This window comes from Orcinus orca, chromosome 12 (assembly GCF_937001465.1).
Source record: "Orcinus orca chromosome 12, mOrcOrc1.1, whole genome shotgun sequence".
Classification (NCBI taxonomy): domain Eukaryota; kingdom Metazoa; phylum Chordata; class Mammalia; order Artiodactyla; family Delphinidae; genus Orcinus; species Orcinus orca.
In genome coordinates, this window is record NC_064570.1 from 61,202,153 (window position 1) to 61,346,331 (window position 144,179).

The 144,179-nt window shown below is 35.7% G+C and overlaps 1 protein-coding gene across 1 annotated transcript; it reads right to left on the bottom strand.

Annotated features, from left to right (window-relative positions):
- Nucleotides 1-32,594: 32,594 nt before the first annotated feature.
- Nucleotides 32,595-106,530, bottom strand: MANEA (mannosidase endo-alpha). Its single transcript, XM_004264805.4, has 5 exons — nt 106,373-106,530; nt 94,590-95,171; nt 73,274-73,383; nt 38,620-38,696; nt 32,595-37,793 (listed from the first exon to the last, which is right to left on the bottom strand). Exons 2-5 carry the CDS (start codon nt 95,131-95,133, stop codon nt 37,136-37,138), a joined length of 1,389 nt encoding a protein of 462 aa, XP_004264853.1. The 5' UTR covers nt 95,134-95,171; nt 106,373-106,530; the 3' UTR covers nt 32,595-37,135.
- Between the last annotated feature and the right edge of the window lie 37,649 nt (nt 106,531-144,179).

A 144,179-nucleotide genomic window follows, 5' to 3' on the forward strand; every position in this document is an offset into this window, starting at 1 on the left:
TTTGCGACAGTTTACTCAGATTTCCTTAGTTTTTGCTTATCGCCCTTTTTCTGTTCCAGGACTCCATCTAGGATTCCACATTACATTTAGATGTCATGTCTCCTTAGGGGTGACCGTTTCTCAGAGTTTTCTGAGTTTTGATAACCTTGACAGTTTTGAAGAATACTGGTCAGGTATTTTGCAGAATGTCCGTCAACTAGGATTCGTCTGATATTTTTCTCATGATTAGACTGGGTCACGGGTTATAGGGAGGGAGTGCCAGCATCACATCATATCAAGAGTATATACCATCAACATGACATGTCACTAGATGTTGACCTTCACTACCTGCCTAAGATAGTGATTGTCAGATTTCTCCTCTGAAAAGTTCCTTTTTTTCTCTCCCTTTCTATACTGTGCTCTATGAAAGGAAGTTGCTGTGAGCAACCCATACTTAATAAGTGGGAAGTTATTCACTACCTATCTGAGGTTGAAATACCTGCATAAAATATTTAGAATTCTTCTGCACAGGAGATTTGTCCATGTTCCTCTGTTTATTCTATCATTTAGTTATATCAACAAGAACTTATAAATATATTATACTTTGAATTAAATATAGTATTACTTTATATTGCTCAAATTGTTCCAACTTCGGCCTTTGCGAGCCATTTTAGTTGGTTTCTGTGCCTTTCTGGCACACTCTTACATTGTCTTTTTGTTTTTGCTGCATTTGTTCATTTGCTTGTTTGTTTTGGTAAGCATTTCCTTCCTTTCTGGCACTGCAAAATGCCCCAGGCTAATCTTATCTATTTTCTGCCCTTAGCCCAGAATCAGACATTCTGTTAAGGAGCAACTGGTTCTTTGTATAGGACAATGGTAACACCAAGGTCTGGGCGATGTGGTTATAGCTACTAGCATGTTGTTGATTCTAAGCCCTCTCAGCTGACAGACCAAGAAAATACATGGATGTGTATACTAAGCCCGTGTATGTACATATATCTGTGCTTCTGTATGTCATCACCTATGTCTATATTAAGCTGAATATGAATTAACACAGATGTAGCAAACTTGCATCCATTACTCCATGGATTCTTCTAGCATCTTCCCCTTGCTTATCTGTTATCTCCCACTCGAACAATGAGAAACCTGGTTCCCACTGTATGCCATTCATTAATTTAAATGTTCAATTCCAGTAGACAGTTGGCCCTCCATATCCACGGGATTCACACCCATGAATTCAAAATATTCAAAATATTTCTCAAGTGAAAATACTTGAAAAAAGATTCCAGAAAGTTCCAAAAACCCAAAACTTGAAATTGCCATGTGCCAGCAACTATTTATATAGTATTTACATTGTATTTATACCTATTTACATAGTGTTTACATTGTATTAAGTATTACAAGTAATACAGAGATGATTTAAAGTACACAGTAGGTTGTCCATAGGTTATATGCAAATACCATGCCATTTTATATAAAGGACTAAAGCATTCACAGATTTTGGTATCTGTAGGGGTTCTTGGAACCAAGTCCCCCATGGACAGGGAGGGACAACTGTACATGTAAAGCATTATGAGGATTGTTAACAAGTTCTGCTGTGAAACAATTTTATCAACTAGGGAACAGTGCTTATAAGCAATTTCTTTTGCCTTTAGTCATACAGACTCCCCCCATTTCCAGAATTACTTCAGTCTGCACCTTCTACTCCATCCCCTTCAGTGAGGTTGTTTGATAGATTTAGATAATTTTGGCCACACTCTGCATTCTATCCTGTGGTATCCTTTTAAATGATTTTTTTAAAATTTGCATACATAAAGGTTCACTCTGTGCTGTAAATTTCTGTGGGTTCTAACAAATACATAGCTTCATTTGTCCATCATTGCAGTATCATAGTGAACAGTTTTGCCTTCTCAAAATTCCCATCCTCTGTACTTCAAAGATTCATCCTTCCCCTGCTACCACTGAACCCCCTGGAAGTCACTGATCTGCTTATTGTCTCTATAGTTTTGCCCTTTCCAGAATGTCCTATAATGGGGAGCATATGTATGTAGACTTTTCAGACTGGCTTCTTTCATTTAGCAATATGCATTTGAGATGAATCCATGTGTTTGTATGGCTTGGTCCTTCATTGCTTTTTTTAATTGTTGTATAGTACTCCATTGTATGGATGTAAAACAGCTTGTCTAACCATTTACCTATTAAGGGACATCTTGGTTACTTCCAATCTTTGGTAATTATGATTGAAGCTGCTATAAAAAATGTGTGTGTGGGCTTTTGTGTGGACATATGTTTTTAAGTCATTTGGGTAAATATCTAAGAGCTTGATGGCTGAATCACATGTTAAGATTATGTTCAGCTTTGTAAGAAACTGCCAAACTGTTTTCCAAAGTAGCTGTATCATTTTGCATTCCCTCCAGTAATGAATAAGAGTTCTTGTTGTTTAACGTTCTCACCAGCATTTGTGAATGTCTCTGTTTGGATTTTAACGATTCTCATATGTATATAGTGGTATCTCATTGTAGTTTTAATTTGCATTTCCCTAATGACATATGATATTGAGCATCTTTTCATATACTTATTTGCTATCACTATATCTTCTCTGATGAGGTATTTGTTCAGCTCTTGTGCCCATTATTTACTGATTTAACTTCTTTTTGTATTTTAACAATTCTCTGTGTATTTTGGATATGTCCTTTATCATATATGTGTTTTGCAAATATTTTCTTACAGACTGTGTCTTGTTTTTCATTTTCTTAATATTATGTTTTATGGAAAAGTTTTTAATTTTATTAAAGACCAACTTACCAATTTTTTTCTTTTATAAGTTAAGTTTTTTGTGTGAGAATGTATAATGGAGAGGAAAGGCAGAAGTTGGGGGTAGGTTGCACATGGCATACTCTCCAATTCTTAGGTGCCATAATGTTTGAGGCTCAATCCTGTAACATGGATTTTATGCTAAAGGAAAGACAAAGTAACTTGATTTGATTATATAAACTAAAGTTACTTTGTTCTTATGCAAATTTTACTTCAGCAATTGATACCAGGAGATTGCTGATGGCCAGATTCATAGACGGCTCCTTGGAAACCATAGCACAGTTATAAGAAAGGCAGGCGGGTGGGCATGGCTGACATTTTAAAAACTAGATTCGTTATGCAGCTAATTCTAAAGTTGAAGTACTCTCCCTTGGGCTGGACTTCAGTTTTTGTTAATTAAAAACCCATTTATCTAAATTGTATTAGGTTTCCCTCAAACCTGAAACGTGAACACCTGCAAGTGATATTGATATGGTTCTAAAGCCCAGGTTGCATAGGAATTGGCGAGTTATTTTTCATTGTCAGAAATGCCCTTAACCCAGATCTCTCTATGAAGAAAATACGTACATAATAGAGTAAAAAATAAAGCCCAACATTGTTCTCTGAGCATATGGATACTTTTTAGAGGCAATGAAACATCACTGTATTGATAAATCCTTATCGTAAATTATTTTGCAGTAGATATCTGGAAGCAGTAAAATAATATGATAAACCAAAGTTCTGATGCCAGAGTACATGGGCTTCTATCCCAGCTCCAAAACTAACTGGATAGCGATCCTGCACAAGTTATTTAATCTCAGTCTCTTAACCTGTATGTAATCATAGTGGGTCTAACGTCAGCTGTGCTCACAAGGACATACCTCACTGGTTTAATTTAGCACTGCTTTGGCCAGGAGTGAGGTTTTTTTCTTCAGCCATATTTCTATCAGGATGCTCAAATTTCCTACCATGTCTTCAAGGGGGAGCTTATAAACTTCGAACTGTGGAAGACCAGGTTGGTGGGGGATTCATGATCCACTGCAGTTCCATCTTGGATGACGCTCCAAACCACCCAGTCTCTCCTTTAGGTTTTAAATGTCATATCATTTTTTCCTCTCATTTCGACAGGCCTATTTGATTTATTTATTAATTTAATTTTTATTTTATATTATAGTTGATTTACAATGTTGTGTTAGTTTCAGGTGTATAGCAAAGTGATTCAGTTATACATATACATATATCCATTCTTTTTCAGATTCTTTTCCCATATAGGTTATTATAGAATATTGAGTAGAGTTCCCTGTGCTATACAGTTGGTCCTTGTTGATTATCTGTCTTATATATAGTAGTGTGTATATGTTAATCCCAAACTCCTAATTTATCAACACATTTCCCTTTTGGTAACCATAAGTTTGTTTTCAAAGTCTGTGAGTCTGTTTCTGTTTTGTAAATAAGTTCATTTGTATCATTTATTTTAGATTCCACATATAAGTGATATGATATTTGTCTTTGTCTGACTTACTTCACTTAGTATGACCATCTCTAGGCCCATCCATGTTGCTACAAACGGCATTATTTCATTTTTTATGGCTGAGTAATATTCCATTGTATATATGTACCACATCTTCTTTATCCATTCATCAGTTGATGGACATTTAGGTTGCTTCCATGGCTTGGCTATTGCAAACAGTGCTGCAGTGAACATTGGGGTGCAGGTACTTTTCAAATTATGGTTTTATCTGGATATATGCCCAGTAGTGGGATTGCTGGATAATATGGTAGTTCTATTTTTAGTTTTTTAAGGAACCTCCATACTGTTCTCCATAGTGGCTACCAATTTACATTCCCACCAACGGTATAGAAGGGTTCCCTTTTCTCTACATGCTCTCCAGAATTTATTGTTTATAGAATTTTGATCATGGCCATTCTGACTGGTGTGAGGTGATGCTCATTGTAGGTTTTTTTTTTTTTTTGCAGTACGTGGGCTTCTCACTGCCGTGGCCTCTCCCGTTGCGGAGCACAGGCTCTGGACGCGCAGGCTCAGTGGCCATGGCTCACGGGCACAGCCGCTCCGCGGCATGTGGGATCTTCCTGGACCGGGGCACGAACCCGTGTCCCCTGCATCAGCAGGCGGACTTTCAACCACTGCGCCACCGGGGAAGCCCTCATTGTAGTTTTGATTTGCATTTCTCTAATAATTAGCAGTGTTGAGCATTTTTTCATGTGCTTTTTGGCCATCTGTATGTCTTCTTTGGAGAAATGTCTATTTCTATCTTCTGCCCACTTTTTGATTGGATTGTTTGTTTGATATTGAGCTGCATGAGATATTTGTATATTTTGCAGCTTAATCCTTTGTTATTGCTTTGTTTGAAAATATTTTCTCCCATCCTGCGTCTTTTCATTTTGTTTATGGTTTCCTTTGCTATGCAAAAGCTTTTAATTAGGTCCCATTTGTTTATTTTTGTTTTTATTTTCATTACTGTAGAAGCTGTATCAAAAAAGATATTGCTGCATTGTATGTCAAAGAGTGTTCTGCCTGTGTTTTCTTCTAAGAGTTTTTGTTTGTTTGTTTGTTTGTTTGTTTTTGCGGTAAGCGGGCCTCTCACTGCTGTGTCCTCTCCCGTTGTGGAGCACAGGCTCCAGACGCGCAGGGTCAGCAGCCATGGCTCACGGGCCCAGCTGCTCCACGGCATGTGGGATCTTACCAGACTGGGGCATGAACCTGTGTCCCCTGCATCGGCAGGCAGACTCTCAACCACTGCGCCATCAGAGAAGCCCCACCTCTAAGAGTTTTATAGTGTCCGGTCTTACATTTAGGTCTCTAATCTATTTTGAGTTTATTTTGTGTATGGTGTTAGAGAATGTTCTAATTTCTTTCTTTGACATGTAGTTGTCTAGTTTTCCCAGCACCACTTATTGATGACACTGTCTTTTCTCCATTGTACATTCTTGCCTCCTTTGTCATAGATTAATTGACCATAGGTTCATCGGTTTATGGTTCATAGGTTGCCTCCTTTTTCATAGATTAATTGACCATAGGTTCATTGGCTTTCTATCATGTTCCATTGATCTGTGTTTCTGTTTCTGTACCAGTACCATAATGTTTTGCTTACTGTAGCTTTGTAGTGTAGTCTGAAGTTAGGGAGCCTGATTTCTCCAACTTTGTTTTTGTTTCTCAGGATTGCTTTGGCTATTCAGGGTCTTTTGTGTTTCCATACAAATTTTAAGATTTAAAGCCTGTCTCTGAAAAGAAAATCATTTTCTTCCCCTTAGGTTGGCTGTTTCTTTCAATTTTTTTTTTTCCTTTAGTGTAAGATAGATGGAGGGAAAATAGCCCTTGGGGTACAAGTGCAAGAAAAGAGGGATAGAGAATTAGAGAATTAACTAGATTAATTAATACTTCAGGATATAATTCCATCATACATATAATACCATAAGCCCAGTGCCTGGCATTAGTAAGAGGCTAGAAACAGACTTATGTTATTTTCTAATCATAATCACCAGTATTATGATGACTGTCTTAGTTCAAGCTGCTATAACAAAATATCACAGATTGGGTAGCTTATAAACAACAGAAGTTTATTTCTAGAGTTCTGGAAACTGGAAGTTGGAGATAAAAGAGCCAGCATGGTTGGTGAGGGCTCTCTTTTGGATCACAGACTCTCATGTGTCCTCACATGGCAGAAGTAGCAAGGGAGCTCGCTGAGAATTCTTATGAGAGCATTATCCCCTTCACAAGAGTTTCACCTGCATGACCCAAGCACCTCCCAAAGACCCCACCTCCTAATACCCTCATCTTTGGGCATTAGGTTTTCAACATATGAATTTGGGGAGACACAAACATTCAGACCATAGAAATGACTCAGAAAGTTTCACTAATTTGGAGTTTAGAAAAGATTACAAATAAGAATTTCTGACTAGAGAGACAAGAAAAAAGTAAAAGGGAAAGCCATTTTAACCACTTGAAATAGCAACAAATAATAGAGACCTAAAGAAAGAGTGAACCAAGAGGTGAAGAAAAGGAATCAGAATTTTCCTGAATGCTATCTTTGACTGGCTCGTACTTCACTCTCAATAGCAGCATCTTGATCTCAGATCTAGGAAAGAAAAAATCAGTCCTGCTCAGGTACCAATATATTTTTTGGCAAGTGCCAACAGAATGTTTTTTAATGAACAGCACGATAGGTAACACACATCTCTCTTGCATCAGTCTCGACTCTACGTGTTGATCTCTTCACAGCCTCAGTGCTCCAGATGGGGCCAAGACAAGGGCTACCGCAGGAACCAGGCTGGGTGACCTCTAACTTGTTTCCTTTTCTGTTCAGCAGAAATGATTACCAAGTCACCTGGGGCAAACAAATTTAATAAATAGGCAGGAAACTCTCACACTATTAGCTAATGTTTATTAACCAGAAGAATAATGAATTTAAGATATTGATTTCAACTTAAGGATTTAATCAATTTGAGAAGTCGCTTTCTATTTCTTAAGCCATACTTGGGTCAGTTTTACATGTTGCATCCAGAAGCTAGAGTTTTCCTTTTATTAAAACAAGTCGTCAAGCCCACTCCTTTTCCTTCCATTTCTTTGAAATTCTAGGATATTTTCTGAAGCACTCTGAGGCTACAGTGACCTAATTATAATTTTTTAAATTTGTTTTCACTAAACATGCAGATGTTTAGCACTGAACCTTAGCTTGATTTTTTACATAATAGTCTGTTTGCATATGCTTCACATGTTAAGTATTATACTGCTATTCTCTTTGCTATAATTAAGGTTAGCACTTCATTATAAAATCCTAGTTTTTAAGTTTTATAGCATGACAGTAAATATTCCATGAAGCTAATACTAACCTACCCAATTATTTGCATTTCCTTTTTATATATTAAGATATACATGTGTATGTGTTTCTGTATTTGCGTGTGTGTGTGTGTATTTTCGCTAAGCTTGGGAATGGTAAAAAGTTTGGCAAGTTCTGTATTTTGGTTTTGTTTTCATTTCTTAGCCTCAAGTTGAAGTTTACTCCAGTTTTACAATGATTGAACAGTTTCATTAACACTTGTGTTGTCATTGCTACAAGCAGTTTGGGTTACATATATTTGAAGCTACATTTTCTGTATCAAAACCTTTGATGTTAAATCGTCTCTACTATCTCATGATTTGTGTGAGTTCTGAATAATCCAACTATTTCTGAGTGGTCTTCTTGCAATGGAAATGAACCTTACCAGAACTTTGCTAAGGGCTAACACCAGTATTGACTCAACCAATCTTACTAACTTTAGAGACTCAAGGGGAACTCCAAAGCACAGATACCATTTACTTTCTAAAACATAAACCATGTCTAGTTTCTCTTCCAAATCCATCTTTACTAACTTTGAAGAAAATATTCTAAAAAGCAGTTGTGACAATATGGATTGGTTGTCAAGAGACCCGAGTTCTACCTGGCAGTCTGTCCAGGTATAAGTCTCTTAGCTTTTCTGGTATTTGGTTTATAATGTAAGGGTTTGCATGAGATCATTTATAGGGTCTTCTTTTAAAATTATGAGATTCTGAGAGCTGAAATTTCAATGTCAGAAGACCCATGTCCAAATCCCAAATCTACTCTGACAGACTACCTACTGGCTATTAACCTCCTTCGGGTTAGGCTTTCCATCTGTGAAACAGGGGAGAGTATCTGATATCCATAGGCTTTTCCAGGTCACGTTAAGGATTATAGATTACTAGATTCATATATAGTAGCAGCAAAATAAAGAATAAAACTGCACATGATGACACATTGAATATATGTATTATGTTCTGCTCCTTCCTAAAATCCCATTAAATGACACCAAAATGATGTTTATAAGGTAGAAAATGACAGAAACAATGAGAACGGGCAACAAAATTTGGCAGCTGGAAAGCAGAGGCACAAGGAGGAACTGACTTGGTACACCCAAGAAAACTGAACCCAAAGCTAACAGTGGGGAAAGCAGAGGAACAATTATATTTATACCACGGAAACTTCAAAAGGCTCCAGAATTTAATAGTTGACTCTGGAAATAGGGTGAAAATAGGGCTATCCAAGGCTGACTGAAAATCTCTTCAGGTACTGGTAGACCTCTGCATACCTTCCCACTCTTGCAACCGGGCAATGACTCTTCCTTTATCCAGATAGTAATTGAAGTTTTAAGTTTTTGGATTGGGTCAAACTGAGGGTTTCTGGACTGGGGGACAGCAGACCAAGGTGAAAGTTGGGATCCATATAGAAAAGAGGGAGGAAGTAAAAATGTACACACTGATTGTTGAGTCCTCCAACTTTCTTCACACTTGGCCCCTAGAATGCTAGCAGCTAGGCAGGTGGTTGAAAGAATCTTTTCCAAGTAGCCTGGATCATAGGAAAATCCAAATCATACTGACAGGAAGTTTCTCAATAAATGGTCCCGATGAACATCTCACATTAAAAATACACTCAATATGTCCTACTCAGGTGTTCCTATCAGGTTTTTATTGCCCATTCTGTGATATGAGTGGACAGCCAAGGGTAATCTGACATTTGAGGAGTGCATTTAATATGAAAGACAAGGCCAAAAAGGAAGACAAAAACTGAGTGAAAAAATAGCTTGGAGAAAACAGAGACCAGACAATGAGGAAAAAACCAAGATAACTTCTTCATGCTCAACTCTATAAACATTAAAAAAATAAAATAAAACCAAATTAAAGAAAAGCAAGCTGACAAAGAATGACCAAAAAGATTGGGAAAGATAAGGAGGAAGTGTAGGGATGGAAGAATGTGAAGGAGGAGAAGGAGGGGCATAGGGGAAGGAGAGAGGAGACTACTCTCTGGGTAACGTAGTAAACGGAGCCAAATTTCAATCAACCAATGCCCAGAAAGAAAACTTTCTATGTTAATTGACCATTTCACTTCCTTCATTAATGCGAAGAAATCAAAAAACAGTATAACCAAGTAGGTACATTTCAGGCTCAAGGAATATTCAAAGAAACTCCTAAAGTAAGAACTGATAACGAACTTTTATTTAAAGACCTGTTTTTGTCATGGTTATTTGGACTCATGGTCTCAATTTGCCACTCAATTTTGCTAGCAGAATTCTGGCTACAGTGAAACAATCATGCTGAATTCTTTCTTCTTTGCTTGTTTTGGAACTTATCCAGAAGAAGACCCCAAACAACCCTTTTGTATATCTAGAGGTCGTCTGGGGGACTTGCAGCGGAAATCCTAGAGGCTAGAACTACACCTACATTGGGGAAACCACCGATTTACCCCTTGTCCTTTCTAGAACTCTGTGGTGAAGGGCGTGTTGGAGGTGAAGCAGCATCTGATCTTGGCAGATCTGTCTGAGACAACAGTACGGTCATCAGATGGAGAGAAGAGGCTCACTCTGTGGTCTGGGACCCCATCGGGGAGCTTCTGACTGTGCTCCTGAAAGGAAATTCATGCGTACATGGACCCATGTGTTTGATCTTCCTCCTTGGGCCATCATTATCCAGGAGAAACAGGAGCCAGGCCCAGCTCATCACTTTCTGTCCTTTCTACAGAACAGGGCCCTGCTCAGTGTGTGCCATCCGCAGGCCCAATTGCCCACTTTTCTCTCTGCTTTGTCAATGACCAGTTTCTATGTTTTAGCCCAGTGCTTGACCAGACTCAGGAGCCCCCAGCTGGGGGAGGAGACCATGCTGTGTAAAGTAGCCCCTCTGCTTTGTGAAGGAGATTTGACAGCCAGTAGAAGAGGCAGGACACAGCTCTTCTAATATATTCTGTGGAAAAAGAAATCAGTGTGCTTCCTGTGTGTGTTTCTCTGGCACTGCTTTTTGATGAGTATGCAGGAGAGTAATTATTCATTTTTAGAACACCAATTTTAATTGATGAGATTTTATCTTCTATTTTTAGTTGTGGAAATACTATTTAATCGTATAGTCGTCCCTAATATCCCTTCTTGTTCCTGTATTCCCTACTTACTTGACAAAGGTGGAAGAGATTGTCACACTTCAATGGAGGATCCTTCATAAGCTGAAAGTGCTAGTTTGAGAAAGCTGACAGTTGAGAAACCACGCTGCGTTTCCATGGAAATGACTTGCAGTTTTAAGAAAAACTCTTAGGTTTTAACCTCAAATTCAAGAAGCACAGAATTACACATTCTAAATGGAGAAGAGGAATGGAAGAAATGCTAATTTGAAGGCACAGAGTGATTGTTTTCTGCAAATTTAAAACTTTATCCTAAAGTTATATTTGTGTGTGTATAGTTTACCAATAGTGTGCACAAATTTGATTTTGTCAGCAGTCCAGGTGCATTGAAAATGAAGCATTTTTAGTAAGAGGCTCTCATCTTCATTTTTAGGGGGAATTTGAGAAAGCCATTTAAAAGGAAGAGTACGATGAAGGGACAGTTTTGTGATTATGTACAATGGGTTATGAAAGTTTGGCATAGACTCATCTCTGTGGAAGCAGGACACTATTCCTAGGTACTAAATGGCAAATTGTGTGTTAAACCTATGAGGATGGGCAGGTGTGTGAGAAGTATGTTAAACAAAGACTCAGAATAAGTGAGTAGAAGTCTTTTGTAATATTTACAATGAAAAATAAATGAGAGGCAAAGGAAAAGCTTTGTGACAATTTCAAAAACATTCATGGGTACGTTGGCACATATAAAGAGGAAGTTGGAAGGAGGTAAGAGGTATTGCCAGTCAGGACAAAGAAAAAGTCTTTAAAAAGTTTTGAAAAATCTTTTTGATCTTTTCACCTTCTGGGGAAGGTCAAAGCTAACTAGAGGATTACTGATTAGGGAATGAATCTTACAAAATGTTCTAACCAATTATATTTCCTCAGTGAAAATCCTGGAGAAGGAAAGGATCAATTGATGAGAATTTCTTAAAAGCCTGGATAAATTGCGCTATGAAATTTAAATGAAGGGTTATTTTAAATGAATCATGGTAGTCAGGGACAAGGAGAATGGAGACAAAACCCCCTATTGCCCAGAAGGAAAAAAATGAACCTATCAGATATGTGATAAGGTCATTTATACATAAATAGCTACAAATAAATTATAGCACATAGGTGATGAATCTATTGTATAACAGCAAATTCTTCATCAAGATACAAACATTTTAATGGAAAACTGCCTTTTCTATAACTCAACCAGTGGTGATATTTTCATTTTCATGATTTGCTGATGTGCTCATGCTTCATTTCTCCCCGGTGAACCTGTCTGCATTGTGAAACAGCAGTGAGTAAACAAAGGACCCACTAGGACACGGAACTTACATTCCAGAAAGGATGACAGACTCTAAATACAGCTATGGAACCTTGTCTCTTGTGAAAGAGCCTTGAAGAAAAATGAAGCCATGCAAGGGAGGAGAAAGAGATATGGCTGCTATTTTACATAGTATTCTCGGGGAAGGAATTTTGAGGAATTTCTAAGGAAACTCCATACTTTTCTCCATGGCGGCTCTACCAACTTACACCACCACCACCACCCCCAATACTGTAAGAGGTTCCCTTTTCTCCACGTTCCCTCTAGCATGTGTTGTTTGTAGACTTTAAATGATGGCCATTGTGACTGTTGGGAGGTGATAGATAACCTCGTTGTAGTTGTGATTGGCATTTCTCTAATAATTAGCGATGTTTTTATGTTCCTTTTTGGACAGAGGGGGCCCATGAAATGTACCTGTGGAAACTGGTGTCTTGAAAGTCGGCCCTCTTTTGAATTCGTTTGCGATTACCCACCCCAGGACATTTCTTGAGGCCTTGTGAATATGAAGTGTCTATAAGCACCGTTTTTTTCTTGTTTTTGTTTTGTTTTTCCATGCCCGTCTCTGGGGTATGCGCTGTTAGCCGCGGCTCGCGCCTCGCGCCCGTCTCTGGAGCTCCTTTTTTTTTTTTTTTTTTTTACATCTTTATCGGAGTATAATTGCTTTACAATGGTGTGTTAGTTTCTGCTTTATAACAAAGTGAATCAGTTATACATATACATATGTTCCCATATCTCCTCTTGTCATTATGGGATGTGGCCACAGGGCAGCAGCATTTCTTCATGCCCAGATTTGGTTCCTGGAGCAACCAGAGCCTTAGCCGAAGTGGTGTTCCTGGGTTGGAAATTAGGGTGGAATATGCCAGCACAGACATCCAAACGTTTGTGTCTCATTACTTCTCCCCCGTTACACTTCACCACCCCCAGACGCATCCCAACACCTGCAACACCTCGATCCTGAGGGTCCTGTTGGACATAGGTGGGGTGGCGACTCTAAGGAAAAAGGCTGCAGGTGGGAAGCCCACCATCAGGAGACGGGGACCCCAGGGGACTTTTCAGAGCTCTTCCAGCCCAGGGGGTCCACCATCCTTGGGTGTACTCGGCCTGCTTTAGCCATAGGAGGGCCCGCCTGGATCTGGAGATGGTGGTGCCCTCCACAGGGGACGAGGCACTCCAGGTCCAAGGGGGGTCTCGTGTGCTGGCACATCCTCCCCAGCTCCCTCAGCCCCACGACGTTCCAGCCTTGGGACCCAGCCTGCTCAGGCTCCAGGGATGTGACCACAGCCTAGGTCCCCGAGGCCTGAGGAGAATATAGAAGGCATTTCTTTTCTGTTTTTTTTTTAAATTCTATTTTCATTTTATATGGGAGTATAGTTTATTTTCAACATTGTGTTTGTTTTAGGTGTACAGCAATGTGATTCGGTTACACATATACATATATCCATTCTTTTTCAGATTCCTTTCCCATATAGGTTATGACAGTGTTGAGTCGAGTTTCCTGTGCTCTACAGTGGGTCCTGGTTGGTTATCTGTTTTTTATATATATATATATATATATATATATACATACACACACACACACACACACACACACACACACACACACACACATGTTAGTGTGTATATGTTAATCCCAAACTCCTAATTTACCCCTCCCCGCCACATTTCCCGTTTGGTAACCATAAATGTGTTTTCTATGTCTGTAGGTCTATTTCGGTTTTGGAAATACATTCGTGTGCATCCATTTTTAAACTTTACACATCCGTGGTATCAGATGATATTTGTCTTTTAAAATGAGGGTAGCAGTGAGCCTTGCAGATGTCTTGTGGAGCATCATTCTAGGAAGGGGAAAGAGCAGGGACCAAGGAAGGAGGAACCTGAGGCATGCACCCACTTACATTCCCACCAACAGTGTACAGAGTGCTTCAGAGACAGCGAGAGGCCTGTGTGCCTGGGGTGGAGTGCACAAGGGAAGAGTGAGGGAAGAATGCAGGGCAGAAGGGAGGGCTAGATCATGCAGGCTTACATGCCTACCGTGTATACTTTGGATTTTATTCCTAGTGTTGAAAGGAGCTACTGGATGGTTTTAAGAAATAAAATATTGTAATGTACTTTAACATGTTATAAAGGATCACTCAGTCAGCTACAAAGGGATGGATAAGCTGTAAGGTTCCAAAAAAAAAAAAAAAAAAGGTGTGAGAAGGTACTGCCAGGGAAGAAAAAGATGGTGGCTAGAGCCAAAGTGGTCTTAGTGAATGGAATGAGAAAGTTTCGTATTGAGAACACATTTTGAAGATAGAATTGGCAGATTCTCTGCAAAGGAATGAGTGTGGTTTGGGAAATAAAGAGAGGAATCAAGATTGATTCCAAGGATTTTAGCATGAGGAACAGGAAGTATGCTGATTTCACTTCCTGGGAAAGCAAATGTTTGCGGGATGCAAGAAAGTAAGAGTTCAATTTTTTAAAAGTTAAACTTGAGTTACCTGTTAGAAATCCAAGTGCAGATTAGATATATGAGCCTAGAGTTCAGATGAAAAGTCAGGGCTATAGATATAGTTTGGGAAGTGATACACATGTCCATGAGACTTAGAGCCATGGAACTAGACAAGGTTGCCTCGGAAGGGGATGTGGATAGAGAAGAGAAGATGTGCAAGGACAAAGCTCAGAGAATTGTAAGATTTAGTGGTTAAGAAAGGCAGAAGGATACAGCAAGGTGTTGAAAAGGAACAGTCATTGTTAGAAGGAAAACCGGAAGTGGGGAATATCACCAAAACTAGAAGAAAGTGCTTCAAGGAGGAGGAAAATCAACTGTGTCACTGCAGAGGGTTTGAATAAGATGGAGACTGGGAATTACATCTGAAATTTGTCAATTTGGAGGTCATTAGGGACCCAAATAGGAGCACTTTTAGTGGAGTGGGAGGAAAGAAAGACTAATTGGATCCAAAAGAGAATAGCAGAAGAAGTAGGTAAGAGAGTATAAACAACTCTTCTGAAATATTTCCTGTATCAGGGAACAAGGGTCTGTAACTAATGAGAGATGAAGTCCAGGGAAGTTTTTGTTGTGGTTTTATGATGGGAGTATCATACATGGACTTCTTTGCAAATGTGAACTATCCAGTAGAAAGGGGAAAAAATTAATGATGGTGAGGGGAAAATAATTACAGGAGAAAAGTCTTTGAGATGGAGAGAGGGAATTGAATCAAATGCACAAGTCAGAAGATCTTAGGAGCATGGTAAGTTCATCCATTTTAATAGGAAAGTCAGCTGAATAATCAAGAAAGAAAAGTAGGTAGATTGGAATACTTGCTGATGGATGTAGAAATTCTCTTCTGATGACCTCTATTTCCTCAGTGAATTCCAGAGGCCACAGACAAAGAGTTGGGAATTCAAGCATGTATTAGCTGCATATTGTTGGATAACATCACAGTGTAGCAGCTTAAAGCAATGATTTGTCATCTCCCAATTTCTGTGGGTCAGGAGTCTAATGGTTAATCTGGCCCTCTGAAAGGTTGCAATCAAGCTGTCAGCCAAAGCTATGTTCTTAAGACTTGACCGGGGAAGGATTCCCTTCCAAACTCATGTGATTGTTGGCAGAATTCAGACTTACAGACTGATGGATTCAGAGCCTTAGTTTCTTGCTGGCTGTTAGCTGGAGGTCACCCTCAGTTCTTTGCCACATATTCCAAATGAGGCAGCTTGCTTCATCAAAACCAGCAAGAGAAAGCGTCTTCTAGCAAAACAGACACTACAGTCTTGTATATCATAAGCACAGATGTGATGTCTAGGTCTAGTTGTTTTTGTAGTATTCTATTGGTTAGAATCAAGTCACAGTCCCCCACCCACACTCAAGGGGAACAGATTACACAAGAACTTGAGTACCAGGAGGCTGGGAAAACTAGGGTTGTCTTAGAGTCTGTCAACTACAGGAAAGAATGGGAGCTTGAATAACAAAAGTTCAATGCCATATGGAGCTAAATTGAGAAAGGATATGGGGTTTGGACTTCTTATCAGGGGGACCAACATAAACAGGAATATAGGACACAGTGTTAGTGGTAATGATGTTATCTTATGGAGAGATGGATGATTAAGTTGAAATGTAGACCCTTCTTGGATTTGGTTTAACGTAAAGTGGGATGATTGGAGCGCGGGAAGTCATAGTCATAGTGAAAGTAAGCCAAGCTCTGTCATCCTCCTCACAGTTCAGTTGAGAGGGAGCAGTACAGGAGCTAGGGGAAGGTGTTCTTTTCAGCAGCAGTTAGCTTTCAGTATGGCATTATAGCACAATTAAATACACAAGGTCTAAAGTTATACAGGTCTGGGTTTAAATCCTGGTCCTATCCCTAGTTAGCTTTGCAACCCTAAGTAGGTTACTGTGTATCACTTATTTCAACTAATAGCATATAACTCCAGGAGGTATGTGCTACTATTATTTGCATTTTATGGATGAGGAAACTAAAAATGGAGTTAAAGATAGCTCCCTTACCCCACAGGATGTTCTGAAGGTTAATGAGACAACAAAGTTAAAGTACAACCATAGATACTCAGAAAATTTTAGCCGGAAATGCTGTCCTTATCTATGATAAACTGACATGCTCTAATCAAAATATATGTAGGGAGTGATGCAATTTCAACTATTATCTTATTTAGAGTTTGTAATTCATGAAAATATGTAGTAGACCATTCATAGCCCATAAAGTTCAAGGCAGATTATAAACTATAAAATGTAAAAATTATTTTGGTGTTTACAATTTAAGAATTGAAAAGAAAATTTTAAAAGATATGTCATCCTACTTTTTTATTGAAGCATAGTTGATTTACAGTGTTGTGTTAATATCTGCTGTGCAGCAAAGTGATTTAGTTATACACATATATACATTATTTTTAATATTCTTTTCCATTATGGTTTATCACAGGATATTGAATATAGTTCCCTGTGCTCTACAGTGGGACCTTGTTGTTCATCCATTCTGTATATAATAGTTTGCATCTGCTAATCCCAAACTCCCAATCCATCCCTCCCCTCCTCCCCCTTCCCCGTGGCAACCACAACTCTGTTCTGTCTGTGAGTCTGTTTCTGTTTTGTAGATAAGCTCATTTTATTTTATTTTTTTTAGATTCCACATATAAGTGATATCATATGATATTTGTCTTCCTCTTGCTGACTTAACTTCACTCAGTATGATAATCTCTAGGTCTATGCATGTTGCTGTAAATGGCATTATTACATTCTTTTTTATGGCTGAGTAGTATTCCACTGTATATGTACCACATCTTCTTTAACCATTCATCTGTCAATAGACATTTAGGTTGCTTCCACGTCTTGGCTATTGTGAATAGTGCTGTTATGAACATAGGGGTGCAGGTATATTTTTGAATTATAGTTTTGTCCAGATATATGCCTGGGAGTGGTACTGCTAGATCATATGGCAACTCTGTTTTTAGTTTTTTGAGGAACCTCCATACTGTTTTCCACAGTAGCTGCACCAACTTAAATTCCCACCAACAGTATAGGAGGGGTCCCTTTTCTCCACAACCTCTGCAGCATTTGTTATTTGTAGACTTTTTAATGATGGCCATTCTAACCTGTGTGAGGTTGTACCTCACTGTAGTTCTGACGGCATCCTACTTTGGATCCTGATAGTTCTGTCTGTAAGAAATCTGATCTGGAGAAATGTCATTTGTAACACTAGGCTTTTTTTTTTTTTTTCCCTTTAATAAAGGAAGGAAGGAAACTAGGAAGGGAAGAAGAGGAAAGAAGGGGAAAAAGCAGAAAGCAAGGAAAGAATGAAGAGAAATAAAGTAAAAGATAAAAAGAGAAAGTTTTTAGAGTTTGAAAATGCATTTAAGCTTATTTCCAAAGTGCTTATCAATTTTTTTAGTGAAAGTGCCACTAACGAATTGTTAGCTCACTTGAAGCTAGTTAGGTAAAATAGGTTTTTCATATTCATAGTAGATAATAACTTATTTCCTAGAGCACAGTAATTACCATTAAGAAGGCATGATGCTTCTAAATGGTGAATAAAAACATATTTTCTAGACTTCTTGGAAATCTGTGCACAATAAAGAAGAAATATCTCAGCTTATAAATGCTTGAATTTATGCCTACAGAAGTTAAAAATTCAAAAAGACTGAAGTGTTACAGGGCATCATTAAAGAAAATCAGTATTTTCTCAGCTATCTTAATAAAGTATGATGCCAAAATGCTAAGCAACAAAAGAACAGTGTCAATTAGTGAGAGATATCTTAATTAAAGAAAAATTTTGGGTGTTTCATTAATGATAAAGAGATGACTGAGACCCATCTACATGGCACTATAATCACGTCTGCAGAAAAGCAGATATTATTTGAATAAAATGAATATTTTATAAGGGGTATTTATGAGAGGGAAAGTTTAAGAAGCTGTAGCATATAGAAAAAATCTATATCGATTGGTGTTAGATGTTACTAGATTTTGTGAGGAAATAAATCTGAAGTTGTCTTAAAACTGTCAGCTCATATAGGACTATTCATCCATCCTCAAAACTATCTACTCTCCCCCACAGAAATTAATATATATATTTTTTGTAAAAATACCCTACTTCTACTCAGAAATAAAGCATTTGAAAAGCATCACACTAATGTGACTCAAAATTTTTTTTCTTTGCCTAAGTTGTATTCATGGAGAGGCCATCCACTAACCCATCCAAGAAGTTGTCACCAATACTATCTGATTCAATGTTTCAGCCACAGTAGGGGAAATACTTGATTCCCAGAAGAAATTGTACATAACTGTACGTACTCAGCAATCACTGCTCCACTCAGGAGTTAGCAGCCCACAGGTAGTAGACTTACAGTCTTATAAAATAAGATTTTATAAGAATAAACTCAGAGTTATTTTTATCTTCTTAAGCCACATTTCTGTTTTACTCATTGGTCTCTGGTATATTGTTAATCTTAACTAAACCAAAGTTAGATGATTTCAGGCCTCAAATTATACCCCTTTGTAAGGAAATCCAATCCACAATAAATAAACTGTGTATTAGTTTGAGTTATCAGAACACATGGCAAACATTTCAAAACCTACATATAATAAAACTTGTTTTCCTAAAAAAAAAAAAAAATGAAGAAAGGCGTAGTGTGGAATTCAGCTGATGATTCAGTTATCAGATGTAAACTTGGGCAAGGTATTGATTTCTTCCTCTATTAGGAAACTGGTGACAATTTCATAATGTATGTAATGTATTTAAGATAATGCTTGGCACACAGTGAGAACTCAGATATTCAGTGAGGTGTTTCCCTTGTTTGCCCATATGTTGAGCCCTTAGACTTTAAACCTTAAGAGTGACTCCTCTGTAAATATTTCTGTAACCCTTCAGAGACGATTGACTTTTTCTTCCTAATGCCTTCTTCATATCTACCTCAATTTTGAAACTTATAACACTATATGCAGTTGTATTAAGCAGGACTCTCTCAGTTCCATGAAATAAATCCAACTAAAATTAACTTTATTCAAAAGGTTTACTGGCTAATGGAGTGGAGCCAAAAGGCTGGCATGGTTCAGGGTAGAATTTGAAGGTTCGAAATACACCATCAAGGCTCTGTTTCTTAACCTCTTGCTGTTTCCTTCCACGTGTTGCCTTTTTTTTTTTTTTGTCAGAAGCTTTCCATGTTAGACAAAATATATCTATGAAGTGTTCCAAGTCTATATTATTAGAGCTCAGCCGAGCTTGGTTCACATGTCTAGCCCTGGAGCAAAGGGAGGAAAGTCATTTGCCGGTTGATACCATATGTCCAACCCCAAAATACAGAGATTAATAATGCCATGAGGGCCATACAGGGTGGATCTTTAAATATAAAGCATGGAATTTTTATCAGTGAGAGTTAAGGGACACTGGGCAATCAGAAACAACTGATATCTTGTGAAGAAATTATTCCTTTGCTTTTAATCTGTGAACTCCTTGTACATGGATATATTGCATTTAAATAATTTCCTCATTATCTAAAAGTAAGCATACTATATGTGTCTGTTAAATGGAAATAGGGAGTGTAATCTAAAATAAAATAGAGTAGTCAAAGAAGGCCTCACTGGGAAGATGATATTTGAGTAAAGACCTCAAGAAGGTGAGGAACCACCATGGTATATGTATTAAAGCTAAGAAGTAACATGGATTACTTCTGACTTCATTCAGATTTCAGCAGTTGTTCCCGTGATGTCCTTTTGCCGTTCCAGGATCCAATCCCAGATACCATTTGCATTTCGTTTCTATGTTGTCTTAGTCTCCCCTGGTCTATGACAGTTTCTCAGTCTTCCCTTGTTTCATGTCCTTGACAGTTTTGTGGAGTTTTGGTTAGGTATTTTTCAGAATGCCCCTCAATTAGAGTGCATCTGATGTGTTTTCTCATGACTAGACTGGGGTTATATAGTTGGAAAGAATACCACAGAGGGAGCATGCTTTTGGAAGTCGGAAGAAAACAGATACTGTTTGCTGATAGGAATGATTCACTAGAAAGGGGTAGATTTAATGATGTAGGAGTGAAAGAGGACCATTGTCAGAGCAAACGAGGAAATAGGGTTTAGAACCCAGAGGGAGAGATTAGCCTTAGATGAAAACAAGGACAGTTTACACATAGTTAAAAGAAGGGCTGACAGAGCTTATGAGCACAGATGATACATGAAAGAGAGTGCAGTGTTAGAAGATTGGGCATGTTTTCTTTTGATTGTGTATTAGTTTTCTATTGTTGTGTAACAGATGATCACAAATTTAGCAACTTAAGACAACATATATTTTATTATCTCACAGTTTTCATGAGTTAGGATACCTGGCATGGCTTAACCTGCTTCTCTGCTCAGGGTCTCACAGGGCTATAATCGAGGTGTCAGCTGGTGCTGAAGACACATAAAGTTCAGAGTCTGCTTCTCAGCTCACTTGGTTGTTGGGGAATTTCATATCCTAGAAGCTTTAGACTTACAGTGGTTTGCTTCTTCAGGCCAGCAGGAAAATATCTCTGTTTTCTATCTCTAACCTCTTGACCTCTCTTAAAGGGCTCACCTGAATAGGTCAGTCCACTGAGGATTGCCACCTTTCGATTAACTTAAAGTCAACTGATTAGGATTCTCAATTACATCCTCAAAATCCCTTCACCTTTGCCATTTAATAATCACAGGAATGATAGCCCATTACCTCTGTTAGAAGTAAATTATAGATCTTGCCCATACACAAGGGAAAGGGATTTTATAAGGGCATGGCTCAGTGGGCATCATCTTCAATGGCTCCTACTTTCTTAGTTAAGTAGGAAGCAAAATAACAAATTGTTTGGACAGAAGAGAAGGTAGTGGAAGTTTGAGGAAATGGGAAAGGATGAAATGTATCTAAGAATGAGTGTACATTTTGACTCTGAACAATCTCTTCAAGATTTGTAGGGTTTCTCCAGCATGTGGTCTCCTAGGATAACTGCTAAACCCAATTCTCACACTGTAGACAATTACTAGATATTCCAAAAGATATTTGTGGGGCTTTGTCACAAAGAGTAAGAATTAATTCTGCTGTCCTTCTTAAGATTTATTGATCTATGAGGAATTATGATTAATGAAGAAATGAGGTTAATAGTCAACTCATGATCTTCTAAATCTGAATATTGATTGAAAAGCATGTCGATATTTTTAAAAATTTGTGGTTCATGCTCTGTTTTAATAGCTGTGTTAAATTTAGCAAAACATTTAGTGGAAAAAGCACAGGGATTATGCAAATAACTTAGAAGTTATGACTCACGCATTATACTGTGAGAATAAATGACTGATTAAAAGTTTGTTAAACTGGGACACGTCTAGAATTTCTGCCACTAATATGTTAAATCAACACAAGAGTCTATTATGTAAGCAATGGAGGTTTTTTTTTGTTTAGCGTTTTTGTTTGCTTTACAGAACTTCCCTAAACTTGACTTTGTATAAAAGGCTCATTAAAAATAACTTATGAAATAGAGCTACAGCTGTATTTTTTTTAAACATCTTCATTGCAGTATAATTGCTTTACAATGGTGTGTTAATTTCTGCTGTATAACAAAGTGAATCAGCTATACAGATACATACATCCCCATATCTCCTCCCTCTTGCGATTCCCTCCCACCCCTCTAGGTGGACACAAAGCACCGAGGTGATCTCCCTATCTGCTTCCCAATAGCTACCTATTTTACTTTTTAGCCCATTCTTTTTGTTTTGTCTTACTGGAGAGTCTTTTTTTTTTTTTCCATTTTATTCGTATTTTTTTAAACATCTTTATTAGAGTATAATTGCTTTACAATGGTGTGTTAGTTTCTGCTTTATAACAAAGTGAATCAGCTATACATATATCCCCATTATTGCCTCCCTCTTCCGTCTGCCTCCCACCCTCCCTATCCCACCCCTCTAGGTGGGATAGGGAGGGTGGGAGCACTGAGCTGATCTCCATGTGCTATGTGGTTGCTTCCCACTAGCTATCTATTTTATATTATTTAGTTATATATAAGTCCATGCCACTCTCTCACTTCGCCCCAGCTTACCCTTCCCCCTCCCTATGCCCTCAAGTCCATTCTCTACATCTGCGTCTTTATTCCTATCCTGCCCCTAGGTTTTTCAGAACCTTTTTTTTTAAAATTCCATATATATGTGTTAGCATACAGTATTTTTCTCTTTCTGACTTACTTCACATTGTATGACAGTCTCTAGGTCCATACACCTCACTACAAATAACTCAATTTCGTTTCTTTCTATGGCTGAGTAATATCCCATTGTATATATGTGCCACATCTTCTTTATCCATTCATCTGTCGATGGACACTTAGGTTGCTTCCATGTCCTGGCTTTTGTAAATAGAGCTGCAATGAACATTGTGGTACATGACTCTTTTCGAATTCTGATTTTCTCAGGGTATATGCCCAGTAGTGGGATTGCTGGATCATATGGTATTTCTATTTTTAGATTTTTAAGGACCCTCCATACTGTTCTCCATAGTGGATGTATCAATTTACATTCCCACCAACAGTGCAAGAGGGTTCCCTTTTCTCCACACCCTCTCCAGCATTTATTGTTTGTAGACTGTTTGATGATGGCCATTCTGACCGACGGATGTGAGGTGATGCCTCATTGTAGTTTTGATTTGAATTTCTCTAATGATTAGTGATGTTGAGCATCCTTTCATGTGTTTGTTGGCAATCTGTATATCTTCTTTGGAGAAATGTCTATTTAGGTCTTCTGCCCATTTTTGGATTGGGTTGTTTGTTTTTTTGATATTGAGCTGCATGAGCTGCTTGTAAATTTTAGAGATTAATCCTTTGTCAGTTGCTTCATTTGCAAATATTTTCTCCCAATCTGAGGGTTGTCTTTTGGTCTTATTTATGGTTTCCTTTCTGTGCAAAAGCTTTAAAATTTCATTAGGTCCCATTTGTTTATTATTGTTTTTATTTACATTTCTCTAAGAGGTGGGTCTATAAGGATCTTGCTGTGATTTATGTCATAGAGTGTTCTGCCTATGTTTTCCTCTAAGAGTTTGATAGTGTCGGGCCTTACATTTAGGTCTTTAATCCATGTTGAGTTTATTTTTGTGTATGGAGTTAGGGAGTGTTCTAATATCATTCTTTTACATGTAGCTGTCCAGTTCTCCCAGCACCACTTATTGAAGAGGCTGTCATTTCTCCATTGTATATTCTTGCCTCCCTTATCAAAAATAAGGTGACCATATGTGCGTGGGTTTATCTCTGGGCTTTCTATTCTGTTCCATTGATCTATATTCTGTTTTTGTGCCAGTACCATACTGTCTTGATTACTGTAGCTTTGAGGTATAGTCTGAAGTCTGGGAGCCTGATTCCTCCAGCTCCGTTTTTCTTTGTCAAGTTTGCTTTGGCTATTCGGGGTCTTTTGTGTTTCCATACAAATTGTGAAAAGTTTTGTACTAGTTCTGTGAAAAATGCCAGTGGTAGTTTGATAGGGATTGCATTGAATCTGTAGATTGCTTTGGGTAGTATAGTCATTTTCACAATGTTGATTCTTCCAATCTAAGAACATGGTATATTTCTCCATCTGTTTGTATCACCTTTAATTTCTTTCATCAGTGTCTTATAGTTTTCTGCATAAAGGCCTTTTGTCTCCTTAGGTAGGTTTATTCCTAGGTATTTTATTCTTTTTGTTGCAATGGTAAATGGGAGTGTTTCCTTAATTTCCCTTTCAGATTTTTTGGCATAGGTGTATAGGAATGCCAGAGATTTCTGTGCATTAATTTTGTATCCTGCTACTTTACCAAATTCATTGATTAGTTCTAGTCATTTTCTGGTAGCATCTTTAGGATTCTCTATGTATAATATGATGTCATCTGCAAACAGTGACAGCTTTACTTCTTTTCTGATTTGGATTCCTTTTATTTCTTTTTTTTCTCTGATTGCTGTGGCTAAAACTCCTGTAACTATGTTGAATAATACTGGTGAGAGAGGACATCATTGTCTTGTTCTTGATCTTAGAGAAAATGGTTTCAATTTTTCACCATTGAGAACAATGTTGGCTGTGGGTTTGTCATATATGGCCTTTATTATGTTGAGGTAAGTTCCCTCTGCCTACTTTCTGGAAGGTTTTTATCAGAAATGGGTGTTCAGTTTTGTCAAAAGTTTTTTCTGCATCTATTGAGATGATCATGTTTTTTCTCCTTCAGTTTGTTAATACGGTGTATCACATTGATTTGAATATACTGAAGAATTCTTGCATTCCTGGGATAAATGCCACTTGAACATGGGGTATAATCCTTTTAATGTGCTGTTGGATTCTGTTTGCTAGTATTTTTTTTGAGGATTTTTGCATCTATGTTCATCAGTGATATTGGGCTGTAATTTTCTTTCTTTGTGACATCTTTGTCTGGTTTTGGTATCATGGTGATGGTGGCCTCGTAGAATGAGTTTGGGAGTGTTTCTCCCTCTGCTATATCTTGGAAGAGTTTGAGAAGGATAGGTGTTAGCTCTTCTCTAAATGTGTGTCTTTTCTAAATGTTTGATAGAATCGCCTTTGAAGCCATCTGGGCCTGGGCTTTTGTTTGTTGGAAGATTTTTAATCACAGTCTCAATTTTGGTGCTTGTGATTGGTCTGTTTATATTTTCTATTTCTTCCTGGTTCAGTCTCAGAAGGTTGTGCTTTTTTTTTTTTTTGTGGTACGCGGGCCTCTCACCGCTGTGGCCTCTCCCATTGCGGAGCACAGGCTCCGGACGCGCAGGCTCAGTGGCCATGGCTCACTGGGCCCAGCCACTCCGCGGCATGTGGGATCCTCCCGGACCAGGGCACGAACCCGTATCCCCTGCATCGGCAGGCGGACTCTCAACCACTGTGCCACCAGGGAAGCCCAAGTTTGTGCTTTTCTAAGAATTTTTCCATTTCTTCCACGTTGTCCATTTTATTGGCATATAGTTGCTTTTAGTAATCTCTCATGATCCTTTGTATTTCTGCAGTGTCAGTTGTTACTTCTCCTTTTTCATTTCTATTGATTTGAGTCTTCTCCCTTTTTTTCTTGATGAGTCTGGCTAATGGTTTGTCAATTTTGTTTATCTTCTCAAAGAACCAGCTTTTAGTTTAATTGATCTTTTCTATTGTTTCCTTCATTTCTTTCCCTTTTATTTCTTATCTGTTCTTTATGATTTCTTTCCTTCTGCTAACTTTGGGGTTTTTTTGTTCTTTCTCTAATTGCTTTAAGTGTAAGGTTAGGTTGTTTATTTGAGATGTTTCTTGTTTCTTGAGGTAGGATTGTATTGCTATAAACTTCCCTCTTAGAACTGCTTTTGCTGCATCCCATAGGTTTTGGGTCATCGTGGTTTCATTGTTATTTGTTTCTAGGTATTTTTTGATTTCCTCTTTGATTTCTTCAATGATCTCTTGGTTATTAAGTAGTGTATTGTTTAGCCTCCATGTGTTTGTATTTTTTAGTTTTTTTCCTATAATTGATATCTAGTCTCATAGCATGGTGGTCAGAAAATATACTTGATATGATTTCAGTTTGCTTAAATTTACCAAGACTTGATTTGTGACCCAAGATATGATCTATCCTGGAGAATGTTCCATGAGCGCTTGAGAAGAAAGTGTATTCTGTTGTTTTTGGATGGAATGTCCTATAAATATCAATTAAGTCCATGTTGTTTAATGTGTCATTTAAAGCTTGTGTTTCCTTATTTATTTTCATTTTGGATAATCTGTCCTTTGGTGAAAGTGGAGTGTTAACGTCCCCGACTATGATTGTGTTACTGTCAGTTTCCCCTTTATGGCTGTTAGCATTTGCCTTATGTATTGAGGTGCTCATATGTTGGGTGCAAATATATTTACAATTGTTATATCTTCTTCTTGGATTGATCCCTTGATCATTATGTAGTGTCTTTCTTTGTCTTTTGTAATAGTCTTTATTTTAAAGTCTATTTTGTCTGATATGAGAATTGCTACTCCAGCTTTCATTTGATTTCCATTTGCAAGGAATATCCTTTTCCATCCCTCACTTTCAGTCTGTATGTGTGCCTAGGTCTGAAGTGGATCTCTTGTAGACAGCATATATATGGGTCTTATTTTTGTATACATTCAGCCAGTCTGTGTCTTTTGGTGGGAGCATTTCATCCATTTACATTTAAGGTAATTATTGATATGTATGTTCCTATTACAATTTTCTTAATTTTGAGGGATTTATTATTGTAGGTCTTTTCCTTCTCCTACGCTTTCTTTCTAGAGAAGTTCCTTTAGCATTTGTTGTAAAGCTGTTTTGGTGTTGCTGAATTCTCTTAGCTTTTGCTTGTCTATAAAGGTTTTAATTTCTCCGTCGAATCTCAATGAGATCCTTGCTGGGTAGAGTAATCTTGGTTGTAGGTTTTTCCCTTTCATCACTTTAAATATGTCCTGCCACTCCCTTCTGGCTTGCACAGTTTCTGCTGAAAGATCAGCTGTTAACCTTATGGGGATTCCCTTGTATATTATTTGCTGCTTTTCCCTTGCTGCTTTTTCTTTGTATTTAATTTTTGATAGCTTGATTAGCATGTATCTTTGTGTTTTTCTCCTTGGATTCATCTTGTATGGGACTCTGTGCACTTGCTGGACTTGACTATTTTCTTTCCCATATTACGGATATTTTCAACTATAATCTCTTCAAATATTTTCTCAGTCCGTTTCTTTTTCTCTTCTTCTTCTGTGACCCCTATAATTTCGAATGTTGGTGTGTTTAATGTTGTCTCAGAAGTCTCTAAGACTGTCTTCTATTGTTTTCATTCTTTTTTCTTTACTCTGCTCTGCAGTTGTTATTTCCACTATTTTATCTTCCAGGTCACTTATCTGTTCTTCTGCCTCAGTTATTCTGCTATTGATCCCTTCTAGAGTATTTTTAATTTCACTTATTGTGTTGTTCATCATTGTTTGTTTGCTCTTTAGTTCTTCTAGGTCCTTGTTAAAAGTTTCTTGTATTTTCTTCTATTCTATTTCCAAGAAAAGTTTCTTGTATTTTCTTCTATTCTATTTCCAAGATTTTGGATCATCTTTACTACCATTATTCTGAATTCTTTTTCAGGAAGACTACCTATTTCCTCTTCATATTTTTGGTCTGGTGGGTTTTTACCTTGCTCCTTTATCTGCTGTGTATTTCTCTGTCTTCTCATTTTGCTTAACTTACTGTGTTTGTGGTCTCCTTTTCACAGGCTGCAGGTTCGTAGTTCCCATTGTTTTTGTTGTCTGTCCCCAGTGAGTAAGTTTGGTTCAGTGGGTTGTGTAGGCTTCCTGGTGGAGGGGATTGGTGCCTGTGTTCTGGTGGATGAGGCTGGATGTTGTCTTTCTGTTGGGTAGGACCGCATCCAGTGGTGTGTTTTGGGATGTCTGTGAACTTAGTATGATTTTAGGCAGCCTTTCTGCTAATGGGTGTGGTTGTGTTCCTGTCTTGCTAGTTGTTTGGCATAGGGTGTCCATCACTGTAGCTTGCTGGTCATTGAGTGGAGCTGGGTCTTAGCGTTGAGATGGAGATCTCTGGGAGATCTTTCACCGTTTGATATTACGTGGAGACAGGTAGTCTCTTGTGGACCAGTGTCCTGAACTCACTCTCTCACCTCAGAGGCTCAGGCCTGACACCCGGCTGGAGCACCAAGACCCTGTCAGCCACACGGCCAGGTACATGGGGAGTTTCTTGACTTTTGGGAAGTCTGAGGTCTTCTGCCAGGGTTCAGAAGGTGTTCTGTAGGAGTTGTTCTGCATGTAGATGTATTTCTGATGTGTTTATGGGGAGGAAGGTCATCTCCACGTCTTACTCCTCCACCATCTTAAAGGTCTCCTACAGCTGCATTTTTAATGTTAGTTAATGCAGATAAAATGAAATTATATATGCCAATATTATTGGGCTACAACCATGAAATCATGGAAGACGTCTACAGTTTTCTTGCAAGTAGCCCAAGGGTAACAGAATAACAATAAGAAATGTTCATGAACAGAAATCTTGTGTAACACATTGTTTTGTATATGCAAAGCTTCATATGAATCTATCTTCAGTTCAACAAATGTTTAATTCACACCTGCTCTGTGCCGGGCACTGTGAATATAAAGGTGGAAAAGACATACTCACTAATTAGGGCCAGGCTTCAAAGTTCCAGGGAATGCTGCATTTCATTAAATTTAGTGTTGGATCTATGACTGTATTTTTTAAAGAAACTTCTGTATTCTCTTTTCTATTTGTATTTTATATTCTTAAAAGAAATTAAAACAAAGGTATTTCCTACCCTCAATGTGCTTATAGTAGAAAGAAAGATACTCATGTATAAAACTTATCTCAAAACAAAGTAGCAGGTGCTAGAATAGAAGTGTACTTTGCCTAACCTGTATGAGTGTAGGAAAAACCTTGGGTGTAGGGAAATATTACCACATAAGTTGACACTATAGTAGAATGGCATAGTTTTCTCAGCTCTATGTCTACTCAACTGTGGGACATTGGCAATTTTGGTACATATAGTTTTCTTAAGTATAAAATAAACAAAAGCTACCTCAGAATGTTGGATGAGTATTCCGTGAAATAACATGGACAGCACTTAACAGTGTTTGATACACATTAGATTCTTGTTAGAAATATTTATATTTCCTTTTTTTCCTTTACCTTTCTGTCCCATTCTCATCCTCTTTCCAGTAGGAGTAAACTAAGTGAGGAACAATGGGAAAGACATCACTTGAAAAAAAAAAAAAAAACCCACAAGAACCCAAGTCTTCATGAGGTTATAAGTCTTGGTTATCCCTCTGAAGTATAATCTGAGGGATAATATTACTGTAGCAGAAATTCTGAGGAAAAAAAAGAGGAGACTGTTGTTGTAGGTATAGGACAGTAATGGGGCGTCTTGTATATCTTGTGAAGAAGTTTGTGCTTTCTTCTGTAGGCAGGCAATTTGGAGTCACTTACATAATTTGAAGCAAGAGAATGGCCTAGACTCTGAGTCTAGAGGTTGATTTGAGTTAGACAATACTGTAGGTATATAAACTAATTGAGAATATATAATAGGCCAAGTGAAAAATGATGATGTCCTGGATATGATCAGAAACAGTACACACAGAATAGCAAACATATTTAGGAAATAGCTAGGGAAAAAAAGGAAGTAGTACTTAATGGTTGATGGGATTTAGAGCATGAGAAAGTGTGATAAGGCAAAGAATGACCTTAGGTTTCTGGTTGTGTGGCATGAATGACAGTGTCATGAATGGAGAGAATGAGGAGGGAAGATAAGAAAGTCTACTACTAGTGGAAGAGGAATTGTTGGTCATATGGTAAAGATAATGATTAACTTAACAAGAAAATGCCAAATGGTTTTTGAAAGTAGGTGAAGTGTTTTATACTAACACCAGAAAAGTATGAGAGCTTTAGCATTGTCAGTCCTTTTAATTTTAGCCATTTGTATCAGTGTGTAGTAATACCATATTGTGGGTTTTAAAAAATATTAATATACAAAAAGTTCATTTGTTGTTTTGGGTATGCTGGTGGGGGAGTTGTATAGCTTTGAATTTTGGCAGATGTACAGACTCAGGTAATCACTACCTCAGTCAGGATATAGAATAGTTCCCTCACTCCTAAACCTTAGTGGCTACTAATCTGTCTGTAGTTCTGTCTTTTCCAGAATGTCATATAAATAGAATCATAAAGTACATAATCCTTGGAGGCTGACTTCTTTTACTTAACATAATGCATTTGAGATTCATCCATGTGGTTGTATGTATCAGTGTTTTGTTACTTATTATTACCAAGCAATACTGTATGAATGTACCAGGTTAATTTATCCTTTTACCCACTGAAGGACATTTGGGTTGTTCCTCTTTTGAGTATAAAAATGACAGTAATGGCCAACATTTGTTGAACATTACCATGTTCCAGGGCTGTTTTAGGCACTTTATTTGTATTAACATATTTAATATTCACAACAATGTGATCTGAAAGGAAGATATTAGAGTAATAAAATATAGAGTGGATGACAAATGTTAATTTTAAGGTTGGTATAATCTTATAGAATTCTTCCCCCTGACCCCTGGCAGATTTTTGTCTTAATTATAGAAATGCGGACTTTTTTTTTCTTTTGATGCTGTTAATAACATTAATATAAAAATAATTTTAGTGCTGATTAGCAATCTGAGCCATCATCCAATCCAATCCCCTCCTTTTAAAGATACGGAAACTGGACAGATCAATTTATAGTAAACGTTTTGGTTTATTTTTTGTTAATGAATGGTGAGCTATGGTTAATATACTACCAATTCAGCAAATGTAAATCTTTTTCTATATAAAATTCTGAGCTATATAGTTAATTTCATTTTCCTTTCTGGAACTATTTGACTCAGTTGCCTTTCATTTTGATTATTTATGAGAAAAGCTCTGTCATGGATATAGCTGATTAGACATAAGGAATCCAAAAAATGTAAACTGTATCACCTAAAACATAATGCTTTGTAAGTTAAAAAATGTAAGTATCTTAAAAGAAGCTAGCACCTGACTTAAATGTATATCCCCTTCACCACTACACTCATTATTAAGATATATACAATGGAATATTACTCAGCCATAAAAAGATTAATATAATCTTTATTGCATTATATTATTAGTATCCTCTTTATGAGACTCCTCAGAAGAAATTCCTCTCTTAATAGCAAAGCAGCTATACTTTTCTTGAGAAATTAATTTCTATCTTATACTATGGACAATGCACAATGTGTACATGATGAGATGTTATTTTTCATACTGACTACTCAAAGCTTGGATTTTAAATTTGTGACCACCAGTATAGCAGTGTATTTACCACATTATTCAGTTTTTATTTAATGCTGGGCTCAATAAGTGTATTTTTATTCTTGCTCTCCTTTTAAGACTATATTGTTACATGTTATGTATTCTAACAAATCACTAACATCCTTTTTGAAACAGAGTAGATAAGAAAGGCAGGTGAGTTGAGACTAAGAAAGATAGGAAGGCTGAATAGTGGGTAGGTAGGCAGAGGCAGGCAGGCAGGCAGCAAAAGGACAGAAAGTAGGTTGCAGAAGTGGAGACTAGAATTAAACACAATTAGCTACAGTTTTTTTCCTACCTACTTGCCAGGCTTCAACAATGGATCCATATCTAAAAAGCAACAGAATAAAAAGCATTCCAAGTCCCTCTCAGTGAGTATTAATTCAAATCAGCTATTCAAAAGTCAAATTAGGAGGAATAATAGAGAAGACTGGCTGAGAGATATGCACCTAACTCACTTTTTTGGTGCTTTATTTTCTGATATCTGATTCTGAGATAAGACCTGGGGAAAGCTATCACATCATCAGAGCCACATGGATTTACTTTCACTGACTTGTGTTTTATTGTTTTATACTTGGAATATATCCAATAATCATCACAATAACTAGTCATATGAAATCCCCTTGAGTATTATAAAACGTTCAGGACATTTTTCATAATCCAGTTTTACATTCTTTACATCAGCAGTCACAAACTAATGACCAATGAACTGAGCCAACCAGCGAGTATTTAAAAAATCTTTTGCAGTATCTGCCAGCATGTTATAATTAGAAAAATTTACAAACACACAGGCATACATACTTCCTCATTTTAGGGACCCACAGCTACAGAAGGGGCAACACTGACAGGAGCTGTTAGCAACTACTCTTATTAGAAGACAGTTGTCCACAGTTGCTATGACTCTATAGGGTTTAAACCTGATGCATTTACTTATATTGCCTGACAGTCTCCTACAGGTTTCTGCATTTTTGACCCTAGGTATAACACCTATTTGAGAAATGTATTTTAAAATGTATTGACAAGGCAAAGTTTGCCTTGCATAGGAAAGGAGGTGCTTCTTTTCTGGCAACAAGAGCCATATAACATCTTGCATTAGCTACTCAGAAGCTCTCCATATCAAATGTGTAGTCAACCATATATGCTAGTATCATATATGTATGTTCCTTTTTAAAATTCTGTCATTTGTTTATATATATTAATTTTGTAACAGTTTCTTATGAAAAATATGTCAAATCCTTTTTGCAAAGAATCAGCATGCACATATTCTTATAGGAGGAAACACTACCTAAATTTTATTTAAGAATGACTCAAGTAAAAAAATGAAATGAGAAAATGTGCATTAATGGAATATTTTATTTGAGGATTAAATTAAGCCTTTAGCTACAAACACTCATGAGGAAAAATAAAACAGAATTTCAGCTCAACTACTGTTCATATAATGACTGTCACTAGATATTGTTCTTACAAGATACCTAAAAAGCCAAGAGCATAATTTTCAAGAATGTACTTTAAATATAACAATGCAGCAAATTTTCAAGTAAGAATTTAGCTATCAGATTTGCGGTTGACTTTTTACATGAAGCCAGACTGGACTGCACAATTTTAATAGTAATGGCTTAATAGTCTGCCATATGGATAATATGTTTGGGTAATTAACGGCAGTACTCAAATATAAATTTAGTGTGTATAAACTAAAAAAAAGTGTGGTTGCTATTCTTAGGTGACTGTGTTCCAACATATACATTTCTAAAAGGTACTGCATGTATTACAAATGAATTTCTTCTAAGTATTTTTCTCTTTTGCATATGATATTTTCAAGATCCGTATAAAAGTCACATTGTTAGATACTATAATCAAATTAACATGGTGATATATAGTGCTTTGAAAATGGCTTTTACAAAATGGACTGAAAAATACTTTTATGCATGGACATAATTAATGTATTTTAAATGCTACTGAGTAGCAGAAGACTGCCACTTTGTGTTGTTTATAATGATTGTTGTTTTGACTTTTTAAATAGGTTAAAAATCTAAAGTAGGAGATATCTCTATATGTATGGCTGATTCATTCTGTTGTGCAGTGGAGGCTAACACAACATTGTAAAGCAACCATACTCCAATAAAAATCAATTAAAAAAATCTAAAGTAAAACCATAAAAAGCATGACAGTACAATCATATACTATAAGTTGAGTTGTATACAGAATTATCACTACCATGGTACATCATTATTTTGTTTCATGAAATAATTATTTCAATGAGATAGACTCTAAGGCTTTTTAACTTTATGGTTACATTTAAGGTTATATAAATGAGAAATTTGAACTTCAATATATAAGATGCTTTAAATGAAGTTTAGAACACACAATATAAAAAGTGCCACTATGTTTTGACTTCAGTAAATTTTAGATCTATGTTTATTTGCTTATTAGGTCTTAAATTATTTTTTCTTTTGATATAATAAATGGTAATTATAACAACAAAATCTAGTAACATTGAAAAATGTTCTCCCCTTCATTGATAGCTGGAATATAATAGCACTACCACTAAGTTCTTTGACTTGACTAAGGATGACTCTGTAAGTAAGCCAAAGTAGTACCTGCATTCTGAAGGATAATAATCCTGTATTAAGCATACTATAACATTTAGCCTTTATGTGGATATATCAGTCAGTATATAATTTAAATTTAAAGTACATTTAAATTTACTTTTTTTAAAAAAAAGGAATAGCTGAGCCAAAAAACTCTTTTTGGTTCAATTTTTCCTTTTGAAATTGTAAATATTTATAAAAATAAATTTTGCTGGTCGTAAATAAAGTATTGCTTCTACACTATAGGACATGAGAGTGTTCGACCTTAATTCAAAATTTAGATAAAGACTTTTAAGGACTACCGTAGGCACTATAGAGTTTAGGAGCAGTCACTATGTTTAAATTGAATAACTGATCCGTTTCAAAAAGGGCTTGGTTATGAACTTGGTAGGTTCTCTAGTGGCTTGTTACTTTTGCTGTTTTAGGGTAAGATCAATTTTCTAAAGGATGTTGGAGCTCATATATGATTATGCCCAAAGAATAAAAAAATAAGAAACCATCTTCCAAATTAAAAAAATTCATATTTTTGTGTGTATAACACAAATTCACAGATTTTAAAAGTACAGTTAAAAGATATCTACTTTTTAAATGCTGTATTTCAAATAGAGAAGATATATAGAGTGGCGACTGAATATTACTTTTGAACTGTTAATCAGAAATTAAATAAAACATTTCATAAAAAAAAGAAACAGATTTTTATATCTAAGATACAATTTATTCCCTGTATGCTTTTATTAGGTGAAAGTTAACTACTTCATGTTACAAAATAGTCATTTTTAAACTACTCTTAAAACAAAAAAGTTAATATACAGCTGAGATCAACATCAATTACAGCAGTTTTTGACAATATCAGTCCTTAAAGAGAGTAGTAAAAGAAAGATTTGATTTCTATACAGTCAAAACAATTAGACTGATTAAACCATAAAATAATTCATTTTGATTCATGCATTGCATATATTATACTGTTTTTCTTTAACAGTTACTTTAGTCTATTGAATTAAATAAAAGCAAAGAATTGATTTCTTGTGATTATGCAATCTAAACTTGTTATAAGTCAAATGGTAAAGGCAGGTGTAATGAATACCTGAGGAAGATTTTGAAAGTGTTCTTCCCTAAGAATAACAAAATTATTAGAGATAATTCCTTCTAATAACTGTTTTTTTAAGAACAGGAGAAAAGAAACATATTCAAATAGTTATAAATCAGTAAACTATCATTAGAGCTGATTCCAAACATTCTTCCCTTGAGAATTAATTAACTTTCTGCAATGAAGACAGAATCTATTTTATCTTACTTTGAAACCAACTGTCAGTGGCTGGTTGGGGTAGTGCATTAGAACAAAGCTCAGAGGGAAATTCTGCAGTCCTAGATGATCTATCTATATGTCTGCAATGGGAGCAAGAGAGAAATGGTGGTGTCCGTGTTGAGGATTTGCTGACCTTGTTTTTATACACTTTCTCTTAATCTCAGAACTATTTCATAAAATTGTCTGTCATTATGGGTTCAAACATACAACATAAGCAATGACAAAAATTCCTGTGTGTTAGAGATCTCTCTAACTAAACTTTAATAAAATATGGTATGTTATAAATATTATTAAGTATAACATATTTAGAGTTTATCCCTAAGATAACATATAGTGGCTAACTGGATGTAAGAAAAAAAAAATCCACAGGTTATATCTGTATGAGTGTTCCTATGAAGATACTTAGTTGTAACATTATAGTGATTTATTCTTGTAATTTCCTCTACAAGGTGAATTACAAATTACTCTTATACTGGTTTCCCATGGTCTGAACATTCTGAGAAATGGCAAATTCTCAGTTATAAATAAGTTTAACATTAATCATGCTTCTTTTCAAAGACATGATAGTTAACTTCAAAAGCCCTGCTTAAAATTAAATTTCATTGTCTAATGAGTTATTTTATGATAAATTCCACTGCTAATTTGTTTCTGAAGGAATGTCCATATATTCAGAATATTTGTATGTATTGTTTAGTATTTCCCTATTGCTTACATTTGATAAATTAAATATCAAAAAAATTCATGTAACAGCATATAGATTAGATTTTTTTACTATAGTTCTAGTTAAAAATATTAACTATAATAATAGAGTGTATTTTATTCTGTAGTTTTTAAAGAGATTCATTTTTACAGATGATTAATTTGTCACACTATGACAATTGATCACAACTCTTTAACCTGTTAGGTAACATAAAAGTATAATGTTTTTAGATGGGGATGTTATATTATAGACAATAAAGTCTTAAATATTTCCATCATTAAGTGTTATACCTAATAAAACGTCAAACTTAGTAATGAACTTTCATTTCCATATCCTTAAAATCTGAAATGGTAAGTAAATTTTCTCTATTAGTTTTAGTAAAAACAGTTTCAAATCTTAAAAGAAGGCAATCCAATGATAGTATCAACTTTTTCTTATCTAACAGTTGGTCTCTGATTAACATTAAATTGAAAAATATGAATAAAATAAGTTAAAGATTGACAAGGTATCCTAAAATAACATTTGAGGCACTGTATTTTCATAATTGTAAAGCAGTTATTTTTTTTTAATAACTGAGAAGCAATCCTTAACCTTTATGAAAAGATTTTCCTTCTAAAGCCTGAAATTCAGCAATATAATGTAGAAACATCAGACATGCAAAACACCTAGCAAGCTCTAGGAAACCAAAAATCTGCAAATGATGATACATATTGTACTATAGAAAGCAGACCTTCCTAACAAAATATGGTTCACAGTAAGGCTTAAGGCATATGATATTTTTCTGAAGAATTGTTATTGGAGAGTTATCCAGAGTCTGAATGCTAATATGATGAAGTTGACTGGATCATTAAAAAAATGAAAAAGGAACCATGTACATTATCTTTTAGGTCTTTGGTCTTCAATAGACATATCAGATATATACACAGTCCTTTTTCTTTGGGCCCAGAATACAAGTAGGATTTAATTGTGTGCTAACTACTCTATATAACACAAGCAATTACCTATTGTGAAACAAAAATAGCTATAAAGCAGGATTTCAATTCCAGTCAGAAATTCACCAAATTATGCCACAAGGAATGTTATTTGCACAACTTTTCTCAGTGCAACATCGCCATCGTAAAAGGTGGCAATGATAATATTACTACCTTTAAAAATGTACAAATTATTTTTATTAGAGATAATAGTACATACTGACTTTGATAGTTTTCTTTCCATAACGCAAAACAAAAGGAATGTATTGAAATTAGGTGATATCTATAATTATTAAACTTTAATCAATGCATTAAGAAACAGGTAGCTGGTGATCGAATGCGTAAGTTGCTCTTTCCTTACTGTATTTTTCAGACCACTTACGAGTTAGATCTAGATAAAGACTTGGTTTATGAGGCCGGTAATCCAGGTACACGGTATTACTGATTCTTTTGGGAACAGCTTTTTCAATCTGAGTTCCTTCATGCCACTCATTAAAAGAGGTGATGGAAATTATACTGGGGTGGGCTTGGAGTGCAGCACTCAGAGCATCCTCATAATATTTCCCATTGACTCGGTTGCGAGTGTTTTGAGTGTTCCACGGACGGATGCTGGTATCTATGTATCCTGGGCCCACACTTGGGATGAACATTAGGTCGAACTGATCACAAAAAAATTTTAGCTTAGCCCAGTTCTCATAGGATGAGCCGTAAGTAAAGCCATTTGTGGCAAAATACGTATAAATCCCATCAAAACCACCTCGAAGAATTTCATATCTATGTTTTTTTTCTACTAGAAGTGCAATAAACAATGCATCATAAGGAGAGTTGCGAATGCTCTGAGACCCTGAGCTGGTTAACAGATTGGCCCATTTTTCAGCTGTTGTGATATAGGAATCATAGACATAAAACAGTGGAAGAGCACTGCCATTCTTAGTCTTGTACCTGTAAAAGGCAGGATGATTTCCATATCTAGAATACAAACATATATGAAAGCAAAATGAATATTCATAACTCAGTTGCAATAGACAATAATTGTTTATGTATTGAAAATGAAGGTAATTAGTGCAGTTTAAGCACATTGTTCACCTTTGGGGAATTAGCTATATAAGTGTAAACATTAAAAATGCATTTTTAATTTTACACATTGAAAAATGAGATACTGGATACATTAAGACATTAACAAACAAGAAATTATACTGAGGTTTAGAAATGATGACTAACACAATAAAAAGCCCATTTTCTACATGAAAATACTGGTTTTTTTGTATAAGTGATAAATGTCCCACTGTTGCTGACATGTGTTTTGTAAGAATATGGCAGCTGTCACAGACTATTAGTAAACCCTTAAACAAAATGAAACTGTATTAATAAATTCTTTCCTTGTAATCATACTAAATGAAAATATTAGCTGTGGATCTACCATATCTAATAGCAATTCAAAATTGCAAAAGCAATTCACATTTCATACTCTGAACTTGCTTTTAAAAAGACAACTCTATATTCATAAGATTTGCAGAATACTAATTTAAATGTCAGATGACAGAAATCATAGTCTAATATACACATAAAACAGTAAAAACAGGAACCTGTAACTATTCATACAGAAAGTAAATTATAAGGAAATTCAGAAATGTTCTTTCAAATGATTGCAGTATTCATTAAAAAATTAGTTTAAACTAATTTTAATATGTCATACTGTAAGTCATTCAAATCTCTCAAATATAAACATACTTTTCTTATAACAGTAATTATCATCGGATCATATAACAGTAATTATAGGACAGAAGAAACTCACTTGTCTATAATGTATCTGATATTTTGGTACATGTTTTTATCATCTCGATTCTTATATGGTTCAATGTGAAAAGTGACCTAAAACAAAAAATATTGATTAGAGAAAAAATTATGATGTAAAAATAAAAAGGAAATCATATTCCATATTTTTAATAAACTTAATAACCTTAATTTAAGATGAATGCATTTTTTATTAAAGTATAGTTGATTTACAATGTGTTAATTACTGCTGTACAGTGAAGTGATTCAGTTATACATATATACACATTCTTTTTTATATTCATATTCTTTTCCATTATGGTTTATCATAAGATATTGAATATAGTTCCCTGTGATATACAGTAATACTTTGTTGTTTATCCATTCTGTATATAAAAGCTTACATCTACCAACGCCCTCCCCTGGCAACTACCAGTCTGTACTCTATGTCCATGATCCTGTTTCATAGATAGGTTCATCTGTGTCGTATTTTAGATTCCACATGTAAGTGATATCATATGATATTTGTCTTTCTCTTTCTGACTTCATTTAGTATGATAATCTCTAGTTGCATCCGTGTTGCTGTAACTGGCATTATTTCATTCTTTTTTTTAAAGGCTGAGTAGTATTCCAATGTATAAATGTACCACATCTTTATCCATTTGTCTGTTGATAGACATTTAGGTTGCTTCCACGTCTTGACTATTGTGAATAGTGCTGCTATGAACATTAGGGTGCATGTATCTTTTTGAATTATAGTTTTGTTTGGATATATGCCCAGGAATGGGACTGCTGGATCATATGGTAATTCTATTTTTAGTTTTCTGAGGAACCTCCATAGTGTTTTCAACAGTGGCTGCACCAACTTACATTCCCACCAACAGTGTAGGAGGGTTCCCTTTTCTCCACACCCTCTCCAGCATTTGTTGTTTGTAGCCTTTCTAATGATGGCCATTCTGACAGGTGTGAAGTGGTACCTCATTGTAGTTTTGATTTGCATTTCTCTAATAATTAGCGATGCTGAGCATCTTTTCATGTGCCTACTGGCTATCTGTATTTCTTGTTTGGAGAAATGTCTATTTAGGTCTTCTGCCCATTTTTGGATTGGGTTGTCTTTTTTGTTGAGTTGTATGAGCTGTCTGTGTATTTTGGAAATTAAGCACTTGCCGGTTGCATTGTTTGCAAATATGTTCTCCCATTCTTTAGGTTGTCTTTATTTTTTTTAATAAATTTATTTATTTATGGCTGCATTGGGTCTTTGTTGCTGTGTGCGGGCTTTCTCTAGTTGCGGCAAGCAGGGGCTACTCTTCGTTGCGGTGCGCGGGCTTCTCATTGTGGTGGCTTCTCTTGTTGTGGAGCACGGGCTTCAGTAGTTGTGGCTTGCAGGCTCTAGAGCACAGGCTCAGTAGTTGTGGTGCACAGGCTTAGTTGCTCTGCATCATGTGGGATCTTCCTGGATCAGGGTTTGAACCCGTGTCCCCTGCATTGGCAGGTGGATTCCTAACCACTGTGCCACCAGGGAAGTCCTGTCTTTTCGTTTTGTTTATGGTTTCCTTTGCTGTGCAAAAATGACAGATTCTCCTATACCATTAAAATAGCATTCTACAAAATAATCTACATTTAATATGTACTCTTATTCAAATAATTTATAATAAAATTACTTTAAAAAATCAAAAACTAGTACTATAATGGACAATAGTTTTCAGAATGCTTGTTACTGATGTGGTTTATATATTTCTACCATGATAGCAGAAAGCAGTAACCAAAAAAGGTTATATATAAATCAAGAAAAACTAATTATGGCTACCAAAACCATTTTGTATGTCATTTATAACTAGTGGAGTAGATTAACGGAAATATCATGTGTACTGTCTACTTAAGATCTGCAAAAACAACTATGAGAATTTTCACTTTTATTACTAATTTTACTGACTTACCATTAACCATTAAAATACTTTATGGCAATATAATAAACTAAAATATTGTCAACAAGAGTTCAGTTTCTATGAAGCATGTATGGAATTAGAGACTTCTATGCTACTGAAATATAAAATGCCTTTGTTTTCAACCACCTAATTAAAGTGAAATATATTTTACATTCATCAGTGCTACTAGTTTTCACATAATTATAAAGTCAGCATTTAGTGAAACTATAATTCTCTACTTTTAATAAGATTTCAGTAATATTATACAAAGAAAATTTTTATTAGTAACAAAGTAAGGTCAATTTTGTTTGTGCAGTATATTGTAAGTATGGCTAGGGCAGTTAGATTTTGCAGTAGCTCTGGTATGTATGTGCTTTTTAACTTCAACTGAAAGAAAAGTGGCAAGGGTATAGGTATTTTCATACTCTTATATAATGTAACCTTGGGTAATCTCCCTTTAGCTGTAACATTTCCTAAGTAAGTTTCCATTTTATACATAAAGGACACCAAATTTAAGCAAATATCCTATATTATAATGAATTTGCATTTGAAGTTGCAAACTCTACATGGCTTCCTTCTTTTTTGTAAAGTGCAGATCAATACATTTATAGTAATTCAAAAAGCCACTATTTTATACAATACTTAATAAGTTAGAAATATGAGGGAAAATATTAATTGCAATAATATTACCTTGTAGGCTTAGTGAATAAATAATGTGATGTATCACCATTCCACTGTTCCATTTGGAAAAATCTATTAGACCAATATACTATAATGACTTTAGAATGCTATATACAAAATCAAATGTTTGCATTATCTTTAGATGGGGAAGTAAGACTCCTATAAGTGTTCCCTCATTTCATGCTTCTAATTTTGACCATGCACCCAAAGTGTACTTCCTAAAGTGAAAGTCTGACGATCCTGGAGAGTAATATTAGCAATATGATGACATAAAATGTTCCTACTATTTATTCCTTTTTAAATCAACAAATTGGACATTCATACATGAGGAAAAGTGCCTTTGTGGTGTTCTGGGACCTAGTGTCTTATTCCAAGGAACACAGGAGTTGTCTCACTCACCACAAAGATGGTAAGAGACAAACGTCTGCTCGAGGTGGGGAACCAGAGGAGCCAGCCAAACTGCCTAGACCCCTTTTGTTCTTGCCAGGCAAAAAACTGTGTCAGTAAAGACCCAGGCAGGCACTCACATACAAGACAGAGAACTTGCAGAAGTCTAGACCTCCCAACGGGAAACTCCAGCACATAACTGGAGACAAAAAAAAAATCTAGTTTGGTTGCAACAGAAGGCAGTAGAGAAGCTTTCTTGGCACCATGCCTCTGCCCAAAGAAACAGTGAAAGGGGAAAAGGAAAGCAGTGAGTGCCCAGCTATCCCAGCTAGACTGGAAAAATCATTTCTCCACCAGCAACTGGAGTACTAAGATGGGAGCTTTAGAACCAGGGGTAGGGAGGATATTAGGAAAGATGCAAGTTAGAACTTCAGTTGGTGGGAAAGGGATTGTTCTTAGCAGAAGTCCACCTAGGAGCCACTGGGATCACCCTACTGGATCTGCAGGTGCCCCCAATGTACCCAGTGGTAAACCCACTTTCCCCCCACTCTATGTTTGCTCCTTGTGTGGGGTCCCAAGTGCCAATGCAAGAGAAAGCTCCAGTAGACTGAGAGCATGCTCAGAAACCATGAACTTGAGCTATAGCAACCTTTTAGAAAACAAGAGAGGTTTCCAATAGCCAGCCTGGTGAACTGTAAGAAACAGAGATGGCATAAATGTTTAAAAACTCACCCAAAAGAGGGAACAAGAAGACTGGAGCAGGTATAAATTCACAAAAACAGTAAAAACTTGGATAATATCAACACTATAGAATATAACATACCATCTGCTGAAGGCAACAAGAAAAGAGTTAAGAAGGTATCTACGACTTTATATGCAAAAACAACAATGCAAATCTAAAGGGATTATGAAACATCAAGGAAACATGGCATCACATAAAAATTATCTATTTCTAGCAATCAATCAAACTCAAAGGCACAGAATATTGCAACCTATCTGATAAAGAGTTGAAAATAGATGTTATAAAAAAAACTCAACAGGTTACAAGAAAACTCAGAAAGACAATTGAATAAAATCAGGAATAAAATATGTGAACAAAATGACCCTTTATTAAAGAGAAAGAAATTTTAAAAAAGAACCAAACAAAAATTCTGGAGCTGGATAGCATGCAATGCAGAGAATATGTAGCAAGGCAGAGCATATGAAGATAGAAAAACTGACTTGGAGGATAGAAATTTTGAAACAACACAAAAGAGAAGAGGGAACTTAGAAAAAGAGCAAAGAAAGCCTACATGATCTATGGATATCCATATATCCATCCATACATCCTGACAAAAGTCAGGATAATCGGAATTCCAGACAGAGAAGGCAGGGGCAGGAAGTTAACTTAAAGAATAATAGCTGAGAACTTCCAAAATCTGAGGAAAGACTTGGACATACAAGTCCACAAAGCTAGCAGATCATCTTAGTATCTCAATGCAAAAAGACATTCTCCAAGATATTAAAGGCAGGCAAGGGAAAAAAAAGAAGAGAACTTACAAAAGGACTGCCAATAGCGCTATCAGCAGATTTCTCTGTAGAAATTCAATAGGTCAGAGGACAGTGGAATGACATATTTGAAGAGTTGAAAGATAAAAATGGCCAGCCAAAACTACTTTATCTAGCAAAGTTATCCTTTAGATATGAAGAAGTAAAGCCTCTCCCAGACAAACAAAATCTGAGGGAGTTCACCACTATTAGATCTGCCTTGCAAGAAATGCTGAAAGGAGTTCTTCAAGCTGAAATGAAAACATAAAAAATTACAAAATACTCTGGTAAAGATGAGAAACATACAGCCAGACTTAGAAAACTATAATTCTGTAGGAGGATGGTGTGTTAACTACTCAACTATAGTATAAAGGTTAAATGAAAGTAGGAAAAATAACTATACCTACTATAAGTTAATAAATAATATAAAAAAGAGGTAAACTGTGGCATCAATATGCAAAAGGGAGGAGCAAAATAATGGATACCTGAGGGGTTAAAGATAAGTTTCTATAAACCTAAAATGGACTGTTTTATGGAACCCCCCCCCTTGATAACCACAAAGCACAAATCTAGAGCAGACGCACAAAAGGGGGGGGAAAAGAGCATAGCACCATGAAAAATAACCAATTTACAAATGTAGGCAGACAGAAAAAGAAATAATGGAAATACAAAACCAGACTGCAGTTGATAAGATTACATATTAATAATTGCTCTGAATGTAAATGGATTGAATTCACCAATGAAAAGGCACATAGTGACTGGATGGATAAAGAAACAAGACCAAACTGTATGGTGTTCTTAAGAGATCCCATTAAGCTTTAAGGATGCACACAGACTCAAAGTGAAGGGGTGGAAAAGATTATACATGCAGGTAGAAACTGCAGTGGAACATAAATTTCAGAATGTAAACTTAAACGGGGATGAAAAATTAAATGACCAAGTAGAAGCTAACTTTTTATGGAAATGTTTCCATGTGCTGTGACAATTATTTTTGTGTTTCTTCTGGTTATTTTCCTCCATATCAACAGATCTTTATAATTCACTGTACTTAAGATGATTACTGTTATCTTTCTTTACAAAATTATGTCTCAGCAATTGTCAAATGTTTTTGTTTCTTTGTAGTTTTACTTTATAATTTTATTGACGTAAATATATCTCTGTTCTAGTAGGAAAAATAAATGGTTCTGGTGATGAGGGTGATGTAGGAAGATCCTGAACTTACCTCCTCCCATAGACACACCAAATCTACAGCTAAATATGGAACAATCTCCTCCAAAAAGAACCTGGTGGAGTGACCCCATCACATCTGGCAAACGAGAGGGAAACCACATCAAAGCAGGTAGGAAAGGCTGAGATACAATCTCACCATAAAGCCCATCCCAGCAGTGACATACAATCAGGAGAGAACTCAAAACCCAGAGCTTCTCCCTGAAGAACAAATAGCTTGTATCCCACATCTGGCATACCAGTTTCTAAGACAAGCCCCTGAAAGATGAGTCCCCAAAATATCTGGGGACTCATGAATAGCCAAAGGGATGTAGCTCTTAAAGAGCTTGCATGCAGACTCATCCATCCCAGGACCAGTGCAGAAGAAGCCCTTCAAAGAGCACCCAGATTTTACGTAAAATAAACTCATTTGCTAGTTTTAAAAGCATTGGTCTGAGAGGCAAGGGTCTGCTGGGATATTCTATGGGGAAAGAGGCTGGAGGGTTCTATCTTCCTGTTCACCCTCTGCTTGTTAAAGCCAGCAGGTGCCATTTTTTTACTTTCTTTTCCTTTTTATCTTTTTCTTCTTTCAGCAGGTGCTGTCCCTGTACTCTCCATCTGCCCCACTCCATGTAGTGGGTGTCACTGTTGAGCTCTTCCTCTGTCATGCTCTAGAGCACCAGTATTTCCCAGAGGGGAGCTTCTACCTGGTGACCTACATTTTGCAGCTGCCACAAAGGGACACCTCTTGATCACATGGACCTGGAGGCCAGGGGAGCTTGTGTCCTGGGTCCTATGGGACTGTAACAACAGACAGTTTTTGGTAGAGTACCACTCTTATGGCATTGCACAGATATCCAACTGAAACATACCCACAGTCTTTCTGAGAAACAGGCCTACTTCCTTCTATAGCAGCTTTGGTCTGTGGGGCAGGCTTCTGGTTTTGCACACTTATAGGAGCCTACAGAGGTACTCTCAGGGAAGGGAGACAGTGGGCACAATCTTTGCACTCTCTCTCTGCCTTGCTCCAGATCACTGTTGTCTTCAGAAAAGGAGTTATATTCCTATATCCTTGGCTGGTGCCCTGATTTTTGTAGCTTGCCAGGGGATGCCTCTATATCATTTGGCTCTGGTGGTCAGGGGGAGCTTCAGGTTTGGCACAGTTCCAGAGTCTACAGAGGCACTCAGGGTATGGAGGTCAGAGAATGCCATCTTCTTGCTCTCCCTCTACCTCGCTATAGCTCACTGGTATCTCCCAGAAAAGAACACTTAACTGGAGCCCCAATTTTTATGACTGCCACCCAGCAAACACCCCCAGATCACCTGGCTCTGGTGGCCAGCAGGGCTTACACTGTGGTCCTACAGTTCTGAATATATTTGCACTTGTAAAAATCTGCTGGCTGAGGGTCTAAATTCTAATCAGCCTGAATCTAGGTGCTACCTAAAATCCTCTCCTTAAGGACGGTGACTGGTCTCAGCACACTTCAACTACTAGAAGCTATTAAAAATAAAATAGGCTGCTTAGACAACTACAAAAGTTTGAGACTATCATTCAGCCCTTCCCTAGCTCTTGGTTAAGTTCATCTCATATGCAAGGCCAATGCTTTAAGACAGAGAGAGGTGAATGTATCATCAAATGCATAGAAACCAACACAGAGAGTCAAGCAAAATGAGGAAATAGAGGAATATATTCCAAATGAAAGAACAAGATAAAACCTCAGGGGGAAAAACCCTTAAAGAAACAGAGATAAGTAAGTAACCTGATAAGAGTTGAAAAGTAATGGTAATAAAAATGCTAACCAAATTCAAGGAGAGAATGGTTGAACACAGTGAAAACGTCAACAAAGAGAAAATGTAACAAAGAGGTCACAGAGCTGAAAAATACACTAGAGAAGTTCAACAGCAGACTAGAAGCAGCAGAAGAAAGGATCACTGAACTTGAAGACAGGGCAAGAGGCACTCACCTAATCCGAGCAGCAAAAAGAATGAAAACCAGTGAAGATAAATTAAGGGACTTCTGGGACACTTGTGTGAAAGTTAGTTTGCTAGATGTTGTCCTATAAGGAGCAGAGAGAGAGAAAGGGGAAGTAAACTTATTGGGAGAAGTAGTGACTGAAAAATTCCCCAACCTGATGAAAAAAATACATCCAGATCAAGGAAGCCCAGAGAGTGCCAAATAAAATGAACCCAAATACATCCAGATCAAGGAAGCCCAGAGAGTACCAAATAAAATGAACCCAAAGAGAACCACACCTAGACATATTATACTTAAAATGTCAAAATTAAACATAAGAACCCACACATATATAGTCAAGTAATCTATGATAAAGGAGCCAAAATATACAATGGGTAAAGGACAGCCTCTTCAATAAATGGTGTTAGGAAAACTGGATCACTACCTTACATCAAATAGAAAAAATAACTAAAAGTGGGTTAACTTGAATATAAGATTGGAAACCATAAAACTAGAAGAAAATATAGGCAGTAAGCTCATTGACATAGGTCTTGGCTGCAAGTTTTTGGATTTGACAACAAAACCAAAGGCAACAAAAGCAAAAATAAACAAGTGGGACTACATCAAACTAAAAAGTTTCTGTACAGCAAAGGAAAATATCAACAAATAGAAGCAACAGAAGAAAATATTTGCATATCATGTATCTGATAAATTTGCATATCATGTATCTGATAAGGGGTTATTATCCAAAATATATAAAGTTCTCCAACTCAGTAGCAGAAACCTATTAAAAAATGGGCAAAGGTTCTGAAAGGATATTTTTCCAAAGAAGACATACAGAGGGCCAACAAACACACAAAAAACACTCAAAATCACTACTCATCAGGGAAATGCAAACTAAAACCACGATAAGATACCACTGCATGCATATCAGAATGACTATTATCAAAAGAAATAAAAAATGTTGGCATGCATGTAGAGAAAAGGAAACCCTTGTGCACTATTTTTGGGAATGTAAATTGGTACAGCCACTATGGAAAACAGTAGGGAGTTACTTAAAAAGTTAAAAATCGAACTATCATATGGTCAGGCAATTCCATTACTGGGTATATGTTTGAGGAAGACAAAAACACTATGTCGAAAAGATACATGCACCCTCATGGTCACTGCAGCATTATTTACATAGCCAAGATAAGAAAGGAAACAACCCAATGTCCATCAACGTATGAATGGATTAAAAAAATGATGTGTATGTATATAACACATATCCCACCATAAAAATGAATGAAATAGGCTTCCCTGGTGGCACAGTGGTTGAGAGTCCACCTGCCGATGCAGGAGACACGGGTTCATGCCCCGGTCCGGGAAGATCCCACATGCCGCGGAGCAGCTGGGCCCATGAGCCATGCGTCCAGAGCCTGTGCTTTGCAACGGGAGAGGCCACAACAGTGAGAGGCCCGCGTACCGCAAAAAAAAAAAAAAGTGAAATCTTGCTGTTTGCAACAACATGAATTAACCTTGAGGGCATTATGCTAACTGAAGTAAGTCAGAGAAATACAAATACCATACGATCTCAATTACATGTGGAAAAGACAAAACAACAAAAAAACCAAGCTCATAGATACAGAGAACAGATTGGTAGTTGCCAGAGCATGGAGGAGGAATGTGGGCAAAACATACAAATTTCCAGTTAAAAGATAAGTATAGCATAGGGATGTAATGTACTGAATAATGGTTATAATTCATAATACTGTATTGCATATTTGAAAGTCCTTGAGAGAGTAGATCTTAAAAGTTCTCATCACAAGAAAAAAAATTTTGGAACCATATATGGTGATGGATGTGAACTAGACTCATTGTAGTTAACCATTTCACAGTATATTTAAATGTCATATCTTTACCTTGTACACCTGAAACTAATATGTTGCATGTCAATTATATTTTAATTTTTAAAAAAGTAAAAAAAATTAAAGAATATCTCAAATGAAAATGGAAACATAACACACAATCCTATGGTGTTGCAAAAGCAGTTCTGAGAGTGAAAAATGCATATATTAAGAAATGAAAAAGATCACAAATAAACAACCTAACTTTGCACCTCAAGGAGCTAGAAAAGTAGCAAACTAGGCCCAAAGTTAGCAGAAGGAAGGGAATAATAAAGATCCTAGCAGAAATAAATGAAATAGAGACCAGAAAAACAATATAAAACATCAAGAGGTGGTTTTTCAGGAAAATAAAAAAAGGAAAAGCCTCAAGCATAACTAAGAAAACAAAAGTGAAGACTGAAATAAAGTCAGAAATGAAAGAGAAGAAATTACAACTGACACTACAGAAATATATGTTATGATAAGAGACTACTATGAACAACTATAAGCCAAAAAATTAGATAACCTAGAAGAAATGGATATTTTTCTAGAATCATTTAACCATCCAAGACTGAACCAGGAAATGGAAAGTATGAACAGACCAATAACATTTAAGGAGATTGAATCAGTAATCAAAAGCATCCCAACCCTGAAAACCCCAAGACCAGATAGTTTCACTGGTGAATTCTACCAAATATTTCAAGAAGAATTAATGCCAATCTTTTTCACTTTTCTAAAAAACTGGAGAGGAGGGAATACTTCTGAACTCATTCTATATGCCAGTATTACCCTGATACCAAAGCCAGAAAAGAACCCTACAAGAATAGAAAACTATAGACCAATATCCCTATAAAACATAGATGCAAAAATTCTCAACAAAATACTAGCAAATTCAAGAATTCAGTAAAAGGATTATGTACCATGACCAAGTTGGATTTATTACTGGGATTCAAGGATGGTTCAACATATGCAAATCAATAAATGATATAGCACATTAACAGAATGAAAGATTAAAATCATATGATCATCTCAATAAACGCAGAAACAGCGTCTGACAAAACACAACATTCTTTCTTGATAAAAACTCTTAACAGATTGTGTATAGAAGAAACACACCTAATTATATTGACAGCAATATACACTAAACCCACAGCTAATATTGTACTCAGTGAAGAAAAAGTGAAAGTTTTTCCTCTAAGATCAGGAACAAGGTGCTCACTTTTACTACTCTTATTCAACCTAGTACTTAAGTATCCTATCTAGAACAATCAGGCCAAAGAAATAAAAGGCATCCAAATAGTAAAGGAAGTCACTATTGTCAGATGATATGATCTTATATATTGAAAATCCCAAAGACTCAACATTGCAGGACATAAAATCAGTACACAGAAATCAGTTGCATTTCTATTACACTAAAAACGAAACATCTGAAAAATTAAAAAAAAAAACCACTATCACATTCACAGTAGCATCAAAAACAAAATACCTAGTAATAAATTTAACCAAGGAAATGAAAGACCTGTACAGTGAAAGCTACAAGACTTTGACTGAAGAAATCAAAAACAACACAATATAATGGAAAGACATGCCATATTCATGAATTGGAAGAGCTAATATTGTTAAAATTAACTGCCCAAAGCCAATTATAGATTCAACACAATCTCTATCAAAGTCCAATGGCATTTTTCACAGAAATAGAAAAAACAATCCTCAGACTTGTATGGAACCACAAAAGACCTTGAATAGCCAAAGTAATCTTGAGACAAAAGAACAAAGCTGGAGGCATCACACTCCATTTTCAAACTATATTACAAATCTATTGTAATAAAAACCGTATGGTATTGACATAAAAGCAGACAACAGGAATCAATGAAACGAAGTAGAGAGCCCAGAAATAAACCAACACAGATGGTCAATTACTCTGACAAAGGAACCAACAATATATAATGAGTAAAGGACAGTCTCTTCAATAAATGGTGTTGGGAAAACTGGATAACCACATGGGAAAAAAGAAAACTGGACCCCTACCCTTACACCACTCATAAAAATTGCCTCAAAATAGATTAAAGATTTAAACATTTAAACATAAAACCTGAAACTGCAAAACTCAGAAGAAAATAGCTCCATGACATTGGTCATATTAATGATATTTTGCATATGACATCCAAAGCACAAACAGTGTACAAAATTTAAAAAAAGTAAGTGGAACTAGATCAAACTCCAAAGTTTATGCAATGCTAACGAAACAACTAACAAAATGAAAAGGTAACTACAGAATGGTAGAAGATATTTGCAAACCATGTGTTGGATAGGGGTTAATGTCCAAAATTTATAAAGAACTCATACAACTCACTTTTTAAAAATCTGATTAAAAAATGGGCAGAGGACCTGTAGAGACTTTTTTTTTCCAAAGAAGACAACAAAATGGCCAACAGTTACATGAAAAGGGGCTCAACATCACTAATCATAAGGGAAATGCAAATCAAAACTAAAATGACATAGTCATAAAAACAGATGTGAGGTGCTATCATCAAAAAGATAAGAAATAAGTGTTGGGTGAGGATATGGAGAAAAGGGAACCCCTTTTCTTGCCTTGGGTAGTTCCTTCAAAGAAATGAAATCACCTGCACCCCCATGTTCATTGCAGCATTATTTACAATAGCCAATACATGAAAACAATGGTAAGAGTCATCTATGGCTAAATGGATAAAGAAAATGTGGCGCATACACACACACACGATGAAAAGTTATTCAGTCATGAGAAAAATGGAAATGCTGCCATTTGTTTACAACATGGATGGACCTTGAGGTCATTATGCCAAGTGAGATGGATTGGACAACGAAAGACAAATATTGTATGATATCTCTTATAGTGGAATCCAAAATAAACTTGAAAAAACAGAAAGGAATGGTGGTTACCAAAGGCTAGGAGGTAGGGAAATGAAAGCGATTTTGTTTAAAAATATATACTTGGGGCTTCCCTGGTGGCGCAGTGGTTGAGAGTCTGCCTGCTGATGCAGGGGACATGGGTTCGTGCCCCGGTTCGGGAAGATCCCACATGCCGCGGAGTGGCTGGGCCTGTGAGCCATGGCTGCTAAGCCTGCGCGTCTGAAGCCTGTGCTCCACAACAGGAGAGGCCACAACAATAAGAGGCCCGCACACCACACACACACACACACAAAAAAAATATATATATATACTTGCAACTAGTAGATAAATGATTAAGTTATGGAGATCTAGATCCAATCTAACAGTGATTATAAACAAAACTGTATTACATTAAACTTGCTAATCAACTCTCTTAACTGTACCCATCACTAGAAGGAATGGTAATTGTGTATCATGATAGAGGTATTAGCTATCAATGACAGTAATATTGCAATATAAATGTATCCAATCAATGTTATATACCTTAAACTTACATAATTTTATGTCAATTATACTTCAATAAAATGAAAACTTAAGCAAAAATCTGATGATGCTTTTCTCCTTCTCAAAGTCCTCCACTCACTCCTTCACTCCTGCACACCCTCCACTCCCGACTACAATTATACTGAGGTAGATCTTCCTACCTATGTGCCATCATACTCCTCCTGCAAATACTTGTGTTTGTCTCTGACCTCCAGTAGATTGCAAGGTCTCAAGTGCATAGAAAATATATTATCCTTCTTAGTACTACCAGCATCTCCAACAGTACCTGCCACACAGCAGACCCTGAATGCATGAATGCATGCAGGAGTGAATGAATGATTTCCATGCAATAGGTAACAAATTAAACTCTAGGTCTGCCATTTATATACCCCATTTAGGTAATATTCACCAAATTTTCACCATAAATTCATATTATTAATTTAAGAACAATAAGGCAAAAAGGAAAAAAAAAGAGCTCATAGAGAGTAAAATATTTTTTCAAATGGAGCTGAAAAACCATTTAGAAAAGAACCACAGACATACTACATGCAAATTTCACACGGATGAAAATCTGCAGAAGCCTGAGAAGCAGATATTATGATGACTCTAGAGCAACAGGCCAAATAAATAATGGATGGTGAAATCAATACTATGAGAAATGTGATTTATATATAAAATAGGAAAAACTTGCTTTTAAAATATGACACGAAACTTATTAAAATGCAAGAATACCACCAGTGACTTAGTTCTTTCCCTTAAAATCCTGATTTTCTTTAACCTAGATGGATGGTTTAATTCAGTCAGGTTTGATGTCATGTTTTTTACAGTAATCCACCATCTGAGTGGCTTTCAAAGACAAACACTTGTTTATTGCACACAGGTCTATGGACTGGCTCTGCTGGCTCTGCTTGACTGTGGATCAAGTTCAATTCTGCTCCACATGTCCGTCAAGCTGGGTCCTAGACAGAAGGCGCACTGGGGCATGCTGTTCTCATGGAAGAGGAACACAACCATTGAAGCACATATAATACTTCTGCTCGGACATGGTTTTCTTACAGTTTTCATACATGACATCTTCTTACATCTCATTAGTCAAAGCAAGCCATGAGGCCAAGCCCGACAACAATGGAGCATGAGGTATACTTGCTCTTTCCATAGAGGGGAAGGAAAACAGGAATATTTGCTAAAAATGATACATCTATCAAAACATCTATCATGTTTCACAGAAAAAATTATTTCTCTGTTATTAATGATATAGTGGTAAATATCCAGCTCTGATATTTATAGTCTCTACGAAACCAGCCTACTCAATGACAGTCAAAAGTGCTACAGTGTTTGCTCTAGTGAATATGCAGACAAGTATATGTATAAAAGAGCAAATATTTAAATCTTTTTGAAAAATGACTTACATTTTAGTTTTACTTTCCCCCCCAAAAAATTACTCTACATTTGCTAAAGATAATGTAGAACAAGTAACTAAAGTGTCAAACATTTTTGTTATTCCTGCATGTTTGTTTATGACTTAAAAAGCACTCACCTAAATGACTTTTAGTTGAAGTTAATAAATCAAAATGACAATTACAACGTATTTAGTAATGAATATTATTTAAAACATTATGTAATCAAAACTAATGAGCTACGAAAAAAGCTTAACCGTAAGACAAATTAATTCCTTAAAAACTCTCTATTCCTAAACAACAAAAAAATGAAAATAAAAAAAATTTTCACCTCAAAAAGTAGAAAGAGAAAACAAACCCAAGCAAAGAATGAGAAGTACATTAATCAAGAATGAAGAAGAATTAATAATTATAATCATTAGAATATTTTAAAAGTAAAATCATCAATAAACTGAAGGGCTGTTTTGGGGGAAAGGGGCTAAGTAAATCTATACTAATCAAATTGGGGAAAAGCGCAGATTACTTCCTTGGTTTGAAGATTAGCAAGCAAAAAGAGTTGTTAATAATGGACCCACTTATTTTACATCTAAGGTTTCAGGTGTGATCAGTTATGTACACTACAGACCCCAGTTTATCAGCATAGAACTCACAATACTATTATTCATCTATTTATATTACACTGCCTTAAAAGTTTCACTAATTCTAGTAATTATCATTAATTAAACATTAACTTGTCCTTATATTAGGAAACAAAGTTTTCCATTCTTTACAAAACGGAATTTATTATACTTCATCTAATTATAAAAAAAATCGATGCAGAACATCAATACAACAGAAATCACACAAAAATACTATAAATAAAACCATCTTATGGTTTCGTCCTGTAATTCTACAAATGAAGCAGATAAGCCAAGAAGGTGAAGTAATTAATATAAGATTCCAGAGCTACTCAACTGGGACAAGAACTCCAGTCTCATGGTTCCTGGTCTATTTGTTTTGGCGCAAGGCCAAGAAATTGTTCTAAAAGTTTTGGAAACTATTACCCTGTCTGGTTCCAAATTTTTCTGATCATCATATATACAATCTGAAGCACAGAGAAATCAAGTAAGTTGGTGACTATACCTCTTGGCCACATTCTCCTTCTACACAGAAGTTTTAAGCAGAAAAACTAAGCTATCTTCATGCATCAGAACATTTTACTTTACCTTTAAAAAACCTCCTGAAAGTACTAAAATTGCCAGCTCTCCTGAGTTGTGAAGGCCTCTTATTTCCCATCTTCCGGGATTATAGTAGGCCCTGGACAAAAGAGTGGCCTTTGGACCTGTTCTGTGGAAAATAAATTGTATTTATCCAGTCTCAGACCTGATGCCAGAACCTGCAAGTCTGTCTACTTGCAGATTTCAAGTACCAATAAGAGTTCACTGAATGAAACTAAGGGACATGGCAGATAACAGCTCTTGCCAGTCAGATAATTTAAGAGATGCAGGATTGTAAAGTAGAAAGAGAAGTCTTCATTGACAGGAATAACAACAACAACAACAACAACAAATTCTTGCATATTTAGCTATTTCTCTTTCCCTAGAGTCCCATTTCTATTCCCCAATAACTACAGAGTCTTTAAGCTGCAAAAGGAATATTAAGATAAAACTAATTTTTCATATTTTTATTTGGAAATAAATATTTCAACTGTGATCCATATTATCTCTTAAAAAGCTTACTCAATTACCTGTACTGGACAAATCAGCCTGTGTTCCATTAGGCTATACAAATTGCAAGAAGTCTCAGAGTAAATGAAAAACTTAAAGCAATTTTTAAAAGTGATAGCAACCTGAGAACTCAGGGTAAATCGTCTCTAGTTAAAAGATACTCTAATTCATGTTTTCAATAAGATTTGCAAACACATTTGCATTGAAAAAGAATAAACTTGAAGAAGAATGAACAATCTGAGAAGTAGAATTATTAGACATGAAAATTAATGTGCAAGGACACAGAACAGCAGAGTGGATAATGCAAAAAACTAAGCCAGTATCGTGAAGCTAAGATCATGAATAAACATTCCTTTTACACTTCACTCTAAATGATTCTTGTATTACATATTAGATTTTCATATAAAGTGCCTTGTTTCTAGACTCTGTATTATGTTTCACTGATCTCTTTGTGGATACTGATGCTAATGCCATACTCTTAATATCTGCCATTTTTAAATACATTTTAGTATCTGCGAAGACACGTTTTGAATGTTTAATAAACATTTTTAAAAAGTCTAACGTTTTTCTTACACAAACTTTAGGGATAGCCTGTCAAATTCTTCATTTAAAATTTCACTGAAACTTTTAACTGGGATTGCATTAAATTTATAAAGTATATTGAAAATAAAATACAAATATTAGAGAATGGCCACTTTTACAATTTTGGATCTTCCCATAAAATTCATGTTTCTCCATTTATGTAAGTCTTTCATTTCCTTCAATAAAATGCCAAAGATATCCCTGTATCTACTGCTAATGTTATTTTCAATGTAGTTTTTCCCATATTTTCTCCTGTAATATAGGAAACCTTTTGGCTTATATATTGGGTTGGGCAAAAGGTTCAAAAGATGGCTCTAGTAGTGATTAGTTGTCTTCAACTTCATTCGAAACAGTTTTGTTAGATTGTGTTGTGACAGCTGTCATATCAATGTGAATTAAAAAAAAAGTATCAAAATTGGTGAATATTTGTGTAGCCATTTTAATATTGAAGATGGAAGAAAAAAAGCAACGTTTTCAGCACATTATGCTTTACTATTTCAAGAAAGGTAAAAACACAACTGAAACGCAAAAAAAGACTTGTGCAGTGTATGGAGAAGGTGCTGTGACTGATCCAACATGTCAAAAGTGGTCTGTGAAGTTTCGTGCTGGAGATTTCTTGTTGGATGATGCTCCACAGTTGGGTAGATTAGTTGAAGTTGAAAGCGATCAAAGCAAGACATTAATTGAGAACAATCAATGTTACACCACGTGGGAGACAGCTGACATACTCAAAATATCCAAATCAAGTGCTGAAAATCATTTGCACCAGCTTGGTTACGTTAATCGCTTTGATGTTTGGGTTCCACATAAGTTAAGCAAAAAAAAAACTTCTTGATCATATTTTCACATGCAATTCTCTACTTAAACATAACCAAAACATTCCGTTTTTAAAATCTATTGTGATGGGCAATGAAAAGTGGATACTGTACAATAATGTGGAATGGAAGAGATCGTGGGGGAAGTGAAATGAACCACCACCAACCACACCAAAGGTCAGTCTTCATCCAATGAAGCTGATGTTGTGTATATGGTGGGATTTGAAGGGAGTCCTTATGAGCTTCTTCTGGAAAACCAAACAATTAATTCCAACAAGTACTGCTCCCAATTAGACCAACTGAAAGCACACTCAACGAAAAGCGTCCAGAATTAGGCAATAGAAAACACATAATCTTCCATCAGGATAACACAGGACCATATGTTTCTTTGATGACCAGGCAAAAACTGTTACAGCTTGGCTGGGAAGTTCTGATTCACCTGCCATATTCACCAGACATTGCACCTTCAGATTTCCATTTATTTCAGTCTTTATAAAATTCTTTTTTTTAAATACATCTTTATTGGAGTATAATTGCTTCACAATGCTGTGTTAGTTTCTGTTGTACAACAAAGTAAATCAGCCATGTGCATACATACATCCCCATATCCCCTCCTTCCTAAGCCTCCCTACCCCTACCCCAACCTACACTTCTAGGTCGTCACAAAGCACCGAGCTGATCTCCCTATGCTATGCTGCTGCTCCCCACTAGCTATCTATTTTACATTTTGTAGTGTATATATGTCAACGTTACTCTCACTTCGCTCCATCTTCTCCTTCCTCCCACCTCCGTGTCCTCAAGTCCATTCTCTATTTCTGTGTCTTTATTCCTGCCCTGCCACTAGGTTCATCAGTACCATTTTTATTAGATTCCATATATATGCATTAGCATACGGTATTTTTCTTTTTCTGACTAACCTCACTCTGTATGATAGACTCTAGGTCCACCCACCTCACTACAAATAACTGAGTTTCGTTTGTTTCTTTTTATATTTGAGTAATATTCCATTGTATATATATGTGCTGCATCTTCTTTATCCATTCATCTGTTGATGGACATTTAGGGTGCTTCCATGTCCTGGCTATTGTAAATAGTGCTCCAATGAACATTGTGGTACATGTCTCTTTTTGAATTATGGTTTTCTCAGGGTATATGCCCAGTAGTGGGATTGCTGGGTCAAATGGTAGTTCTATTTTTAGTTTTTTAAGGAACCTCCATACTGTTCTCCATAGTGGCTGTATTAGTTTACATTCCCACCAACAGTGCAGGAGGGTTCCCTTTTCAGCACACCCTCTCCAGCGTTTATTGTTTCTAGATTTTTTGATAATGGCCATTCTGACCAGTGTGAAGTGATACCTCATGCAAGTTTTGATTTGCATTTCTCTAATGATTAGTGATGTAGAGCAGATGTTCATATGCCTCTTGGCCACCTGTATGTCTTCTTTGGTGAGATATCTATTTAGGTTTTTGGCCCATTTTTTAATTGGTTTTTTTTTTTTGGATATTGAACTCCATGAGCTGTTTGTGTACTCTGGAGATTAATCCTTTATCCGTTGTTTCATTTGCAAATATTTTCTCCCATTCTGAGGGTTGTCTTTTAGTCTTGATTATGGTTTCCTTTGCTGTGCAAAAGCTTTCAGTTTAATTAGGTCCCATTTGTTTATTTTTCTTTTTATTTTCATTATTCTAGGAGGTGGATTGAAAGAGATCTTGCTGTTTATTTTCATTATTCTAGGAGGTGGATTGAAAGAGATCTTGCTGTGATTGATTTATGTCCAAGAGTGATCTGCCTATGTTTTCCTCTAAAGTTTTTTTTTTTAACATCTTTATTGGAGTATAGTTGCTTTAGAATGGTGTCTTAGTTTCTGTTTTATAACTAAGTGAATCAGCTATACATATATCCCCATATCTCCTCCCTCTTGCATCTCCCTCCCACCCTCCCTATCCCACCCCTCTAGGTATAGTGTCCAGTCTTACATTTAGGTCTTTAATCCATTTTGAGTTTATTTTTGTGTATGGTGTTAGGGAGTGTTCTAATTTCATTCTTTTACATGTAGCTGTCCAGTTTTCCCAGCACCACTTATTGAAGAGACTGTCTTTTCTCCATTGTATGTTCTTGCCTCCTCTGTTGTCAATTAGGTGACCATATGTGTGTGGGTTTGTCTCTGGGCTTTCTATCCTGTTCCACTGATCTATATTTCTGTTTTTGTGTCAGTGCCATCTTGTCTTGATTACTGTAGCTTTTTAGTATAGTTTGAAGTAGGGTTGCAGGATACAAAATTAATGCACAGAAATCTCTGGCATTCCTATAACACTAACAATGAAAACTCAGAAAGAAAAATTAAGGAAACAATCCCATTTATCATCTCAACAAAAAGAATAAAATACCTAGGAATAAACCTACCTAAGGAGGAGAAAAACTTGTACTCAGAAAACTATAAAACACTGATGAAAAAAATCAAAGATGACATAAACAGATAGAGAAATATACAATGTTCCTGGATTGGAAGAATCAATATTGTGAAAATGACTATACTACCCAAAGCAATCTACAGATTCAATGCAATCCCTATGAAACTACCAATGGCATTCTTCACAGAATTAGAACAAAAAAATTTACAATTTGTATGGAAACACAAAAGACCCTGAATAGCCAAAGCAATCTTAAGAAAAACAGAGCTGGAGGAATCAGGCTCCCCAACTTCAAACTATACTACAAACCTACAGTAATAAAATTCTCTTAATGGAAAAAATTTTAATTCCCTGGAAGACTGTAAAAGGCACCTGAAACAGTTCTTTGCTCAAGAAGATAAAAAGACTTGGGAAGATGGAATTATGAAGTTGCCTGAAAAACAGAAGGTAATGGAACAAAACAGTGAATACACCTGTGCTGATGGCTTCCTAAATGCAGCACCTATGGAACATCCAAACAGACAAGTGCTCCTGCAACTGAGACAGGTCTGGCTTTAGCAGCTGTGGGCTTTGTGGGCACATTCACATGAGGGTTGGGCCAGGCCAGAGTCTGAGCAGCCTCCATAGCTCCCACAGCAGGTCCAGGTGAACAACTATTGCATGTGCTGGGACCTGACCTCAGTGGATCTGCACCAGTGGTCTGGTATAAACTACACCTGAGAGTCAACAGGGCCATTTGCTGGCATACCCACGGTTATGATGGGACCGAGAGCAGTGCCAACAACAGTGTACTTTGTGAGCCCGCACAACAGGCAAAAGGTGACATAACAGAGCACACTCACAGGTGAACATCTCCAGAGGAGGAATACTCAAGAGGCTTCTCTCCCAGTGGAAGTGCTTCAATCCCACCTACCTCTCACTGCAGATCAGAAACACAGCTAAGAAACAGATCTTCGGGCCTCTACTTCAACAACTAAGGAGAATACCATGCCCCTGACAGGGCAGTGACAACCACAGAGCAAAGGGGAGGCCCCACTCAATATCCACCTCACACACCAGGGGGCAGACATCAGAAGCAAGAGGAGCTATGATCCTGCAACATGCATAAAGGAGACCACAAACACAATAAGTTAGCCAAAATGAGATGACAGAGGAATCTGCTGCAGACGAAGGAGCAAGATAAAAACCTACAAGAACAACTAAATGAAGAAATAATGAAAAAGAATCAGAATAATGATAGTAAAGATGATCCGAGATGTCAGAAAAAGAATGGAGGCATGGATTGAGAACATGCAAGAGATGATTAATAAAGACCTAGAAGAACTAAAGAACAAACAGAGATGAACAATACAATAACTGAAATGAAATATACTCTAGAAGGAATCAGTAACAGAATAACTGAGGCAGAAGAACGGATAAATGAGCTGGAAGACAGAATGGTGGAAATCACTGCTGTGGAACAGAATAAAGAAAAAAGAATGAAAAGAAATGAAGACAGTCTCAGAGACTTCTGGGACTACATTAAACATACCAACATTCGAATTATAAGGGTCCCAGAAGAAGAAAGGAGAGAGAAAGGGCCTGTGAAAATATTTGACGAGATAACAGTCTCAAACTTTCCTAACATGGTAAAGGAAATAGTCACCTAGTCCAGGAAGTGCAGAGAGTCCCATATAGGATAAACACAAGGAGGAACACACCGAGACACATGTTAATCAAACTAACAAAAATTAAATACAAAGAAAAAATATTAAAAGCAACAAGGGAAAAACAGCAAAAAACATACGAGGGAATCCACAGGTTATCAGCTGATTTTTTAGCAGAAACTTTGCAGGCAAGAAGGGAGTGACATGATATACTTAAAGTAATAAAAGGGAAAAACCTACAACCAAGAATACTCTACCTAGCAAGGCTCTCATTTAGACTTGGTGGAGAAATCAAAAGCTTTACAGTCAAGCAAAAGCTAAGAGGCTTTAGCACCACGAAACCAGCTTTATGACAAATGCTAAAGGAAATGCTCCAACCAAAAGACACAGACTGGCTGAATGGATTCTAAAACAAGACCCATATATATGCTGTCTGTAAGAGAACCACTTCAGACCTAGGGACACATACAGACTGAAAGTGAGGGGATGGAAAGTAATATTCCATGCAAATGGAAATCAAAAGAAAGCTGGAGTGGCAATATTCAATCAGAAAAAATAGACTTTAAAATAAAGACTGTTACAAGAAACAAGGAAGGTCACTACATAATGATCAAGGGATCAGTATAAGAAGAAGATATAACAATTGTAAATATATATGCAGCCAGCATAGGAGCACCTCAATATATAAAGCAAATGCTGAGAGCCATAAAAGGGGAAATAATAGTGGGGGACTTTAACACCCCACTTACAACAATGGACAGATAAACCAGACAGAAAATTAATAAGGTAACACAAGCTTTAAAGGACACATTAGTCAAAACAGACTTAATTGATATTTATAGGGAATTCCATCGGAAAGCAGCAGAATACACTTTCTTCTCAAGTGCACACGGAACATTCTCCAGGATAGATCACATCTTGGATCACAAATCAAGCCTCAACAAATTTAAGAAAACTGAAATCATATCAAGCATCTTTTCTGACCACAATCCTATGAGATTAGAAATCAATTACAGGAAAAACACTATAAAATACACATGGAGGCTAAACAATATGTTATTAAATAACCAAAAGGTCACTGAAGAAATCAAAGAGGAAATCAAAAATACCTAGACACAAATGAGAACAAAAACACGCTGACCCAAAAACTATGGGATGCAGCAAAAGCAGTTCTAAGAGGGAAGTTTACAGCAATACAATCTTACCTCAAGAAACAAGAAAAATCTCACATAACCTAAAGTTGTACCTAAAACAACTAGAGAAAGAAGAAAACCCAGACTTAGTAGAAGGAAAGAAAAATCAGGGTAGAAATAAATGAACTAGAAACAAAGAAAATAGTAAAGATCAATGAAACTAAAAGCTGGTTCTTTGAGAGGATAAACAAAATTGATAAACCTTTAGCCAGACTCATCAAGAAATAAAGGGAGAGAACTTGAATCAATAAAATTAGAAATGAAAAAGGAGAAGTTACAATGGACAAAACGGAGATACAAAGGATCAGAAGAGACTACTAAAGTCAACTATATGCCAATAAAATGTACAACCTTGAAGAAATGGACAAATTCCTAGAAAGGTATAACCTTCCAAGACTGAACCAGGAAGAAATAGAAAATATGAACAGACCAATCACAAGTACTGAAATTGAATTAAAAAACTCCCCCAAAACAAAAGTCCAGGACCAGATGGCGTCACAGGTGAATTCTATCAAACATTTAGAGAAGAGCTGACACCTACCTTTATGAAACTCTTCCAAAAATTGCAGAGGAAGGAACACTTCCAAGCTCATTCTATGAGGCCAACATCACCCTGATACCAAAACCAGACAAAGATATCACAAAAAAAGAAAATTACAGGCCAATATCACTGATGAACATAGACACAAAAGTTCTCAACAATATACTAGCAAACTGAATACAACAACACGTTAAAAGGATCATACATCCTGATCAAGTGGGATTTATCCCAGGGAGGCAAGGATTCTTCAATACAGTATATGCAAATCAATCAATGTGATACAGCACATTAACAAATTGAAGACTAAAAACCACATGATCATCTCAATAGATACAGAAAAAGCTTCTGAAAAAGTTCAACACATTTATGATAAAAAACTCTCCAGAAAGTGGGCATAGAGAGAATCTACCTCAACATAATAAAGGCCATATCTGACAAACCTACAGCAAACATCATACTCAATGGTGAAGATCTGAAACATTTCCTCTAAGATCAGGTACAAGACAAGGATGTCTACTCTCGCCACTTTTCTTCAACATACTATTGGAAGTCCTAGTCATGGCTGTCAGAGACGAAAAAAAAATAAAAGGAATCCAAATTGGAAAAGAAGAAGTAAAACTGTCAATGTTTGCAGATGACATGATACTATACACTGAGATTCCTAAAGATGCTACCAGAAAACCACTAGAGCTCATCAAGGAAATTGGTAAAGTTGCAGGATACAAAATCAATACATAGAAAGCTCTTGCATTCCTATATGCTAACAAAGAAAGCTCAGAAAGAGATATTAAGGAAACAATCCCATTTACCATTGCATCAAAAAGAATGAAATACCTAGGAATAAACCTACCTAAGGAGGCAAAAGACCTGAACTCAGAAAACTATAAGATGCTGATAAAAGAAATCAAAGATGACACAAAGAGGTGGAGAGATATACCATGTTCTTGGATCGGAAGAACCAATATTGTGAAAATGACTACACTACTCAAAGCAATCTACATATTCAATGCAATCCCTATCAAATTACCAAGGGCATTTTTCATAGAATTAGAACAAAAAAATTTTACAGTTTGTATGGGAACACAAAAGACAACACAAGCAATCTTGAGAAAGAAGAGCGGAGCTGGAGGACGAGGCTCCCTGACTTCAGAATAAGTACAAAGCTACAGTAACCAAAACAGTATGGTACTGGCACAAAAACAGAAATACAAATCAACGGATTAGGATACAAAGTCCAGAGATAAACCCACACACCTATGGCCACCTAATCTATGACAAAGGAGGCAAGAATATACAATGAAGAAAATACAGTCTCTTCAATAAGTGATGCTAGGAAAACTGGACAGGTACATGTAAAAGAATGAAATTACAACACTCCATAATACCATACACAAAAATATACTCAAAATGGATTAAAGACCTAAATGTAAGACCGGACAGTATAAAACTCTTAGAGGAAAACACAGGCAGAATACTCTTTGACATACATCTCAGCAATATCTTTTTTGATCCACCTCCTAGAGTAATGAAAATAAAAACAAAAATAAATGGGACCTAATGAAACTTAAAAGCTTTTGCACAGCAAAGGAAACTATAAACAAAATGAAAAGACAACCCTCAGGATGGGAGAAAACATTTGTAAATGAAGCAACTGACAAGGGATTAATCTCCAAAACATACAAACAGCTCATGCAGCTCAGTAACAAAAAAACAACCCAAATGAAAAAATGGGCAGAAGATCTAAACAGACATTTCTCTAAAGAAGACATACAGATGAACAAAAAACACATGAAAAGATGCTCAACATCACTAATTATTAGAGAAATGTAAATCAAAACTACAATGAGGTATCACCTCACACTGGTCAGAATGGCCATCATCAGAAATCTACAAACAATAAATGCTGGATAGGGTGTGGAGACAAGGCAACCCTCCTGCACTGTTGGTGGGAATGTAAATTGGTACAGCCACTATGGAGAACAGTATGGAGATTCCTTAAAAAACTAAAAATAGAGCTACCATATGACCCAGCAATCCTACTACTGGGCATATACCCGGAGAAAACCATAATTAGAGAGGATGCATCTCGATGTTCACTGCAGCATTATTTACAATAGCCAGGAAATGTAAGCAATCCAAATGTCCATCAACAGAGGAATGGATAAAGAAGATGTGGTGCATATATACAATGGAATATCACTCAGCCATAAAAAGGAATGAAATAATGCCATTTGCAGAGACATGGATGGACCCAGAGATTGTCATACAGAGTGAAGTAAGTCAGAAAGAGAAAGACAAATATCGTATAATAGTGCTTATATGTGAAATCTAGAAAAGTGGGATAGATGAACTTATTTGCAAAGCAGAAATAAAGTCAGAGATGTAGAAAGCAAACTTATGGTTACCAAGGGGAAGGAAAGGGGTGGGATGAATTGGGAGATTGGGATTGAACTATATACACTACTGTATATAAAATAGATAAGTAACAAGAACCTACTGTATAGCACAGGGAATTCTACTCAATGATCTGTGGTGACCTAAATGGCAAGGAAACCTAAAAGAGTGGATATATGTATCTGTATAACTGATTCACTTTACTGTACAGCAGAAACTAACTCAACATTGTAAAGCAACTATACTCCAATAAAAATTAATAGAAAAATAAAATAAAAGAAACCCTTTATCAAGTTAAAGAACAATTTTTATTAAGAGTTTTATTAGTAATGAGTTTTTATTTCCTCAGAAGTTTAGTATCAAGATGATCATGTTTTATCTCCTTTAAATAATCAATTAAGGCTTATTTACTTAACACTTACATAGTGTTTACCATGTGCCAGACACTAAGGGCTTTACATATATTACCTCATGTAATCTTTATAACCATTCTGTAAGGTAGATTTTGTTACTTTTTCCAGTGAGAGATGAGGAAACTGAGGCATAAGAGTTAAATACACAGCTACTAAGTGCTTGAGCCAGGACTGAATGTGGGAGATTTGGATTCAGATTTCGTACTCTTGAATCCCCTCTTAGATTATTGCCAATAAACACTTCTCATATATAAGTTTTCTTCAGGAATTTTGCATATATTTTCATTAATGAGATCACTGTATGAATCTCTTTTTTGTGCTATCCTTTAGTGTTTGAATCAGAACTGTGTTATCATTATAGAATAAAGTTGCAAGTCTTCTCTGGTAGCCAGTCTCCGAGATGGCCACCAATGCTCCCCATCTCCTGATATTCATAACCTGTGCAGTTGCCTCCCACATTGTACCAGGGTTGGTTTACCAGCAGATAAACCAATAAAATAGGGCATAAGTGACAGTCACTTTCTAAATTAGGTCAAAACACTGCACCTTCTGTACTGAACTCTCTCTTTCTCAAATTATTCATCATGGGGAAGCCAGCTGCCATGTATTAAGGAGACAGTCCTGTGGACAGGCTGCCCACAAACTAAGTCCTGTATATCTGAAACACTGTAAATCAACCATACTTCAATTAAAAAAAAAAAAAAAGTACTAAGTCCCATTCCAACAGCTAAAAGAAACTGAGGTCTGTCAACCACCACATAAGAAAACTTAGAAGTAGATCCTCTAGGCCTCCGATGACTATAGTACCAGCCAACAACTTGATTATAACCTTCTGAGAAATCCTGAACCAGACTCACCAGGCTAAACCACTTCCAGATTCCTGACCTTTAGAACTTGCGTGAGATATAAAATGTTTGTTGTGTTAAACTGCCAAGTTTTGGGATAATATGTTATACAGCAATAGATAATGAGTAAACTTTCCACTGTATTTCACTATCACAAAAATCAACCAGTTCTCAAAGGTTGAACAGAACTGACAGGTAAGATCTGGTGCTTTGAGAAAGACATACACTCAATAAAACTTCAGAATTTTTTTCTAGGATATAAGTCAATTTAGATTTTTTAAACTTCTCTCTGTACAAAAAGTAAAACTTTTTTGTATTTTCCAAGAATGCTGCCTATTTTTTATATATTTTAAATATGGTGATATAAAACCTTAAATGCTCTTCTATCCCTATAGATCTATTTCCTTTCAATTTTTGATATTATGTCTTCTCTGTGTTTTTCTTTTTTAATCTTGCCAGTGGTTTGTCTATTTTTTTCTTCCCCACAGTGGAAAAATAATTTTTCCAGGCTACTGATTTTGAAGGTTTTGTATTTTATTTAATTAAGTGCTTACTTCATCCTTATTAATCCCTCCTTCTAATTTTAGTTTATTTCATTATCCATGTCCTACTGGTATTGATAATCTCAGTGCTATTTATTTTTAATCATCCTAAATTTTCACTTTTGATCTTAAAAGAAGTGTTATTTTTAGTTATAATTAAAATTTTAGACAATTTTTTACTTTTTAAATGTTTATTCTGGCCTTATTTTTAATGTTCAGTTATACTGAATATGGTCAGAGAATGCAGACCATATGGTTATATTTTTTGTGAATTTATTAAGATTAATGTTGCTAACTATCATGTAACCAATTTTTGAAAAGTATCCTTGGATTTTAAAAATGATTCTTATTCTCTTGCTATTCATTATAAAATTTCCTTTGCGGTGCTATTCAAAATCCTTTTCATCATTACTTCTATTTGTTTCCATGATTCATTAATTTCTGAAAGAAATAAATAAAATTTTATACTTTGAGAAATTTCCCCACATTTGTAACATGCCTTACTATCTGGGTAGAATATACTTGGTCTTACAACTGTCTTCAGACTTTCACCTGCATTTTTTATGTACCTGGGCGTGTATGTGTTTGTGTGTGTATGTGTTATACAAGGTTTAAATGAAATACAGATTTTGACAAATTTTTAAGCAGCAATTTGTTTTCTAACTACTTTAGAAATATTTAAATTCATACGGTTAACAAAACTTGTTTTTAGTAAATCTTTGACATCCAAGATACTTAGACATGTTAGTCTCACTAATTACTGTATTATCTTCATAAAAACACTGCGATTTTCTTTATTTCCTGCTAAAATAAACAGTAAGTATATGAATATAAAACATATACAGAATAATAGTAAGGAAACTTTAATAATAAGCTATGATCTAGATGAGGTTTGGAACTCAGAAATTTTTTATGAAAAAATGTATTATTAGAAAAGATTCTAGGGCTTCCCTGGTGGCGCAGTGGTCGACAGTCCGCCTGCCGATGCAGGGGACACAGGTTCGTGGCCCGGCCTGGGAAGATCCCACATGCCGTGGAGCGGCTAGGCCCGTGAGCCATGGCCGCTGAGCCTGCGCGTCCGGAGCCTGTGCTCTGCAACGGGAGAGGCCACAACAGTGAGAGGCCCGCGTACCGCAAAAAAAAAAAAAAAAAAAAAAAAGATTCTAAGTCACTTTCACATCAAGTTTTAATTAAAACAACTACTCCAAAAATTATAATTACTATCCTCATGTCCAAAAGGATAGTTCACAAGTATTTTATTTTATTATCAATAATACCTTTAGAGGTTCTAGTTCAAGATGGCAATGTAGGGGGAGCCTTAACTTACCTCCTCCCAGGGACACACCAAATCTACAACTATATAAGGAACAATTTTCTCTGAAATAAACTCCTACATACTGGGTAAACAAAAAAAGACTGATGTTGAAATGGGTAGGAGAGGCTGAGACACAATCTAACCATAAACTCCACTCCTGGCATGGAGACCCATAATCAGGAGGGAACCCACAACTCTGAGCTTCTTCCTGAGGAGCACAGGATGTGAAATCTACATCTGGCACCCCAACTTTTAAGACCTGCACCTGAGAGACAAGCACCCAAAACATTTATCTTTGAAAGTTAACAGGGCTGTTGTCCATGAGACACACAAGGCTATAGTGAACTGAGAAACATACTTAAAAGGCTCATGAGGATTCGCTATGCCTACACCCCAGGGCCCAGCACAAAGGCAGCCAATTAAAATGCCTAGTCTTTCTGTAAAAGAGACTTACATGCTTATCTTAAAGCTTCGGCTTAAGTGGCAGGCACCTAATTTAAGGCATACCTAGAAGCTTACTGAATACTCTCCAAAGACCAAGGAGCCTCCCCCATCTCACTCCAGGTCACCTTATCTTCCAGAAAGAAGCTTGTATATGCATCTGATGGCCTGGTTTTTGCAGCTGCTGCTAAGTAAGGGGGCACTACCTCTATCACCTGGCTCTGGTGGCCAGAGTGGTGGACATTTATGAGTTCCATAGGACTGAAACAAATAGAGAAAGAGTTCGTAACCAGCAACAACCCACAGGACAAAGCAGAGAGGCAACAGACAGGCACCTAATCTTTCTGTGAAAGAGGACTAAAATCCTGTTTTCATAGCTTTGGCCTGAGGGGAAGACATCAAATTAAACACACATCTAGGGGCCAACTGCAATCTTGTGCAGAGACCAGGGAAAGAAGTGGGCACCTACTTTGCAAACACCCTCCACCCAGCCCCAGATCGTGGTAATCTTTGAGAAAGGAGCTTCTGCCCACATTTGGTGCACCAGCTTTTGTGGTTTCTGCCCACAAGAAATAACCCTTGATAGCCTGGCTCTGGTGTCTAGTGGGTATTGTATTCATGGGTCTAATGAGATGGCACAAAGGAAGAAACGGTTCTTAACTATCATGCAGGGCTCAGTACAGAGGAAGCAGAATGAAATATCCATCTTCCAGGCTTCCATGGAAAGAGGTATATATGTATAACTTAAAAGCTGCTGCCCAAAGTCTGGCTTCCAATCAGCCTGAATTTAGGTGCTGACTGAGATCCTCCCTTTTAGGACACTGGCAGGTCTTGGGAAACCCTCAACGGCTGGGAGCCACTAAGAACCAAGTAGGTGGTTTGGACAATCACAAGGATATGAGAGACAGCCAAGAAGCAGGACAGGGTTAAACGTTAAGGTTCATCTCCTACATGAGGCAACGCCTTCAAGACTGGGAGAAGAGGTTGTTTCATCTAATACATAGAAACCAACACAAAATGTCAGGGAAACTGAAAAAACAAAGGAATATGTTCCAAATAAAAGGACAAGATAAAAACTTCAGGAAAATACTTAATGAAAAAGAGATACATGATTTACATGACAAAAAATTCAAAATAAGTAATAAATATGCTCACCAACGTCAGAACAAAACATGAAAGAAGTGAGAATTTCAAGAAACAGAAAATAAAGGAAAGTACTCTACAGAAATGAGGAAGTTGAAGAATACAACAACTGTACTGACAAATATGAGGGTTCAAAAGCAGACTAAGAGCAAAACAAAAGATCAGTGAACTCAAAGACAGGACAGTTTAACTCCTCCAACTAGAGCAGCAAAAAGAAAAAGGAATAAAAAAGAGCAAAGATAGTTTATGGAATTTATGGGAAAACATCAAGAGGACCATTATTCGCATCAGGTTCCCGGAATGAGGAGAGAAAAAGGGCAGAAAATTTATGTGAAGAAATAGTGGCTGAACACTTCCCTAATTAGGGGAAGGAAACAGCATCCAGATTTATTTATATATATAATATAAATAAATCATCAAAAGTTAAAAGCAAGGACAGACTGTATGAAGAAGCAAGAGAAAAACAACTTCTTATACACAAGGGAATCCCCAAAAGACAATTAGCATATTTTCCAGCAGAAAAATTGTAGAAGGATGTGGCATGATATATTTAAAGCTCTGAAAAAATTAAACTGCCAACCAAGAATACTCTACATGGTAAAGTTATCCTTCAGAATTGAAGGAGATATAAAGAGTTTTCCAGAAAAATAAAACATAGAGTAATGACCAATAGCCCAGTCCTATAAGAAATGTTAAAGGGACTTTTTAAGCTGAAACAAAAGGGCGCTAGACAGTAACAGGAAAAAAATACAAATATATAAATCTCACTGGTAAAAATTAACATACAGTAAAATTTAGAAAAACCTAATGTTGTAAACGTGATAAATTAATCACTTATACAAACACTAGTATGAAGGTTAAAAGACAAACAGTAAAAATAACTATAACTGCAATAATTTGATAGTGAATATTCAAGATAAGATGATGTAAATGGTGACTTCAAAAATATAAAATGGGGGTAAGTAAAAATGTAGAGCTTTAGACTGTTACCAAATTTGTTATTGACTTAAAACAGACTAATATAAATTGTTTTATGTCAGCATTATGGTAACTACAGAGCAAAAACCTAGATTAAGTACACAAAAGATAAAGAGAATGGAATCTAAGACTGCCACTACAGAAAATCATCAAATCACAAAGTAGGAGATCAAGAGAAGTAGAGAGGAAAAAAGAAATTACAAAACGGCTATAAAACAATAAACAAAATGGCAATAACTCCATACCTATCAATAATTAAGTGTACATGGACAAATTCTGGGAAAACAAACAAGCAAGCAAAAAACCCAGAGAATAGCTAAACAGATTTTTTAAAAGTCATCTATATCTTACCCACAAGAGTCTCACTTAGATGTACAAACACATGCAGTCTGAAAACGAAGGGATGGAAAAATATATCCCATGCTCTTGGAAACCAAAAGAAAGCTGGGGTGGCAATACTTACATAAGACAAAGAAGAACATAAAACACACTGTAATACGAGACAAAGAACAAAGTAGGTCATTACATAATGATAAAGGGATCAATACAATAAGAGGATATGACATTTGTAAATATTTATGCACCCAACATAGGAGCATCCAAATATAAAAGCAAATATTAACAGACCTAAAGGGTAAAACAGCCATACAATAATAATAAGGGACTTTAATACTCCACTGACAACGCAAATGGATATATTCTTAGAAACATACCACCTTCCAAGGCTGAATCATGAAGAAACAAAATCTGAGCAGACTGATTACTAGAAGGGAGATAATCAGTAATCAAAAACCTCCAACAAACAAATCCAGAATCAGACCGCTTCACTGGTGAATTCTACCAAATATTCAAAGAAGAATTAATACGAATCTTCTCAAATTCTTCCAAAAATTAGAAAAGAAGGGAACACGTCCAAACTCATTTTATGGGACAAGCATTACCCTGACACCAAAACCAGTCAAGACACCACAGTAAAGAAAATTACAGGCCAATATTCATGATGAACAGAAATGCAAAACTCCTCAACAAAATATTAATAAGCTGAATTCAACAATACAACAAAAGTATCATATGCTCTGATCAAGTGGAATTTATTCCATGGGTGCAAGGATGGTTTAACACCCTCAAATCAATCAATGTGATATACACCATTCACAAAATAAAGGATAAAAGTCATGTGATCATCTCAAAAAAGCAGAAAAAAGCATTCAACAAAATTTAACACCCATTCATGATACAAACTCTCAACAAAGTGAGTATAGAGAAAAAGTACTTCAACAAAATAATGGCCATATATCACAAGCCTCCAGCTAAAATCATACTCAACAGAGAAGAGTCGACTGTTTTTCCTCCATGATCAGCAACAACTCAAGGATACCCACTGTCACCACTTTTATTCAATAAAGCATTGGAACTCCTAGCCAGAGCAATAATGCAACAACAATAACAAATGAAAGGCATCCAATTCAGAAAAGGAGGAGTAAAACTGTCTCTATTTGCAGATGACACTGTGTGACATAGAAAACTCTAAAGATTTTATCAAAAAACTGTTAAAATAAACAAATTCAATAAGCTTGCAGGATACAAAATCAATATACACAAATCACTTGCATTTCTATTCACTAATTATGAACTCAGAAAGATAAATTAAGGAAACAATCCTATTTATTGTACAACTGCATCAAAAAGAATAAGATACCTAGAAATAAGCTTAACCAAGAACATGAAAGATCTGTACACTGAAAATCATAAGATGTTAATAAACGACATTAAAGAAACAGAAATAAATGTTAAGATAGCCCACACTCACGGATTGGAAGAATTAATTTTGTTAAAATGTCCATACTACCAAAAGCAATCCATAGATTCAATGCAATCCCAAAGGCATTTTTCACAGAAATAAAACATACAATCCTAAAATTAGTATGGAACCACAAAAGACCCTAAAGCCAAAGCAATACTGAGAAAAAAGAACAATGCTGGAGGCATCACACTCCCTGATTTCAAACTATATTACAAAGCTATACTAATCAGAACATAAAAACAGACACATAGATCACTGGAACAGAATAGAGAGCCCAGAAATAAGCCCAGGCACCTATGGTGAATTAATAACAAAGGAGCTAAGAATATACAATGGGGAAAGGACAGTCTTTTCAATAAATGGTGTTGGAAAAACTGAGCAGCCACATGCAAAAGAATGAAACTGAACCACCATCTTACACCATACACAAAAATTACCTAAAAATGGATTAAATTCTTAAGCATAAGACCTGAAACCATAAAACTCTTAGAAGAAAATAAAGGTAGTAAGCTCCTTGAAATTAGTGTTGGTAATGATGTTTTGGATTTGACACCAAAACCAAAACAACAAAAGCAAAAATAAACAAGTGGCACTACATCAAAAAAGCTTCTATACAGCACAGGAAACCACTAACAAATGAAAAGGTAACATAATAGATGGGAGAAAATATCTGCAAATCATGTATCTGACAAGGGGTTAATATGCAAAATATATAAAGGACTCCTACAACACATTAGCAAAAAAAAATCTGATTGAAAAATGGGCATAAGTTCTGAATAGACATTTTTCCTAGGAACACGTACAGATGGCCAACAGGTACTTGAAAAGGTGCTCAACATCACTAATCATCAGGGAAATGCCAATCAAAACCACAATGAGATATTACCTCATACCCGTTTGAATGGCTATTAACAGAAACACAAGAAATAAGAAGTGTTAGCATGTGGAGAAAAGGAAATCCTTGTGCACTTTTGGTGGAAATATAAATTGAGGCAGCCACTATGAAAACAGTATGGAGTTTCTTAAAATAATTTAAAATAGAATTATATTTTCCTGCAATTCCCCCTCTGGGTACTTATCCAAAGGAAGCAAAAAGACAAATACCACATGATCTCACTTATATATGGAATCAAAAACAAAACAAAGCAACACCAAAAAACCCCACAAAAAGAAAACATAAAACAACCAATTCATAGATACAGAGAACAGATCTGTAGTTGCCTGAGACAGGGGGTGGGTGAAGTGGGTGAAGATAGTTAAAAGGCACAAACTTCCAGTTATAAAATAAGTAAGCCTCCAGGATGTAAAGTACAGCTTGATAACTACAGTTAATAATACTGTATCGTATATTTAAAAGATGCTAAAAGAATAGAACTTAAAAATTCTCATCATAGGAAAAAAAAATTGTAACTACATGTGGTGATGGAAGTTAACTAGACTAACTGTGATAATCATTTCACAATATATACATATATCAAATCATTATGTTGAACACAAACTAATCTAATGTTATATGCCAATTACATCTCAATAAAATAAATTAAATTAAATACCTTCAGATTATATTTATGAGCTTTATCCAAAATAGTTGGTACCAAGTTATCAGTAGGTTCTCCATTCTCATCATTTGAGTCAGGTGGGTACCAAGATAGGGCTAGTACACCTAATAGAAACAACCAAAAAGAAAAGAAAAATAAACACAGGAACAGAAATGAGGTACTGTTAAAAAAATAAAGGTATTGGTAAAAAATACAGGTATTGTTAAAAAAAAAAATACGGCAGAATAAGGACCAAATTGTTAACAATAAAAAGAAACATATTCTCAAATAATGTTGTTTTGTTACTTTACTTAGATACCACTTAAGTTTATTTGATTACTTTGTATACTCAGTACTTTAAACTTTTTATCAGGCATTGGTATCTTTTAATTAATTAGTAGATTTTACTTTCTAGAATAAGTTTTATATTTATAGAAAAATTATACAGAAAGTAGAGTTTCTATCTTCTCCTCTGCTACTCACCATCCCCCCCATGCCACACAGTTTCTGTTAGTATTAACATCTTACATTAGTGTAGTAAACTTGTTACAACTGATGAACCAATGTAGGTATATCATTAACTAAAGCCCAGAGTTTACATTAGGGTTCCCTCTTTGTATTGTACAGTTCTATGGCTTTTGACAAATGTATAGTGTCATGAACTATTACAGTAACACACAGAATAGTTTTACAGCCCTCAAAACCCTTTGTACTCCACTTATTAATCCCTCCCTCCATGTCCTTCCTCAATCCCCCAGAAAATAACTGATCCTTTTACTATCTCTATATACTTTGCCTTTTCCAGAATGTTATGTAGGTGGAATCATAAAGTAACATTTTCAGACATTTCTTATACTCTGAAATATGCATTTAAGTTTCATGTCTTTTTAAGACTTGACAACTCATTCTCTTTATTGCTGAATAATGTTCCATGTATCAGTGTGCCACAGTTTGTCCACTTACCTATTGAAGACATCTTGGTTTCTTACAATTTTTGGCAATTATAAATAAAACGGCTATAAACATTTATGTGCAGATTTTTGTGTGGATCAATATCACTTAACAGAAGATTCAAGAAATTTTTTAAATTACAGTTTATCCCTGTAGTACCTACTTACTTTTGAACTGATAAACTACAAAAAGAAAGCTTTAGAAACAATAAGCCTGCAAAGAAATTACTAACTGGAGAGGGAAATCTTTGAAATCAACTAATCCAAAGCCTCATTACATATATAAAGAAGCAAGAGGCCACTAAAAGTATTATACTAATTTCTAAATCATTTAACAGACTCTTTCAGACAAGGAGGAAAATGCAATGTTATCAAAAGAAAAGCATGTGGAAATACAGAAAAGGCAAGGTTAGAAACTGGCATAGAACTAAATTTTAAGACTTAAATTTGTGTTAACTATGTCATGTATAAACAGCAGTCCCATCTAAAGACAAAACAGAACTTCTAGGTTAAGTTAACAGAAAGATATCTGTCCCCTACACAATCTGAAAATAAAAATAGCAATAAGAACACAAAGAGATAGAAAAAAGAATCTATAATATATGGGGCTTCAGGGGAGATTCTGGCTACCTAAGAAAGCAGTCATATGGAAAAACAATGTTGATGAGAAAAGTGTCGGAAGACAACTGATCAAACATTCAAGCTGCCTACTTCTCCAGCTTATAAGAAGGACATCACCAATGAAAAGTGACAATAAAGATTTTCTCAACATGGGACCTATGAAAAAATCCTGCAAAAAAAATGGTGAAAAAGAACATGGGAAAACATTATAAAGGAGAAACATACAAAAGAAATATTATGCCATAGAGCTCAGGAAAATTATGAACACGGCATGCTTCGATGAAATTAAAAACAAGATTCCTGTTTCTAATAGATTAGGTTACTTAGACCAACATTCCCAACAAAAACAAATTATTAAATAAGATATGGGAACAAAAAACTTCCAAACGCCAAAGAGCTGAAGAGAGTAAAGAATTACCTGTCTAAAATAAAGTGAAAATGTGAAGTCAGAGAAGTAACTGAGAAAGGAAGTCAGTCTGCCCTAAGCATAATTAGGAGAAGTAAACCAGCCCTCAAAATCAGTGGATTAAATCCCAGGTGGACAATGTTTGGGAAGTCCTCTAGCTTGAAAGGGAATTTAAGGTGGGTAATATTTTCTACTGTACAGCACAGATATAGAATATTTTCTATATCTACAAGCACATATATAGAATATTTTCATTATCACAGAAAGTTCTATTGTACAGCATTGCCAGTATTCTGATTCTCTAAACACCTTATCAACTTGTTCTTCTCCAGTGATTTTTTTCTTCCTCCCTATCCTTGCTGAAGGTATACTCTAAGGCTTGGGGAGAATGTTCTCTGTTCTTCCTTATCCTCTTATTGTGTTTCAGTCAATTATCACTTCCACATGTTGAATTATACCCCCATATTGTGCTCTACAATCCAATTTATCTTTGTACGGTGTCTTCTGGGCTGTGTCACTCACGAGCTTTGAATAAGTAATGGCCTGGGAACCAAGCCAATGATGGTCTTACTCCTGAGGAGAACTGGCCTATTTAAATGTTAATGAATCCTTCACAGTAACCCAAAAGGTTTCTCTAAAATATGTAAACCAAGTATCATTTATAAATAAAATCTTTTACTGTGTATTTCTACCACTCCAATTGCTAAGGGAAAAGGGATACTCTTTGAAGTCCATTCTTAGAATATTAGCATATTAAATGCAGACCACTTCATAATGATCACATCCTCCCTCCACAGCACTTACCACTGGATCCTCAATATAACTGATACCCAAAAATATTTTTGTTAAGCTAAATGCTTCTAAACAGGGTAATAGTTAAAAACACAGGTAGGAAATCAGATAGACCTGGAGAATCCAGTCCCAATTCTGCCATTTGATAGATGTTTAGCTTCAGATAAGTTTGTCTACTTAAGTTTTCACATTTGTAAAATGGGAATAAATTCAGTTCATAACCTAAAAGGCTGTTTTAAAAAGTATACATGAGAGAATGAACTATGAAGAGTAAGACCTCCCCCAAAAAGTGATTAAAAAAAACATTTAATAACAAGAAGACAGTAAAACAGTATGTAAATTTGTTACCTCAACAGAGCTTGTGATAGCTTCTTTTACATATAGGGAACTTAGTGCTTCTTTCAAACATCTCAAACATTCTTTCAAACTAAAGATTTAATAGAAAGAAAGCAAGCCCATTTCCAGGCATAAACACAATTATGCAGGATGACAGTTTCAAGAAAAATTATAAGACGTAAAAAAGCAAGAAAAATAATGCACATTCAAAACAATCAATAGAGCCAGACTCAGATCTGAAATAGATGTTGAAATCACGAAACAAGGAATTTTAAATTACTATTATGATTAAATGTTAAAAGATCTAATGGGAAAGATAGTCAACATGTAAGGTCAGGTGGAAAATATTAGCAGAGAGATGAAAACTAAAAGAATCAAATAGAAATGCTGGAAATTACAAAAACATTAAAAGAGATGAAGAATGCCTTCAACAGACTCATGAACAGACACAGCAGAGCTGAGGAAAGAGTCAGGTAATTAAGCATGTCACAAAAATTATCATAACAGAAATGTAATTAGAAAAAATGACTGGGGGCAAAAAACAATAAACAATGCATCCAATACCTCTGGGATAAATATCAAAGTTCTAACATACATGTAATTGAAAGCTCAGAAGTAAAAGGTATATAGAGAGAAAAAACAGCTAAGAATTTTGCAAAGTTAATGACAAAAAAGCAAGAAATTCAAGAAGCTCAGAGAACACAGAGAAGGCTAAATACCAAAAAACAACAACTAAAGATATATTAAAACTGCTAAAAATCAAAAACCAAGAAAAAACATTGCATAGAAAGTCAGAGAAAAAAGACAGATACATACAGGAAAATTAAGATATAAAAAGATGTTTAAAAATTACAGCATACTTCTCATCAGAAACCATGAAAGACAGAAGACAATGGCATAATATTTTTAAAGTTCCAAAAGAAACAAATAAAATACCCCCAAATCTGCCCATTGAGAATTCTGTAGCAGATGAAGCATCATTCAGATAAAAGATACAAACAAAATGTAAAAAACTTCATTGCAAGCAGATCAGTACTACAAGAAATGGTAAAAGAAATTTTTGAGGGAGAATGAATGTGATACCAAACATCCACTTGGATTTACTCTAAAAAATGAGGAACAGTGGAAATGTAATAAATGAAGGTGAAATAAACACTCTTTTTTTTTTCTTTTACTTTTAATTGCTTTATAAGATGACCAAATGTTTGAAGCTGTGGTTAGCAACACATTGCCCATGAACCAAATCTTGTGGCAGAACTGAGTAGTCGCAAAAACAACGTGGTACATAAAAATCAAAAATATTTATTGTTACCTGGTCCTTCACAGAAAATGTTTGCCAAGCTCTGGTCTATAATAGGAGTAGTGTATAGTGCTTTTTCTAATAGAAGAATTATGACAACATTATCAAAAAGTATGGGAAGGAAAAACTGGGAATATACTGTGGTGAGGTCCTTATACTACATATGAAGCATGTATTATTTGCAAGTAGACTCATTACACATAAAGATATATTTTGTAAACCTTAGGTTATCAACTAAAAAAGAAAAAAAATTAATTACTAAGCAAAGAGTAGACACTAAATGTAATCATAAAAAAGTATGAAATTCCTAAAAATCTTATATGTTCTGGTATAATGTTATATGTCATAATTCTAGTTATTACTTTAAAATGTATATCTCAGAAATAACTAAATTTCCTTGTCAATTGCATTATGAACTTTCATCAAAAAAAAGAAATAGGAAGAGACTGAAAAGATAGTAGATTTCAATCAATCCAACTATATAAATAAATCATATTAGGTGCAAACAGTCTAATCATACTGATTTAAACACAGAATTTTCAGATTGGATTTTAAAAAAGCAAGACCTAACCATATGTTGTGTCCAAGAAAACCACTTTAAGTATAAAGACAAAGATAAGTTAAAGGTAAAAGAATGAAAAAGGATATACGAGGCAAACATTAATCAAAGAGAGCTGGAGTTGTTATAGCAACGTGAGACAACGTAGACTTCAAAACAAAGAATATTACCAGCAATAAAGAAGGATTATTTCATAACAAAGGACTTAGTTATCCCCAAAGATATAATAGTCCTAAATGTTTATGTACTTAAAAAAAGACCTTCAAAATATATGAAGCAAAAACTGACAAACCTGAAAGGAGAAATAGATGAATCCACAATTCTACTTGGAGACTTCAAAACTGCTTTATCAGTAACTGATAAAACAAGCAGAAAACCAGAAAGGATAAAGAAGATCTGAACAATACTATTAAGAACTTGAACTAACTGACATTTATAAGATAGCCCATTCAACAGCAGCAGAACACACATTCTTTTTCCAGAGAATCAATGAAACCAAAAGTTGGTTCACTGAAAGAGTCAACAATAATAATCAAACTCTATAAATACTGACAGGAAAAAAGTGAGAAAAGAAGCAGAAATCTTTTGGCAACATCTATATAGACACCATATACTTTAAAAGCATAAGAGGGCTTCCCTGGTGGCGCAGTGGTTGAGAGTCCACCTGCCGATGCAGGGGACACGGGTTCGTGCCCCGGTCTGGGAAGATCCCACATGCCGCGGAGCAGCTGGGCTCATGAGCCATGGTCGCTGAGCCTGCGCGTCCAGAGCCTGTGCTCCGCAACGGGAGAGGCCACAACAGTGAGAGGCCCGCGTACAGCAAAAAAAAAAAAAAAAAAGCATAAGAAAAATAATACACACAGCTCTTTGCCCAAAAAACTAACAAATTAGATGAAATGGACCAGTTCTTTCAAACATAAAAGTACCCAAACTCACTCTAGAATAAATAGATAACATGAATAGTCCTACGTCTATTAATGAAATTTTGTAGTTAAAAAAATAATGAAATCACCAGCCCAAGAGGATTTTGCAGGTGAATTCTATCAAATAGGTAAGAAAAAAAAAAACCCAACTCTACTCAATCTCTTCCAGAAGAGGAAAGACTTCTTGACTAATTTTATGAGGTCATAACCTACTCTAATGACAAAAGACAAAGACATCAAGAAAAGAAAAACCACAGACAAACATCTCATATGAAAAAGGACACAAAATCCTTTAAAAAGATGAGCAAACAGGATTTAGCAATATAGAAGCAGGATAATAAATCATCACCAAATGGGGTTTATTCTAGGAATAAAAAATGAGATTCAACATTTGAAAGTCAATCCATATAAGTAACTATATTAAACACTAAAGATTAAACAGTCAATGGATCAAAGAAAAAATCACAAGGGAAATTGGAAAACACTTAAAGAGATGAATAAAACAAAATCATGACATACCAAAACTTATGGGATGTGGCCAAAGTGATGCTAAAGGGTAAACAAATAGCTGTAAATGTTACAAACAAGGAAAATCTCAAATAAACAACTTTACAACTTAAGGAACTAGAAAAAGAACAAACTAATTCTAAAGCTAGCAGAGGAAGGAGATAATAAAAGATTAGCTCAGATATAAATGAAACACAAAACAGAAAAACAATAGAGAAAATCAATGAAACCAAAATTTGTTTTTTGGAAGAGATCACAAAATCAACAAAACTTTACCTGGATGAACTAAGAGGAAAAGAGAGAAGATACAAATTACTAAAATCAAAGATGAAAGTGAGGATATTACTACTGATTCTACAGAAGTAAAATGATAACTAAAGAGTACTAGGAACAATTTTACAGCAGCAAATTTGATAGCCTAGATGAAATGGACAAATTCCTAGAAGCCCAAAACCTACCCAGACTGAATTACGAAGAAATAAGCAATTTGAATAGACTTATCACTATTAAGAAAATTGAATCAATAAACAAACATCTCCTGACCATAAAAAAAGCCCTAGACCAGATGGCTTCATGGGTGAATTCTACCAAATATTTAAAGAACTGAAGCAATCCTTTTCAAACTGTTCCAAAAACCAAAGAGGAGAGAATATTTCCCAACTCATTCTATAAGGTCAGCATTACCTTAATACCAAAGCCAGACAAAGACACAAGAAAACTACAAACTACCATCCCTTATGAATACCGATGCAAAACTCCTCAAAAAAAATATTAGCAAATTGAATTTAGCAGCATACTAAAAGGGTTACACATCATGACTAGGTAGGGTTTATTCCTGGAATGTTAGGATGATACAACAAATGGACATTGATCAATGTAATATACCACATTAACAGAATGAAGGGAAAAATAAATAAATGGTCATCTCAATTGATGCAGAAAAAGCATCTGACAAAATTCAACACTCTTTCCTAAAAGCACTCAAGAACTAGGAATAGAAAAAAAAATACAACATAACAAAAGCTTTAGATGAAATAGCTACAGTGAACAGCATACTCAAAAGACTAAAAGTGAAAGACTAAAAGCTTTTCCTCTAAGATCAAGAACAAGGCAAGGATGTCTACTTTCACCACTTCCATTTAACACAGTACTGGAAGTTCTAGACAGCAATTAGGGAAAAAAAGAAATAAAAGGCATCCAAATTGGAAAGAAAGAAGTAAAATTTTCTCTGTTTGCAGATGACATGATCTTACATGTAGAAAACTCTAAAGATTCCACATACACAAAATAATTAGAATACGTGAATTAATCATAATTGCAGAATACAAAATTAACACACAGAAATTAGTTTCATTTCTATACAATAACAATCTGAAAAGAGAATTTCAAAAACAATTCAAACACAATAGCATCAAAAAAGAAAATGTACTTATGAAGTAACTTAAGGAGGCAAAAGATTTGTACAATGAAAACTACAAAACATTGCTAAAAGAAATTAAACACAACACGAAAAATGAAAGCATGTCCCACGTTCATGGATTGAAAGAATTAATTTTGTTAAAATGTCACGACTATTCAAAGTGATCTACAGATTCAATGTGATCCCTATCAAAGTCTCAATGACATTTTTTGCCTAAATAGAAAAACCCATCCTGAAATTCATATGGAATTTCATGTGATCCTGAAGAGCCAAAATAATCTTGAAAAAGGACAAAATTGGAGGATTCATACCTCTTGATTTCAAAACTTATTACAAAGCAACAGTAATCAACATAGTGTGTTGTGGTACTGGTATAAAGACAAACATACAGACTAATGGAATAGAATAAAGACCAGAAATATACCCTTGTATATTTGTTCAAAACTTTTTTGACAGAGATGCCAAGCCCATTCAATGGGGCAAGGATGGTCTTTTTAACAAATGGTGCTGGGAAAACTGGATGTTCACATGCAAAAGATTTAAGTTGGACCCTTATTTAACACCATACACAAAAATTAACTCAAAATGGACCACAGATCTAAATGTAAGACCTAAAACTATAAGACTCTTAGAAGAAAATAAGGGAAAAGCTTCCTGACATCAGATTTGGTAATGATTATTTGGATATGACACCAAAAGCACAGGTAACAAAATAAAGAATAAATAAACTGGACTTAATGAAGATTTAAAAATTTTGTGCATCAAAAGACACTATCAACAGAGTGAAAATGCAACCCACAGGATGGGAGAAAATATTTGCAAATCATTTATCTGACAAGGGATTAATACATCCAGAGTATAGAGAGAACTCTTAAAGCTCAACAATAAAAAAAAATAAACCACCAGACTAAAAATGAGCAAAGGACTTAAATAGAAATTTCTCCAAAGAAAATATTCAATGACCAATGAGCACATGAAAAGATGTTCAACATCACTAATCATTAGGGAAATGCAAATCAAAATTAAAATGAGATACTACCTCAAACCCATAAGGCTCGCTCCTATTTAAAAAGAAAAAAAAATACCAGAAAACAATTGTTGGCAAGGATGTGGAAAGATTGAGATCCTTGTGCACTGTTGCTAAGTATGTAAAAAAGTACAGTTGCTGTGGAACACAGCAGAGCAGTTCCTCAAAAAATTAAAAACAGGATTACCACATAATCTAGTAATTCCAATCTAAGTATATAACTAAAAAAATTGAAGTTGAAGTCTGGTTATTGAAGAGACATTTATATTTGTACACATGTTCATAATAGCATTATTCACATGCCTAAAATGTGGGAGCAACTCAAGTGTCCATCAACAGATGAATATATAAGCAAAATGTGGTATCTACATACAATGGAATATTATTCAATCTTTAAAAAGAATGAAATTCTGCAATATGCTACAACATGGATGAACCCATATGATGCTAAGTGAAATAAAACAGTCACAGAAAGATAAATACTGTATGATTCTACTTATATGAGGTGCTTAGATACAAAATAATAGAGACAGAAAGTATAATGATTGTTGCCAAAGGTGAGGTGAGGGGAATAGGGAGTTATCATTTAATAGGTAAAGTTTCAGTTATGAACATGAGTTATGAAGATGGATGGGGTGATGATTTACAGTGTTATGTATGTATTTAATATCACTGAACTGTACACTTAAATATGGTTAAAATGGTAAATTTTATGTTATGTGTATTTTACCAGAATAAAAAGAATTTGAAAAAAAATTTTTTAAAGATCTTATCAATGGGTACAGAAAAAAAGCATTTGATAAAACTCAGCATGGTAAAACTCTCAGCACTAGTAATAGAAGTGAACTTCTTTGACTTGATAAATGACATTTAAAAAAACCCTGGAACTCATATAATACTTAATGAAGAAAGACTTCTTTTCCCCTAAGATCAAAATCAAGTATATCCTCTTCTCTTACCACTTATATCCACATAACATCGGAAGTCCAAACCAGTGTAACAAGGCAAGAAAAAGAAACAAAGGTATACAGATTAGAAAGGAAGATACAAACATGTCTTTATTTGCATTCAACTGTCTATAAACACAAAGAATCCACAAAAATGTTCCTAGAGTTAATAAGCTGAGTTTATCAAAATCACAAGATACAAGATATAGATATAAATATATAGTATTTCTACACACTTTTGATGGGCAAAAAAATAAAAATTTAAGAAAACAGTATCATTTATAATAGCACCCCCCCAAAAAATACTTAAAATAAATGTAAAAATATATGTACAGAATCTGTACACTGAAAATTATAAAAATCTAAAGAAAGTTAAAAAAATTTAAAGTCCTGTATAAATGGAAAAATACATCACGTTTATGGAATGGAATATTTAACTTGTTATTGTTCAACAGTGGTAACTTAATTTATTATTTTAAAAATGTCAACTTTCCTCAAATTGATCTATACATTCAAGCCAATCCCACTCTAAACTCCACCAGGATATTTTAAAGATACGGACTAGTTGATATGGATAGGCAAAGGAATTAAATAGCCAATGCAATTTTGAAAGAGAACAAAGAGGAATCATACTACCTGACTTCAGGAAGCTAAAGCAATCAAGACAGGGTGGTACTGATGAAAGGATAGACATATTAAATCAACAGATCAGAATAGAGTCCTGAAATAAACCCAAACAAATATACATAGTCATTGGATTTTTGATAAAAGTAGAACATGTCAATGGCGATAGTACAGTCTTCTTAACAAATGAAGCGAGAAATGCCCATATTACATTCTTAGCAGAAAGAGAGGCATGTCCATTTTCCAGAGATGAAAGCTACATACTACAGTTCTATAGACCTACAGAAGACAACATGCTTTCAAGAAAAAAATTACAAGGCATATGTAAAAACAAGAAAAACCCAGCACACTCCCAAGAGATAAAGCAATCAGTAGAACTAAACTCAGTCATCTATAGCAATATGAAACCATCACCAATCTGCATTTATAAATATGCATTTTAAACTTAATACAATTACTCTAAAAGGAAAATTTATGACATTGTGTTAGATGTTAATTTAAACGTCAAAAATCTAATTCATTTTACTGTAAGTTCTATTTCTTCTACTTTTATGTACAAATTTTAAAGGCAGGAGATACAGAGATAATTGTGGCCTTGTAAAAACTGATAATTTCCACCTTCAGAAAATATTCTAATATTAGTTTCCATCTAGTGCTTTTGAAGTACCAATGAAGGAAACAAAGGGAAGTACAAGATATGTGACTTATTCATCTTCTTGTCCCTAGAATCTAACATAAGGTTGGGACATGGTAGAAACTCAGTAAGTATTTAGTGCTAAACTGAAGGAAAGGGAAGATAATTTTAAAGACACAGAATGAATTATGTTTTGCTAAGTGTATTAGTTTTCTATTACTACCACAACGAATTAACACAAATTTAATGGCTTAACACAATGAAAATTTATTATCTTACAGTTTTATAGGTCAGAATTTGACATGGGTCTCACTAGGCTAATATCAAGGGGTTGCACTGAACTACATTCCTTTCTAGAGGCTCCAAGGAAGAAGCGGTTTCCTTGCTGTTGTGAGCTTGTGGAAGACACCACATTGTGTGGCTCATGACTTTTCTAACCCCATTTCAAAAGCAGGCAGAGCAAGCTGAGTCCTTTTAAGATCACTTATCTCTGACTCTCTCTTTTCCCTCTTCTACATTTAGGGACTCCAATGATTAGATTAGTCCCACCTCAAGGTGAACTGATTAGCAACCTTAATTATGCATCTGCATCCTTAATTCCTTTTGCCTTGTAAGGCAATATATTCAGAGATTCTGGGCATTAGAATGTGTACATCTTTAGGGCCATTATTCTGAATACTACACTATGTTTTTTGAAAATTTTATAAAAAAATGGTACTCATCTGTGATACTTTAAAGACTTGAAAAGGATACATATCTATCAGTGGCTTCTATCTGCTATCTGAGACATTATTATAATATAATGGTTGGAATTTAAATATAACATTAATACTTCATTTTAATTTCATCATTCTTTTCTAGGAAAAAAAAGGTTAAACCGCTAATATTTATACACATAACACTTTAATTGTAAAGCAAATAATTAACCAGCTTGTACTGTGAGATACAAAAGTATCATTACCTCACAGAGCAATTCAATAAAAATAAAAATGAGGCCATTTATATCAAAGGAAAAATATGAATGTTAAAGAAGTCAAAGCACATTCAACAATATAGCAATTTAAATAGCCTTCACTGACTGTTTTCTTCAATTAAAAAAATGCCAGGGTCAGCATGATAATTCCATGGACCAAAATAGTGTTTTGTGTGCACTATTTTTATAGTTAAATTATTCTTTGCCTAATAATGATAAGTATAATAGGAAGTGACATCAGCAACATGGTGGCGTAAGATGGTCCTCCTTTATATCTCCCTTTTTAATTAGATATCCTTACATAAATGAATCTCCTCTGTGGGTATTTTGGGACCTAGCACCTCACTCCGAAGGACCTGTGAGGAATCTCCGCCAACAGTGTAGCAAGAAACAGACAAATCTCTCTAAGGGCTGCCAAACCAGCAGGGTCAGCAAATCTGCCTAGACCCCCACTGGCTGCTATCAGGCAAAAATTGAGTGAGTGCTATCCCTGGCAGGCACTCATGCATGAAAGAAAACTTGCAGAAGTCCAGCCTTCACAAAAGGACTTGAATTTGGTCACAGAGAAGGAATTATGAGAAACTTTACTGGTGCTGCCCCTCCCCCAAGGAAACACTGAACAAGGTTGATTTATCCAGTGGAGGTAACCTCTCCTTCATGGGGAAAAGAAAGCACTGGGTAACAGGCTACCCCAGCTGGGCAGGATATGGCTGGAGAAACCCATTTCTCTTCACCAGCACCTGGAGTACTAAGGTGGGAGCTTCACAACTGAGGGAAGGGAGGATGATGGCAAAGAGGAGAAAAGAATTTCGAATAGCATTAAAGGGGTAGCACGCCAGCCATGAGCCTGTTGGAACACCACCCACTGAGATTGCACAACTAGGTCTGTGGGCACTCTCAATACACCTCAGTGCTGTCACCCACACCTCCTCCCACTTTGCTGCTGGCTCTTTGTGCTCACTCCAGAGTGAACCTCCGGAAATGTGTGCTGGTAAACAGGGAGCCCACTAAGAAAACAAGACACCACAGTCAGTGGTTTCTCACAGTAAGTGGGAAACCACAAATCTGAGCTATAGTGGCTACATTCTGAGAAACAAAAGAGGTTTCCAACAGCCAACCTGGTGAAACGTTAAAAGCCAAGTAGACATAAAAGCTTAAAAGTCTGCCCACAGGGGATAAGAAGTATACTGGAGCAGATATAGCTTCACAGGGGAAAAAACTCAAATATCAACACTATAAAGATAATATGTCATATGCAGAGGGCACGAGCAGAGTTAAGGAGGTATCTACTCCTTCAAATGTGACAGCATCAAACCATATCCACAAGAACTATAAATAAAACCAAGGAAATACAGCATCACAAAAAGAAAATAGTATTTTCCAGCAACCAAGCTACAAGGTGCAGAACATATGATCTAACTAATAAAGAATTCAAATTAGCTATTCTGAAGGAACTCAACAAGTTACAAGAAAACTCAGAAAGACAACTCAATGAAATCAGGAATAAAATGATTTCTTTATTTCCTTTTCTTTATTAAAGAGAAGGAAATTATTAATATTATTATAAAGAACCAAACAAAATTCTGAAACTGAAAATTCAATGAATGACCTGAAGAATTATGCAATACAGAAAATCTGCAGCAGGCCTGACTATATGGAAGAAAAAAAAAATGTAACTTGGAGGATAGGAATTTTGAAATGACAGAAGAGGGAATTTAGATTAAAAAAGAGCAAAGAAAGCCTACGTGATCTATGAATATCCATCAAAAAGGCAAATATCAGAATCATCAGGGTTCCAGCCAGAGAAGGGGGAGGGCAGGGAGTTAATTTAAAGAAATAATAGCTGAGAACTTCCAAAATCTGAGGAAATACTTGGATATACAAGTCTACAAGGCTAACAGACAATCCTATTATCTTAATGCAAAATGACATTCTCTGAGACTTTAAAGGCAGGCAGGGAAAAAATAAAAAAAGAATTAAATCTACAATGGACTGCCATTAGGCTATCAGCAGATTTCTTTGCAGAAACTCTTCAGGCCAGGGGACAGCAGAATGACATATCTGAAGAGCTGAAAGATAAAAATGGTCAGCCAAGAATGCTTTATCTAGCAAAATTATTCTTCATATATGAAGAAGTAAAGTAAAGGCTTTCCCAGACAAACAAAATCTAAGGGAGTTCACCACGACTACATCTGCCTTGCAAGAAATGCTTAAAGGAGTTCTTCAAGCTGAAATGAAAACAGGCTAATCAGCCAAATGAAAACATACAAAATTACACAATACACTGGACAAATTGAGAAATATACAGTCAGACTTAGAAAACTATAACTCTGTAGTAGTATGGTGTGTTAACTATTCAACTATAGTATAAAGGCTAAATGAAAGAGTAGGAAAAGTAACTATAGCTGCTATAAGTTGTTAATAAATATACAACAAAAAAGAGGTAAATTGTGACATCAATAATACAAAGGGAGGAGCAAAATGGTAGACACATTAGGGAGTAAAAATAAGTTGCTTTCAGCCTGAATTGGACTTTTTTATGTGTAAGATGTTTTACACATAACCCCCTTGGTAACAATAAAACAAAAATCTGGAGGAGATCCACAAAAGACAAAAAAGGGGGAAAAAGAGCATACCACCATGGAAAATAACCAATATACAAATGCAGGCAGAAAGGGAGAAATAATGGAAATACAAAACCAAAATGCAATTAATAAAGTGGCATTAATAAGTCCTCACATATTAATAATTACTCTAAATGTAAATGGATTGAATTCACCAATCAAAAGGCACATAAGTGGCTGGATGGATGAAAAACAAGACCCAACTGTATGGTGCCAACAAGAAAACTTTAAGGATGCACATAAACTCAAAGTGAAAGGATGAAAAGATATTCCATGCAAGTGGAAACCAAAAGGAAGCTGGGACAGCTATACTTATAACAATCAAGAGCTGGAAAATCTACAAATGTATGGAAACTAAACAACAAACTCATGAACAATCAATGGGTGAACGAAGAAATCAAAATGGGTATCAAAGATTATCTTAAAACAAATGAAAATAAAAACACATCATATGTAAACCTATGGGATGCTGCAAAAGCAGATCTGAGAGGAAAGTTTACAGTGATAAATGCAGATATTAAGAAATGGGAAAAATTGCAAAGAAACAATCTAATTTTACACCTTGAGGAATCAATACATGACAAGAGAACCAAGAACAGCCTACGGGGAAAGGAGTCTCTTCAACAAGTGATGCTGGGAAAACTAAATAACCATACGTAGAAAAGAAAGTTGGGCCTATCCTACACTACTCACAAAAATCACCTTGAAAAGGATCAAAGAGTAAACATAAGACCTGATATAAAACACCCTGAAGTAAACATAGGATGGAAGATCTTTGATATTGGTCTTGGCACTGATATTTTGCATATGACACCGAAAGCACAAATAACAAAAGAAAAAATCAGCAAGTGGAACTATATCAATCTTAAAAGCTTCTACAGAGCAAAAGCAACAACAGCACAATTAAAAGGCACCGACAGAATGGGAGAAATTATTTGCAAACCATGTAATGAATAAGGGATTAATATCCATCAGTTACAAAAACTTCATATAACTCAGTAACAAAAACCAAACAAACAAGCAAACAATCCAATTTTCAAATGGGCAGAGGAACCGAAGAGGCATTTTTCCAAGGAAGACATGCAAATGGCCAACAGGTACGTGAAAAAATTACGAATCACCTGGAAAATACAAATCAAAACCACAGCAAGGAGACTCTGGGAGGGCTCACGCCAAGGAGTACTTCCCAGAACTTCTGCTGCCAGTGTCCCTGTCCCCACAGTGAGCCACAGCCACCCCCCGCCTCTGCAGGAGACCCTCCAATACTAGAGGCCTTGTGGCTGACAGGGTCTTGGTGCTCCAGCTGGGTGTCAGGCCTGTGCCTTTGAGGTGGGAGAGCCAAGTTCAGGACATCGGTCCACCAGAGACCTCCCAGCTCCATGTAAAATCAAAAGGCGAAAGCTCTCCCAGAGATCTCCATCTTAATGATAAGACCCAGCTCCACTCAACGATCAGCAAGCTACAGTGCTGGACACCCTATGCCAAACAACTAGCAAGACAGGAACACAACCACACCCATTACCAGAGAGGCTGACTAAAATCATAGTAAGGTCACAGACACCACAAAACACACCACTGGACGTGGTCCTGCCACCAGAAAGACAAAATCCAGTCTTATCCACCAGAACACAGGCACTAGTCCCCTGCACCAGGAAGCCTACACAACCCACTGAATCAGTCTTAGCCACTGGGGACAGATACCAAAAACAATGGGAACTACGTACCTGCAGCCTGTGAAAAGGAGACCCCAAACACTGTAAGTGAAGCAAAATGAGAAGACAGAGAAACATGCAGCAGATGAAGGAGCAAGGTAACAACCCACCAGACCTAACAAATGAAGAGGATATAGGCAGTCTACCTGAAAAAGAATTCAGAATAATGATAGTAAAGATGATCCAAAACCTTGGAAATAGAATGGAAAAAATACAAGAATCATTTAACAAGGACCTAAAAGAACTAAAGAGCAAACAAACAATGATGAACAACACAATAAATAAAATTAAAAATTCTCTAGAAGGAATCAATAGCAGAATAACTAAGGCAGAAGAACAGATAAGTGACCTGGAAGATAACATAGTGGAAATAACTACTGCAGAGCAGAATAAAGAAAAAAAGAATGAAAAGAATTTAAGGCAGTCTTAGAGATCTCTGGGACAACATTAAATGCACCAACATTCGAATTATAGGGGTCCCAGAAGAAGAAAAGAAAAAGAAAGGGACTGAGAAAATATTTGAAGAGATTATAGTTGAAAACTTCCCTAATATGGAAAAGGAAATAGTCAATCAAGACCAGGAAGCACAGAGAGTCCCATACAGGATAAATCCAAGGAGAAACACGCCAAGACACATATTAATCAAACTATCAAAAATTAAATACAAAGAAAAAATATTAAAAGCAGCAAGGGAAAAACAACAAATAACATACAAGGGAATCCCCATAAGGTTAACAGCTGATCTTTCAGCAGAAACTCTGCAAGCCAGGAAGGGAGTGGCAGGACATATTTAAAGGGATGAAAGGGAAAAACCTACAACCAAGATTACCCAGAAAGGATCTCATTCAGATTCGACAGAGAAATTAAAACCTTTACAGACAAGCAAAAACTAAGAGAATTCAGCACCACCAAACCAGCTTTACAACAGATGCTAAAGGAACTTCTCTAGGGAGGAAACACAAGAGAAGGAAAAGACCTACAATAACAAACCCAAAACAATTAAGAAAATGGTAATACATTATCGATACATACATATCGATAATTATCTTAAATGTAAATGGATTAATTGCTCCAACCAAAAGACACAGACTGGCTGAATGGATACAAAAACAAGACTGGCATATATGCTGTCTACAAGAGACCTACTTCAGACCTAGGGACACATACAGACTGAAAGTGAGGGGATGGAAAAAGATATTCCATGCAAATGGAAATCAAAATATATCTGGAGTAGCAATTCTCCTATCAGACAAAATAAACTTTAAAGTAAAGACTATTACAAGAGACAAAGAAGGACACTACATAATAATCAAGGGATCGATCCAAGAAGAAGATATAACAATTGTAAATATTTATGAACCCAACATAGAAGCACCTCAATACATAAGGCAAATGCTAACAGCCATAAAGGGGAAATCGACAGTAACACAATAATAGTAGGGGACTTTTAACACCCCACTTTCACCAATGGTCAGATCATCCAAAATGAAAATAAGGAAACACAAGCTGTAAATGATACATTAAACAAATGGACTTAATTGATATTTATAGGACATTCCATCCAAAAACAACAGAATACACTTTCCCCTCAAGTGCTCATGGGACATTCTCCAGGATAGATCATATCTTGGGTCACAAATCAAGACTTGTTAAATGTAAGAAAATTGAAATTGTATCAAGTATCTTTTCCGACCACAATGCTATGAGACTAGATATCAACTATAGGAAAAAATACAAACACATGGAGGCTAAACAATACACTACTTAATAACCAAGAGATCACTGAAGAAATCAAAGAGAACATCAAAAAATACCTAGAAACAAATGACAATGAAACCACGATGACCCAAAACCTATGGGATGCAGTAAAAGCAGTTCTAAGAGGGAAGTTTATAGCAATACAATCCTACTTCAAGAAACAAGAAACATCGCAAATAAACCTTACACCTAAAGCAACTAGAGAAAGAAGAACAAAAAAACCCCAAAGTTAGCAGAAGGAAAGAAATCATAAAGATCAGATCAAAACCACAGTGAGATATCCTTTCACAGCTGTATCAATAGCTATCACCAAGAAAACAAGAGTGACAAGTGTTGGTGAAGATGTGGGGGAAAAAGGGAACTCTTGGGCACAGCTGTTGGGACTATAAACAGTTTAGTCACTATGGAGAAGAGTACAGGAATTCCTCAAAAAATTACAAACAGAACTACCACATGATGTAGCAATCTGACTTCTGGGAATATATCCAAAGGAAATGAAAACAGGTTAGTAAAGTGATACGTGCACTACCAAGTTTAATGCAGCATTATTCACAATAACCAATGTACAAAAACAACCTAAGTGTCCACCAATGAGTAAATGTGGTGTGTGTATATATATTCCATTATATATATATGGAAATGGAATACTACTCAGCTACAAGCAAAAAGGAAATCCTACCATTTGCAACAACATGATGGATAGTGAGGATTTATGCTAAGTGAGATAAGTCAGACACAGAAAGACAAATATTACAAATTATCTCTTATATGTGGAATATAAAAAAAATATTGAACACAAGGAAACAGAATGGAAGGGTGGTTACTAGGGGATCAGAAGTGGGGAAATGGGAGATATACTGTTTAAGGTACACACTTGCAACTAGTATATAAATTAAGACGTGGAGATACAATACACAGTACAATGATTATAGACAACAAAACTGAATCATAAACATGAAACTTACTAAGAGTCTATGTGTTAATTATTCCCATCACTAAAGAAATGATAATTAGGGGATGTGATAGAGGTTTTAGCTAACGCTATAATGGCAATCATACTGAAATATAAATATATAAAATCAATATCCTACACATCTTAAACCTATATAACATTATATGTCAGTTATTTCTCAATAAAATGAGTATAATTCAATATTTAACTGATAAGGAAATAATTTATTTACAGATAGACTGTAATGTCACTTTTATTATTCACAAGTGTTAGGTGTTCCCCAGTGGAAAATCAACCAAAGAAATAAAATATTTGCATCAATAGTGTGACTGTCAACACTTAAAATTAAAATTGTACTGTTGACAATGTTTTAAAACATTTCATGTTCAAAAAATTATATAGCAGTAAATAATATATGGGGGAAGATCTTTATAAATGTTAGGCATAAGTCTAAATATGAACTGAAACTCTTCCTAATCACAATTAAAATTATAAAATATGCAGTATGTCATTTATATATTTATATATAATAGTTATATGTGTTATGAGTATGTGTACATGTAAGTTATACATCTGAGATTTAAAAAAACCCTCATTGTATACTTTCATAGCCATAAACAAATCAATCTTGAAATAATAAAAATGACTTGAATGTGATACAAATACTTTGTAGAAAATAGAAAAAAAGTCTTTTGAAAGATTCTCCCTCCAAAAGTAAATTGTAAATAGAGGCAGATACATACACACAGAGCAGTCAATGCTCTCTCAATTTACCAATCCTATTTTATGTCATATTTTGTCATACAACATAGAAACTAGAGCTATAAATATATACTAGAATGTTAGATTTTCAAAAAATAGTTGAAAAGTAACCAATTACTCCACAAAAGAAAAACAAGTCACCTTGCACATAGTTGATGTAGATTCACAGGACTTTATATTGTTTTGTTCATGAAAAAGTCTTGCATGTCTCTATACCCATATCAGCTCAACGGTGAGTTGGCACCTTCTGAAGAGTCAGAAAAATGTTAGAATACCCAATTTCTTCTTGTGGCCCTAGTGCTAGAGACACTAACAAGACAGAGGGAACCAAAACAGGGAGAGTTTTATAAAGGGTATATTAATAAATTGAAGAATTTTCAGACACCCAATTACACATTTTTTTCATATTATTTACTTGTGGGACAACATGTAAATATGTGTAATTGGAGTGCCAGAAGTTAGAGGGAAGAGAAAGTTGAGAGGAAGGGGGGGACAACAATAAGAATAATTTGTGACTTCCCAACAATTAAGTTAAAAGAGGCATGTTGTAAACGTCAGAGCAATCATAAAATAAATAAAATGAAGGAATATATCTAATAAGCCAGAAGAGAATATAAGATGGAATAAACATTTTCAATACAAGTAAAGGCAGAAAAAAGGAGGAAAAGGAATAGAACAGAGAGAAACAGAAAACAAATAGCAAAATGAAACATTTAAAATCAACCATATCAGTATTACATTAAATATAAATGAAATAAACAGGAGTTAAAATATAAGAGTTTGTCAGACTAGTTTAAAAAACAAACAAAAAAAGACCAAATTCTATGCTACATGCCTAAAGTATGAAATATCACAAATGTGCATCAAGATGAATGCAGAAACAAATTGCTATAATCCTACAATGGAATACTATTAAGCAATAATAATGACTAAACTACTGATAGAGTCAACAACATGGGTAAATTTCAAAACAGCATACTGAGCAAAAGACTCCCCCCCACGCCACACACACACATAAGTGTTTGACGATTCTATTTTTATATAATAATAGACCATTTACAACTACTACTCTACAGTGATAAAAATAAGATACATAGTTTCCTGGAATGTAGGGAGGGCTGAATAAGGGAAGCTATAGAATATTTTACTTCACGATTGGGGTGATATTTAAACAGATGTACCTCAAAGTGAGAGAATTCATTGAAGCTTATGTCAATCATAATTTAATAAAATTCAGAAGGAGTATTAAATTAGAAATAAAATTAGTATTAAATTAGAATAAAAATATTATATCCAGAAATGTTAGTGTTAACATGTTAAAAGATGCTTAACAACACTTTAATTTATGGTATGTAAGCTTAAAATTATAATTAACAACAATGTGAAGACTAATTAGTAATTAATGTTCTATAAAAAATTATTTATACACACAAACTCACATACATATACATATACACTCACATACATACACACACATATCTAAACACACACGTAAAATAATTACCAATTGAAGCTGAGTACATTTGTTTCATGTGCGTTTCAATGACATAAGGATCCCGAGAGCTGTAACTTCCCAACTCTGGGTAAAAGCTGGAGCCAATGTCATCTGGGGGGTTGTGTTTCCCTTGTGGATATTTCTTGGCTATTCTAAGGTCCCAATGCGAGAGGATTGGATGGTTCCAATGTATATATTTACCATCAAATTGTGGATTTCCATACCAGCTGTAATAAAATACATGTAAAAAATAATTCCGAGGTGGCAGTTCTTCTGGGTAAGGTTCAGAGACTTTGGAAGGTTTCATAGTGATTTCAACACTTTTTAAATTCTTGACGTTTGTTTCACTGTCGATTCTGTCACTCTTTTGGGAATCAAAAGTTTTTACCAAATGAGGAGTTTGTTGCCGAATTTCTGGAAGAAGGTCAAGTCCAAAAGGATCTCCAAAAGCAGCTTTATGTGGTCTCAGCATTTTTAAACCCATCATCAGAGAGAAAATAAATAGAATAAAAAGTGACAAAGTGATGCAAGTCCTTCTTCGAAACTTTGCCATGATGTCATACTTTAAATTCCAAAATGGTAAATGTTTAGCTGTAATTTATTGAAAACCGGTAATTAATAAGTGGCATTAACAATATTTTCCAATATATTCAAAAGGAAAACTAAAGTCCATAAAGTGTTACACTGCAAAATTTTAAAGTGCATTATGACATTAACTATATAATCAAATCTTTATACAAAAGAATCTACATATGGCTAGACTGAACAGCAGTATGTATTCAGAAATATCACAATTGCATTTTTGTCAGACAAAGATTTTAAGAATTTAAGAAAATGAATATATTCTTCATCATTTGGACAGATTTTACATATACTGACTATAGAAAGGAAACACTCCATATAGAGAGACTAAAATTTTCTAAATATAAAATGAAGAGTTCATATTTAAAAAGGAAATATTTGAGTATATTAAAGACCTAGTCATTAAACGGAATTTCAAAAACTTATTCTTTGACTACCTCACTTCTAATGACCTGTTCTTCCACCGCATTTCACCAACTCAGGTGTCATACTCATAATCTTGATCTCGTCATTTTCAATCAAAACCATTATTTCATTTTTTTCCATTTTCTACACATACCCTTCCATGCTTTGAGCCTCTCTACTTCAGTACTCCCACACAGTCAATTCCTTTACCTTTTTGAGATGTCTAATCCACTGATTCTACCACTTTTTCACTATCACTTTTTTTTTTTTTTTTTTTTTGCGGTATGCTGGCCTCTCACTGCTGTGGCCTCTCCCGTTGCGGAGCACAGGCTCCGCACGAGCAGGCTCAGCGGCCATGGCTCACGGGCCCAGCCACTCCGCGGCATGTGGGATCCTCCTGGACTGGGGCAAGAACCCGTGTCCCCTGCATCGGCAGGCAGATTCCCAACCACTGCGCCACTGGGGAAGCCCAGTACCACTTTTTTCCTTCATGTTTTGTCTCTAGTGAAGCAGTTTATAGGCCATAGTTCAGCACTGAAATTCCTCATTTGCAAAACAGTAGGCCCTCCATATCCACAGGTTGTTTGAATCCACAGATGAGGAACCCACAGATACAGAGGGCAAACTGTACTATGCCACTTTACATAAGGAATTTGAGCATCCACAGATTTTGGTATCCACGTGGGTCCTGGAACCAATCCCAGCCCCCTCACGGATACTAAAGGACAACTGTACCCTTAACTTCCTTTACTTCTCTCCTTCCTTAATACTTATCTGGTAGAACCTCAAATAAATGATGCCTGGCTTGACCTTGATCCAGAATTACATAATGAGATTGGAGAAAAACACACACCATGTTGACTTTTCACTCTGAATTTATGACCATAAATTTCGGACATTCAAGATGGCTTAACAAGCCTATTACTATACCCCAGTACTTTCACTTTTCTAACCTCAAAAGAATTATTTCATTCCTTCTCATTTTTCATCAAACGTGCTACTAAATCACCAATTTCCTTTATTCTCTTCAGATAGACATGTCCTATACTTTGTAGAGAAAACAGAATCAATCACATAAGAAATCCTTTATCTTCCTATTAAGAAATTAACCTAGTAACATCTACTGTTTTATGTCAGCAAATATTTCCAATTTTAACTTTAGTATTGTTTCACTGCTTTGCTTTCCTTCTTCAAGAAGTGCTATTACTTTTATTGAATCTTTGCTGAATTTTTACAACTGCACCTTCTCTTTTTCACCTTTCTTCATTTAATTTTGATTTTTAAGTGTCTTGTTACCCTCTATTTCTCATATGGCATTATCTGTTATGTTTGTCTTCTAGTCTTCAGATAGGAATATGAATTTTGTCGATTTTAATTATCTTAATATTCTCTCATTTCTGAGTTTTCATAATTGTAATTTACTTGTTCATTCATATCTCACATAATTACTTTGTTTACTTGTATTTAAATATTAAGTTACAGTTGTTATATATTTATGAACATGGTTCTCTGGCATGCTTCAAGTATTTACAAGTTTAACTTTTTTGCCCATAATGACTTTGCATGGAATTTGACTCAAATTATTTTTTTTGTTGCTAAATATTACATGAAATAATTTTCCTTAATGTTTGAAATGAATGTTCAATCATGATAGTTTTTCTAGCTTCACAACTCCAGCAATCATTCTTCTGTTGTTTTTGTGAAGTTTTAATATGGCCTTGAATTTTTTTCTGAGATCAGTTGGGGTTTACTCCATTCCCACATTTACCTGGAATTTTTTATTTCTCTCACTTTTATTTTGTTCCTACCCTGCTCAATTTGAAAGTTATTTCCAGAAGTTCCTCTTCAATATGAGGCTTTGTCCTGAAAATGAGCTTCAGCTACTTAGATTTATTTTAAAATTTTATAAATAAATAAATTTATATCTTTTTGTTATTGATTTCTAGTGTGAGTTAACTGAAAACCTTTCCAGTGTGATTTCAACCCTTTGAAATATGTTGAGATTTGCTTTAAGGCTCAACCTATGAACAATTTTGTTAAGTATCCCATATGCACCAGAAAGGAATATATATTAGGCAGCTAGTGGTTACTGAGTTCTACATATGTCTACCAAACCAAATACACTAAGCATGTGCGTTATATTTTTCATATTCTCACTCATCTTTCTTCTACTTGTGTTAAAAATCCCCCACCATCATTATGCCATGTCTATAACTGCTTATATTATATAATTGTCACTGATGTTATTATGTGGAGACAAATTTAGGAGTTATATTTTCCTGTATTAAATCTTGTTTTATAATGAAATGTTCCTTCCCTTCTCTACTAATGGGTTTTGACTTAAATTCCACTCTAATATTAATATAGCTATAACATATTTTATTGGGTTCATGTTGGCACAAAATACATTTTTATCACCTGTCACCTTAAATGACTAGTTTTTTTTTTAAATATGACATTGCTTTATTGTTATTGTTGGTTTTAATCTAATCTGATAGTCTCTGTCCAATAATTATAGTATTCAGCACATTTACAATTCTACAAATATGGATACTATAGCTTTAAATCTACTTCCTACTTTTATCCTTAAATCTACCCTTACCCTTCTACTTGCTTTCCTTTTGGATTCCTTCTTACTGGCCCTAATTTCTCTCTTACCTTCTTTTTTTTTTTTTTTGTGGTACGCGGGCCTCTCACCGCCGTGCCTCTCCCGTTGCGGAGCACAGGCTCCAGACATGCAGGCCCAGCGGCCACGGCCCACAGGCCCAGCCGCTCCGTGGCACGCGGGATCCTCCCAGACCGGGGCACGACCTCGCGTCCCCTGCATCGGCAGGTGGACTCTCAACCACTGCGCCACCAGGGAAGCCCTCTTATCCTCTTTTTAATTGTTTCATTCTTCCCTATTTCCTTGCTAATCATACAATCTCTTTGCTATTAATTTAGTTATCTTAGTGATTACAAGCATGTACTCTCACTTGTCAAAATCCAGTATGAATTAGAACTTTACCGTTTCTTAAACAATGAAAGCACTCTTAGAAGATTTTGTTTCCTTTATCCCTGCCCCAACTTTTGGCTCCTATTTTAGTATATTTTATTTTTTTACATATACCTTATACCCCCCCAGATATTATATTGTTCTGTACAGTCAATGTTCATTATATTCACCTTTTCCTTTGTTCTTCACTTGCTCCATATTTCCATTTAAAATAATCTCCCTTAGGATGAAGAAATAATTCCCTTTAATAGGGTCTTTGGTGTTGGTCTGCTGATACTCTTTTCATATTACTTTGTTTGAAAGTATCTTTATTTTGCCTTCACTTGGACTTTTTATGTATACACTTCTATATTCGTAATTATTTTCTTTCAGCACCACCCTTATCTTGTCTTTGATTGTTTATGATGAAAATCCAACTATTATTTTTTCTCTTTATTCCTTTAAGGATAATGTATTTTCTTTTTCTCTGGTTGCTTTTAATATTTTTTCTCTTCATCTTTGGTTTTCAGCTGTTTTCCTATGGAATATATAGTAGTACGGTTCTCTTAACTTTTATCTTGCTTGAGGTTCAAAGTGCCTCTTCAATCTCTGGGTTGGTATCTTTCCTTAGTTTTGTAAAACTCTTGAACATTATCTCTTCAAATACTGCTTTTGCTCAATTATTGCTCTCTTGCTCTCTCATCTCTCATTATGGAATACATTACACACATCAGAATTTTATGTCCCATGTGTTTCTTCAATATTTTTTAAAATTTTCCTCCTTTTGTCTCTCCATGGTTGTCTGAATATTTACTTCTGAACTATTTTCAGTTTCCTGATTCTCTCCAGCAGTGATTAATTAATTTCAGTTATAATTTTAGTCATAGAATTTCCATTTGACTCTTCTTAGAGATATCAGTTCTCTGCTAAAATTTTCCATCTTCTTTTTTAACTCTTTGAATTTTTTAATCCCATTTATTTAAAGTCCACCTCTAATAACCTGAATCTGAAATCTTAGGATTCTGTTTCTATTGCCTGTTTGGTTTTTTCCTCTTAATATCTGTACAGTAACTCTTTTTTTTATAGGCTAGGTTATTTTTTTACTGAATTCCAGACATCATATATGAAAATTTTCAGAGACAATGTGAGGCTCTATATATTATTTTCCTTCTGAGAAAGCTTATTTTTGCTTCTTGAAGACTTCTAGGGTAGAGGAAGATTATCTTAATATAATCAGAGATTGAAATCTTCAAAACTAGGTATAAGTCCTTCCGAAGATTTGGTGTATTTCTGATTCATCTTTACTCCTTTATACTCATGGGTTCTGATATCAAAGTCACAGGTATTTATCAAGATCCCTCCTCTAGGATGGGCTTTGGAAGGGCCCTGAATTCCAATTTTGGTCCCCAAAGAGCCATGAAACTACCAAAAGCTCTATTCATTTTCTCAGCTGCCACTTTCTACTTAATTCTCAGCTTCTCTGCAGCTACTTTTGAATCAGAGGTTTTAAATAACCCCCCCTATTTCCTACCCTAATCTCCCAAAGAAAAATTAAGTTTTAGGGCTAGAATCATTCAAATACTTATATAATCCCACCTGAATTCCCTTATATCCTTAGTATAGTGAAAGGCTTTCTATACCTATGACTCAAAATTCAGATGCAATAAATAAAAAACAGATTAATTTAACTACATTAATTTTTAAATATATATTATCAAAAGCACTATAAAATAAAGTGAAAGGACAACTGACAAACTGAATGAAAATATTTGCAAGATCTTCTGTGTCACTCAAAACTAGAAAAATGTAAATTAAAACCTCACAAAGGTATCATTTCTTATCTATGAGATTGGCAAAAAATGAAAAGTATGAAACTACATCCTGTTGGCAAGACAGTGAGAAGCACTCCTATGCATTGCTAATGAATGCAAATTTGTACAACATTTTTTGGGAATTGGCAATATCTAAAAAAATTACACATCCATTTTCCTTTTGACTCAGCAATCCTACTTCATGGAATTTACCTTGAAAATACACAACCAATAGTAAGTACATAAGTTCATATACAGCATTGTTTGTAATTGTAAAATGCTGAGTATTCAGAAAAAAATGAGGAAGAGCTCTTTGAGATGACGGAAAGTGTTTTTCTGGATATACTGGCTAAATGAAAAAAGCAAAATGCAAGTAAGAAAAAATACATTTTCTCAAGTGAGCAAAATAAACATAGAAAAACAAGATTCTAATAAGGTTGATTATCTACAGAGTTAGAAACTGGGTGGAAAATAAGGGGAGATGAAAATGGGGTAGAAGGGTGGGGAATGGATGTAACTCTTCTCAGAGTATAACATTTTATGCAGTTTTGTCTTTTTGAGCCACATTATATTTCACATATTCAAAACAAACAAAAAATATTTAATGTTAAACTCCAGTTAGTAAGTGGGTTATTTTTTGCTATGAAACAGATTAGCAATTCTTAAAATACTTAACGTATATTGTAAAAATAAGCAATATATGCTGTGAAATGGGGCCCAGGTTTTTCACTGACAAAAAAAAAAGTGAGTTACAAATGTAGGAAGTGGGAGGCTAAAACAAAACTTGTGTTGTCAGATTGCAATTGGCAGTATCAGTATGGATGTATGGCTTTTAAAAGATTAATAAATAGGAGTGTGTGTGTGGGTAGGTGGGTGTGTACACATATAAATACATGCAATCTATTTCCTAGCTCTGTCCACTGAGAGAGTATAGAACCAAAGAAATCCTGGCAGCAATAAACACATCTGATGACCAGACTCTGAATTGTATGTAGCCCTGTCTACTTGATAGAACCAGGTTGATTCCAAGAACGTGGCCGAGAAAGTACAAGATGAGCTTGGGACATCTTGCCAGAAAATCAGGGAGTAGTCAAAAACTGTAGAGACATGTCCATAGGACACAGGAGTCAGCTTGAAGGGGCAACTACTGACTAAATCTGGGACAGTTTCAGCATCAAAATAATGACGAATAATAATAAATTATAGACATTAAAATAAGAATTCATGAATCTATACTGACATTTTTAAAATGTAAAAATAAATAAATGGAATAAAGAAGACATTTTAGAATACCAACTAATAAATTTAGGTGGAATAATGGAATTGGACTATCACTATTTGGCTACTACCATAACTGTATCAAGGAAGAATCATTAATGGATATTAAATGAGGGGTTAAAAGAAGCAGGGTTTATGAGAAACAGGATATCTACATATTGGCAAAGCATCTCCCCCCCAAAAGATATCCAATTAACTACAAAGAGAGACACAGTAACTTAACAGTGCAGAACCTAGCAGACACCACCTTAAACAAGTGATCAAAATTAACTTCAGCAGTTAATTTTGAATAAGTAGATATCTTGAGTCTACAGAGTGGATGCTCTAAGAAGAACACAGAATCACTGCTGTGGTATTTCTGTTAGTATTAATACAGATCTAATCACAAAGATACATCAGACAACATATTAAGATACTCACATACACAGATATGTACCTACATATATATATGTATACATATATGCATATATATGCATATGTACACATATTACATATAATATGTATGTAAAATTATATACAATGTAATATATGAGTGTGTATGTGTGTGTGTGTGTAATGATAAAGCAAATGTGGCAAAATATTACCATTTGGTGAAGTTGCAGGAAAAATATACAGGGATTGTTGAGTTGTTTGTATTACTTTTGAATCTTTAAGTCTAAAATTATTTGAAAATGGAAAAGAAAAAAAAAAGACTATCACCAGCAAACTGGAGGACATGAACTCTTAACATAATACCTGCTTATTTCGGGGAAGGACCAACTCATACAGTCCTTAAGCTTTGCACTGCAGGACTCCAGGGAGTGATATTCCTATGTATGGAAGGTGACAGCGTTGTGCATAGGAATAAAGGATGAGATAACCATTTTGACCTGCTTCTATGATTTGCTGTCCTAAAATTCCCAAGTTGTCAAGATAAAAACAAATCCTTCCCTTTACTTAAAGAAGGTAAGAATTTTGACAAGCCATTAAGTAGAAAAAAAATTATGGATATAATATAATCTCAACTACAGAGAGGAGGGAAGTGTACTTAAACATGTATAATGATTACCTCTGGGTAATCATTTACTCAGTGATATTTTCTTATGCTGTCTTCTAAAATTAGAACATAATATTTCATAAGGAAGAAAAGTTTGTTTGGAGTAGGTATTTTATGAGGAAATAATCAATGGTAATGAATACTGACAAATCATAGAGAATGGGAGGAATGACTACTAGATTCAGAAATTAGTAAAACATTGATTTTTGAAATGTTGATCAGCTGAATGGGTGAAATGCATGGAAGAGTCAGGATACATAATGGAAAGAATATTGATTTTGAAATCTGAAGATCTAAGTTCAAATCAGCTTTGTTGACCTAATTGTGTGACCCTGAGTTTTTTTAATCATCTTAAAAGAAAAAAATTAACTGTTCTGTTTTCTGACAAAGTTGTTCTGTAAATCATGCAAGATAACGTATGTGAAATAAAATGTAAAAGGGTAATGTTTTAATCAAATGTAAATACTGATCGGATTTTAAAAAAAGCAAAGTGAAGAAATATATGAAACAAATAGTTCTGAGACATTTTTCTATTTGTTAGATTCATTTCTCAGAGCTACGGATGAACACAAAACACAAAATATCTATTTATAAAAGCCGCATTTCCCCCCCTTTTGCCTCTAAATCTAATTTCTCTTTTCTTTTTATTTAATTCATTCATTTAAAATGTTTATCACATCATTGTAGGTGATCCACTGGCTCTACCCCAACCTCCTGATCTCAGTGAACAATAAGGCATCTCAACCTAAATAAAGGCAGCAAACCACTGTGATTAAAAGCATGGGCTCTGCAGTTCAAATGCCTGGGTTCAAATTCTAGCTGTGCCTTTTTTTAGCCATTTCACCTATACAAGTGGCTTGATCTTTTCCCCGCTTCTTTTCTCATCTTCACGAGTTATTACCTCACTCAGAGGATTTTTGTGAAGATGAAATAAGTTAATGTTATAAAACCCTTAGAATCATTTCTGGCTTAGTGTAACACTGAATAAATATGAACAATTATTTATTCTCATGATGATTATTATTAAAGATGGGTGTCTGGCAAGCAATCAATAACCAACACATAGTTTACTCTCTCTAAATACCTATTCTCCATATAGCTAACTTCTGAAATACTACTCTAATCCTTCAAGACAAGGCTGAACTGTTGCCTCTTCTTGATACCTCTCCCAATGATTCCAGGGTGAAAAGTACTCACTTTCCCATACAGTCTATTACACCATTACCTACTTTTTAAATTGGCTTTTTTAATGTATTGCTTCATGCTATTTAATGTATTATACCCCCTACTAGATTGTTCCATAAGGTCCAGAAATAGAGTCCTTACCTTTACACTCTAGTAGAACCCAATATGTCTTACATTTAGTCAGTGGCCATTAAATGTTCAGCTTAAAGAATTTAATTTCTGGCCCTTTTGTTTTTGACATTGGTATTTATTTGGGCAGTATGTGTATAAACAGATTCTACTGACTATACATATAGTTAACATGTTCAGTCTATACTAAACATATTATATAGGAAGAATCATAGATAGATCTAATAATTTCAAAAATCCATTTTAATAAAAATTATCATGTCCAACTTAGCAAAACGATGAAACTTGAGATGCCAGCAAGTCTAATGATTTTTAGTAGAAAAGGAGTGGTAGAACTACTTATTTGGTTTCAACAAAAGAAAGAAGTTTCAGAAGTCACCTCAGAGAAAAAAAATCCAAGTTAATTGCAGATGTAAAGGTTCCCAAAGTAGTAATGTACTCAATACTCAAGGTACTGGGTAATGAAAATCTAGTATCTTCAAAGGCAGTTTACATGACATAATAATACATAGAAATAATATGTTCTTTTGAAACTCAATGGCTTCTATTTTTGTGTTTGGTGATTTGGAGGTCTTTTCATCTTTTAAATGATTGTTTTTGACTTGGAGGTCTAGTGAGATATAAGAGATTCAGAATTAGTGGGATATCAATTATGATTTCGAAAAGGATTAGCTCCTACCCTGTTACTCAGAAAAGCCAAAAAGATTTCACTTTTTAATTATTATTATACAGATTTCTGGTTGCTTTTTTCTTTTTCTAGCTGTTTCCTAATATTATTTTCTAAGAAGCCATTGTAGAAAAATATAACTAACACTAGAAGACACACCTGGAACTTTCAAAATCCATTTCTGTACCACGAGTTCCTTGCTTAGGTCGGTTTTAATGTAAACATTTGTACCCTTTCGTTAACAGAAATTCAGTTAAGCATAATCTCATCTTACCATTTTAATCTTCCCAACAACCTATGATGTAGATCTTCTTTTAAATACCATTTTACAGATGACTGAACTAAGGTACAAAGCATTTGATAACTTTTTCCAAGTCTCTGGGCTAACAAGTGGCTAAGTAACCTGTCTGAGTTTAAGCAACTAGCAAGGAGCTGAGAAGTATGGCTCTAGAATTCAAGCTCTTGTCCTCATCTTATTCCACCTTCCTACAACATTTTAGACAAATCAAGTTTAGAGAATACAACACCATAAATTTTGTGACAGATGAAACTGCTGACATGTAGTCATGTTTTCATTTAAAGATTATGGATTTAGAAAACAACGATTATCTGTTACTTACTCATAAACTGTAGTCCAAATTTAATCTGAAGAAAGCTTATTATCTTATCATACACTTACTATTCATTGTGTGACTAAAAGCCAGCAGCTCTGGTAATGTTTTATGCATAAAGCCTGAAAATCCACGATTCACTACACAACACTATTTTTTCATGATTTACATATAGCTCAACATGGAGTAACACATTGTCATGAAAACGATGTGCAAACAACGTAACTTAATATTACCAATACCTAGATTTTATTTTGTATTTTTCTTTCAAACTATTGTCTAAATACTTTACCATAATCAAACCATTCCAGTCCAATTTGCCTTTTTTTAAGGTCATATAATTAATATTTTCCTCCCTTGTTTTATTTATTTTTTTAAGCACTTCCGCATTTTCCCTTAACTCTCATCCGCAGGGTCTTGCAACACTGAAGCGAAAACAAACTATCCTAACTGACTAAATTTCAATTTGCTCCTTTCGAAAATGGGAAAAGATACTATTCCAGCAGAGTTGCACCCTGCGATTTAGCAAACGAGAACAGTCTAAGATGATAGTGCCAAACGTGTGAACAGGTGAACGGAAAACCCATTTCTGCCTCGGCCTCCCCCCCCTCGCTCTCCTCTCCGGACGGCCGGGCGGCTGGAGACCGGAGCCCGCCACCTTCCTGCTATAGCCCAAGCCCGGTAGGCCTCTACCTTCCCACTTGCCCGCAAGGCTCAAGGCCGAGTTTGGGGACAAAAGGACACGGCTCTGAAAGGCTTCCGTCACTCCCGAAATACCCAGCTTGCTGGGGAGGGAAGGGAAAACCGAGGAGACAGGACGTTCCGCTCCAAAGAAGTGGCAGAGACGACGCCAGCAGGGTCGAGATAAAGTAGTAATACAGAAGGCAATAAAACTAACCCAGACAAAGTAAGGGGTAAGAGTGACAGAGTAGGGTGTCCCAAGGTCCCACAGCTCGCAGCTTGAAGCCCCCAGCCGCCAGCCGGAGGGGCGCAAGGTCAAAGGCCGTCTGCAGGCGAGCAGATTGGCTGGCGGGTGAGCGCGCAGGCGCTGGGGGGTGGCCCTGGTACCGGCCAAAACCTCATCTGCAGGGCCCAGAATCCTCCAGCCACTCACCAGGGTCTAGGAATTCAGCCACCAGTAGAGACTCGGCCGCCCGAGACGTTGAAGCTGGGAGTACAGAGAGCCCACAGCGGCCCTGCTGCGAGCCCGAGCAGCCCTGCCTCCCGAAGAGCGCTCGCAGAGCTTTCCGGGAGCCCCGAGGGGCGGGGCCGGGATGGGGCGGGGCTCACTGAGTGGGCGGGTCTCTGGTTTCCAGGCAGAAACCCCTGGGGTCTGTGAGGGACTGGAAGGGGTGTGGGTGAGAGAAGGGAGAGCATTTTCTGGGCGTCTCGTACGAGTGGAGAAAAGGCGCAGAGTAGAGTTGGGCTGGACTCGCATACTCTTTTCCCAACTAGAGATGACTCATTCCTCTGTTAGAAACTGGTTTTCTAAGGTTCTGCTGGGAAGCTTTCACTAATAAAGGACAGCTGTATTTGATGTGAGGTGTCCAAAAGTTGCTTTTAACTGGAGGACACTGGCTGTTTTCAAATTTTTTAAATTAAGGAACCGCTTGCCCTTTAAAAAAAAAATGAAACTTTACTTGAAAGCTAAAAAGTAAACAGATGACATTTTTAATTTGCAAACATATTTATAAAATCACGTTTGTGTTGGAATACTTATAGAAATAATTGAGAACAATGAGGCAGCTGCGAAGAGCAAGAACCTTTGAAATAGGGGTTACAGCTGAAGGTTTTTCACCTTACATCAGCCTCAGAAGCCAAGAGAATTCTCTATTTTGTTTGGTTACATAGTAACAAGGAAATCCTCACAGCCTAGAAGTTGCTAATGCGAACGATTTTGTAAGGGCTCTCCTTAAAATCTCACTGGATCTTTTAAACAAATTTTAATTGTGAAATATACATATGTGAATGTATCCCATATGTGCACATTTTAAAGAATAATAAAAGGAATACCCAGGTACCCACTACATACCTGAAGATTCAGAAAAGTACCAGCATTTTTGAAGCCTTTTAAGAGGCCTCTTTAAAAGTATCTCTTTCCCTCCCAGCCAGACATAATTATTATTTTAAGTTTTATATTACTCCTTTACTTGCTTTTTTGAAAAGTTATATATGTATAAGTCCCTAAAAATATAGCTATCCTGGTGTTGTATTTTTATGTAAGTTATACTACATCTTTTCCTCTAACTTCTTTTTTCACTGCACATTCAGGTTTTGAGATTCAGCTACACACAAATCCATTTCACGTGGACTAGGCTGGCACATCATTATCCATAACACCCACGCTATTGTTAGATTTTAAAACTTTTGCCTGGTGGTAGCATCTGATTCATCTTTTAATTTGCATTTTCCCCCTTGCTAATAGGATTGTGTATCTTTATATGCTTAGTGGCTATTTGGGTTTCCGTGAAATGCCTGTTCTCAATTTTGGCTCATTTTGTTGGCTTGATTGTTTTTGAAAATTAATTTGTTGATAATCTTTGTATATTTTTAAAGCTTAAGTACTTCCCTCTTGTCAGTTATACGTGTTACGAATAGCTTCTCTTAGCTTGTGGATTGTCTTTCAACTTTTTACGGTATCTTTTGTTGACCAAAAGCTGTATATTTTAAGGTACTGCTAGTTGAATTTAACAATTTTTTAGATTATAATTTTGTGCTTTTTGCTTTCTTGTTCACAAGGGTCTTCCCAACCAGAGGCCATAAGCTATTCTCTTTTATTTTCTTCTAAAAGTTTTAACGCTTAATTACAAAATATTTTAAACACAGGAAAGTACAGATAACTTAATGAATGACCATGCACTCAACTCTATGTATCCAAACATTTTGCGAGACCCTCTTCCTTACGTTTCTTCTCTAAAATTTCCTAAGCTATTCTTATCTCTTTACTTTTTCATATAAACTTTAAGATGAGTCAGCCAAGATCCATAAAAATCCCTACTTGGATTTAATTGGAATGGAATTGGCAGAGGTCTACTGAGGTTCAATGTATATACTGACTGAATTGTGTCCCCAGACTTTCCCAGACTTACTGGTTTACACAGGCTAGTGAGTGGTGGTTCTGCCTAGTGCTTTCCATCCTTGCTCACATTTTGTCAAACAGAGAAAATCATATTTTCATGAAACATTGAGGCAAACAGCCTACTCGCAGTGAACATGGTGGATCTGCGACTCTGACTCTCCCAGACCCTATGTGGTAAATCCTAGGGTCCAAAAGAGTGATATATTGGCATACCTGTAACACATTAATGGCACCCTAGATGAGAAGCTCTTCCCTAGCTAATTAATTTCAATTCACCACAACACACCACTATATAGAGTCTTCAGGAAACTGGGGCTCCTGCAGTTATGCTGGGAGATGACTGAAAACCACAGTGTATGCCACTGTGGCTTGTGGACAGATTGGGAAACCACCCATTTGTGGCATCCATCTATGAGTGAGGACTAGGTTTGGACAATCTCATCAGTGCTCTATATAAGCAAGCCCCTGTTTGTCTTCCACGCACTAGTGTTATTTCCCAGCTCTGCATCATGCAGTTTTGTTTTAAAACTTAGTGCATGTCTTTGTAGTTCTTTTCTCTTGCAGTAATAGGGGATTTGGAAAAAGGTGAGCTATCAGTGTCCTTTTGGTCATGCGAGATACATTTTGTCATGTTCCTTTTCTGATTGGCTAGTGAGTTTATACCACTTCAGGCTTTAAGCTCCCTATTCTATTTGATTACAGTTTCAAGAGGAATATTAGAATTGTAGCAGTAGAATTTTAATGCAGGCCTGTGTATTCCAGGAAGAAGGGTTTTCTGAGAGTCCAAGTGGTTAACGCGCCTAGGGACAGCTGGGTCAAGTGGTAACTAGCAAGGCAGATTTTGGTAGCACCAGCCTTTCTGTTATCATATATGGATTTTCAACCCCCTCTTTTCTGTATTATATTTTTTCACAGTAAACTTATAAATTTATAATAACTAGCAAATAGGTATGTGTTCTTAAAATAGAGAATACAACCCTCAGGACCCACACTCCCTTACTTTCATTCTTCTAGGATTCTATGATATTGGAAACATTACTCAATTTCTATTTCTATCAATTTTTAAAACTGATAAATGGGTGACAATAATTTGCCCTAGAGAGTTATCTAAATGGTCAAATTAAAAGCTGAAAGGAGTTTGTGTCCTGAAATGCCCTCCTGCACTGGAAAAGACTGGTGTCTCCTTGACAACATAGATTTTGCCATTTTTATCTTTATGTGTCCGGAGCCAACAAAAATTGTTGACATGTAACCAGAATTCAACAAACAATTTTTGGGGGTGATAATAGAGTGAAAAATTAGGTTACTTAGTCGTTATTATTTAACCCTACTTCCCAATATGTTTGTTCTAGTCCCCAAACTGTTCTACTGTCTATCTCCTTAATACAGTTGTCCCTCAGTATCTGCAGGGGATTCATTGGTTCCAGAACCAACATACCATACTAAGATCTGTGGATGCTCAAGAGCCTTATATAAAATGGCATACTATTTGCATATAACCCAGGAACATCTTCCCTTATACTTTAAATCATGTCTAGATTATTTATAATACCTAATTCAATGTAAACACTATATAAATAGTTGTAAATACAATGTAAGTGCTATCTAAATAGTTGTTGGAGTGCAGCAAATTCAAGTTTTGATTTTTGGAACTTTCTGGAATTTTAATTATTTTAAAATAATTTTCAACCTGAGTTTGAATTTGCAGATGTGGAACCTGCAGATACAGAGGGCCAGCTGTATTTCAAGTCTTTTTTTCCCCTCCAGTCTTGGAGGTTTTATTAGAGTCTCCGAGGCAATCATGCCATTCTCTCTCCACTCACCTGAGATGTCTTCTCAGTTCCTGTCCACATCCTCTCCACTCCCATCAGTCAGAGTTATTTTTTGCAGGGAATAGAAACTGAATCTGGCAGCTAAAACACAGACAGGCTTTATGTGAAAAGCTACAGAGTACAGCATGAAGGTGAAGGCTAGTCCTTTAGGCAATGGCAATGGATAGGAACCCAGAAGGGCTGGGAGCTGGGAGCACAGCTTCATACAACAGCACAGATTAGGACACTGATACTTTCAGGGATGTACTGAACCCTCAAAGTTGTTGATATCACCATGAATAATTTCTCAATTCTGCCTGCATTATTTGTCTCATTTCTTCAAGATTCAAGTTTTGGGCTGGAATAATCTGCTTAGCTACGCCCAGTTTATATGTCTGTAGCTCCTTAGTTTCCCCAGGTGATGCTATTAGAAGGTGGGGCCATGAGAGCAGAGGTCTCATGAATGGGATTAGTGCCTTCATAAAAGAGGCTTCAGAGAGATCACTTGTCCATTTCTGCCATATGAGGATAAAACTAGAAGTCTACGACCCAGAAGAGGATCCTCACCTCTCCATACTGGCACCTTAATCTTGGACTTCCAGCCTCCAGAACTGTGAAAAATAAATGATGTTTATAAGCCATCTGGTCCATGGTATTTGGTTATAGCACCCCTGGACAAACTAAGACAGCAACTAGACTGGCCAAATGTCTTGACAAAGGCTCTTTTCATTCTCTGATTCAAGCACTTGCCCGGATCACGGCACTCCTGCGTGATGGAGATGGGAGAGAGCTCCAGTGTCATACCTTCCCATACAGAAGTGGCAGGATGTTCACCTCTGGTTGACTGGTGCTGCTAGATGTAAATGCACCAGTGACTGGGTATGGGCCATCTCTCATGAGGGACACCCTGTTCCTTTCACAGGCATGGTGGCAGTTGAGACAGATGCATGCCTTTAGTTGAAAGCTGGGCCAGCAGGGATATGCGACACTTCCTGAGTGGGGAAACTACTTCACAGGTCGATCCAGAGCCTCTTGGTGTTTTGAGGGAAGAAAGTGTCATGTATTGTGATAGTGTGTTAGTTTCATACCCTAATCAGCCAAACTGAAAATTTTACACCACTTAAACCCAAGCTTTACAGATTCATTTCCTAAGGCATTAGTGTTTGAGTTTCTTCCTTTCCAGGATGCTTTAGGTTCCTTAACCAAATTGACCCAACCTTTCTTCTGCCATAACACCACCCTCTCCTGGCATAAAAAAGGAACAGTTTGCAAAGTCACTGGGAAAAAAAAAAAAAGGCTGCTATTTCCTAAGATAGATGAGCCCACTCATCCTCTGTTTATATATGAGAGTCCACAAGTAATTCTTCTCAACAGTATCTGCCATAAGGTGATCCTTCTGTGCCTGCTTATTCTAAGTAGCTGGGGATTTTCTGTGCCTGCTTATTTTAAGAAGTAGCTGGCAATTTCTCTTAAAAGAAAAGAAGAAAAGACATGCATTCATTCTCTGATAAAAAATTTTTCTGTTAGAGAACCCAATTAAAAAGCAGGTCTGTGCCTTGTATATCTTTTCTTCCTTCCATCATATCAAGCTCCATGAGTGGAGGTGCAGAGATGTCTGACCCACAGCTGTGTCTCCTACATGCATCACATAGTAGGTGCTTGTAGTAGGATGAATAATGGCCCCCAAAGATATTTAGGTCCTAATCTCCCCTGAACCTATGAATGTTACTTCATATGGCAAAGGGGACTTTGCAGATGTGATTAAGGATCTGGAGCTAAGGATTACCTGGGTGGGTCCTGTCATCACAACTGTCCTTATAGGTGGCAGACAGAAGGAGATTTGACAGAGAAAAAGGCAGTGTGTCCATTGAAACAAAATGCTATGCTGCTGACTTTGAAGATTGAGGAAGGGGCCACAAGTAAAGAGATGCAAGGAATGCAGCTCTGGACACTGGAAAAGGCAAGAAAACAGATTCTCCCCTAAGTCTCCGAAGGGAGAGTGACCATGCCAACACCCTGATTTCAGCCCAGTGAAATTGACTTCAGACTTCTGACTTCCAGAACGGCAAAAAAATAAAGGTATGTTTTTTAAGCTACCAAGTTGGTAGTAATTTGTTCCAGCAGTCATAGGAAACTAATAGAGTGTTCAATGAATGTGTTGGATAACTGAAGCAATGAACAGGAGGGATTCAGTAAACATTACATTAATTATAAGATGCCCAGGTTGGTCTAAAAATAGTGTGTGAAGAGAAAGACAGTAGATATATTGTATATTCTTTTTTAATATAGACCTGAAAAGGTTCTTGGGATGTGAAACAGCGTTCTTCAAATATATCCACAGAGTTAAAACTAACTACATTGACTTAACCAGGTGTTTTTATTTACCAAATCTCATTCTGGTTGTTTTGGTTGGTTTTGGTTTGTTGAGATTGCTCCATATGTTAGTTTTATGATGATTGGCTTTATTTGATTATGCATTTATTCAAAATTTGGGGTGGGGGTGGCTTCTATAGACTACTTCAATTCATAAGAAATGTCTGTCTTCCAGGAGCTTGCCATCTACCAAGAGATATAGTGCTATACGCTGTCAGTAATTATATTAATTATCTACCTAACACTGCTTGGGTTACTTCAATAATATTTTATGGTCCATATGTTCAAAAGAGTTTGTGCTCCTATAAGGGAGGCTTTTTTTTCACTCACTTGTGTATTTTTATAGCACGTAGTTCAATGCATTTCATGTAGTAAGTCTTCAAATATATTTAATTGAATTATCTAGTGGCCAAAAATTCATCCTTTTTTGACTGAATAAGAAACAAAGCACTGTGTGTGTGTGTTTATTCATGCATGTGGTAACTTGGTGGTAATATTTTTTTACTCCTGCTTCTTTCAGAATAAACTCTCTGAGTATGTTTAATCATCTTTTGAAATGAGAAAAGTGCAATAAAAGCAGAACTTATCAAATTGCCATTTATGATTTCACAGAGGAGAAAATACATATATATGCTGTAAAGTACTATCTCTCAATGATATTTTATGATTCATTAGAAAAATATAATGTGCTTCCAAAAAGATGTATTAAAAACATAGCTTTATACATACATTTTAAGTGCTTTTATAGATTTAGAATGTGTTGCAAGATATGAACTATTTTCATTCTGCAACATTAACTTTTATATTCCCTCCAATTTGCTCATGTAAAGTACAGAAAGAGGTATCAAAAGAATGAGAAAGTATTGACTTCAAAAGTATTTTTCAGATGGGTATCAGTGATATTTATTGCATTAAAAAAGGAAAATGAGGAAATTTTAGATTGGGTTTACCAAGGAATAGAAGATTTTGGCTTCTCTCAAACTTTTCTCCAAAATTTCTTTTGATTTTGATTTCTTCCTACATGTATTCAAAGTCCCCACACAATTCCTCTTCCTACTTCGATCTCTGCCTCCTGACCTGAGATTTCTTTTCCCTCCAGCTTCTACTGTAAACAGCTCAGCGATAACCCCTACTTATACTCATCTGCAGGTCTGAATATGCTAACTGACTGGAGGTACCTGGCCTAGGCTCATTAACTCTCCCTTTGATTATATCACGTTTGCATCTACTGGGGCTTTGTTGGGGTTATGGCCACTCAGGATTTTAGCATGTGGTGGACAAGATTTCTCTTAGTAGAACAATCTCTTCTTCCACTCCAGACATGTGGTTGCTAGACTTTGCTCTGAAACAGCCAAGAATAGGCAAATGATTCTCATAAAGTCAGGACAAATGGATGCAAAGCTTTCCCAAACTGTACCCAAATGAGTTTCCCTATTCTTCTGTACACTGGTCCTAACTCTTGGTGGAGCTCCAGAAAACACTATAACCCCACTTCTACAAGAAAGCCCTAAAAAGAAATATGTTTCTAATTTTCATTCCAAGTTTTTAGAAAGGAGTATTTTGACCTCTTTAAAAATTCTCTGTCTGACTTAGCATCCAAAATACACGATTGAGTTGCCAGTGCAGAATACATTCTATTTTTGAAAGTGTTCTGTCAGTGTAGCCTGAGATGCCATTATCAGGAGGAAAGGAAAAGCACCAATTCTTCACATGAACCTTACTTTAAATTTCAAGAGAAAACTTATGGTGAACGTAACACTGGGTGCACTAATCAATGTGGATAGCCCCCCTTGCCCCACACAGAGATGCTGAGTAAAATGTAATTGCAAACTGTTTGGTTTTAATATGCAACACAGCTGAAAGAGAGAACTTTAAGTGTCAAAAGCAAAGAGAGAATTTAAAGCCAAATAACAAAGGCAACAATATAAATAATAGCAACAACTCATTAAGTACAGACAGTTTTAGAAGAGGTACCAAAAAATATTCACATAAACAAGAAAAAAAGTCTCAGGCAAATATGACTAAATTTTAAGTGGATTGTAGGTACCTGTATTTCATATCTTAAAGTATATTTCAAAAGTAAATTTTAATGTAGATTTCAAAATATTTCATGATTTTAAAAATCTAAGAAGAATCTAGGAGAGATTTGGGGATACCTGGTAAGCAAATGTAATTTTAAATAAATTCCCCATGAAAGGCTTCTCTCGTAAAGTTTACCTACTCTTTGTGAAAGCTATTCTATTTTGTGAGTCCTCTATTGACTGTGGACTTAACTCACTGCATATTAGCTGTTATGTGTTCATAAAATATACCAAGGCCCCTTTTATGTTTTTATTTAAGTTACTTATGAACTAATACTATCAGAACTTGGGGTGGGAAGGGTAGTGGTGGTAGGAAGAGGCTGGAGAGTGGAATGGGAATCAGGGCAAGTGTAGGTAACATCATCAACTGTGGTACATGAAGTATCCAATTGCATGTGAACAGTTAGCTGTCCCATCAATTGACTCCTACAGAAAGCTTTGGGATTCAGAAATATGGACCTTTTATTCAAAATTGTATTTAAATATTTTCTGAGTGAATAATTAATATTCTACTGCTAATTCATCATAGACACCAAGAAAATCTACTAGGTCAAGAGGATATTCTCATAAAATCATGTGTGGCCCTCTAACATAGGGGTCCCCAACCCCCAGGCCACAGACCAGTACCAGTCCACAGCCTGTTAGGAGCTGGGTCGCACAGCAGGAAGTAAGCAGCAGGCGAGTGAGCGAAGCTTCATCTGTATTTATAGCTGCTCCCCATCGCTCGCATTACCACCTGAGCTCCGCCCCTGTCAACATTATGGTGAGTTTTATAATTATTTCATTATATATTACAATGTAATAATAATAAAAATAAAGTGCACAATAAATATAATGTGCTTGAATCATCCCCAAACCATCCCCCCACTCCAGTCAGTGGAAAAATTGTCTTCCATGAAACTGGTCCCTGGTGCCAAAAAGGTTGGGGACCACTGCTCTAATGTGTCACATTAGAATACATGTGAGATTCAAAGAATGAATAATGACACTCAGTAGTCATAAAAGCAGTTTTGATTCCTGGAAAAGCTAAAGGCCATGGCATTAAAATAACTGATAATATCCAGTTTGGGCTAAGATGTGGAAATATGGACACTCTCATATATTATTGGTAGAAATGTTAGTTGAAAGAACCTTTTTGAAGGGCAAATTGGCTGCATCTGATAAAGTGGTATATCCACTCTTTGTGTGAGCTATTCTATGTTTAGCAATTTCTTCTACAAAATTACACCCATAATGAGCAAAGCTGTGCATATAAGTGAGCCCTTTTTGTAAATGACATGAAAAGATGTCCATGTATATTTTTTAAGAAAAATTAAGTTGCAAAACTATGTAAATAGCTACAGAAATACATTTATATCTGTGTGTCATCCATCACTATCATATCAAATTATCACAAATTTAGTGTCTTGAACAACACAAATCTATTATCTGACACTTCTGTAGAAGTCATACTTAAGTTTCTTTAGGCTAGGGTCAAAGTATCAGCAGGGCTGCCTTTCTTACTGGAGGCTCTAGGGGAGATTCCCTTTCCCTGCTTATTCAATTTGTTGGCAGAATTCAGTGCCTCATATTTGCATGACTGAGATCTGCATTTTCCTGCTATAAACTGAGGGCCGGGTCCAGTTTCTAGAGGCCACGGCATTATTAGGCTCATGGCCCCCTTCCTCCATCGTTGAAGCCAGCAATGGCAGGTCAAGTCCTTCTCATGTCGCATTCACCTGACTCACTTTTTTTTTTCTATTGAAGTATAGTTGATTTATAAGATTGTGTTAGTTTCAGGTGTGCAGCAAAGTGATTCAGTTATATACATATATTTTTTTTTCAGATTCTTTTCCATTATAGGTTATTAAAATATATTGAATATAGTTCCCTGTGCTATACAGTAAACACTTATTGTTTATCTATTTTATATAGTGGTATCTGTTAATCTCACACTTCTAATTTACCCTCCTTCCTTTCCCCTTTGATAACCATAAGTTTATTTTCTATATCTGTGAGTCTGTTTCTGTTTTGTAATAAATTCATTCATATTATTTTTTAGATTCCACAGACCCACTTTTCAGCGTTCCTCTTCTACTTTTAAAGACTCATGAGATTGTATTGGGCCCAAATAAATAATTCAGGATAATCTTCCCATCTCAAGATCCTTAACCTTAATTGCATGTGCAAAATCCCTTTTGTCATGTAAGGTAACATAATCACATGTTCTGAGGAATAGGGTGTGGACATCATTGGGGGCTCTTTATTATGCCTACCACAAAATCTATATGTACACTTTATATATATATATATATATATATATACACACACACACACACACACACACACATATATATATACCTTTGTGTGTATATACATACATATGCACATACATACATATATACAAGCACAGGGGTGAGGAAAGAGAGAGATATAGAGAGAATAACACTGACAATAATAAAAATATGTGTGCATGTAGAACAAATTTCTAGAAATAAACATACCAAATATTTTTAACAGTGGTTATTTCTGGGAATTGGAGTTTTAGTTTTTATGTATACTCTTAAGAATGGTTTGCATTTGAATAATAAGCACACATTAATTTTGCACTTAAAAAAGTAAAAGAGCAATAAATTGATGAATGGGGCTTAAGACACGATTAAAATCACCAGCGCTATCTCCTAATATAAACACCTAGGGGAAAAAATGGTCTCTGAGTAAAATATTTGTTTCTTGAATTATTCATCAAAGTAAGTTGGCAGACACTTCACCCCAGGTGTTATATGCCATGAATTGAAGAAATTAAACTTTAAACTACTAATTGGCTGAATTGCTGCATAACTAAATAGACTAGCAATTTTTAACATAGAACAATCATATTAGCATCACTACTATAATAAAAACACTATTACACTGCATTGGTAATAACAGTGTAAATAATAAATTGTTTATATCTTAATGGTATATATGCTACCATTTTCAAAGCATTTTCAAAAACATTAATTTTTTTAAATTCTGAAAATCATTCTACAATATTAAATAGGCAGAACAGATAATATTATCATCATTTTTTGGAAGGAATAATATTCAGAAGACCTAGATGGGAGTTGCCCAAGGTCCAAAAGCTCAAAATCATGCAGAAACAAAATAAGTACTTAGATGTTGTTTTAAGAACTATGTATGAAGTAAAAATAAATATGACTTCTGCTCTAATGAAGTTAACATGTAGGAAGGAAGATAAGACAATTATGTGGGTGGTCACACTCAAGGCAGAAAGTTATAAATATTATAAAAGGGTACCTATGAAGTATTATAAGAGTTTAGAGAAAAGTAGATTGCTTGAGTATGAAATTATTGGGAGATTTAATCAAATAAGCAGCAATTGAACTGGGCCTTAAATAATAGGTATAGTATGATTTTCCCTAAATAGGAACTGGATTTGAGGTGCAGGAGTATGAGCCCAGGATTGAACAAGAGTGTCTCTCTTAGAGGCAATGACAAAGAGAAGCAAGAGAGAAGCAAAAGTCCTTGTGCAATTAGAATTCACATCAGAAGACGAAAGAAACAGATCCAAGATGAAGTCAAGTTTTCAATTCTGGATGCTTGGAATAATGGGGTTCCTAGCAATAGTCATGAGAAACATTTCCTTGCCTTCCATTATTACTTCCTAGACCTACTGTAATATGGTTATTGCTCCCAATACTCCTCAGAAATTGCTTTTCTCGTTTTCCATGACTTCCTTGCACTAAATACAATAAACACACTTCAGTCTCTACCATAGTTAATGTCTTGGTTGCATTCAGCTCTATAGTTTGTTTCATCTGTGTTGAATACTTTCTTCTTGTGACTTTCTTGACTCCACACTCTCTGGTTTTATATAAAACCAACCCATACAAAGTGCTAACTGCACTCAATGCTCAGTGAACACACACGCTCAAAATATGTTAGCTTAGTCCTGTGATTCTTCCTGTTACTCTTCTGATAACCCCACCATCTTCTTTGTAGGTTTCCCTTTCTTGGTTGAGACCTTAAATACGCATCTGGATCCTCTCTCTTCTCATGAAGTGTACTCACTGTTGGCTTTCTCCATTCAGTTTCATGGCTTCAATAACCATTACTGTGCTAAGGATCACTAAGGCAAAGTTTCCAGTTCAGATTTTTCTCTTAAAAACTAGACCCATTAACTTTCTACTGATTGTTTATGCTTACAAATGCATTAGGAAACTCAAATGTAATATGTCTAAGATTGAGCTCAAAATTTCCTCCCTAACCTGCTCCTCTTCTTCTGTTCCATTTCTCAGGAGAAGGTTGTAGTATAACAAAAAATAAATATTTGGTCTTTGTTCCCCATTCCTGACACACAGCTCCTTAAATCGTTGAAATTTCCTGAGTGTTAAGGGTTATAGGAGCATCTTTTATTCTAATGAGGTGACTGATGAAACCTCAGAAAACCCCCTCATCAAAGGGTTTGGAGAGCTACTGGGCTGGTGAACATGTCAAGGGGCTAGGAGGGTGGTACACCTGGAGAGGTCATGTGTCCCTTCCCCTAAAGCTTGCCTTATGCCTTATGCCTTTCTTCCATTGGCTATTCCTGAGTCTCATCCTTTATAATAAAGCAGTAATAGTGAGTAAAGTGTTTACCTGATCTTCGTGAGTTATTCTAGGAAATTATTGAGCCTGGAAAATGGAAGGGGGCATATTGTGGAAACCCCTGACTTTCTGCTTAATGGGAAAGAAGTGTGGATAATCTGGTGACTCAGTACTTGCAACTGGAATCTGAAGTGAGGGCAGATTTGTGGACCGAGCCCTTAAACCTGTGGAGTCTGATTCTACCTCCGGGGTAGTTAGTATTAAGAATTTAACTGAATTGTAGGACACCCAGCTGGTCAGAAGAAGTGTCAGAAGAAGACACACACACAAAGATATCCTTATACATCCCATTACTCAAGCCAGAAATCTTTGTTTTCTCCCCCTAAAGCCCCAATTAATGAAATCACCATGTCCTTCAAAATATATTTTAAGATCCTTAACTTTTCTCCATCTCTATTGTCGCTACTTCAATCAAAGATTTAATCTCCTCTCATTTGATTCTAACTGTTCTTTCCTCTGCCTTTGGCCTTTCAATGTAACCTTCACACTGCGGTCAAAATGATATTTCTAAGTTCAAATTTGATCATATAACTCTCTTCTTTTTAATCCTCCAATATTTTCTCTGTCCTTCAGGATAAAGTATAAATTGTTTAACACAACTCAAAGAGCCCTTAAGGATCTGGCTCCTGATTACCTTTCCAGTGTGAAAACTCATTACTTCATACCCCGTGCAGTCCAGCTATAACAAACTATTTTCTATTTCTAGGCTTGCTCGTGTGCCACTACCTTTCTTACTTTTATACTTACTGTCCTCTTTACCCGGAACACTCTCTTCTTCTCTCTTTTACATGGCTAAAGTACTATTCAAGCTTTAGCACTTAACTTAGATGTTAACTTCTTTAAGAAGCTTTGCCTGACACCCAAGTCAAGATTAGGTGCTCCCTTGTTCTTTCATTCTATTCCAAACTCATTATGACTTGGTACTTATCATGCCATCCCACACTTACCTGATAACTTGTGTGCTGCTGTGTGCATGTCTCTTGATTCTGTGAAAACGTCCTTAGAGGAGTGAGCTTGTCTGCCATTTTCACTAACGTACATCCAGCAACAGGACCTGATACAAAGAAAGTATTCAATAAATACAACAATGAGTGAATGTATAAATGAACAGATGAATGAACAACTAGAGAAGTAGATTTGGGATGGTAAAAGATAATGAGCTCAGTTTGGGACATGTTGCTTTGACTTAAAAGCATCATCATGAACCAGAGCCTATAGCAAATGCAAAAGCAGATAGTAAGATCTGGGAGTTATGCACAAAGCAGAGATGATTGAAGCCACAAAACTAGATGAAATTGTATATAGGAAATACAGAGAAAGAGACGAGAACTAAAAATAAAACATTAGGGAATGCCTGTATCTATTTTTAAGTGAAAGCACAGTGCTCCTGAAATAAGGTGAGTAAAAAGTCCATTAAGGACTCCAGACAAATAAAAATTGATGAGGGTTATGTTTGTCAACGAGAAGCTATTCACGAAAGTTCTCACCACAAGAAAAAGAAATTCTGTTTTAATTTTTTTGTGTGTGACAGATGTTAACTGGACTTGTGGTGATAACTTTGTAATATATACAAATATAAAATCATTATGTTATACACCTGAAACTGATATAATATGATACGTCAATTATACCTCAGTAAATAAATAGATAAATAAATATAAATACATTCACAAATAGAACCCGTTAGTACACTAAAAAAAATACACTACAACACATTTAGATTCATCTTCACAGTGGAATAATAGTTTGACATTAGGGAATTAATTAAAATAGTATGCCCTATTTGTTGGTCAAATGAAGTTTAAAAATAAAAGTGTCTGTCTTATGCTATCAAAAAATTCAGATGGACTCTTGAAGTAAAAATCTATAAGACAAAATGATAATCAAAATACTAATTTCAAATCCTATAATACTCTCTTTACTATCCCTTAGTTTCAAGGATTTAGGGCTGAAGATGTGTGTCATAATTGAGGCATCACTCCCTGCCACAGGTCAATAACAAGAGACTACTGACCTAAGACATTTAAGAGTAGCTAGACAGGAAAGTACCCAAAGGGACACTCTTTGTCATGCTTCTCTGATCTGGCAGTTGGCTAATAGCAAGGAGTTTCATTAGAAGAGGGATATAAAGCCTCAGTGCAAGAGTACAGCCAAATTGCTTAGACCAGAGTCCATAAATGAAGGCCTACGGATAAAAAGGTACAAGTGCAGAGAAAGTATGCATCCATGCAACAAAGAGAGAGCCAGCAGAGAGGCTTTTGTTTTTTGTTTTTGTTTTTAATCTTTTCAAAATTCTTACCAATATGGCAAGTTCACAACAAAATGAAAGAGTAACCTATATTAAACATTTCTGCTGTAGGTAGTGGATACAGTACCAGATGAAGTAATATTAAAAATAAAATTCCCTAGGCTCTGGTGGTCTTCGAGTGTACCTCTCCTCCTCTCTCTTCAGGCAGTTAAACAACTGAAGAGGTAATAAAACCTTACACACTGCCAATCCCTTAAATTTAGGTTCTGAGTGAATGATCAAATGCAGCCCACTAAACAGAAGAAGATTTAAGGAGAATTCAACCAAATTCTTGTAGCAGATAAGTCACTCATCTGCAAATTGTAAATGACATTCTCTCTGGGTTGTCAAAGTACTGGAAGCTATCCTTTCCTTATGAACTCAATTGGCAGCCGAAATACAAGGGAACGTGATTTGGACCACAGTGGACTTTCCCGTTTGGCATAGTGTGGGTAAAGGTGAAAAACAGACCTCCAGAAGCAGACAGCATGGTGACCACTGACAAAATTAAAAGGCAAAACAACCTGGGTTTTTTTCCGCCCTTTGAAAAGATCAAATCTAAAAGCAGAATAAACTTAAGAGTGTGCCAGGCCCATAAGAAAAAAGATACATTTTACTGAAGTACATGAATAAAGACTTAAATAAATGGAGGTTTATACCTTGTTTCATGTGTGAAAAGTTAACGTTTAAAAACATTGATTTATTCAGTTGGATCAACATATTCATTGTTTTTGCAATCAGAATCCCAAGGGTTCCATTTACCAACTTGATGAAACAATTAAAAAATACAGGTTAGAAAATTAACCAGTAAGAAAATAAGAGAAAATTTTTGAAGGAAGACAAATGAAAAGAATCATAGAGCCACAGTAATTAAAATGGTGTGGTTTGGAGGAAAGTACAGTATGTTAGATCAATGAAACTGAATAGAAAATCTAGAAATTTGTTCCTATGTTCCTATTGGCACGTGAAAAATGTGGCATGTCTAATCACTGGGTAAAAAATCGATTAAAAGATAAATGATATCAACTCAATTAAATAACCAGTTTGGTGAAAAGAAAATAGTTAAAATCTAACCTGAAGTAGGACATATTATAAGAAGATTAAATATTTAAATGTAATTTAAATGTTAACAAAAAGTCATAAACACATAAGAAAAATTAGATAATGCTTCAATAATTTGGGCATGGGGCTATATAAAAATTCTTATAAATCACTAAAAAGATATACTAGAATTTTAAAAACTAGGTGAAAACCACTCATAAATAGTAGTCAAAAATCAAATTAAAAGGGCTAACATGCATTTAAAAAGCTAAGGGTGGGACCAGATTCATAAGTCTGAATCACACAGACCCCCAAGCTTATAAAGGCACCATGCTTGGTATAATATTCTGCTGTCAAAATCTTGAAATTCTTAATATTTTTTTCAACAAAGTCCCTGGACTTTCATTCTGCACCAAGTCCTGCATATTATGTAGTCTATCCCAATTAATCTTCACATATAATCAACAAAATACAAATCAAACTCCAAATTAAAAAATTGTTTTCAGATTTTAAAAGATAAAAAACTTTATATCATACAACATCCATAGTGTAGACAAAGCAGCACTCTCCTACATTTTTTTTCAACCATTTGCAAACATTCTAGAGCCATATACCACAATTTAAAATGAATAACTTTGGTCCAATTTTTCCTCCAGAATTAAAGGTTAAGGAATTAATTGAACCAATATGTAAAACTAAGGATGTTTATCACAGTATTGGTTATAATAGCAAAAACCATCAGCAAATCTAAATGTGCATAAAATTATTGATTATAAACAGAAAGATATATTTATATAATTGCGTATTATGCTTTAATTGAATGTTAGATATATTGTATGTTCATATAAAGACACTCGTATGCTATATAAGGATATATAATGATCTGGAAAGATAGCCTTGATTCATTGCTAAGTGAAAAGCAGACTATGTAACTACAAAGGGAGTGAAATGCTGCAGTTAACTCTAGAAAGCTTTTTACATATATAGTAAAAAAAAAAAAAAGTCTGAAAAGAAAAACACAAATATTTTTCTCTGGATTACAGAAAATTTTCATTTTTTTATTACATCTTTTGATTTTTTTTTAACAATGAGCTTTTAGTTCTATTAAAGTCAAGAAAAAAACATTTCATTTTAAATGAATAAGAATTAGGCCATTTAATTGTGTCTGGGATCATTAAGCATTTAAATATATAACTGCAAAAATAATTCTAATTTGGTGTAAAACAAGGAAAATGACATAAAACATTTTGAAAGAAAAGATAGACAATGTTTAAAAGTTATAAATTGTTCCAAACATGCAGATTATACAATTAAAAATTGGAAGGTAGAGCCAAAACTATATTTATTTCCTCATCTTGAAAGGAAGTAAATAAATATACACTGCTTTAGTTTTGACATAGATAAATAAATTAAATAAATATAGGTTGAATTTTGTTTTTGCAAAGCATAAATGTAGAATAATTTATAAGGATTTTTAGAAGTATGAAAAATTGGACCAGACAGTACATGATTATGAGATAGAACATAAGGTTATATGTCTTGAATTGGAGTAAAGAATAGTACTTAATGTGAAAAATAATAATTGATTTAGATTCAATTTAATTAAAAACAGAATAAAACATACCACATAATGAATTGCCAAAAATTTCAGTCTTTCATCTACAAAGAAAACACACAGAATGTAGCTGAATCCAGATGATGTATTACAGTCATTGAGTTAATTCTCTATGTTGATTAAAATAAAGACATAATTTCCAACAAATTGCTTCCTGATATTCCTTTAAGTTGTTTTGCTTGAAAGAGATTTCAAATGGAGAATAGTAGCAGACATCTAAAGTAAATTCAGGACCACCTGCAGTTTGGCTCTCAGAAGACTGATGAGTAAAGATATTTTAGTCAAGTGGCTGATGTAAAACCACATTTCTATCATCATTTTTGATTGGAAAGGGGATTCTTGGAGGTAATCCAGCACAATATGGCCATGAAACGCTAACATAATGCCAATTTTATCTGTATATTTGAACTATTAAAACAATTTTAAAGAACAAATTAATGGACATTTACTTTTCTTGCCAAATTCATTTAAAGTTTATTAAGTCATGTTTTCTTTTCATTCTTTGGAAGCATTTTAACCTGTACTATCAAAGTGGTAGAATAAAAAATTTATATAAAAATCCAAAAATTGAATCCATATTGTCTATATTCATTAAATTAACAGCTAAATAAATAAAAGAATTAAAGAATTTAAGCCTTATTAAAAATTAAATAAAAAATGAATATATTATGAGTTCTCAAAAGTAATACTAAATTAATGAATGCTAATTTGTGGAAAACATTGCTTCTTTTAAATAAGGCTGACACTATACAGAGGCAACTGCTTCAGTGACAAAATCTGGTGACCTTAGGCAAAGGAATGCTTGTGCTAACTTCAGATAATAGGTGGCCAGATGAAAAACAATAAAAGTAGCTGATGAGTCTTCAATGTGTTTTCTGTAGGCCATCAGCATAAGGAGGACCTGCTGTGATTTTTGTAAGAATTCAGATATTGAGGCCCCGGTTCAGAATGACCAAATCCAAATTTCTGAAGTAAAACCCAGGAATTTGCATTTTGACAAAGCCATACTAATACCTTCAAGAAGTCTCAACCAGTGTTTATAGGATGAGAAGCAAGAATCTATGGTAGGGGAAAAGGAAAAGCACAGGGAGCCAAACAGGGGTCACTAGTTAGTTCTCTGAGAGCAGCTGACTTTACAGGTCTCATGAGCCATGATGCAGAGCTCCATAGGTTCTTTGGAAACTGCATCTCCCTACCTGCTATATGAATTTTGGTAAAATAAGGTTTTACATCTATTTCACCATCATGTATAAAGGAATAAAAATGATGTTTGCACCCTTCCAAAAACAGAAAAATATTTATATGAACAATTAAATGTTTCAAGAAGCTTTGGTATGTCTACAGGGCTGATACTCTCTTAACTAGGTCCATTACTTACCATTCAATTGCATGGAAACACAAAGGACCCCAAATAGCCAAAGCAATCTTGAGAAAGAAAAATGGAGCTGGAGGAATCAGGCTCCCTGACTTCAGATTATACTACAAAGCTACAGTAATCAAGACAGTATGGTCCTGGCACAAAAACAGAAATATAGACCAATGGAACAGGATAGAAAGCTCAGAGATAAACCCATGCACACGGTCACCTTATTATTGATAAAGGAGGCAATATACAATGGAGAAAAGACAGCCTCTTCAATAAGTGGTGCTGGGAAAACTGGACAGCTACATGTAAAAGAATGAAATTAGAACACTCCCTAACACCATACACAAAAATAAACTCAAAATGGATTCAAGACCTAAATGTAAGGCCGAACACTATAAAACTCTTAGAGGAAAACATAGGCAGAACACTCTGTCAAAAATAACAGCAAGATCCTTTTTGACCTACCTCCTAGAGAAATGGAAACAAAACCAAAAATAAACAAATGGGACCTAATGAAACTTAAAAGCTTTTGCACAGCAAAGGAAACTACAAACAAGATGAAAAGACAACCCTCAGAATGGGAGAAAATATTTGCAAATGAAGCAACTGACAAAGGATTAATCTCCAAAATTTATAAGCAGCTCATGCAGCTCAATATCAAAAAAACAAACAATCCAATCCAAAATTAGGCAGAAGACCTAAATAGACATTTCTCTAAAGAAGATATACAAATTGCCAACAAACACATGAAGAATGCTCAACATGACTAATCATTAGAGAAATGCAAATCAAAACTGCAATGAGGTATCACCTCACACCAGTCAGAATGGCCATCATCAAAAAATCTACAAACAAAAAATTCTGGAGAGGGTGTGGAAAAAAGGGAACCCTCTTGCACTGTTGGTGGGAATGTAAATTGATATAGCCACTATGGAGAACAGTATGGAGGTTCCTTAAAAAACCAAAAATTGAACTACCATACGACCCGGCAATCCCACTACTGGGCATATACCCTGAGAAAACCATAATTCAAAGAGTCATGTATCACAATGTTCATTGAAGCTCTATTTACAATAGCCAGGACATGGAAGCACCCTAAGTGTCCACTGACAGATGAATGGATAAAGAAGATGTGGCACATATATACAATGGAATATTACTCAGCCATAAAAAGATATGAAACTGGGCTTCCCTGGTGGCGCAGTGGTTGAGAGTCCGCCTGCCGATGCAGGGGACATGGGTTCGTGCCCCGGTCCGGGAAGATCCCACATGCCGTGGAGCGGCTGGGCCCGTGAGCCATGGCTGCTGAGCCTGCGCGTCTGAAGCCTGTGCTCCGCAACGGGAGAGGCCACAACAGTGAGAGGCCCGCTTACCACAAAAAAAAAAAAAAAAAAAAAAAGAAGCAAAACTGAGTTATCTGTAGTGAGGTGGATGGACCTAGAGTCTGTCATACAGAGTGAAGTAAGTCAGAAAGAGAAAAACAAATACCATATGCTAACACATATATATGAAATCTAAAAAAAAAAAAGTTATGAAGACGGAAGGACAGGAACAAAGACACAGATGTAGAGAATGGACGTGAAGACATGGGGAGGGGGAAGGGTAAGCTGGGACGAAGTGACAGAGTAGCATGGATTTATATATACTACCAAATGTAAAATAGATAGCAAGTGGGAAGAGCCTCATAGCACAAGGAGATCAGCTCAGTGCTTTGTGACCACCTAGAGGGGTGGGATAGGGAGAGTGGGAGGGAGATACAAGAAGGAGGAGATATGGGGATACATGTATATGTATAGTTGAGTCACTTTGTTATAAAACAGAAACTAACACACCATTGTAAACAATTATACTCCAGTAGAGATGTTAAAAAAAATATTCAAAAAAAAATCATTGTTTCTAAACTACATCGCACCCCCAACACTCTCCCCCTTTTTTTCTGTATATGAAGAAAATATTGTTACACTTCCTTGTGGACTAACATTTTAACCTAGCATTGTCACTAAGCATATAATTTTTAATAAGAAATAGTTAATATTATTGGTAAATTGCTAATATTTCATTTACATTTCATGTTCACCTATTTTTCTTCATTCATTGACCAAATATGTTTGAGTCTCTACTTGTACAAGATACTGCTAGGCCTTAGTCAGGGAGTGATGAACCAAATAGACACCATGGTGAAGTTTACAGGATAATGAAGGAAACAAATATCAGACAAGTATTTAAACTAATACATTTGTTTAAAGTTAGAAATACTACCAACAAAAAGCACAGGATGCTCTCCGAGAATATAACAGTAATCTAACAGGGAGGTCAGTAGGGATGTCTCTGAGGGCATCCTATTTGAGGAGGTACTGTTGCCTAAATGATAAATTTGCTGCCATTTGTCCACAGGAGTGAAGGTGAAAGGGTTCCAGACAGAGATATAAATCATATCTTCAAAATCTAGAAAGCAGTCCAGTATAGTTGGAATGTAATGAATGAGAGAGGGAGAGAAACTGGCAAAGAAGTTGAAGCTGAAGACATGAATCAAAACAAAGGCTTAGAAGCATATGCTAAAACAATGGGCTGGGGGAGGCCTGATGGGTTTGAAGCAGGGGAGTGACTGGATCCTCTTGTCTGCTCCATGGAGAAGATATGGGGGCACAGACAATAGTAGACTTGGGGACTACATTAGAGGCTATTTTATTCTAGGTAAAAGGTAATGGTGACTTCATCTGGGGTCTTCTAGTGAAATTAGAAATATATTTTAGATGTGCAACCACCACGTTAGGGATGGATTAGCTGTGGATTTGGTTGGAATGAGACGGAGGGAAACATCAAGCGTAACCCAGAGATAAGAATGTCTTGTTTATGTGACACGTTCTCATTTTTTAATATGACCAAGTATGGCCCAGGAAATAGGGTTTGGATAATCCTGGAAAAATCTTGACCTTGACCCATGTCTAACCATAATCCTGAAATAGAGCTTGCTGCCAGGAATTAGAAAAAGTACACTTTGGGAGTAGAGTACAATGTTGAAAAGAAATCATAATGGATGGTAGTTTTAGATGCTGTGGTGTCAGAGGAAGCTTGCTGAGAGGGCCAGGTTTAGAAGTTCCAGCAGGGAGGCAGAGGAAGAGGGGCATCCAGGCAGCAGCTGAATGTCCTCCTTAGACCAAGCAGCAGGCTTTGAACAGAGCAGAATTACAATCCCTTCCTTGTTTTAGGAGATAAGTAAACCCAGAGGATTTAAAGTACTGGGTAGGTAACCAAGAGAGGGATTTGAAGCCACAGAGGAAAAGGCAGAGGCCCAGTTGCCGTAACTCACATGTGAGAATGAAACAAAGGCAAATTTTTCAAAACTATAGCAAGACCAGTGGCACAGGTGACAAAGCTTACTGTCAGAAGGTTAGGCTAGAATTCATTAGATCCGGCTTGTCCTAGAATCTGCTGTGCTGTGGGTGGGGGTTAAGGAACACCAGCTGTGGGAAAACAGGGACCAGAAGCTGGTAGGTATCAACAGGTAAAAAACACATCCCATTTTAAATCACTGGATGATGACAGTGCAATGTGAACTATGGAGTGTTACTATAGAAACCTAAAACATGCCTAGGATTTGTGCTGCACGTAAAAGTGATGAGCACAAGCATCAGAATCTCCTGTTAGCAGTGCTTGATCAAGTCTTCCCAACTTCCAAGTATGATATCCAAAAAAATATTAAAATATGGGCATTCATAACCCCCCAAATCAAGACAACCAGTATTATCTACACAAATTACAGGTTTCTTCGAACTGAAATAGGAAATATAATTAATGAGTGATACTTTGCCTTTTGAGGGAAGTATTCTCCAGAGAAATAGAACCAGTAGGTTAGATAGATGTAGATACATAGATCGATTGTAGGAAACTCAGAAGATTGCAAAGGCAGAGAAAACTCACAATCAGTCATCTTACAAGGTGGAGACCCAGCAAAGTAAGTGGTGTAATTTGGTCTAAGTCTGAAGACCTAAGACTCAAGGGAAGCTGGTGATGTAAATCCCAGTCCAAGAGTAGGAAAAGATGAGATGAGATGTTCCAGCTCAAGGGGCAAATTTCTCTTTCCTATTTTATGTTCTATTCAGGCCTTCTATGGATTGAATGATGCCCACTGTGGGGAAGTCCATCTACTCTACTGAGTGCACACATTCAAATGCTAATCATATCTGGAAACAACCTCACAAACACACCCAGAAATAAATGGGCATCCCCTGATCAGGCAGGTTGACACATATAATTAACTATCACAAGGGATAACTGACGTGTAAACCTAAAGGTCACTAGCCTTCGCTGTTCTGCCAGAGAGAGCCTCTAGGCCTCAGTGCCCCATGTCTGTACCAACTACAACACTAAACTTCTTTTCCCGTAATGTGAAGGAAAGAGCTGCTTTCTAGAACATACAAGATCACTCAATCCTCCAATTTCTCACATTTTTCTTTTTCTCTGTTCATTCTAGAAATAACATTATTATTATTCCATACCAGCCAGTGGCAGACATGGAAGGTGCTGCTGCCCTTCAGGGATATGAAGTACCAGTGGGGAGGGATTGTGATCAGAAGCCATGGAGCATTGTACGCTGCATGCTGTTGCTGTTGTTTGCGCTGTGTCTAGCAAGGGAAGATTGAATATTTTCAATGATCCTTTTCGAAAGACAAGATAGCCGCAAAAGATAAATGTCTTTTGGACGTAAGAAATTTTGATAAGAGGCTTGGCTCTGCACATACATAATTCCTCTGGCTCAAAATCCATCTGAGGGGAGACTGTAATAGAGTCAGATGGTTCACAATGTTTATGGACAAATTCCATGTTTGGATACATTTTCCTTACCAGGATAAGCAGATATAAAAATATGTGGGTATTGTAACAAATGCTACATAAGAGAAAAATAACAGTATTTAAGCTACAAGGATGTATTTTTGGAAAAGTTTATTGTCAGAAATTTAAAGCACTTTTTTTTAAAGCATTTGTTTTGTGTGCTTAATATAACTTAAAATGTTGGCTCTGGTACAAAAAAATATATATGAGGTGAAAATTTAACAGATTGACAAGGGAGGGACACTAATTTAGAGGAAAGTAGGAAGGTAGAATTTAAAATAAAAATGCAATAACAAAGAGTCTCCATGAAAAAAAATTACTCAAAGATATGCATAAATCCAGCTAAGAGATGAATTCAAATAAAAGACTAAAACTGATTCACTTTGTTATACAGCAGCAACTAACACAACAATGTAAAGCAATTATACTCCAATAAAGATGTTAAAAAAACAAAAACAAAAAAAACATTGGTACAAAAGAAGTTGAATGTTATAAATATGTTGAGACAACATACAAAAGTAATTATTGCAATAAAATATATAACATGTAAAAATAATAATCTAGGCCTCAAATTCCAGATTATAACAATCCCCTATTATCCAGCTGAGAAGTGAACGAGGGGTGAAGGAAGCAAAGTAAAATAATACTAATATTCAGAATTACATCGGTTAGTATCAAAACACTATTTTATTTATTAAATTGATTATTGGAATTTATTTTTTAATTTGTATGTAATTTAATTTCAAATGTATGTTAGATTTGAAACTAAGATGTTTTACAAAAAACTAGCAAAAAAGGTAATAAAATTAGAGTCCATGAAGAATCAGAAAAGGAAGAGAGAGAAAGATAAATTAAAAAAAGAAAAAAACTAATTGAAACTGAAAGGGCAAGTGGACAAACTTTTCAGGTAAAACAGGCTTGAAAATTTTGAAGTTGGACGGGTTAAACTCTCCTATTAAAGTCCAAAGTCCAATTACATGTTATTTCCAAAAGGGAATATGACTTCGGAAAGTAAAAATAATAATAATAAAAAGACAAGAACAAAAGAAAAAAAAAACACTGCCAAAGATATATTAGATATATTGTGTAAAGGCAAACAAAAGAAAGAATGTAATATTAAAATCAGCTATATTAGATTTTGAGGCAAATAAATTATCACAGGATCAGAAAAAATTGACTGTCATTTTATATTGGAAAATGATACATTCACCATGAAGATGTTAGAGGCATAAACCTTTATATGAAAAATACATAGCTACAAAATATTTAAAGTAAAAACTATGCAATAAAACTTTATAAGGAAAAATTGGAAAAGAAAAAAATAATGCAGCTTTGGAGAAACAGCTTCCAGGTTTTAAAGAACCATGTAGAAAAAAAAGGTTAAAATATAAAGGCTACATAATACTTTAATTTATAATTTATTTAAATGAAAAACCAAGTATGTTCCATATAAGCAGCATATACACTTTCTTCTAAAAGCTAATGTAGCATTTACAAAAAACTGGCCTTATAATAGGCCACAAAAAAGTTAAATTACAGAAAAGCTGAAATTGTTCATATTGTGATATTAGATCACAATACAAAAATGGCCATTAATAACAAATGTTGAAAAGTAATTATTTGGAAAAAAACAATGCATGGCTCATTAACATGGATCAAGGGGGATTACTGATTGTTTACAAGGCAATACTAATGAGAATATGTTATTAAATATTTGATAGAAGCTCTATGTCCATAAACTCTTTGGCTTAAAATCAGAAGATGGGATGTATTAGCAACTACACAGGCAGTCAGTAACACTAGGGCAATTCACCTATAATATTTATGGCCACATACCAGGTGTGAGTATACTTTTATCATGGCAAATGAGCAGATTTTAAAAGAGAAAAATATGCATGGGTATAATAAAAACTGTAATACTCTGTTTGCAGCCAAAGCCAAGTTGTTTTTTAAATGCTTTCACTACAAAAAAATAAATAAAACAGGAAAAGAAAGAAAATAAGCCAAAAAAATGAATTAAAATACATTAATCATTCTCATCACCTGCTTGTTTTAAAATGTAGGTTTTATTATTTAGTTATGCTGAGGCCAACAGAAAAGGAGATGATTACCATGGAAAAGATGGTTTATTACTCTCCGTTCCTAAGAAGAGGGCACATGCCATGACATACAGGGCCACATGGGGAAGCACCAGGGTTTGTCTGGACGCAGAGGTTACAAGGGGAAAACCTGGGCAACAGCCTTTACTGTGGTGTCTGTGGGAAGAAATGGGCATGGCAGGGTAAGCAGGCTTAGGATTGGCTAGTTTGAATAATTTCAGCAGGGTCTTTGGTATAGGGGCTGTCCTAAACTGTCTAGTACTTAACTCTGGGGTGATTAGGGCTGGGGGATAGTCCCTGAGAGTGAGAGAGGTGTGGTGAGGCGTGAGAGCTTTGGATTGGTTGGTTTGCTCATGAAAGGTATGTTCCTGGGCTAATCATTTACCGTCTCTAAGAATTGGCTAGTACCTACAAAGGGCAATCTCTTCAGGGTCAGCAAGACTCTAAGATGTCAAAGCATTGGAACTACAGAAAATAAAAAGGCATGATTAATACATTGCTGATCCCAGCAGGTGGTCAAAAACAGGCTTATCCTTATCTCCCTTCCACAGCCATCGCAGATGCTGTGATGCACTGCTGCATTCCTAGTTAGAAATAAATGACTTATCCCAGCTACTGGAAGTGCTGTCAGCAGGCACCTCTTAGCTGAAGAGTTTCCTCACCTGCATGGCCCTCCCCTTCTAGGCCGGCTGACATCCAATCACTGACCTGTGATCCAGCACAGGGTTTTTTAACCTTGGTATGTATTACTGACCTTTTGGACAGGATAATTCTTTATCATGGAGGTCTGTTCTGTGCTTTGTAGGACGTTGAACAGCATCCCTGGTTTCTACCCACTAGTGACCAGTAGTATCCTCAGTCATGGTCATCAGAAATGTCTCCAGACTCTGCCAAATGTCCTCGGGTGGGGGGCCAGGAGGGGGCAAAATTACCTCTGGCTAAAAAATACTGACCTAAGAGTGTAAAGCCTCACCCACTCATCCTAATTCTGTCTGGACAGCTCTAACATGTCATTCTTTCTTCCTCATATCCCACTGAGTTCCATATGATGCCCATAACTCTGGTCACGCTACCCACTCCTCCAGGGTTAACTCATTCATCACCAAGCATTCATGGGCATGCATATACTGACAGCATTCAGATTCCTATTTCCAGCCCAGATCTCTGGCCTAAGCATCCAATCTCTATAATTAGCTGCCTACTGGCTGGATCCTTTTATCGGGAGACATTTTATTTTTGTGTGTAAGAACATGAGCTCTGGAAGCAGCAGCTTATGTAAGTACTTTGACTCACCTGGCCACTTTGTAATGTTGGGATACTTTTAGGGAACCACTGACCAAAACTGCCAACCCTGGAGAGGCATGATAATAACCACCTGCATGAGTTGTCTTAAAACATGAGGTCCTGGTAAGGAAAATGGAACTAACAAGCTACCACCAGCTGAAAGAATTCGGGAAAGGTCAAAAGGAGAGAGGAGACGCCAGTCCATATGTCCTACCAACCTCCCAGAATCCTACTCGCTGGAATCCATCTTGGCTAAGAAATGCGTGGGCCACCAGGAAGGACCCTGAGTCAGAGTGATTGGCCAGAGACAACCCGGAAACCAACATCATTACCATAAAACTTGAGACTGCAAGCCACGTGGCAGAGCAGTTCTCCTGGGTCCCCTACCCTACTGCTCTCTGCCCAGGTGCCCCTTCCCAATAAAGTCTCTTGCTATGTCAGCACGTGTGTCTCCTCAGATAATTCATTTTTGAGTGTTAGATAAGAGCCCACTCTTGGGCCCCCTTCCTGCAACAATACCACCCTGAATCTCTCTCTTTAAGTTTCCTCATCTATAAAATGGATACAAGGAGAGTGTCTACCTCATAGATTTGTGTGGGAATTAAATGAGTTAATGCATGTAAAGAATTTACAGCAGTTCCCAGCATATTGTAAGTTCTCAATAAATGTTAGCTATTACTATTAATCACTAGGCTATCTTGCCAGTTAACAAAGGCAGTAGGTTCAAGTCCAAACTAATTGATGTCATCATTGATTTTCCCATCTCAGACAGTGACCACTTCAAATTAATCACCCAATCATAGTGAATCTGTGTTCTTAGAATTGGTTGAATGTGTTCAATTTCATCTCAGTTGCCACTCTTAGTTTAATCCCGTATCTCTTATTACAAGAGTCTAGTTAAGAAACGAATAACATGAACTATGGGGTCACAGAGAGCTGGGTCGAACCTCAATTCTTCCTGGTGAATGATATTAGCTAAATTACATTTCCTCTCTCTATCCATCACTTTTTCGGTCTGAAAAACAAAAATGATCATGCTTACCTTAGAGGATTACGAAGAATATTACAAGAGAAGCATTTTTTGTATTATCCTCAACTTAAAATAACACAAACAACCATTAATAACGGACTGAATTAGGTAAATTGCAATATTGATATTTTCATGTAATAGACTACATAACAATGAAAATAAGGAAACTACAATTGCACACTTCAACATGATTGAATCTTAGAACGGTAATATTGAGCCCCTTCACACACAAAAAGGTAAGACACAATACATACAGCATTTATATATTTATATAAAAGTTAAAACAGGGAAATCTTAACTGTGCTGTTTAGTGATGTATACATAGTGATAAAACCATAGGGAAACACACGGTTGTAACTACCATAGAAGTCAGTGGGGCCAGGAAATAAATACTGAGGAAGGTTGGTTTGGGAAGTGATGATCTGGAGGCTTTTGAGGTGCTGAAAGTGTTTGTTTTCTCAATCTGGGAGGTGGTTGCCTGAGTATTTACATATAACTACTATCTATTATAGTGTGGATTATTATTTTATGTATTTTTATATGATAATTACATTTTACAAATTAGAAAAGTTTAAATAAAATGAATGTAATAAATGAAAACTAAATGTAGGCACAGAAATAGGAAAATACGAATAACACATTGTCTATATATTATATATATACACATATATATATTTGTAATTTTTATGAATAAAGGCTACTAACAGGCCTGAATATCAGGCCTGTTTCAGAAAGATCTCTAATTCTCATAACACTGTTTCCTTGGAAACAGTAGAGTTAAGATAAATGAGGAATACTTTGTCTGCCTCATTTGTTGTGTGGAACACACATCTGCCTGGGGTTAGGGGGGCTGTGAGTTAGTATAGGGCTATGTGATAACTATGATCTAAAGTTTGGTGGGAATAGAGGCTGAGGTTTCCTTGTGTCAAGGTGACCCACGTGGACCTTGGCTCACATCTGTGGCCTGTACAGGTCCATGAGGCTGCAGATGAAACCCTTTCTTCTGTGTACTTGAGTAGCTGCTGAGATGAGATGAGCATGAGATAAAGATGTTGAACTTACTGCATGTGCTCCTTTACTTCCTTGTATAATACCAAGCGAGCATGGTACTGTGCTAAATCCTGTCTGGTTGCCAACTCATACCCACAACCACAACTGTGGTGCTAGAAAATGGTGTTGGAAGTAGGTTTGGCTTTCAGGCCCTTGAGTCAAAACACTGTGATGCAGGAAAGAGAACTGAGTACAAGTGGGGAAGAGATTCTGTTGAGAATTTGGTGCCTGGGTGGCTGAATTATATAGATTTATCTCCTGGATTACTGGTAAAATAGTCAAGAAAGGCAAAATGGGACAGGTTGAGAGAGTAGCAGCTAAAGAATTAAGGAAAGGGTAAACTGGATAGACCTATTATTAGGTGGCAGTTAGGATAAGGGATAAAAAGTGAAGAAATTTAAGGTATTCTTTCAAAGGATTTACTAGCTCATTAACAGTATTTGGAAAGAGGAAAATCTGCTCCATATCTGGCAGCTGCCTTCCTTAATAAATCCCATGAGATATGCTCTCTTTAACCCAGCCTGGATGAATTTAAATCCAATGATGCTGCTAGGGAACAATAACAAAGTGTGTTGACTCATGCTGCTTCTCTTTTCAGTAAGTATTGATCTTATTTAAAACATGAATTTTCACTCAAAACCTGTTGCATCCTAGACAAAAAGTTCATATCTTCTCAAGTTGAAATTTTATAGCTTACAAAGGGAACCATGTAAATGTTGGAAAGCTTTTATTCAATATTCAGTTGACCACTTGTATATTTTAAAACATTTATAGATTGCATAAGTTATCAATGTATAAAATATGAATGCCACCAATTAATTAGTGAGTGTTAACTTTTTTGCGGTACGCGGGCCTCTCACTGTTGTGGCCTCTCCCGTTGCGGAGGCACAGGCTCCGGACGCGCAGGCTCAGCGGCCACGGCTCACGGGCCCAGCCGCTCCGCAGCATGTGGGATCTTCCCAGACCGGGGCATGAACCCGTGTCCCCTGCATTGGCAGGTGGACTCTCAACCACTGCGCCACCAGGGAAGCCCAAGTGTTAACTTCTTAATGTGGGTAAAGGTCCTGACTTTACAAACACTAAATTAAATGCTTTTTAAAATATATTCTTTGACAGTGTATTGCTCAGACAAGGCAATGTCTTGGCTATGTCCCAGTGTAGTGCTTACCTCTTATAGACATGGCCAAGAAATGAGACTGTATCTAAATTCCCTTCCAGTATTATATGTATTCTACTAAGGTGTAATATAATAGCTTCTTCTCTCTCCATAGTGATACTGAGTTTTCTCAATGATTTTTTTTCAATTTTACAGGTGATTCAATTGCCATTAAACAGTTTCTTCTGGCTAAGATTCTCAAGAGAGTCGGCTTCCTAAAGCTACGGACTCTTACAGCATCACAGACTATGAATTATCAACAATTCATCACATATTTAATAACAATGGTAATTTCATTCCGTGTGCTTTAAAAAGATTCTTTTTTTCAGTAATGCTAAAAGCACCCTTGTGAAGGAGAGATGTTTTCCAATATTATATCTAATTGACAAATGGAGGAATCATATGTCACAAGAAGTCACAGCCACAGAAGTGTGCTAAGACATGGAATTCCCAAACTGACGACCCCAAGGCCCTTGCTCGAAACATTCAGTTGTACAGGATATAATTATAGGGGTTTGAGGGGAAAAAGAGGGGAGAATACAGCTGTTTTTTCCTTGTCAGAAAATTGTTATATTTTCTATTCTAATCTTTATTTACAATAGTTTCATGGATACTAAGAGGAGGGGACTGGTATTTGGTGGCAGTCTTCTGTGTGCTAGTCACTGTGTTAGGCGTTTTACAGCAGTACCTTGTCAGATCTATCTAAAGACTGTAGAAGGTGGCTATTCTTATCTGCATTTTACAAGAAAGAACTAAGTCATTCACTTAAGGTCACATAGCTATTAAATGTCAGATTTGGGTCACAAGCAGCCTGAGCTTCAAAGTCCATGAATCCCTTACCTGAAGACTCTTATCTGAAGATACTCCCTTCCGAATAGTTCTATATAAGAATTGAGAAGCATATAGAATTATCAGATATATCTAATTTTAGGAAAATTACATACCATAACCTAAAATTATACAGTTATAGAATATTAAATATAGAATTATTTTAAATAATAAGCTCAGTTGAAACACTTAATCTGACTCAATTTACAATTGACCAAGACAGCCTTAACGTTCCCATCAGTTTGACTTAAGTTTAGACAGGTTTCTAACTGACTATATGTCCCTGACCTCCTTCTCCTTAGAATATTGACTTTAGAAAACTTGTGATTGTAAACTCTTTCTCCACCCTTTCTGAAATGTATGTAAATCTTTTCCCAGACTCTTGCCAGTTTTATAACCCAGAAACCTCTTCCTCAAGGACCTAGGAGTCATTCCTTTGAAATGTAATCATGAAGGAAGAGAGAGCCCCTATCTCCTGGTGTCTTTGAGAGGGGAGGAGCCTAACTTCCATGAACACCAATTAGCAAACACAAATAGCCTGATCACCCCCCACTCCAATTTGCAAACTCAAGAATAACTCAATGTACTCAATATATCCTATTGATTATCCTCCCATCTAACAACCTCTGTTCTCTAGTACCTTCTTATTAGCCCACCCCAGAGCTCAAAAACTCTCCAAGCTCTTTGTCTCAAGACAAAGCAGGCTATCCAACTGATCTGTGCTTTCTCTCCTATTGCTGTCAATGTATCAAAATAAAATCAGCTTCTGTTTGCATGTTTTTTTCAGTGTCATTTTATTTTCTTTAATAGAATACTTCCTATTCTATGTATTTTTTGAGAACTTTGCCTATTAATGAAAGCTCATATTAAATAACATAAAATCATATTTTGCTTTTTTATGCCTAGTAAATGTTTGTAAACAATCTCTATCTATTTCCATGAAAAGGACATTCAAAAGGTTTAAATAAAATACTACTTAAGAAAGATTGTTCATATTTCTCTAGCAGTAATTTCAAACACTGAGTAGAAGATGATTTCCCAATTTAGGATCACTTAAAATAAACTGAAATGTCTTAAAAATATACATTAAAATATATATGACCGTCATGCTTTTAATGGCTTTGCCTCTTTTTTTTCTTTTCTTTTTTCTTTCTTTCCCTTCCTTCCTTCCTTCCTCTCTCCCTCCCTTCCTCTCTCTCTCTCTTCCTTCCTGCCTTTCTTCTTTCCTTTCTCCCTTCCTTCCTTCCTTGTTTCCTTCCTTTTAACTACTTACTTTTTCAAGACCCTACTGCCAACAATTACATTTTGTGGTACTAGTGTTTAGGACTTCAACATATGGATTTTGGAAGATACATGCAGCCCATAATACCCCTCATTCCCTAAACTCTCTCTTTTTAGCTCACTATTCTCTGCCTGGATTGCAGTTCTTTTTCTTAAAAAATGCTACTTCAAAGCTTTGGCTGTTTGTCCTCTTCCTTGGAAAGCTATTCTCCCAGACTTGCCTAACATAACATTTTTACTTCATTCAGAAATGTCTTCCCTGACATCCTAGCTGAAGCAACCTTCCTTATCTAAACACACCTCTTTCATTACACATAACTTCCTCAACTTTTCTGACACACTGTTGTACATGTGTTAGTTTACTTGTTTGTCCACCTTGCTTCACCACCTTAGAATGTAAGATTCATTATGCCCTATTGGTCATGTTTACTGCTAGCATGCCTTGTATCTGTTAGGTGCTGTATTAATCAGGGTTCTCCAGAGAAACAGAAGCAAAGGTATCAAGAGATAGAGAAAGCGATAGAGATAGATAGAGATTTATTATGAGGGATTGGCTCACACAGTTATGGAAGGCTGAGATTATGTAATCTACCATCTGCAAACTGGAGGCCCAGGAAAATTGGTGGTGTAGTTCCAGTACAAGCCTGAAGGCCTAAGAACCAGGGAAGCCAATGATGTAAGTCTCAGTCTGAGTCTGAAAGCCCAGGAACCATGAGTGTTGATGTCTGAGGACAAGAGAAGATGGATGTCCCAACTCAAGAAAAGAGAACAAATTCACCCATCCTTCTCTTTTTGTTCTATTCGGGCCTTCAACAGATTGGGTGATGGCAAATCTCATTGGTGAAGTTGACCTTTATTTCTTAGCCTACCTATTCAAATGCTAATCTCTTCCAGAAACACCCTCACAGAAATACCCAGAAATTATGGTTTACCAGCTATCTGGGCATCACTTAGCCCAGTCAAGTTGACACGTAAAAATTAACCATCACAGGTGGTCACATATTTTGCTGATAGAATGGATTTTTTCTAAGTGTGCATGAAATTCTGAGTAGGGCTGAAGACCACCTAAGAATGTAGACACAGAAAGAATGGGTGAGCCCTGGATAGACTGGATCTAGAACACTCAAGTTAAGTCTAGTTATTAACAAGCTGAATTTGTCGTCATTTGAAGATCCATGAAATAGACCTATCATGACTCCTTAGGATTTATGAGGCCCAAAGTTTTCTTCGGTGAGAACTGCCATTATCAAGACAGCTATACATTCTTCTGACTGTAAAATCATTTTACTACCAGCAAAGCACACATTTCTGTAATTTTAAAACTCTAGGTTAGATTATAAATAATTATATATATTTTTTTTATTTTAGCAAAGATTCAGAATATATCTCTTTAAGAAAAAAGTGTTAAATCATACAATCTTTTGAAAATATACATTCACATATTGGTTTTGCCCTATGAATGATTTGATTTCTAAAAGTTGTAAAAGGCAGCTAAATTTGGGAACCAAGTTATTAATAAAGACATTTACTTTTGACAAAAAGTTAATATTAATTGATTTAATTACTATGAAATCCAGGATTTTATGTAGTAATTTCATAAAATTTAGGATATGGAGTGACAGACTTAGAGAGGTCAAACTGTCTCTTAACCAAAATACTTATCTTAGTTCAGCATATTTTCTGCCTACGGTCTCTATTAAGTAGATTTGAACACTCATAGAGTCTCAAAAACTATAGACTATGATTCGTATTTTTAAATCATTGAATATATTTTCTTTATTTTAGAATGTGGTTTTCCTACAAATAAGAAGTTGTTTTCTCCTAATAGAAGCACATAATTGCTACTTGATAAGATTATCAATACACGGGTTAAAAATATAGGATATATTTAATATAACAAAAGAAGGATAACAACATAATAACTTATTTGTCAGAGTAGCCGTTTCCAAGTATGCTGAGGATTGGATGGGCAGGTTGTACATGAAATGAGATAACTAAGAATATGAGATTTTTTGAAGCATTTTAGGTATGTGACATAAGAGAAAAGTATCTGAGAAGTATGATGCTACAGGCCAATTATAAAATTTAAACAATCTCCATTAAAAGTGATTTTTAAAGTATCTCATGCCTTAATATAATAAAGTTACTTTAGTATGAGCAGAAGACAAAGTTTTATTTAAAGACTGCCTACATGTACCCATAAAATTGTTCTTTGGTTTCAAATAAAAGACCAACAAACTTGGACAAAACTGTTTAGGACCACTCCGAGCAGATGTCTCACTGGTGGGTGATTTTAGAGTTAGCTTCTCAGTAAACAAGCCAGTGAGTAAAATAAGTAGTTTTAATGCTGTTGTGCCTTTGTTTCCAAGGTTGAAATTTTTCTGTTTACAAAACTTCAGGAATGACTCTCAAGATTCAGTGCTTTAATCATGTTGTTTTTTTCAAACAGCTTTTTTCAGATAAAATCCACCCATTTACAGTGTACAACTCAATGGATTTTAGTATATTCACAGATATTTGCAACTGTCACCACAGTCAATTTTAGAACAGTTTCATCACCTTAAAAAGAAACCTGATGTGTTTTAATGTGTTTTAATGGTTAATTTAATGATTAATTAAATAATTAATAACAATGAATGATTCACTAATGTAGCGATTAATTTAATAATTTTAATGTGTTCAAATGATACCTCAGCCTTTCTCCTGCAACTGTCCTAAAAGATGGATGAAGGAGGAATCTTTGTGGTTCGAAACATCCTCTATTCCAGTGACTTACCTCCTTCTCAGTCTGAGACAAAGTGGGTTTATAACTGAGACAAAAACAAAAAAGATAAAACTAACTCTGGGTCATCAGTACAACATGAAAGTGTGACTGCCAATTAATGAGTCTAGATTCATGGGCAGTTTGAGAATCAGTCTATTCACATGCACTCCAGAACACGTTTCTTTGCATCTATTTAAATATGAAATGTCTTACATCTTTTCTCCTGGAGGGGACTAAATTGTGGTAAATTTCATACACCTTGATGCAAAAAAAGATCGTTATTTTCATTACAGTACATTGCCATCCTTAATGAAATTCAAATATTTTCTGCCTCATGAAGGAATCAAAATGGTGGATATATCAGGATCAGGAAAACACATGTCTTCCTTTACTTAGTTGATACATGCATATGAATATATTTTACCTTCTCTCTCTTTCACACTTACATGAACACACACACACACAATACACATACACAAAATACACACACACAGTATATAAAGAAAATAGTGCTAGTTAACATTGTTTCATTTGGAATGTTTTTTCAGCCGTTTCCAGAAGATTATATTGAAGGATCATTTTAAGTAATTACCATTTTTGTATTAAAATTAGTAATAAAGGTTCATTTAAATTTTTTAGTTATTGCTTTTTTCAGATAGTTTTGTAAACACAGAAAGTCCGAAAAACAGAAAAACATTATCTTATTGAAACAACATTCCTGTCCTACCTTAAACATTTTCTCTTTCCAACTCTATCATCCCTTTTTCCAATAGAAAATTAATTATAAGCAATTTCCACAGAATTAGTTACTCTTCATATACACCATCTTTTAATGCCCTAAGGATAAGATTTTTGAAGACATGTCTCTCTTGGGGACTTATAGTGCATATTAGCATTTAATGTTTTAGAAGGCTTAGAGTGAAGTTGCCTGTTTAAGAGAATCTGTTAAATATTCTTGGTCATAGAACCCTTTGTTCAAATAACATTAATTAACATACTATGGAACATATTTTGGGAAGAGATTAGTTAGACTGCTTTCTTATTGATGATTTTTATATTGTTTGGGGAATGAAACATTTGGGAATGCAGCTTTTTTCATACTTTATATTATATCCTTAAGATAGAGTTCTTAAAATTGAAATGATGGGTAGAAATTACAGACATTTTAAAAGAATCTGTGTAGGAGTTGTTCAATTGCTTCCAAAAGGGTTCTGCTGGTTACAACATATTTGAGTATGTTTCTTTCCCTGAACATTTGTGTGGATTTGTATTATCACATTTTAAATCTTTGTTAATGTAATAGGAAAAAAAGGGCATTTTACTTGATTTTAATTTATTCTATGAAATATCTAAGTTTAGACATCTGTCTGAGATGTTCAAAAAAACCATATATTCATATCTTCTATTAATCATAAAATTTATATTTTCATATATTTTTATTCAATTTGAAAATAATTGTAATATCTGTTTAAGTTTTAGTTACTGTGACCCAACAAATGTTAATACAGTCATCCCTTGGAGTCTGTGGGGGATAGATTCCAGGACTCCTGAGGATACCAAAATCCGAGGATGCTTAAGTCCCTTATATAAAATGGCATATTATTTCCATATAACCTACACATATCCCCCCTTATACTTTAAATTATCTCTAGATTACTTACAATGCCTAATACAATGCTATTGTAAATGCTATTAAATAGTTGCTGGCACATGGCAAATTCAACTTCTGCCTTTTGAAACTTTCCGGAATTTTTTTCCCAATTATTTTTGATCTGCGGTTGGTTGAATTCAAGGATGCAGAACCCATGGATGTGGAGGCCCAATTGTATTTAGTTGTGTAACATTAAAGACACTAAATTATGCTACTTCTCTTTTTTGAATCCTAATAAATTTTGAAGTCATTGTCAAGGTGAAAAACAATTCAGCTAAGAATTCTATTTTAACTTGATGTTAGCAGTCTTTCTTTAGTTCCAAGGAGCAAAAACAGAACTGAGCTATTTTAAGAAAAAAACAGGAGTTTCATAGAAAGAAAAAGATATGCATAATTTAATGGTTGAGTAGAGTCTCTCTCAGAATTCAGAGTTTTGGACAATCAAGACACAGGAAAGCTGTTGATAAGCCAACCTCAAGATATTCAGACTTGCCATTCTGAAAGTAAGTCAAAGCTTTAATTAGATTTTGACTCAACCACTCTGTGGCTTGTAACTGATTCCAAATTTCCGACTCCCAGAAGAGATACTCTGATTATGCCAGCTCTGGAACAATGTAGCTGATACTAATATTGTAGATGTAATATTAGTGACACCTTTTAGAC

Excerpts from the sequence above, each read along its gene's own strand:
- MANEA (XM_004264805.4), bottom strand. The coding sequence starts at position 95,133 with ATGGCAAAGTTTCGAAGAAGGACTTGCATCACTTTGTCACTTTTTATT. Across the intron at positions 73,384-94,589 it reads AATGTACTCAGCTTCAATTG|GTGTACTAGCCCTATCTTGG; the intron begins GTAATTATTTTA and ends TGTTTCTATTAG. Across the intron at positions 37,794-38,619 it reads ATCAGATACATTATAGACAA|ATATGGAAATCATCCTGCCT; the intron begins GTGAGTTTCTTC and ends TTTGTATTCTAG.